Here is a 122,916-nt window from a genome sequence, read left to right on the forward strand (position 1 = left end):
ATTTAGATAAACTAAATATTACTCCCATCATTATTTGTGACTCTGCTATTATTATCCTCATCATCGTTGCTTTCAGATTGATTAATCTCACAAGTTATTTATATTATCATTAACTCCTCCAAATAATTAATGTCTGAATGTTTGTATTGACCTGTATGTACTTCTTTGTTTTTTATTAAAACATTTAGATCTCTTGAAACTTTGTTCCTTTTTGATCATTGTTACTGACCTACTGGTCTTGCAACAAGAAACTGACTGCTGTGTGTAGTATAAATAGTGTGTGTATATACTGTGTAATAATAATAATAAATAATAATTTATCATTTATTTAGTGCTTTTCTGGGTACTCATATGGAAGGGGGACCGTAACCGTAATCTCCTCAACCTTAATGTGTGTGTGTATATATATATATATATATACGCATATGTGTGTGTGGATTATAAAAGTCATATGCAGTTGCAGTATGCAAAAATAGACCTCGTAATTATCAAAGGACACTAGAACACATTGTCTAGCAGGTTTATTTTGCAGATGTGTGACAGGCGTGATAACTCACACTCTTAAAAATGAACAGGCACTATTTCAATGCATGTGATTGGTTGGGTACAATTATAAAAGCTAAAAATACATATAATATTACAATATATTAAGAATATGCAGCAAAAAAAAGGAAAACTTGTAATGGCAGCATGTATGTGGTAAATGGATGTGACATTGAGATTTAATCTCACTTGGTCATCACAGGTAAGGTGGCATTTGTATAGTAGAAATGACCATAAAATGGATCAGTTCTTATAAAATAAACGCAGGACGACTACAGTGCGTACACTACATAGGTTAATAATAACCTGCCATCAGAGGGTAATTGATACAGTAACTCCTACTATTACTATGGTCAGAAGAGTTGTTTTTGGTACATTGTCATGTACTGATGATTTGCACATTCTGCTAAAAATTCTAAAGCTTTCATCATATTTTTTCTTTAATGAATATTTAGCTAATAAAAGACATATTTGTCCAGTCCAGTCCATACAGCATAACTGAAGCACACAACGCACACAGATTAAAAGTTTCTGATGTGAATTATCATGCTGATAAACACTTCAAGATCATTTCTTGAAATATGAATACGTAATACAAATTAACATATAATTTACAGGCATATAATTTATTTATTTTCATTCTGCACATTTGATGAGAGAAGCCAACTTGCATATAAGAGCACTTGGATGAAGACAGAAGTACACAGAAGTGATTTAGGAAACACTATTGCGTGCGTGCAATACTTGAAGTCGCTGAAAATGATTAGTTGACAGTGACTGGCAGAGCTTTTGTGAGGTTGAATGTTTTTGGTGTTATACAGTACAGTACAGTTCAGTGCCTTTAGAAAGATTTCACCTTAAAACTTTTATTTCCATTCTGCTGTGTTGCCAAGTCAGTTTAAACCATTTAAATGTAGACGGCTCAATTCTGCAAATAAAAAAACTATTTAGATTCAAATTTATACTAAAAATGTCAATCTTAAAAATGACTTTAACACCCTGGATTGGTTCTCTCTGGTGGCACTGCAAAGTAAATGTCCGTTCACACCAAAAACGAGATGTATAAAGATAACTATAACCATAACTTAGCATCCACACACACTAACGACTGTTTATTATAGGCATGGCACACACTGCAGTTATGTCAGCTGTCACACGCGTGACCTCTATAATTTGGGGTGGATTCTGATTGGCTGTCAATGTTTTTTTCCTTCATCAGCTGAAAAAGAAAATGTTCTGAAAGTGATTCCCGTGATATAATTCCTCTGTCATTATAGTTACAGCTGTGGTGTGGGCTTTCCTATTCTCATAGAAATAGAACGATTAAAACTTTATAGTTATTGTATTTGGTGTGAACAGCCCTTAATGGTGATGCAGTGTGGTCCTATTGCTCGACGATGACACTAGAACAACATTGTGGGCATGGGGGGACTGTGGCGTGTGGATGAAGATTTCGCTTTACTATGGAGAACATGCAGATATTTAAAATTTAATGGGAGGGAGAAAGAGTTGACATTGAATACAGAAAAGGCACAAGTGCTTAGAGCAGGTACATCAAGGGCAATACTAAGACTCAACAAGTCAATATATTATAGTATATCTATTCCTATATCTTTTTTAGTTGGATGAACCGGGTCCGTTACCAAATTCTTTCTTGCAGTTAATTTATTGGAATGTGACCAGTTTATGATGAACAAAATGGACAAATGTCTTGCTGTATATGTTCCTCTTTGATTGGCTAGTTGTAAAAGTAGTGGAAGAGAACATCCAGTAACTTCTAAAGTGCTTGAAGGTTCACAGACTAAGATTTCATGCAGCAAATGGGAGGAAGGACCAATACGACATGTGAGGTATGATCCTAACCATGGAAAGACTCGGTGGACGTTCGTCGGCTTCAGCCATGGTAAAGACGGACACGCTGAGATATAGAAGCACGGCACAGAGGGCAGGACTGAAGGGCATCGCTGCAGGTCTGGCAACAGCATACGTGTCCACACGGCAGGAAGATCACATGTGACTACACAGAGCAGAACAGGAGAGGAAATTTAGTTATTTATTTTTTTACTGTGACAACTGTATTCATTACAAACCATACTAATAAGTTAATATTTCTTATAATAAACTAATAGTTAATTAGTAGGTTAATGTTTTATTTTATAAAAATATTAACACTACCTTTCAATCGTTTCGTTTTAAATAAATAAATTGTTTAATAGACAATAAATAAACAATAAAGACTACATTGTTACAAAAAAATCTATTTTAAATAAATACTTTCTATTAATAAAAATGTATATATAAATTAATATATTAAAATCGAAAACAATATTTTAAATTGTAATAATATTTCATAATATTACTGTTTTTACCCACTTTGAAAATACCCACTTTGTGATTATGAGATTTCTTGCAAAAACAAACAAAATAAAATTAATGATTTAATGTTTTCACTTCAAAATATTTATTTGAATACTTTAGCCACTGTTTAATTCAAATTGTTACTATTTGCATTACTAATTAAGCTTTTAAATGAAGGGAAGGCTTTACCTCATGTTCCATGCACACCACACACTCGGAACTGCTGAATCTATCAGGATCTGGGGCAGTGGGGGTGAGAGGGGTGAGAGGAGTGAGAGGGGTGAGAGGGGTGAGAGGGGTGTTGGGGGTCAGTGGAGGAGTGAGCTGCACTGAGCCACTTGGAGTGGATGGACCAGCTTCCTGTATCTCTTTTGCTGTTTTAGGCAATGCTGAAGGGACAAAAATGATACCGCAATCACTGAAGAACAAAAACACTGAGCAGCAGAATTCACAGATTTCACTAAATAAAAAATAGTACTGTATGTCCTCAAGGGAACATGTATGCTCTTACGGTCAGACAGAGTGCGTTCTCTGGCCCAGTGGAGAAGAGCTTTCTGCACGCCAACCTCACTGATTCCCAACTGTAAAAAAAACAAAAAACATTTTAATGGACATAAATAATGATGACAAATTCCTAGACACACACACTTGGTGTTGAAACACAAAGGGAAAGATAGCAGACCTTCCTAAGGTCCTTGCTGGTCATGTGTCGCAAGGCCTCAGCGTTGATTCTGTGGTGAGCTATGATAGGCAAGTAGTGTTGAGCAGAGAGTTTACACAGCATATTCCCCAGATCACTATCCACAGCCGCTTCCTGAGGAGAAAGGAAAGGACAGGAAAGTGTCAGTGATTTTGTGATTTGACCACAGGATCTCAAGGCCTGTAGAAGAGCTGCTCTGACCTGCATACGCAAAGACAGCGGTTTAGCATCCAAGAGCCTCTGGTATTGAATCATCCAGTAGTTCTGCTGATTGGATTCGCTCTTCTGCTCCAGCTCCATCTAAAGAGCAAAGAAAAAAAACATCCTTAGTGTCTGATACATTTTGTAAAAGTCCTAAGCAAATATAAACACTATGAATTATCATGCCATTATTTAAAATAAATGTGTATAATTCTGTATTTTTTTCCGACACAGAATAACAAATATACAGACAAAAGAAACATTTGCATCAAGTGAAAATTCTAGAATACTATTTCCCAAATTAACAAAGCTCCAACAAATAATAGATGATTCTAAATAGATAGATGGTCCAGAATCACTCACCAAGACCAGCTTGAGCTCCTCCTCCCTCTGGTCCTTCTGTTTGAGTAACTGTTGCAGTAGGTCACTCAAAGCGGTCCTCTGGTCAGCCAGCACCTCCTTCCACACACACAGTGAATACAGTAAATACACACACTCAAACAAAACAAAAGAATCATACTCCCAGAATGCTGTGATAACTCATAGAGGTATTGTGAGCATGATACTTAAACAGGAATGGGATGAAATGATAAAGTAATCAGAGAGAGAAAAAGAGACGCAAAAACAAACAAGAAAAGTGACGTGCAGCAACAAACAGAGTGATGGTTACTCCTCTCTACACTCCACAGCATGACGAAGCACTGGAAGGAAAGCACCACATAGTCTTCTGCTGCTACGTACCTGCAGGTTCTCAGTGTCCAAATTCCTCCTCTTAACCTCCAGCTTTGTCAACTGCAATAACTCTGCCTCTATGAGTTTAATCTATGGATACAAGCATACAGTGGGGGTGTGAATGGCCCCATGGAGACATGATAAAACAGCCATCTTTTGGGTTCTGCATCCAATGAGAGGTGGGATGTGAGAAGCATGGGCTAACTGAAACCAAAAAAGCTTTTAATGGCTAGAATGACTACACAAGACCATCTTACACATTATTACTTTATAGACCTTATGTAGCCCCGCTCCTTTTCAGCACTGTGCTCATTGTGTCCGGTTTGTATTTTCACAGCATGAAGGTAAGATCTTACTGAAAAACCGCTTGTTTAAAAACCTTCCTGGTCTGACATTTGTTATGAAATCCACTTCAAACAACAATGTTTAATGATAACTTTCATCAACTCTACAATAAGTACATCGAGTTCACCAGCTAATTGCTCTTCGACATAGAAATATACAGAGCTACCGCAAACTTGCAGTATGCAGTAATGCAGTAACTAATGTTAACAAATGAGACTGTACTGTAAAGTGTTACTAATATTATAAGAAACGTTTCTTGAGCACTAAATCAGCATATTAGAATGACTTCTGAAGAAACATATGACACTGAAGACTGGAGCAATAAATAGTGATAAATGACATTGGTCACAGTCTTGTCATGTTTAGTTTTTTTTGGCTTCAGTTTAATTTGTAGTCTTGGTTTTCCTTGTCGCTGTCTTGCCTGTGTTCTAATTATTATTTTTTAGTTGTCATGGTTTCTGATTAGTTCCCACCTGTTCCCTGTTTCGTTAATGATCTCCCTATGTGTATTTAAGCCCTCAGTTTCCTCAGTTCTAAGGCCATGTCCACACGGACACGGGTATTTTTATAACCGGAGTTTTTCCTCCTGCGTTTTTGAAAAAATCTCTGTCTACATGAAAACGCAAAAACACGCTATCAAGCGCCGTCAAGAGCATTCCACACCAGCAGTCGGCGATATAACCCTAACCGTAAAGCCACGTTGGCCAATCAGAAGCCGTCAGCGACGCACAATCTGACGTCAAACACAGCGGATAATGGCGCGCACTTTGACGTCGCAAGGCAAAAACTCCGGTTTTACTGTCTACATGACAACACTGCAACCGGCGTTTCTGAAAATCCTCACCCTGGCAGGGGTTTTCAAAAATGTTCGGTTTCAGTGACCTGATACTGCGTTTCCGTGTGGACGAACGGGCGAACCGCGTAAAAAAAGTCACGGTTATAAAAATACCCGTGTTCGTGTGGACAAGGCCTAAGTTTTGTGCTGTTTGTAAGTTAAGTGTTTATTAAAGTTTGTGTGTATTATTATTCGCCAATCTTTTCCTCTGGACTGTTTGATATTTTCAAATATACTGTATTAGAAAACAGTTATTTTAAATTGTAGTAATATTTTACAATAGTACTGTTCTTATTGTAGTTTTGATTAACTAACTGCAACCTTGGTGAGGATAAGAGACTTCTTTAAAAAAACATTAAATCCCTGAATCTGTAAGGGTCTTATTGGCTCTTGGATCTTAAGGGAAACCTCAATCATCATACCTGATTACGAATATAAGCATGCACACTGTCCTTCTGAAGCTGGAGGGCTTCAAAGGCGGCCTTCTGCATTTCCTCCTGCAGACAAAGAGCCAATAAGGGTTAGTTCATCATTTTTAGAGCAATGCACCACCTGTAATATTTATAGTAGTTCATTAATGTATTTTGGAGTGCAGAGACTAGTTTTTAATACAGAATACAGGTCATGTACATTGTAAGTTAGTGAATTGAACAGTCACCTCTTGAAGGATCTGACTAATGGCTTTGCTTTTGTCTAGCTGCTGCAAGGACAACACTTGGTCAAACTTCTTATCCAAACTGTCCAAACTAAATGAGGAAAAATAGAGATTTAGACAGAAGGCAAAATAGGACTGTCTACTATGAACAAGCAGAACATTGACATGGTAAGTGAAGGATGTAATCTCAAAATCAGAGAATGTGTCTTTGAAATCTGTTCACATGTGGTCACAAGCGATACTTTTGAGATGAATGTTAATACAGAGGGTAAACCATCTTGCCTGACCACGTGTGATCAGATCAACAAGACGAATGTTGATACCAGGTGTAAACAGGGTCAAAAGGGTCTGGAGTCTGGACAGAGTTCAAAACCATATGTATTGGTAGGAAATGAAGCACCTCCTGCAGGTGTCAGACACCAGAATCTGCGTCTTGGCTTCCCTGGCCTCCTGCAGTAACCTTAAAGAGTAGCTCTCTGACAGCATCCTCTGCATGGCATCTGCGAACATGTACTGTATATATAGACTTGCATCTTTTAAGTTTTAAGAGTTAAAAAAAATACTGGGGGAAAGACAGGGGGACTGGGATATGATGCAGGTTTGATTCAAACTACAAGTACTAAACATGTCTGAAGCTTGTCACAGCTCTGAGAAATAACAAAGATTTCTAATGACTTGTCAACTAAATATTTCATTATGGAACAATATGGTAATTTTAGAGATAAATACATTTTCTAAAACTCACCTGCAACTTCCTTCTTCCTAAGGGAGTCGGCTTCTTCCTGTGTGATGGCAGCAAGGTGTTCCATTCGTATGCTAAAAACAACGACAACATATTCATAACTGTATCTCTATTCAAATAAAAACAATATCAGGGTAAGTTTAAGATATCACCATTTGCTGTGTGTGTAAGTTAACTTCTATGTACACTACTGTTCACAAGTTTTGGATAAGTATAAGATTCTTATTAGACATTATTACTCTTGTTCAGGAAAAAATGCATTACATAGATTAAAAAATGACAGCAAAAACATTTATCACGTTATCCTCCCCCCCAAAATATTTTTTAAATAAACGCTGTTCTTCTGAACTTTATCTCTACTTTGTTTCCACACAAAAAAATAAAAATAAATAAGCAGCACAACTGTAGAAATGTCACTTAAGCAGCAAGTCAGCATATTAGAAGGGTTTCTGAAAAAAATCATGTGACACTGAAGACTAGAGTAATGATACTGAAAATTCAGCTTTACCATCACAGGAATAAATTATATGTATTATTTATTATTATTATACATTCATATATTAAATAGAAAACAGTTATTTCAAATTGTAATAATATTTCACAATACTACTGGTTTTACCGTATTTTTTATCAAACAATTGCAGCTTTGGTGAGCATAAGAGACTTCTTTCAAAAACTTAAAAAAATATTACTCACCCCAAACTTTTAGTCTGTATATAAACAACCGATTCTGATACAACACTAACACCTGCAGTTTGTGATACCGACTTAAAGTAACGCTTAAAGTAATGCCAGGTCTTTCTGACCCGTGGTGCATTTCCCGTACAATGACATAACTTATTGCTTAACTACCATAGTATGATCAAAGTCCCTTTAAGATATATATATAAGTATTTTGTACGATGCATCATTGAAGAAATCAAGTAGTGACTATTTCCCGAAACCATACTTTCACAAATTTGACGTTAAATCACGTTGGTTAATGATGTCACACAGGTGGTGGAGTAAAAAACGTATTTGAACTAATCCGTTTGATAGTGAATAAATGCCAGATTTTTTGCTATAAATTACGGACATGCCATCTGAGGACTACGGTAATTCTAATTTTTCTCAGTTATTTTGTTTTATTTCCAGATTCAATCGTAGGCTCGTTATTGTGTACTAGCGCACGTACACACATGCACACTCTAAATAAATATGTAAATCTCTTGACCAAACTAAAATATGTAAATGACATTTGTTTATATTCTAAATAAACTATATAGATTGTACTGAAAGTCAGATTGCTTATTTTGCTCAAGATATAGATTTATTAAGATCACATGTCATACAAACAAAAAACTCTGCTTCTAACCACAGGTCGAGAGCTGTCGTTCCAACCACACAACCGTGCGATGCTGTTTGAGAATGTTCGTTGGAACTATGGTTAACTATGGCTGATAACAACGGAACTTGCAACCATAGTTGGCTAACAATGTTTTCAGGAAACGCACCTCTGATCTCCAAAAATACCTGAATGTACCCGTAAACGCTGAACTAATATGGGTTTGGTCAAAAGCGCTCTGTGTGTTGTAACAGCACCACAGCACTGGCATTGCTCAGACAGCTCAGTACTTGCAGTAACTCTGGCTCTGGATTTCTAAAGTGGTGCCATTAGATAGAGGAAAATTCACTTAGCAAGAGCTGCATTGATGGCAGGAGCCCATACTCCATTAGAGAGTTCGACCCATGTGTAATATCTACTCACCGGTCCATCTCAAGAGCTTGCAGAAATTCAGCACTCTTTGCCTGTCTGTAATCAAATGAGCACAAACACACAATAAATAACCACCCTTAAACTACACAATACTCATGGACTTTGCATGAATAAACTGACAGCAACAGCTAACAGAAAAGCAGGACATTTCAAAAATGGTTCACATTGAGCCCTCACCGTTTGTTATCAAACAGGAGGTCAGAGACGCGGCCCATGATAACACTCTCTGCCTGACGTACTTTATGCAGCATTTTCAGCCTTACTGCTTCCTGGGCCTTCTGCTGCTGAGACACACCTAACTCTAACCGCTCCTGCTCCTGAGAGACAGAAAAGCACAAAGAGGTATATTTGTGTTAGCTAGATAGGGGTAGTGACTGAAAGAAATTAACACTTTTATTCAGTAACAATTTTATTTCATTCAATGATGCATTAAATTGATCAAATGCATCAGTAAAGACATTTATAATGTTACAAAAAAATTCTATTTCAAATAAATCCTGTTTTTTTAAATTACCGATACTTTTTTCTTATTCATCAAAGAATCCATTTAAGCAGTACAACGGTTTTTAACATTGATAATAATAAGAAATTTTACTTGAGCACTAAATCGGCATATTAGAATGATTTCTGAAGGATCATGTGACTTTCATTGAGAATAGAAAATTGAAAAATGTTTTATTGATTTTTAATCCAATAAATGCAGCCTTGGTGTGTTAATGTGTTACATTTATAAACCAGATAGTTTTGACTCTAAAATCAAAATGGTTACCAATTTGACAGACAGCAGGACGTCCTCTTTACGGGAGTTGTTGAGAAGGAGGAGCTGAGTGTGTTCTCTCTGTTTCTCTTCAAGATCTTTCTCAAAGGTCAACTTTTCCAGCTGTTTCTGCTCCTAGTGGAGAATCAAAAAGTGAGATGTAAATACTACTTCACTGGACGATCCAACAATAACAAAAATAACCTAAATCAAACCTTTCTTTTCTCATAGTCCATGAATTTGCTCTGCAGTGTCAGAGTGAATGTAAGAGAACAGCAAGTCATTATTACATTAACAGAAAAAATGCCACACCAACACTTTTTAGACACTGTATGAAATGAGCGATAAATAGTGAAGACTGACCTGCCAGGCTATCTCCTCACCGTCAACACAATCCACCTCCTGCTTCCCTCCATCATGCTCCAGCACAGGCAGAAGATACTGGGATGGAGGGCAATAATCCAGACCCATCTCTAAACCACATCAAAATTAATTATGAACAAACCAGATGCACAGAAAGACCTTGTTCTGTCACAAAGGACTGCAAGTTAGAATTCAATTAGATCTTGTGCATAATCTGTACTGTATACAATCTGTATTTATTGGTCTGCATCTAACCAGGCTATAATAAAAGATCTGTACCTGAGCAGAGGTAGCGCTGCACTTCCTCTGTGCCACCTGTGCACACTGACGCAGGGGGATAGCTCATAACCTGTGCGTCCAAGATCAAGCTCTGCACACCACATATAAACATACAGACATAAGTATGTCTTTGCAGTGGTCACATTGCCTACAAGTTTGATATGATAGTGATACTACACAAATATGCTCCAAAATCTTTATCTTAAGTGGGCTAACCATTTAAGATACTTACTTCCAGAGTCCGAACACTGGCCAGTTCTTTGGGTAATTCTCTGATGCTGTTCTCACTTATGTCCAGTGTACGCAGGCTGCTCATGCGACCCACAGACACAGGAATCACAGTAAGGCAGTTCCCTGTCAGCATCGAAACATTTTGTTCATTTAAGTGGTTTAGGCTTTTATTACGGTTTAGTTTTAATTAAAATGTGCCTAAAAAGCCCAAACTACACTCTTTAACAGAAACCTCAAATGACTGTCAAGTTCTTACTATCTTTTTGAAACAGGTTAACAACTGTCTGGAATCTACCACAGTGCTCTAATGAAGACATTTAAAAATGTACATTAATGAATATATAACATACGCAAACAAGCACAAGCACTAAACAAACCTTTCACATTAAGTGTCTGTAGATGTTGTAGATCCCCTACAGAGTCTGGCAGCTGTTTTATGTGGTTCTTCTCTACATTCAGAACCTTAGAGAAACAATAAATATAAAGGACACTAATGATCAATTTAAAAAAAAATGTTTAAAAAGAAAATTCAAAGCCCTAGAAGATATACACTACCGTTCAAAAGTTTGGGGTTGGTACAGTTGTTATAATGTTTATTAAAGAAGTCTCTTATGCTCACCAAGGCTGCATTTAATTGTTCAAAAATACAGTAAAAACAGTAATATTGTGAAAATTATTATTACAATTTAAAAGAACTGTTTTCTATTTGTGGTCACATCTTCAATGTCACATGATCCTTCAGAAATGAATCTAATATGCTGATTTGCCGCTCAAGAAACATTTATGATTATTATCAATGTTGAGAACAGTTGTGCTGCTTTTTGTAGAAACCATGATACATCCCACCACCCCCACCAAGCTTTTACTGAAAGGATTTGTGTCCTTGTTGAAATAAAAATATTTGGAAATAAAATTCAGTAACCCCAATCTTTTGAAAATGAGTGTAGTCCATAAGAGCAATATATATGTCATTATATAATGCATTTTATATGTGTATTGACCAATCAGCAGTTTTCAAGTGTCATATAAGAAACAATTCACATCATCAACTTTGTTCATATACAATAAATATACTGTACCTGCAAGGACAAAAGCTGCCCGATGTCATCAGGAAGTGATGTGAGCTTATTTTCATGCAGATCCAGCACCTTAAGAATGGATACACAGAGATGTTGGCAATGGAGATAAGTGCAAGACGGTCATGTGCTCAATCAATGTATCTCACCTTTAAGGTTGCTAAGGCACCAGTGCAGCAACCTTTAGGAACAAGTGAACTCAGGTCATTTCCATGAAGAATTAACACCTGCAATGAAAGTGGAAACTGCTGTCAAAAGTCTGTTCGCTCTGACCAACAACAGTTCAGAGAAAACAACCCTGCAATAAACTGACTCACTTTCTTCTGGAGCACTTTACACATTGAGAAGGCACTGGAGGGAACCTGCAGACATGCATTTAAAATATGTAAAATAAACTGTTGTGACACGGATGGAAGCAACAAGGTATCTTGCAATAATTCATCCTCTTTCTGTTTTTTGGATGACATTTTCTCCAAAATGTGTGAATAATAAATGTCATTCATTAGGGTTTGTGTAATTCACCTCTGTAAGTTCACAGGCAGAAATGTCCAGAATGTCATCAGCACCTGCTTCTTTGGCCTGCACAAAACATAGGGATGCGTGTTAGGGTCTGAAAAAGTGCAATATGACAGTAGGATGTTGCTATAAAAAAAAGAAAGAGGCACTGCTGATACATATAATCTCTAACATAAGCAAATGTGGGGTCGTTGCAATGTAAATACAACTAGACACTTACCAAGCAAAGCTGGTTCTCAAGGCGTTTCTTGGAATCCACACTGGGTTTCTTCTTTTTGGAGAACAGAAACATCCTGGGGCAGTGAGATTTTGTATGTCAAGTCAAACCGACAACATCCACAAAAGCCACTGGATGTTAGCGTGACACTTGACTGACTGTGGTGTTGACAATCCCTAAGAAACAGATTGGGACAGCATAAACAAATTCAAGTAACGTTAGGACAAGAACGCTGGAATAAAAATGTGAAATTACAAATTATAATCACTCGAGATTAATAAGACTATACAACACTTCGTTTTCAGTATAAATTGATGGATCATGGATATCGAAACCAATAGAAATGAACGATATCAATAAAATCACATACCTTACGCGAAACGAAGAATATATGCGAATAACCGTCAGTGCGATAGCTAAATTATTTTGTCAAAATGTATGCGAATAACCGTCAGTGCGATAGCTAAATTATTTTGTCAAAACCATGGTCAAAACATGGGCTCTTACAAATGTTTCAATATCGATTTATTGTCCCTTGTTACCTTGTATACTCCCTCTCCGGCAGTACACACACCAGGAACAACTTCTCGGATGTTGTGAATGACGTAATGCGTCGCCGCAGTGTGAAAGGTTGCTCAGCTCTCGCGATACTTCGTGGCCTTTATATTCTTGGCCCAATTCTCCATCTTTCTTTTCCTTTTTCACTTTGGTGGTGAAGGTGCAACAATTTTCGGTCGTCCCGAATTCGGGTTCATCCGACACCCTCACCAATTCAAATTGAACTGAGCTCAACTTCATCTGGTACACAATGCCTCCTAAATTCGACCCCACCGAGATTAAAGTCGGTATGTCTGGAATACGGTAACCCTTTGACGGATTTCTGATTGTGTGTGTGAGCGGCCATGCCTGCGCGTACGTTAGGCCTCTCGCGTGCTGGTGCTAATAAAATGAGTGGAGTGCACTTTTCCTATTCATATAGTTTGGTTGAAGCTTTTAAAATAAATATTTGGATACAACATGTAACTCAACTGAGAGGCATGACTTTTAAAACCAATGCATAGGTAACGTTATGTCTTTCGGAATACTCGCTATAACTAACTTACTTACTCCGTACGCGCGGAGTTTTGATGTGACGTTTTGAAATGTGTCAAATATTTGCGTGCTGTGGTTTGACTGCACTTAGGGATATTAAGATTTACGGTTAAGTGTTCACGTGCTGCTGAACATCTCGAAGCTTTTAACATTATTCTCCGGGCATAACATGTTTGGTTCAATAGGGACACTGAGTTTTAAAGTTTTCTTTTCTGTTTTTAAACCGAATAAGTCTCTGTAGTGTTTTTTGTTTTTAAGTCCTGCTCTTTATATCGTAAAAAGCCTCCCGCCACTGTGCTAGTCTGTAAAAGTGTCTTTGTACAATCCAGTGGAGGCTCATAGTGATCCAGCTCTAGGAAGCGGGGTGGCCCCAATCTAATGGGCAACTCTGTGCCGAAAGACCTGGAACAACTGCTAGTCTAATTTTAGTGTGTGTGTGTGTATATATATATATATATATATATATATATATGCGCAAAAAGTGAGGTCAAATGATAGCATTTGCAAATGTTTTACCCATCAGGATTATGTAGATATTTGCTCTAATTATGGATGGATAAAACATTTGAAAGTTTACAACTTTTTAACTTATGTTTCTGGTAAAGCAGGATGACAATATATACCTCTGGGTTATGAGGGTTTTGACCTTTTTTTGTCATGTCTGATGGAACTAACATGTGTCTTTCATATGCAAGCATAGAATGGTGTTAATACAAGCCTTGAGCAATCTTGTTACTTCAGTCATTTATCTCTGAAGCATATTTTATTAGATTGTGTTGGGTTTAACCCCATGATAAACCTTTTATTCCAATAATCCTTCTGAATGTATTTTTTAAGTTAAACCAAATGTAGTTTTAGGTTATGTAGATAGAGAATTTGTTATTTTCTAGAAGCTGGCATGGTTTAAACACCGCCACAATATGCACAATTCTAATCAAGTTACTTTTTTACAGCTTATAGAAATATAGGGCACACGGTTTTCTGATTATTGTTGAATGTCGTGAAAGTGTATTAATTTAAACTGTCTATTATGCATTTAATATAAGCACACTAAGGCTTTTTTCCCCCCTTTTCAGTGTACATGAGATGCACAGGTGGAGAGGTTGGTGCCACTTCCTCTCTGGCCCCCAAAATTGGACCTTTGGGTCTTGTAAGTATTGCCACAAGTTTGGTCTGTAGTGTTAATTGTCTTGCTCTTTATATCATAAAGCAGCCTCCCGCCACTGTGCTAGTCTATTCAAGTGTCTTTGTACAATCCAGTGGAGGCTCATAGTGACCCAGCTCTAGGAAACAGGGTAGCCCCAACCTAATGGGCAACTCTGTGCCGAAAGACTTGGAACAAACCTGTGCTTGTGTCACAGAACATTGACTTTGTTCCATGCTGTATGTTCATCTTTCATTCTTGCTTTCCCTCAGTCCCCTAAAAAGGTGGGTGATGACATTGCAAAGGCCACCGGTGACTGGAAGGGCCTGCGAATCACTGTGAAGCTGACCATCCAGAACAGGCAAGCAGCGGTAAGCCCTTGGAAGTCTTTCAGCTTGTATTCTGGCTCTGAGGTCATCTAGCCTTTAGACACTTACAGGTTTTGTTGTTGCTCCAGATTGAGGTGGTGCCATCAGCCTCTGCCCTCATCATCAAGGCACTGAAGGAACCTCCCCGTGACAGGAAGAAGGTCAAGAACAGTAAGTAGCTTTTACACCACCTCAATACACTGTTGTAGGAATCGTGTCTTTTTGTGTTCTGACCTTTTGTGGTTATTGCGAGCCTCCCGCCACTGTGCAAGTCTGTAAAAGTGACTTGTGTACTGTCCAGTGGAGGCTCATAGTGACCCAGCTCTAGGAAGCAGGGCTGCTCAACTCTATGGCTAACCCTGTGCCGAAAGGCCTGGAACAAGTTGTTTCATTTCTTGATCAAAAGTCATAGTAAAAATACTTGTTTTGCAGTTCCAAAAAGAACTGCACTTATGATCTAATTATCCTAAAAAAAAAAAGTTATGCAGCACAACTATTTTAAGTCTGGAGAAACTATACTGAAAAGTCAGCTTTGCCATTAATAACAAATTAAGTTACATTTTTTTTAAGTAAATTAAAATTGGACAGTAAAAATGTACACTGTTTATTTAAAATGCGTTTTTAAGCATGAGACTTGTGCATTAAACATTAACCCCTGGTTTAACAGACAAGGCTGAAGTCTAGTCCCAGACTAAAATGCATGTTTGAAATATTTAGGAGGATCTGACAGAAATGCAAGTTCATACACAACTGTTTTCAGTGGTGTATAAACCCTTACATAATGAACCGTTGTTTTTATGACCTTAGAATAGCCGTTTATATGTACATGCATGCGGGCCCCCTTAATTAAGTTGCCATTTTGTGCCGCCATGTTTCTACAGTGGCCCTAAACAGACAAACTCCTACAGTGCGTTTCGTTACTGTTGTTCTTTCAGAGAAACTAGCTTAAGTCGGTGAATAAAATAAAAAAACACAATAACAAAATAAAATAAAAAACTAACAAAAAATAACAAAATAAAAAAACTAACACGATGAACAAGTAACAAAATTATTCAGTAAAAATGTTATTACGAATATTAAAGTAAACATAACTTGACAGTAAACAAGTAAACAAACCTCATTGCTTAACTGGCTACTCTCGGCTGTCTCAGACGACAACATATTTTCCTGTCGGCCACCATAACTTCTGTTGGTTGCAATTCGCAACCTCACCACTAGATGTCGCTAAAGATTACACTGCACCTTTAATTGAAAGCAACTTAAAGCTGAAATTCGAGCATGTCTTTGCGTCATTACATCACATCTGTACACATAAAGGAGTCTTTGCTAGTAGGCTATATTGTGTGTGAGGATGATGGAGGTGGAGATTTATAGCCTTTTCTCACAGCACTTGATATAATTAAACGTATTAATTTGATGGCGGATTCAGAAAGGTTCAAACGACAATCACCAGTACGACTGAGTTTCACCTGATGTAAAATTAAGACTTTGGACTTCAGAGTGGCTACAGAAAAAAAGAGACTGCAACGCCGGCCCAAGCGAAAACGATGATAAATATCGGAAGGGCATTAAGTGTAGTCAAGTAATGCTGAAGTATAATTTGCACGGTTTGACGTGATATGATAAGCGATCATTAGATTTAATCAGTGCGATTTACTGTAATACTTTTCCCCCTTTAGTTGGTCAGAACAAAAGTGGATGTTACTTACTTGTTCAGGTGTCATTTTCCGGTGAAAATTCTTATGTTGGTCATACTTCCAAAAAGTATAATCTGTGATTCCGAATGACAGTATCCACACCGGGGCGGTGATTGACACCCGCACATTATCCTCAAAACATTGGATTAATCCGCGCCGTGTCGAAGCACAACTACGTAAAGTTAAGTCCGCGAGTGACTGCAATTGCAGATTTCGAACAGAGATGGCGACAGAGAAAAAACTACGGACTGCAGCTTTAAACTGGAATATCCTAAAATATGTCTTTTATTTTTTCTTTTCTTTTTTTCTGTCTCTCTCCAAGATTCACATCAGTAATGTTTTCTAAGGCATGTTTAAAAAAGCTACTTGCATGTCCTATTTGAACTAAGGCCTAATCCTGACTTAACCCAAGTCCTGTCTGTGAAACCAAGCCCAAGTCTTACAGACCCCAAACTTTTGAATGGTAGTGTAGATTGGTATTAGTTTGTGATTTAGCTTTTTCTATATCCTGATGTTTGCATATTTCCTCTTTTAGTTAAGCACTCTGGAAGTGTCACTTTCGATGAGATCGTCAGCGTTGCCCGTGTCATGAGGCCACGATCTATTGCCAGGGAACTTTCTGGTTTGTATTTCTCCAAATTGTAACCACATGCTTAAGCAATATTGATCGATTAGCCTCCCGCCACTGTGCAAGTCTGTAAAAGTGACTTGTGTACTGTCCAGTGGAGGCTCATAGTGACCCAGCTCTAGGAAGCAGGGCTGCTCAACTCTATGGCTATCCCTGTGCCAAATGGCCTGGAACATGTTATAAGTTACTAGGCATGAATGAGTTGTGTTGATGTAAATTATGGCACAAAGTGATCTTTTCCTTTGCTCCTCAGGTACCATCAAGGAGATTCTTGGCACAGCTCAGTCTGTGGGCTGCACCATTGATGGTCGCCCTCCCCATGATGTCATTGATGACATCAACAGTGGCAAAGTTGAGTGCCCAACTGTAAGTATTGAATGCCATTTTATGCTTTTTAAGCATTTAAATGTTTTGCCTTTTACTTGGTTTAACTGGATTTTTCTTTTTCTTGCAGGAGTAAAAGGATAAAAGACAAATAAATCTGTTTGATAAAAGTCCAAGTGTTGTGATTTGTCATCTCTGGCATTTGATGGACCTTTTTTCACAAATTGTATACATTCTAATGATCATTAGCATTGGAAATCCATTGCAAAATATTTTTTTTAAATGCACTTATAACACTACACTTTTGTATTACATTACCTTTGCATCAAATGACAAATGAAACGCTGTGTGAGGGTGTTTCTAATGCAGTGGGAGTGATGGAAAAGCTCACACTTCTCTTTTCTGACTGCCATTATCAATCTTAACTTTTTTTTTTTTCTCTCTCTTTAAAAGTTATGAAGTTTTTATTTAGCTATTTAAGCAAATGGGAACACAACCTATATTAATGTATTTATTCTCCCATTCAGCACTGTAGAAGTTTGTCCAACTATGATTTATCCTAAACCTGGAAATGTGAAAAGGGTCAATTTGTAGAATTTGTTTTGACATATTTTCATGAGCAGTGGATCTCTTGAGGCTTTATCCATCCTGTGGCTCTCTGGGAAGTTTGATCAAATTTAAAACTGAATTTTTCACTGTCCCCTCAACTTTGAAAAAATTTAATTGATTTGTAGGTATAGATTATTGTAACTGGCCTATTGAAGTTGTGAACCAATTTCACAAACCTTAAACCACATATTAGATGTGGATATTTGGCAGAATTACAGCCACAAATTGAAGGGTAAAAAAGCTGTTAAAACATTTTATTTGGAAAAAACATGTTTAAAATATCCGAGTTGTTGACTGATAGTACAAAAGTATCTAAGCTTGGCTACATGTTGCTGCTCTACAACAAGTTTTTCATAGGTACTTGCAGTTGCTCCCTTTTTATTTATAATCCCAAATCATTAACATCCAACACATTTTTCCATTTCTTGGCTACAGTAACAGTGTTTATTTGCTTAAAATACAATGGATACTGTTGTAACTAAACTGAATTCAAATAATGTGCAGTTGCTCTTGAAATATACCTTGCTGGATTCAAAGGAGCTCTCTGCAGGAATGTTGCCACAGTTGTTCAAATCACAAAGAAGCATATTCTGTACCATAGGCTTGTCCAGACCTCATCACCTGTCCCACTACTAAAGTGGAAACTACCATAATTTGCAATAGTTGATATAAACCAGGACGGACTGACCAAATAAAACAATCCTGTTTTTCAGTTCTCAACATCCTCTTCCTCTCCTTCATTCTCTCCCTCCTGCTCATCATCCATGTGCTCATCTTCCTCTTCATCTCTACTCTTGTCATTTTCATCAGTGCCATTTTTCTTCTCCTTGTCCTTTCGTTTTTGCTCAGATGCCTCCTTCTTGCCTTTCTGACCTTTCTTGTATGCTTTAAGAAAAAAAACAGCACAACACAAAAACTGGTTATATAGATGAATAAACCTGATGCTTTTATGAAATCATGCATCCCTATAGACCTAAACCCTTCTGGTCCATTATAGAGAATCTACCTTCAAGTGCTTCCCGCAAGGGTTGCAAGAAACGCTCAAACTCCATCTCCTCCATAGCTGACATCACATCTCCAGCGTTGAGTGTCTTCCTTTTTGCTTTCATAGCAAAATTGTTTGCACTGGTGTCAACAAAGCAGTGGAGATTACATGCGAGTAGGTTGTCAGAGTGGAATTTCTCAAACAAAACAAAACTTCAAACTAACCAAGATGTTGCGTAGAGAACGAAAACACTAGCTGCTTGAGAAATCGCTCTTCTTGCCTCCTTGGACACGTTTACTCCGTCTGGCAACTAAAGACGGAAAACAAGTTGACTGCATACTAACATACAATTGACTGCAGTGACGATTTGGGCTGAAAGACGATTTACTATAGTTATCACTTAAACTGCTTTTCGGCTATATAAAGACATATGATGTACTAATAATTTTACTAGATGACTTACTGCCTCCTTTATAATCCGCGTGATGACAGCATTGGGAAGATTGAGGTCCTCTGGTCTCTCGGCCATTACACTTAATATAAACTTAAATGAGATGCAACACGATAATGTGATCAGAGGTCAAACTGCACAACCGCGAAAACTTCTGTGTTAGCTTAGCCGTCTAACTTATCTGAGGGTGAACTGTCACCAGATACACTCGATTTAAGTGCGCTGAATAACAAATTTCGTTACCTTACATATGCGTTAGATGTGTAATTAGATTATTTATCTGCAAATCAATTATCCACGGAACAGGTGAATCTGGACAAAAGCTAGTATGCTTCACTGTTTTTCAGCCCGCTTGATCATCCAAACCCATGCGTTAACCTTTTACCTCTCACCGCTCTGCCCAGCCAACCAATACAGACGCTCAGTCATGACGTCAATTTGTAGGCTAACCCCATATAAACCCCAAATTTATACGTGCGGGTGACGACGGTTTGACGTTTTTTTCTTCTTCTAAAAGATCAGTTAGACAGGTTACCTTAAATGTGAATTTCAAAGGTGCTTTATTTATTTAATTATGTAAGTCACACAATTTTTAACAGGTCACATCCTGGTAGTTGTAGTCCTGCCAGGGTGCAGTCATTAGCAACATTCGTTCCGAAACAAAAAGCAAATGCCTTTTCTTAAAAAATAAATAAATAAATCGTAGAAAGTCTTGCGTCTTCCGGGTTTTCATTAGATTTTTATCAAAGAAAAAAATATATATTTATTTTATGTTTTGTTTTTTGTTTTTTTTCTCCTGTTTTAGCGTTTGGTTTTATTTTGGCTCGTCTGTTGTTTTTGAGCCACTCTCCAGCTCTATTTAGATGGCAATTTAATAAAAAGCTGTTTATCTGCATCTCATATTGTGTGAAGTAGGCTAAAGTAAACTCTGTGTTCGAATGGACCTCTACTGAACGAGAAAAAAATCCCCCCCCCAATTCTGCCTCTTGCTCTTATCCCAAAACAAGTCTAGGCCTACATGAATGTTTATTTGTATATTAGCGTGACTTTCTGAAGCATGTGCAGTGGTCACGTAGGCTATAGCAATAGGCCTACAGTGCAACTGTCCAATAGTAATTTCATGGTCGTGCAAGCGCGTTTAGAACAGCGTTAATTAATCTCCATTTATAGCGTTTCGAATGTTTGAAAGTGTTGCTTGCGTGAGAATGAATGTGAAACAGCATGCACTGCCTGCTGGTACCAGAAGCAAATACTTTTAGCCTGCTTCAAACGTTCCCCCCCCCCCCCTTTCCATAGCATAGGCTAATTTTCTTGATTTACCTAAACTGAGCAAAGGTAATCTATATATTTATTATCTTAAAAGTGGAAAACTGGTACACATTATTAGGCCTAATGGTGAGGCTTTATATTGGAATATGAAATGAAGGGTTGTAAGAGTGCATTTTGTATAAATGAGTTCAGAAATGTCTCGTCTCCATGTGTGGTCCCCCCAAATAGTAGTTTAGGATTTATAACAAATTGCATGTGGATTTTTCCACAACGAATTCAATCTACAGAGACCCATTAAAATTAACTGCTGGTGATGGGTGTTTTTTTTAATTATTTTTTTTTATCATACCATTTTGTCAACCTCAATTGTAGTAAATGGCACAGACTTTCCATGACTGTTTTTCCCCTCTTTCTTTGATGCTCATCAAATGTCTTGAGGTTAGCTTCATATATTACCTCATGAAGCAATTAACATTTAACACCATGTTGTCTTTTTATAGAGATTGGTAAAGTTTCATTCTTTTTCTTCACCATCTTGCAATTGATGTCATTCAGAGGCTCACTTTAAGTTTTTAACGACATCTTTAGGTCTGAATATGACTTTAGTTTGCCACCGCCTGTGAACGTGAGAACATGTTTTGATAGATTCAATTCAATCTAATGTAGGGAATCGTAAGCTATTTGATATAGTGCTATAGTCAACATCAAATGAGGTAAAAGTCTTATATTTTTAATAACAACTCAAATAACAAAAACTCAGAAATTGGAATTTGCCACACTATGGAAAGAGAGCCTGACTGTGTCTTTTTTTCTTGTTCATCTCTCTTGTCAATGGAAAATCATTAGATAGACCTTATTTCCTAACATTACTAAATATCTGTGTTACATCTGAAAGGGATTTATTTTAGGAGTGATGACAATTTGCGGATACAACTTTGGTATCATGGAGGTAGTGTATGACAGCAACACCAGGTGTCACTACAAATACTGACTAAGTCTGAAGGTTTTTAATAGGAGCCTTACTACTGTAGCAGCAGAAGTCTCTCTCTCTCTCTCTCTCTCTCTCTCTCTCTCTCTCTCTCTCTCTCTCGTGCAGGACTCCTATGCACTCTGGTTGTTAAATGGCTTTTGCTCTCTTTTCACAATAATTAAAGTTGGCAAGAAATAGAAGTTGCGATAGGCTTTTCTTCCCTGTAATATCCACTTCAAATGCCTTTTCGAACAAGAAAAAAATATTGGGCGTGACTTAATTTTGTCCATCAGGAAATGTTGGATCATTGTTGTTTGCTATTGCTGTGATCTCACACCAGACAACAACAGTGTCGGCCCAGATCCGCCACACATCTGGTACGTGTGGAATACATGTAATAATAATTTGCACAGATAAATAATTTATAAAAAATACTCCATAAAAATAAATTCCATCAAAAATAAGAAATATCGATTTTTATTTATTGATGTTTTTAAAGCAAAGTCAATGTGTGACCTCCATACCAACAGTCATTCAATGTCGAGTTTGAAACAAAACATCAGTACAAATTGCAACTATTTTACAACTCCATTGCAACTCCATGTTAGATTTAAATAGAAATAGATTTATAAATATTGATGCAGAGTTCTTTTTTAGTTCTTGTTCATTTCATGATCACCATTCATTTTCTGCTTGAAACAATGCAGGGTTGAATCAATTTTCTTTCCATATGAGCTTTAAGAGCAGTATCATGGGACTTGATCAAAATTCAAAAGCAAAATCTATTTCTCAACTATTCAACTGCAATTTAAAAAAGAGTGTTTTTTTAGTGGAAGGAATGTTCTATAAGGAGTGCTTTTTAAGGGTGATGTCAAACTGTTGCCGTTGGTTTTAGGTTGATTATGACTTAATTTAAGAGTCTTTAAGATTTTCATAAAATTGGTAAATATAAATTATTATATTTCCATTTTAGAATCTGGATTCCGCAATGGAACCTATTGTCCCATAATTCAGATGACTAACATATTACAGTGACAAAAATAGGGAAGTGTATAAGCTTGGTCAGATGTAGACATAAGTCAGAATTTGAGACCGCAAATTGTTTTAATCAAATGGAAATTTCCAACAAGATAATAAAAGTTGATGACAAGTATTGTTGATCTGTACTAAAACATAATAGTCCAATGAAATGAGCTCCTCAAATGTTTTCTTGAAAAGTGTTACCATGGGAACATGTGTGGAAAACCTTTACAAAAAACAATCACCTTCCACTATGTCCAAAGGCCATCACTTATTTTGATAATAACGCCTAGTCACATGCCTCAACAGGTCACAGTTCCCAAGGAAGGATAGGAAGTCTGAGTTGCCCAGTCTCATTCGTTTCCTCTCAAGGTTCAACCAAGACTTTTTGAATAGAAACAGGAAGGTCCAATCCACTATCCCATTCCAATACATGTTCTCAGGAAAGGCCACAACCAATAGAACACATAAATACTGCCGTCACCGTCTGGACATTTGTCTGCTTCTGCTTGAAGATGGACAGACATCTCTCAAAATGTCACCCAAAGGCATTGAATTTGTCTTTCAAGTTTCAACACATTTTTTGTATTTACTTTCATGCGCTGTACCTTGAATCTTCATATTGAAATATATTGTCACCTCATCCTTTCATCTTAAATGAATTTGACCTTGAATAGCACCATTTTGATTGTCTTTCATACCTGTACGCAAGTCAAGTTAATCAAGTCAGTAAAATGACAAACATGTCCCTATTGCAGGCAGCCAGCCAAATCGGTTTACTTTCAAAATACTTTGAGGGATTAGATGGACAAGTAAACTCCTTTGAAAATGATTTGTGCACTTTTTGCTTGTGTAATTCGCTCGTCTTATTCACTGTTTGTTTTGACCTGTGTTTTATTATGCTTTTTTTCCTCAGTCAGCTGTTTCAGATTTGTTTTATCTGTTCTTTATTTGACAAAGAACACAGTACAAAACATTTCTCTTGACCAAAACAATTGCTTTCATTGAGTCTGTAATCAATGAAAATAAATGAAACCCGGTGCCTTTAAAAAGATCATAAACATTTGCGTTTTTTTATTATATTACAAAAATCTGCATTCTTTTATGCACCCTAACTTTTCCATGTGGGAAAACTAGTGTTTTCATGAGTGGAAACAATCTATTCATGATTACAAATGGACACATACACATTTTTGCATACATTAATACAAACTGTAAATAGCATAAACGACACAATATGCTTGAAAATCTGTAGACAAACTGTTCTCCATAACTGTGATAACTGACATTTGTATTGCTTTCTGATATTTTTGTGGGTATGCTATGCAAGGTACACTCATGCATCAGTCATTTTTCCTCATTTAAGTTTTACACATTTATCAGTGGCCTAATAAAAATAATAATAATCATGGCTGACTGCTAAAACCTCAATATTATAATGTTATCTTTAAGAAAAATATATTGCTTTCGCACATTTCTGGTTCAAAATGATCACCATAAGGACTGTTTACATTTTTCTATTAATACATTTTCCATTGACCCATGTTTTTTTTTTTTTTTTTTTTTTTGCACAGATAACTTTTTTTTTTCGCAGTCTGAGTTTTCAGCTGTCATAACAACATATTTTAGCTTCCAATAGCAGAACCAAAACATTGCCTGAAAGTTGCCATCAACAGTTACCTAAACCTTGCCTCTAATTCTCCCTTAAGCAGGGACCTCATCTTCACCCATGCATCAGTTACACCTCATATCTACTGCACACCTGGAGATCTTGTCTTTCACAGAGGACAGTTGTGTTGTTGAAGGTTTGGGCAGTGGAGGAGTGGAGGAGGGTGGTTCTGCTCGCCCTACGGCTGTCAACACTTCGATTTTGAAAGAGTGAAGGAACTCAAACTGAATGAATAACAGACTCACGTGAGTGATGAGAAGTGAATGTCTGAATGAACCTCATTGAAACACACCTGTGGAGAACACCACCTTCACCTGTTTGAACTTCTGACCTATTTAGGAGGTTAAGGGGCCACATGCTGCAATGCAAGGGACAAGAAGCTCCATGCTGTAAGCTAAAACATATTCAATCCAGCTGACACACAGACATCTTATGAAACACTGACATCTTATGAAACAAATATCTCAGTCACGCCAATCAGCAGTCTGATTTTTCAGTTAACATCATCCATGGCATCGCTGCATTCAAGCTGTCTTGATTCTAGTCCCTTTGGTCAGAGCAAGATGACAGTGTAGTACCTTCAATTTATTAACTACAAAAAAATACAGCAATATTTTTAATTCTTCATCTACAAGAAGACGAACAAACAATGCGCTGTGAGGCGGTGTGGTAACCAAAGTGCACAAAGAAGGCTCAGGAGTAGAAAAACAAAAACAGTATTCATTTAAATAAACAAAATATCCAGGAGATCGCTGGAGAGTAAATAACAGGAGCTTAGGAGATCACATTCCACACATGAACAAACAATAACTGACAAGGAGTAACTGAAACACAGGGCTTTATATACACAGGGCAAACAAAGGAAAATAGACAAGACACAGGTGAAACTAATCAGTAACCATACAAATAACTAGGGAGTAATCAGGGACTGAACTGAAAGGGAATAAAACAGACGCACAAGAACAACTAAACTGAACATAACTCTTACATAACTCCCCGCTCCCGGAAGCTGCATCCTCGCGCTGTAACAGAGAGTTCAACAGTGGACGGAGGGAGGACGTTTAGGTGTGGGACCTTAGAGGAGCTGACAGAGGAAAACAACACAGAGAGGACGAAGCCATGGAGGTGATGACAGAGGGAGGAGCCAGAGAGTGACCCTGAGCTAAATCATTAGGATGAAGGCAGACAGCGCAACTAATGTAGGGAGAAGCCAGGGTGGAGCCAGTAATCCGAGCAACAGAGGTGGAGCCAGGAGAGGTGGAGACCCAGCCAGAGCTGAGGAGATGAACACCCCAGGTGACACTGCTGGACTGGAGGGCCAAGGGGGAACTGCAGGCTCGCAGGACGAGGTGGAGGCGTGGGCTCGGCAGACTGAGACTGAGGAAAACTGTGGGGAGGAGGAGCCCGGTGAAGCCAAAGGGGTGGAGTGACAAGGCGTAGCCGGAAGACTGTGGCGCAATCAGGGTGACGCCTGACCAAGGCGGAGCCGCGGGGACGTGGGAGCCCAGTGAAGCCTGAGGCATGACAGACCACGGTGGAGCCGAGAGAGCGTAGAGCTATTGGGGAGCCAATGAGTCGGAAGGCAGAGCTAGAGTACAGAGCTCGGAGGATCAAAGTGGAGATGGGGGAGCTAGGCAAGACCAGCGGTGACAAAGGAGACTTGGAGCTGGGCGGGACCAGCGGCGATGAAGGAGTCACTCGTATCACATCGCAACCTTGCATTTTTTCATTTCATACAAATTCTGCCCTCTAGTGTCTCAGTGAAAATTACCTCAGATGACTTTAATAGTGATGTTACTGTAATATATTTAGCGATAATGAACAACTAACTGCATATTATCTAATTTATTTAGTCATCAGTGTTTATTTAACTAATCCTTTATGCTTTCATAGACTACTCAAGGCAGCTTGACCCCAGAAATGTACCTTGGCTCAAATGTTGTGATCAATGTGGCAGTTTTGAAATGAAATGAAGCATTCTGAACAGACGTCATTTGAGAGATGTCTTTTTGCACAGCACTGGCAGTGGAAAAAGTGGGGATGCTCTGTACACATTGGGCACAGGGCTCATCAGAGGCAAACAAACAGAGGCAGCTCTGTGATGATGCATTAGCCTGTCAGAGAGCGCCCGGCACTGAATACAGACCAGCCAGTGTAGGGTCAGACGGAACCTGAACTTCTCTATCCATCACAAGCAGGTTACCACACATACACACTGAATCTCATGTATGTGCATATGCTCAGACATACAAACACTCTGACCTTCACACTCTGAGTGCTGCAAGTGGAAATTGAAGGAATCTCCAAATATTCAGACAAGAATGTGCACACACAAACACATACACGTACGCAAACACAAAGGGTTGTTTGAGTTCCTGTTGAGTCTACTCGTTCTAGACCTAACATAGCTACTGTAACCCTTGCAAAATCTCAACTGCAAAAATTATTTATATCCACCGCTCTACGATTTCCCCCCGTGTGATTTATGAGTGCTGTGCATTCTTCGCGAATCGTCAAATCCTGCTAACCGTCCCATGAATAACCCTGAGGTATCCTTGGTATCTGCTAGCAGTGTTTCTCACCATGTATTTCATGCCAGTATTTTGAACCTTTTCAGTTTTTTGACTCATCAAGGGGTGAAACGTCTGTTTGATTATGTTGGCCTGAAAGTGGCATATTTCAGCTGCCCTCTGAACAATATCATAAAAGAGGTGTTATTGATACAAGGCAAGTTTGTGTTGAAAAACGGATGTATAGAGGAGAAAGATACATATTTGGGGAGTTAATATTGGCATTTGTGGTTTAGCTTTTTCCATCTCGGTGTGTGCGTAATGCGTATAGGGAATTATTTCCAAGAACGTAGCTTTTAAAGACGATGCTGCATTAAACAGCAAAGCTAAACAGCATTAGGGGCACAAATACACTCCGGTTCCCAGCAGATTCTCTTTCACACACTTACCAGCTGCAACTCTTAGTCACTTACTAAATAGAAATTTCATGTTCAATCTAACAATCTCACTAGGTGTCAAGGTCACACTTTATATTTATTTAAAAGAAAAAACATATACTATTAGGACCCTTAAGATTGTTTGCATTAACATCATAATATTACCTCAGCTCATTTTACTCCCATTCTCATATGTAGCTAATGGCAATGAGTATTGTCTTGCTGTAACATCAAACATTATTGTACAGAATTAATTCATTTATTGTCATTTTTAAAACATTAAAACTATTATTTACAGTATTTTTGCAGTCACTCTTATGACTGTGTGACAAGAATGATAAATACAAATAATGAGAATTACAATGCAGATGCATAATGAGAATTGGGGAGTAAAATGTCATTTGCCAATGCCACAATGCAAAAAAGTTATCTAAGGTTCCTAAGAGAAGATTATGTTTTCTTCATGCAAATATCACTTTATGTTTTGATTTTGGGTGAAATGTGACCTGGACATTTCTTGAGACATTTCTCACTTATTTTTCCATTAAAAAAACATTTAAGATTAGTTCAGTGTTTTGGGGTGTAAAGCTTGTCTTTAGATGGGTTTTCCCGCCAATGATTTGTGATTTATACTGTTTTGAGACTGCTTTGGTTTCAGCAGATGAAGTTTCCATTGTTTTGCAGTGTGTGGCAACTCAAAGTGTTACCATGGTATTAGTTTATTAGTTAGTTCAATCTCTATTGCTTTTTACTTCTATTTTTAGGCAAGACTTTTATAATTCTGTCCCCAGGCAGACAGACAAATATATACACACTGATTTCCCACTGTGCAGTCTCTTGCTAATGTGTAGAGCTGCTGATCCTTTACTTGACTGCTTCCATGGCAAAGCAATAGGCTACAGATGTTCCAGACATTGCTTGGCAGAAGGTCAACACACAGAAATGTACAAAACATCAGAAGAAGTACGGTTTTATCTTTATTTTTCCTTTTATTCAGGATGGCCTTCTGTTTGTAGGGTGAATTAAGGTATTCTGGGATATCTTAGGCATAAACCCAATATCTGTAGACTAGTTCCCAGTTGGGTTATCATGTAGGCTAATTGAGGTTTTATTTGTTTGTCTGAATTAGGCTATTATGCTTACAATCCAGTTAAAGGTAGGGTAGGTCAGAATTGTCTAAAAAAACTTTTTTTCAAATTGGCTTAAACTGTCTTTATATACCAATACATAATTAAAATGTAAGTACTTTGAAAAAGAGAGTATAAAAATTGAGTGACTCTAGTGTATTTAATCTTCAATAAACACAGCTCATTAATTCCATTCACTCCCACCTAAAAACGGGTGCGAGACTGCGCGCACGTGGGCAGAGCGGCGGTAGTCATGGCGACGGAGAGTGACAGTCGCGCAAGCCAATCACTTGTTTCGTCCCGAATGGATTAATGAGCAGTGTTTTTTTAAGATTAAATACACTATAGTCACTCAATTTTTATACTCTCTTTTTCAAAGAACTTACATTTTCATTATGTATTGGTATATAAAGACAGTTTAAGCCAATTTGAAAAAAAGTTCTTTAGACAATTCCTATACAACCTTTACATTCAGATAGAGTTTTCTTTTTTTGTGCACCAATGCCATAAGCACCATGTTCTCCAGTCACTGTTCTCCACCGGATTGGCTCCCCAATTGTGTATTCTATGCGCAACTCAAATGCAGTGCGGCGCTGCAAAGGACGCGATAGCAACAATAGGCCTATTCGTCCAGCTAGCGCGTGTTTACATTTAAGCTTCTGTCGACCTATGAAGACTTGACGCAAGAAGTCCTCAAGATACTTTTCAGTTGCATGAACGTCGCCAACCATCTTCTGGTAAGAGAATACAGGCTTGAATCTACAGTAGGCTACGTTCGTATACAGACATCGAGACGCTACTGTGGTCAATCCCAAAAATTGACAGTGTGAATGTAGAATAAAGTGTGAATAACATTTTAATAATCTAAATAAACTTTTTCCATAAATAACCTTTTGTGCAATGGAAAGGTTCCATTGATGTGAAAGGTTCTCCATGGAACCATCGATGCCAGTAAATAGCCTATAGGCCTATTTTATTTTTAAGAGTGTGCACTCTTTGTAAATATATTTTTTTATGTTTGTATGTGAACTTACTTATTTTTACGTTATTTTGAGTAACACACTTTATTATTGACTTGCATTGGACCAGAGAAACAAGTGTTTCAACTGTCAATACAATAAAAGTAGGGTCCAAAACAACATTGGACCCCACTGACCATTAAAAAAAAGAAAAGGAAGACATATTTGAGAATATATTCTATTGTGTTTCAAAATATATGCATACAGGTGGACATAAGGGTGAGTCAATTATGACAGAATTTTTATTTTTGAGTGAACTATCCCTTTATGAGAAGAACACGTGCCATGGATTTATTAAATTTATACATGCTATCTACCACAGCACTATTATGTTATTAGCTTATCTCAAAATCCCACAAGTTGGGTGTGACCAATATTAAATCTGAACTTCCTTAAACAGTTTTCTAACCATTTGTCAACCATTTCTAACCAACTCATAATTAATAGCATATAAAGTTCGAGCATACAAATATGTCCCTACATTATGTATCCTAACTAAGATTCACCTGTTCAGTGTCTCATTTACTGAACACTTGTTTAAATTAATGTGGTTTGACTCTATTATCAGTCATTACATCCATTTGCTGCATACGCAGTGACTAATCTCCATCAGACCCAGTAGATGTCACATCAGTGCATCATCATGGGAATGTCATTCCAGCTGCTCTCTTCTGCTCAAAAGAAATGAATGAAAAGCTCCACACAGTGATATTTCCACACCGCCTACTCAGATGATTTTCCTCTCTTACTCATATTTTGTGAGTGGATGCAGTACGTCACTGAGCGGGCCGGCAGCTATGTGCCATGTGTGTGTGATGTCTCGCCGCCACTGCGGTGAGAGCGAGTGCCGTCTGACATACTGTCTCTGCTGTTTGCAGGGGAGGTGAGAGGGATTGCAGTGTGTGTGTGTGTGTGTGTGTGTGTGTGTGTGTGTGTGTGTGTGTGTGTGTGTGTGTGTGTGTGTGTGTGTGTGTGTGTGTGTGTGTCTGGACTCTCCTCTGACCAAAATGTGCTAGACTACCTTTCCTGTATTTCATAACAGCCCATTAGTTCCCTAAAATCAGACACAAACACCTTTCAATATTTTTTAGCAGTTTCTCCACCTCTACACTTTCAATGAGTTCTATATAGAATCCTAGACTAAATAATAATAAAAAACCTTTATGCCTAAAAGGTTCTATATAAGGAGATATGTCTTAAAGGAATAGTTCACTTCAAAATGAAAATTCTGTCTAACCTGAAATTGTTTTTGAAATTGAAACAATTGAAATTGTTTCAAACTTGTAAGAATGTCTTTCTTCTGCTGAACACAAAGGAAGATATTTTGAAGACTGTCGGTAACCAGACAGTAGATGTACTCCATTGACTTCCATAGAAGGAAAAAAATACTGTAGAAGTCAATGGGGCCCATCAACTGTTTGGTTACCCACATTCTTCAGCAGGAAAAAGAAATTCATACAGGTTTGAAACAACTTGAGGGTGAGTAAATGATGACAGAATTTCCATTTTAAAGTGAACTATTCCTTTAAATGATACTTTCATGTTTAAAAGGTTATTTTGTTTTCCTAGTATTTTTACAAACTGTAACTGAATTGAAAAAAAATGAATTAACTAAAACTACATTCATAAAATGATCCCATGATGGGAAATGTCCTATGTAGAAACTTTTCTAAGAGTGCAGTTTTTATTTGCTAACGTATAGAAATGGTAAAAGAAGATATAGAAGCACCTAAAGATTTAATTCTAACCATTAATTCGCAATAAAAGGGCAATATGCACAAAAACATTTTAGATGTATATCTTTTTGTGTGTATGTCTAAATTTGCCTGTGTGTGTGTGCGTGTGTGTGTGTGTGTGTGTGATGTCAGAGGGGGCTGTGCCAAGCTGTCTATAAAAGTGTCAGTCACTTAGGGAATCGAGTGGAGCAGAGCTTTACAGTTTTATTCATTTAGCAATTTTAAGGGGTGAGTGCAGATTGCCAACCAACTAAATTCTTTTTGAACTGACAGATGCTTAAGAACGCAAACATTTTGGATAAAACCATGTCAACTCTAAGGAGCATACTAAGGCAAGGACATTTTTTCACACTGGTGCTGCTGTCATGGGCTGCTGTGGAGGTGAGTTTTTGTGCTCTGTCTGATGGTTTGAACCTGATAATGTACCATTATATGCTCACTATCTACCTTTAATAATATAATTATGACTTTTACCTTTAAGAGTACATTAAAAAATAAGTGTTACTGCTTTTCCATAAAATGATTTTAGATGATAAGATAAAAAAATTAAAAAAGATATTTAATCCTTTATTAATTTGCACTATAAACGTAGCTTAATCACAATGTCAGTTTTCGGTTTCGGCGTCCTGTTTCTTAAGCATTTTAGTATAGGGAGTTACAGGGCACCGAAATACACTTTTTTTGTTGTTGCCTAATTTGTATCAGGTTTTTGCTCACAGAGCCAGTATTATTCTTTGATGTGGTCTAATATAGAGGCTGCATGAATTTGTAATGACTTTGTGGTGTAAAGAAGATACTGCGATAAATCATCTGCTTCATTGCATAACTATAGCATTCTTTCTTAAATTCTTAAGTGAAAGCAACTTATTATCTCTTGATTTATGGAATGGAAGAGGGGAAAACGTCTCATATAAGTTAGTATTCTCTAAAAATCTGTCCTTTCTCGTGTCCTTCTGTGCTTTCTCAGGTGCAGTGTGACTGTCCACTGAAATGCTCTTGTCCCTCATCGCCCCCCTCGTGTCCTGCTGGTATCAGTTCGGTTCTTGACCCATGTGGGTGCTGTCGGGTCTGTGCCAGGCAGTTTAACCAAGACTGCAGCCCTACCGAGCCCTGCGACCACATCAAAGGACTGCGCTGCCACCTAGGGGCCCAAGGAGACCCCGACAAAGGCTTGTGTAGAGGTAAGAGGAACAAGGAAATCTTAGACAGTGTTGTGATTGGTAACTATGTTTTTTAACTATTTTAAATAAAGTTAGATGAAAAAGTACACGTATATAAAAAAAACTGAATTAAATATGTTCAAGCTGATGTAGTTAAATTACTAAAACCAAAACTGAAATAAATGAAAGCTAAAAAAAAAAAAAAATACTAATACAAATATTACTATAAGATTAAAGCTAATTAATATGAGCTTTTAATAATTAATAAATACTATAATAGTATGTAAATATACTAAAATAACACTGATTTAATATTTGGATCTTATATTACAGTATAGTAATATTTAAAGTCTGCGTGAACTGGAAGTTGCAAACGACTTTTCTCAAGTGTTGTGACGCATTTCCGAGTGAAAGGGAATATTGAACATAGGGCAGGGTTTTACTTTAGCGCTCCTCCTCTCCATCTCTCGCCCATAGCAGAGTAACGGTTTGAGGGGAGTGGTTAAGCGATTAACCAACCCAAGCCTTCAAACCTACGTCATCAGAAAAAGAACCATTCCAGACCGGAAGTAACTTTTCAGACTTTGATTAAAGATAACTTCGGCAAACAATTTTTTTCCATGTATTAACTTGCACGGCTTAATTGTTCACCACAAGACTAGTAATATCCGCTAACAAAGTAAATAGGGTCAATTTTGATTTCATGCTGACTTTAAGATTTATTTTTTACATTGTACTGAAATAAAAATCTTAAAAGAGCCTAAACTGGTTTACTGGTCTTAGCTGGTTTAAACTGGTCCCCTAGCCTGGCCAAGCTGAAAATTACGAATAAACCCCTCTAAAACTAGACCAGGCTGGGAGAACCAGCATACAATTTTAGACTGGCTTTAGAGGATTTATTAATCCATTATTGTATAATAATAAACAGGAAAATGTATTAAAGAGGAATATGGCACTCGTTATGTTAATCAAGCAATATTATTGTTATTTCTGACATCTAGCTGAGGCTCAAGGTCGCCCATGTGAGCTGGATGGACGGGTCTATCAGCACGGCGAGGACTTCCAGCCAACTTGCGAGCATCAGTGCACGTGTGTTGATGGAGTAGTCGGCTGCATCCCACTGTGCCCACACCGCATTTCTCTACCCGACTGGCCCTGTTCCCGCCGCCGCCTCACCAAACTGCCTGGCCGCTGCTGCCAGGAGTGGGTGTGTGATGATGACAACCGCATTGCTGAAGTGGATCCGTTGCCTGATGCACATCCACAAAAGCACACTTACCTCACAGGCAATGAGTTACTTGTAGTAGCTCCATCTACTTCTTGGGACAGTAGTGCAGGAGCCCCTTATCAAGGTAGATGAATAACAGTTATAAACTGATAATTTTTTTTTTAAAAAAGACATAAACAACAGGGGTGAAAAATGATTCATGGTTATAAACACTGGTTATTTGTTATGGTTTTATATGTTGCTCATAGTTTAGGAATTACTATTCTTATTTTACCCTCTTTTTTTAGAGTGGATTCCATCCTCTAAGTCCCATGCCATCCTTCCATCCACCTGCTTACTGCAGGTCACTGATTGGTCCCCGTGCTCAGCCACCTGTGGAATGGGCGTGTCCAGCCGTGTAACCAATAGTAATCCTGAATGTCGGCTCGTCAGCGAAACTAGGCTCTGTCAGATACGAGAGTGTGGCATCAACCTTGCACCATCACAGAAGGTAAGTGGCGGCTGTAGTCGGATCTGCAAAATGACATAAATAATATAATATTTAAACAATTTAAAAGTATAAAAAGGATCTGGAACTACTAAGTAATACAAATATCAATTCTAAACAATATACATTTTCATATATATATATATACATCTGCTTACATGCTTATAATTTTATATTATTTTACTATACTACTACTACTACTAATTTTTATATTTTGATTTCTGGTCAATGGCTTCTGCTCTGTTATTGAAGTAGATTTACATTACAGCCATTTCTAAATGTCTTCTCTCTCTCCCTCTCTTTTCCTTTACTCAGAAAGGAAAGAAGTGTCAGAGGACCACACGACCACAGAAACCTAGGCAGATTGAATTTGCAGGATGCTTCACTGCTCGCCGTTACCGGCCACGTACATGTGGATCCTGCTCTGATGGTCGCTTCTGTGTTCCCTCTGTGACGCGTACGGTCCGTCTACGCTTTCACTGTCCTGAGCCAGAACGAGACGACTTTATCCGCAAAGTCATGTGGATACAGCGCTGCAGCTGCAGTCAAAGAGACGGCCGAGAAGGCCTGTCATCACAAGCGGAGTTCCTCAATCTGCCAAACGACATTCACACATACACACACTGACATTAACTCAAGAACATGCTCAAAAGCATTTTCTTACATTTCTTTGGAAACATTTAGCTCAGCATCCAACAATATTCTCAACATATCAATATATAAATTATACATAAGATTGCTGTTTTATTTGAAGTGATACAGGGGATATATGGTCATTATATGTAAGTAAGAGATAAATTATGACTGTAAAGCTTGTCACACACACACACACACAAATATGATTTATTAGCTGTTTTCCTCATGGGGACCAAAAAATGGCCCCACAAAGATTTCAGATATTGCTATCTTTGTGGGGACATTTTGTCCCCATAATGTAGGCTTTACCAGGATTCCCCCTCCCCACATTCAAATGATTACCATTTTCACTATAATTTAATATACATTCCCCTTTTTTTTTACTGTATATAGTGTAAATATGTTTCAGTACCACTGTACATATCTGAAATATTTGTTTTTATTTTATAATATTTAACAGACTTCAATTCTGAAGTGTCATATTCAAACTTCAATTTTTTGAGGTGAATGGCAAATAACAAATATGGAGCAAAGACATTTTATGCATATTTTAGTAGTTTCATTTTGTAAAATAAAATGTATTACAATTTACGTTTTGGCTTTGTGTATGGCAAACATTGAAAAAATAACAGTGAATTGAATAGATTAGAGCACACACTGGGAAATAATAATAATAATTATGCTGTTTTGGTGTTATTTAATAATCATAGGAAAGCTGGCCAGATCAATATTTATAAAGGACTTTTGGGTTGCCACTATTATATTTCTCTCTCTCTCTCTCTCTCTCTCTCTCTCTCTCTCTCTCTCTCTCTCTCTCTCTCTCTCAGACAGCTGAGACTTTCAGCACTGCCATGACGAGTGAACAGGAAATGTCTAAATGTGTTGAGAATGTGCAGGATGAAATATGTGATGACTGTACAATCTCACAGTACAGAACATTTGAGCCACACACTGTGAACATTTTTTTATCACTCTTTGATTAGTCAGCATATGTTTTCTCCGTGTGTTGGGTGACATCAATTTATGACAGAATCTATTACAGTTTTTCTGAATTGCTAAAACACATTTCTTGAAAGCATCACTCACTTTCTCAAAACCTGAAACACAAAACCAAATTTTCAGACAGCCAAAAAAATAACCCTGGGAGTGACTCTTCTGGCAAAATCAAACAATTGCCTCAAAACCATTTGATCTATGCTCAAAAACAAACAATGCTTTCAGATCATACACACAGCGAGTCAATTTTATAAACACTACAGATCATTTGTTAGACACTACATCAAAAAATGGAGAACACAGAAGCAAAAGCATGCCTTTACAGAAAAAAAGTATATTGTAACAAAGTAAACAAATTTAGCAATTACGTAGAAAAATATAGTAATGACAACTTACAGTATTAAGGTGAATAAATTGTATGTATGCACTGCAAGTATAGTATTGTACTGAATATTGTATAGTAGGCCTATCAAATGTCTTTATATTCAGCACTTGCATACTGTGAAAATACAAAAGCCAAAAAAGGTAACAGTAAGAAACTCTAAATGAAAAGCTTGTTACAGTAAAGTACACTCAGAAGAGTTGTTCAACTTGTCCACATCACAGACAATGTCATCTCTGCAGGCAAAGGGAAAAACCCTAAAGCCAGATCCAGCCGTGACAACATTCTTCACACCTTGCTCTTTCTCGTCCTCCTCCTCTTCCTCATTGTTCACAACCTCTTTTACACACTCTTTTTGTAACATTTTGAGTCAATTGGACTCTGAACTGACTTGTACACAGCGTGTAAACAATGACAACTGTGTTGTTGTTGTGTTTAACTTTTGCCTGCCTGTTATTAGCATTTAGAAACATAATGTTCGATATGTGTTTTAGTGAGTGAAAATGTGTTTAGAGTTTTGAAAAAAGAGTGCATTGAGATTTGCAAACAGTGTTTTACCTGAGCTTGTTTAATGTTTTATAGAAAGAGTGATTTATTCAACAAATTTGTTTAGGCTATTGAGAATTTGGTTCAGAGAATGGGGTTTAGTGTTTTATTAATTCAGAAAAACTGTAAATGTGATTGAGTACACAGTCTTCCAAAGGTATGCTTTGTGTAGTTAAATCCAGACTCAAGTGCTCTTTTTTTTCTATTTAAAAAAGTTTCTGTAAGTGATTTCTTTATTTAAATAACACACAAATAAATCAAATGGGGGGATGGATAAATACAGATGTTTCATAATTCTATATCAATTCAATAGTTCCAGGTTAAATGTGAACATTAGCGCCCTCTATTGGTTAAATGACACCTCAGAATTAGAAACAACAAAAAACTTTTTTTACAGTGGAAACTCCTATATCCTTGCATTGCATAAAACATGGCTAAAGCTCCATTTTATTGTGTGAATTAGAATCGAGTTTGAATGGTACAATATTATATTGTTGTGTATAACAAATTATTCTTCACCATTCCAGTGGAACACAAATATTTTATCCGATGGGTTACGAATGGGCAAAATTTATGGAATTTCCCCACCGAATTGATAACAATGACAGATGTAGATTATTTCCATCATATTTCTTTGATTAAATAAGAAAAATTCAAGATACTGACCATTACCTCATTTAACCTTCTAGTCTAATTTCATAATCTAACCCATTTTTTATAGCCAGCAAACCGTGTAAAAGATGCCAAAATCACCTTTTCTTATGTTGACAACACTTCTGAGCTATAATTGCAGCATTTTCATGTGAGTAGCCTATATTTAGTTTTCTTTCTTTCTTTAAAAAAATTAAATCTAGATATCCATTCAAATATATTCTTATAGACAAAAAAAATAGTATAGCATCAAAAGAATTTCCACAATGACAACTGGTGCCCCAGTGTCCTCTGATTTTCCAATTGTATTATTTTTTCTCTCTCTCGTCCTGTCATCCTCTTTATCTCTTTCCCTCCCTGGCTTAGATATTTTCTCACCCGCCGCACTGCTGTGCTCTGGCTTCTGTTGGTCTATTTCCTTTCTCTATCTCATGCAAAGTGTTGAGTTTCTATGAAACAATGGGGACACCAGGGAGATTGGTACCAGGGGGTTGGGGGGAAGGAGGGGTGGATACATTTACCTTTGTAAGAGTAGCAAGGGACTCCACAGTGTCTCATCAAAGACCAGTCTGCTCAGGTGATCCCCAAGGCAGAGTGTGTGTGTCTAAGAGCTGCTTGCTTTAAAGTCTTTGTATGCAGAGCTTGGATTTGAATAGAATCACACTACTGCTCCTTTTTTAAACAAATGACATTGCCTTACATCAGAATGGAGCCAGCAGATCCTTCTATGACCCATCTTTGACCTCTCAAATGTAATTAATTGTGTATGTGGAGAAATGCACAAGCAAATACAAAAGTATAGAGAGCTTAATTTAGTGTATTCAAACTTACTAATGTTGTTTTCTGTTCTTTTCTTTTTGCTGCTGCTTCTAGTTATAGCCTCACATGTAAACAAAATAGCCCATACAATCCTCCACTAGATGCCGCCAGACCCTTATTTCCGGAGCAGGAATAATAACACATTTGCTAACTCTTCTATTAAAGGGATAGTTCACCCAAATATATTTTTTTTTGTCATTTCTTACTCCTCACCCTCAAATTGTTCCAAACCTGTATGAGTTTCTTTTTAAGAACACAAAAGAAGATATTTTGAAGAATGTTGGTAACCAGACAGTTGACGGCACCTTATTGACTTCCATAGTAGGAAAAAATATACCATGGGTGCGGTCAAATGTCTGGTTACCAACATTCTTCAAACTATCTTCTTTTGTGTTCAACAAAATAAAGAACATAAGGGTGAGTAAATAAGAACAAAATGTACATTTTTGGGTGAACCATCACTGTAAACAGTCTACTTGGCCCCACTGCTTTGACTAGTAAGGTAGACTTGAGAATGAATGTGTACATCTCCTATGTGAATATTTTCTTAAAAAGTTATTTTGGCTCTGCTGCATTTGTGAAAATTAATGTGTTGTTTGTGAACTTTGCATTGGGCCTATTACCTATACTTATTATAACCTTATCTGTCTGAATAAATGTAGTGTATGCCTACCCTAAATTCTGATTTTGATTTATTTTAGTGTCATACGGTCAATCAATTATAGTTTGACCTCAAATAATTATGTAAAAAAATAAAGAAAAAGAAGCACAATATTAAATCCAACCAAAGCACAAGTGAAGTTAAATTTGTCTAAATGTTTCATTGTCCTTACTACATGAAAACACAGTAAATGTACTAGCAAGATTTTGTAGACTACATCAATTATTATTTAATGGTTCTGAATATAGGCCAGGTTTAAAATGCAACATTTTTATACAATATAGCAGGGCATCCTTGCTACATTTCTGTACAAGGACTGTTCTGTGCATCTCTTAAATAATGAACAGAGTAGTTGGAGAACAGAGTAGTTGGAGAACAAAGACAACAAAGTTATTTATAAGACTGTGTTAGGCTACAGTTGTCAAATTATGCATTGCCATTAACAGTTTAAAGATTGCTACTGCCTCGCGGGTGTGTTTAGTAGTTGACATCATAAGCCACAACATTTCTTAGTGTTAGCACTGCCTGTAAGAGAGAGGCCAAGGCTAGTTCATTTAAGCCTGTAATGGTAAATCAAGGTAAATTGGACAGTATTGCATTGGTTAAATAAAGATTTACGGCGCCAGAGGTAATTGGCTTTCCATCTTGGCCAGATGTTCGCAGCTTCGATCGCGCCGAGAGACGCAGCAAATATAAGGTGAGAGCACGTGGTAGTGTTCAATTTAACAGATGCCTGTTTTCCTCTCGCGTGAGCACATCTGTTATTTGGACTGTGTTTTTGCATCTATTGTCGGTTTATTTATAGATTGATGCTATGTAGACTGTCCATTTGTGTAAGGGCATATGTGAATAATGAACACAACTAATTTAAATTGCAGCAGGTTTAAATGTTGTGGATAAATACGGCGTTTAAATCCTTTCAGCATAACTCAGCCGTGGTGATTATGGGCAATTTAAATTAGTTTCAAATAATCTGAAGTTGCCCAAACAGCCATCCATCATTCTGTCAAATGCCACGCCCCCTCGTCGTTTATTGGCTGCGGGGGCAGCACCTATGGCACGTCACCAGAGGAGTGACTTTAAAATTTTCTCCCTGTTCGTTCATGAGTATTTTGCAGCGTAAACTGACGCCAGAAATAAGACTTTACATCTCACAGGAGGTTTGAGGCACTAAGAAAGCGAGTTATAATAAATACTAGTTTTAAGAAAGCGCCACGTGCAGGATCATGTGCAGTAGCTCAGCATTAACATGAATGTGACGGTTGTGGCGGAGCGCTTCTAACCTAAGGGACGATTTTGAAGTTTGTTGGAACACGCGACGCTCGGATTATCAAAAGCGCATTTTCTTCAACGATTTTTGGGTGGACGAAAGCAAAACACAAGGACAGCCACTCTCACTGCTTAATACCGCGCAATAACTTTGAGAGATATTCCACCACATTTGACTTCTTTCCAGACTACGTACAAATTACGGTGAGTAAAAATCTAGTAAACGTTTAATAATCACTTAGTTAAACAGAATGTGAACTTGTAGGGTTAGAGTTTCGTTGTCTGTCTGTTTGAACAATTTCCAGTCAGTTCTGATCACGCACATCACAACTTCTGATCCTAAGATGTCATTTTGTTGTATTGCATCACACGTTTAACGTTAGTTATGTGTAATTTAGCAGACGCCAAAACAATTTACTCTGCATTTTTATGTCAACAGCGCTGCACGTGTCATACTTTACCAGCTGAGTTATAGAGCAATTTAGAGTTATATAAGTTAGGTGTTTCTTTTTTTAATTATGCTTAAACTTTACATTGGTGCGTCTTGGCTGCTTCCCCGTGCAATAACTCTCACTCAATGGCTGTATCTCAAATCACAGTGAGCTGCTAACCTAGACATCTGGGGTGAGTTGATGTCACTGTCAAGGTAAAATGCTGTCTAGGTAGGCAGCACATTATGTTTTGAGACGCAGGCTTTATGTGTGCTGTCACTGGAGCGGAGAATTGTGCACAATGGGGAGTTGTGCGCGGAGTGTTAATTAAAAAGAGACCCGTTTTAATGAAACGGCGAAGCGTGTAGTTATATGGCCCCAGAGCGCATTATTAAAAGAGAAGGATATACTGCTAATCTGCGGTGGTGCCAACCAGGGTTTGGTCATTTGCTTACTGGACTCGCTACTATTTTTAGAGGCTGTGAAGCATGGTGTTACGCTCATTTATTTTAATTATCACCGACTCGCACTGGGTTTGTGGGCAGTTATTTGTTCTCCTAACCGACGTGTTGTGACACTAAAAATTCACATTTACAGCATAAGTGAAATTGTATTAAAACGCCGAAATTATACGGGCGTTCTCGCGTTAGTGAGTTTCTATGGAGACCGTGCGGTTAGTGTTCAACAGACGGTCAGCCAAAAAGTTGTGGCACAACCATAAAACACAATAGTGTGTTCTTAAGACTTCTACACCATTAGGCTAGTAATTGATGATATGTGATTTGTCTAATAGTGTAGACCCATCATTTGCTCCGTCAAGCCGACACCAATCCATCAGTCTGCGCTCGGACAGCGACGGTATTGTGTTTCTCTTCATTAGCTTCTGTTTTTGCCTCTTATTTCATCAATCAGCCCGTTAGTCGAGTGGAACTGAACGAGCCTCCCCCTCGCTGACCTTTCTGATGACAGCGTTTAAATAACGAGAGAGAAAGAAGAGTTTGGTCTGTTTCCAAAGTAGCGATCTCCTCACTTCCAAACCAGCAGTGACTTGGTTGAATAGTTCAGTTTAGCTATTCATGCGTTTGGGAAAACAGGATGAATTCTCGACTTGAAGAACTCGAGGTACAAGCTTTTTAATTGTATGTATGTTTTATTAATCTAATGTTGCTTCGTTAACCTTGTATAAGATATAATTTACAAAGAAGAACCTCTTAAAAAAAAAAAAAAGTTAACGTGGGTATGTAGAGCTTTTACACATTCTCCACTCGTTTATCTCATAATCTGCACATTAATCTACAACCACCATACATCACCTATACAGTAGCCTACCCAGGTTTGCCTGTTTTAAATTAGCAGCGACTTGAATTTGCACTCTAGTCTAAGCATGCCATATTTTGCCAGCCTTCGAAGTAAGTTAAGGAATTGGTCACAACACAATGCAGACTGCCAAAGATATAGGCCTATAGCGTCACGACTCCTGCTACCCTGTGATAAGACACTACATTAAGCCTCATAGCTTAAGAAAGGTTGTCGCCAAACATTTCCAGTGAAGGATTAACTTACCTAAGTTATTAGAGGGATAATGTAATTGTTCAGTATTGAAACAGCCAAGCCTCAAAGCGTGTGATATTCCCCCAGGGTCCCATTCAACAGCATTGTCTCTCAAGCTCTCAGGTCTGCAGGAAAAGGATGATTAAAAAATGGGGGATTTGCATTTTCATGAAATTAACTGTTGCAAAGTTATTTGGCAACCTACTTTGCAACGGCAGTCGGCAGTTCTGCAGGTGTGCGGGAAAGACAATGTATGGTGCTTGTTACTGGTGTCAGTTACGGAGAAAAGGTCCTGAGGCAAAATCTGTTTGTGTAGAAGCGCTGAATAAATTTACTTTTGGTTCAGGTTTATAATCTTGTACAGCTGGTCCCAATGCATTTAATAAGATATCAGGCTCATAGTTTGTGTAAGGCTTACAAATATGCCCAACTTTGACATGACAATGAAAAGATTAGAGCCAAGGGTGTCGGAAATTGGTTTAAACTGGTGCCTGGCAAATTCTCCAATGAGAATTCAGGCATGTATGTTCATGTCAGTTTCGGGATGTCTGTTTGTAGGGGAAATGCTTATGCAGCTCTCTGGGTGTTTGTGTTAGACCTGTTCGGCCAGTTTTATCAGGTAAGGTGAGGGAATGTAAACCACACGTGCACAAGATCTTGCGAGGCTATTTTTCTGCAGATTGCGAATTCTTAGCTTTAGGATTTCTCCATTTTCATGTTAAAAGATCTATTTCATGATTCCACCACTGCATAAACGGTGCAAGGTGCTTCACCAAAAACATGTTTCATTCTCTGTGTCATCCAAAGTTTAATGGGATAGTTCCCCCCCAAAATGAAATTGTGTCATGATTTACTCCCCCCTCATGTCGTTCCAAACCTGTAGGCTATGACTTAGTTTTGTGTGTCTCCCAGTCAGATGACACAAGGGTGAGTAAGTGAAGAAAATTTAAATTTTGGGGGGAACTGTCCCCTTAAGAGAGCCTATATAGTAGGCTACCTGTTGGCACTGTTCAGACTCCTGTTTGTGGGAAAGCACGTGGCGGTTGATATCTTACGTCCGGCACAAGGCTGGGAAGACGGATAGGACCTGAGGAAAGCATTCCCACTCCTTTGGAGCAAAGCACAAAGAGCCTTCCTGTTGCTTTCCTCTCCTCTTTTGACCCCTGGGCGACCCTACCAATCAACAGGGCTCAGTTGTGACCTCTAACCTGGCCTCCGTCTCCAGTCTGCTGCCGACTGACCTCTCCTTTAGAACAACAGAGGGAGGAAATAACAAGTGATATAGCCTCAGCCAGATGTCCAAAGTCTCTTCCTCACATTGCTGCAGCCTCTCCAAAAGGAGAAAACTGCACCGACTGGTCCTCACAGGATTTTGCTGAGGTTTTCCAAATGCAGCATAGAAGCTTGCTTTGTGTCTTTTCAGAAAACAATGCAGAGATACAAAGTTATTTTTAGAAATAAAATGTGCAAGCATTTCCTAATGTGTCTGAGGCTGAGCGTATGTATGGTGCCTCAAGTCTGAATGTCTTTTGCTTAGTTGGACGGTCTGACCTTCTCAAAGCACAATCTTCGTGTTTATTTTATATAATGTTAGAAAACATGTTGTAATATGTTGGCCTGTAGCTAGACATAGCCTACTAAAACTGTACTTGTGTGTGTGTGTGTGTGGTGAGGATGGTTGGTGGTTAGACTGAATTCATCCTTCTGGAACTGCATAAGGCTGTTTATCGAGAGAGGGAATAGTTTGCTTGCTCGCAGGGAAACGGCTGGTGAACAGTAACTCATCAAGGGAATACACTCGACATAAGTGAAAACATACTCAAACAAAAATCATCAGACAGGGAATGACAAATCAGCTGCAGTTTCATTAGGAAAACATCATTAACAGTGGTTGGTGTTGTGATTGAGTTCTCGTGTCGGTTGAAGGCTGTTTACCGCAAGGCATTCCGACTGCAAACTAGGACATATAAAATATCAGTCTTGGAAAAAGTTGTTGGAGTTACGCCTCTGAATTATTTTTGTTTACATGGTACTGTGAGAAATGTGAACTGTGGTAAATCAAGGTGATGTTTGTAAAGTCTCACATCTCGATAAGGATAGCTAGATTTCTAGATTAGTGCTCTTATTTGGAGATGCCATAGTGATATGACCCCTGTTCTCGGATCAACATTCACACTCTGAGATAACGTACTCTGAAAGGAAACAGACTTTACTTTTTGTCCTTATGGTTTCAGTTACTGCCATTTGAAAGCTGCACTGCCTCCAGCTGGGTTTGATCTCCACTCATAATTGCAATGAAAGTTCTGGAAATGAGCTGTAGATGTAAACTGATAATGTTAAGGCAGATATAAAAATCGGTGGACTACATCAATTGCCTGCAGCATGAGATTTATTTTAGTTCCGTGGCAATAACATTGCACTATAATTTTTTTTTTAACTAACTTTTCTTGAGGTACTTCAACATCATAATGTTTGTACAAACACATTTTGAATGCATTTAATTATAAAAACCGATATGATGTTGTTCATAATGTTAACTAACTATTGTTAATAAAATATCACATTATAATATTATGGGGCTCGGTTGTTTAGCAGTGCCTTTATGACTCTGTCCATTATGCAGTCATTTTTTAAAGCACATGGTTCTCGTGCAAGAGCAGGTTGTTTTCAAGACAGACTTGTGTATTTCTTCATTGGTGAAACTTTGCCAAGACATACATTGAAGTTTCATCCTCGGTTTCATTAACCGTTTACAGTTCTGCTAGCCAACCACATTTTTTCTCTCATTGCTCTGCATTGTGGGATAATTATATGGTGAAGTCACAGTTATGATTATTTCCTAGAAACCTTATTTACTTAGCCTAGTTCATTTGCCCTTTGCCAGTAATATAAAAATGTTACAAAATATACTAAACGCCATAACTGGCCCTTATACTGTATGTAATTGTAACTAAAAAGAAAATGGAAAATAATCTCTCAATGCTTTAAAAGATCTCTGCTGTTGAGGGCTTGCAATACTGTTGTTGTGAGCTGACTGGTTGCTACTCTGCTATCATTTTGAGTATGAATATTTTTTTTTTCACTCCGAATACAAATTAATGGTGATATAAACAACAAAGAATTTTAGATGTAATGAAACCCTGAACTTTACAAAACAAGAACCTAAAGGTGAGCACAGACACAGAAATAACATGGCATTGGCAAATAGTAAAAAAAAAAAGAAACATTAGGCTATGCAACCACATTATGTATTCAACTTGCAGTGCGTTTTAGGAAGCTATGCAGCAGCAGAGTACTGTAAACATATCCTATTACACTTAATCTGTAAATATACCAGAGGATACTGTACTGCTACATCAGTCATTTTCCTGGCCTGGTGTTCTGTTATTTTCTGTAATAAATTGTAGGAAAATACTGTAATTTTTCCTTATTTTAATACCAATTGGTTAGTCAGTTTTATGGGATGGGGATGTTGAAAATTAAATCAGCAATAAGGCAAGAAAATATATCTGTCCCATTATTCTGCTATGATGTTTTCTTGGATAAGAATGAATGTATTATGGTGATTAGTTTGAAGAGGTTTGGGGGAACATCTCTAATGGCTGATCTTCTGATAGTGGTGGAACTATCTGGCCTCTGGATAACACAGACCAGATATGCTGATTTACGAGCTTCTCCGTTTTGTCCCGCAGGCAGGCGATGGTGAACAGCCGTGTGGAATCCACCGCCGTGGCGGTAACGGGAGGTGGTGGCGGGGCAGTGCGCTCCTGTGCAGGCTGCGGAGGTCGGATCTCGGATCGCTTCCTGCTCTTCTCCATGGATCGGTACTGGCACACGCGCTGCCTTAAGTGCTCCTGCTGCCAGGCTCAACTGGGAGAGATCGGCAGCACCTGCTTCAGCAAAGGAGGAATGATCCTCTGCAGGAACGATTATATCAGGTACTGAATGAAACGGGCAGTCAGGGATTTGGTGGGACTGAGATAGAAATGTTGAATAAGACCAAATAAATGATGTTCCTCCTGGTCACGGCATCAGTCGTAATGTGTTAGACGAGGAGGACTGGAAACAAATCAATAAATGTCATTGATTTGTGAACTTGATCATTGTTTTAAACCAGTTGACATATCCATATCTCCTTTCCAGATTTCCAGTAGTGCTTCAAGGCTATGTTCACACTGTCAGTCCAAATCTGATTATTTGTGTATCCGATTGGAATCTGATCTAAAATTGACTTTCCACATTGTGTAAAGGAACTGTTCAGATCAGATTTGGGTGTCCATGCCACTCTTTCGTTTTCTCGAATATCTGCATTGGTTTCTATGGCAATGGCCTTGCGTTGCACGGTATAGACCTTATGCGCCAGAGAAACGAGAGCGCCGCCATCTTTAGAATATTGTTTTTGGACTAGCTTTTGAAGTGGATTTACTTAATGTAAAGTTAACGAAAGTTATCATGAGGATTGTAATGTTTAAAGCAGATGTCTTAACAAATGTCAGTAGACCGGGAAGATTTTAAAATGAGCCGTTCATTAAATACTGAAGAATGCTGTGAAAATACAGACCGGAAGACAGACAACGAGCGCAGCGCTGAAAAGGGGCGGGGCTACATAAGGGCTATACGCCAAAAATAACAACAACAGCAAACATAACATGGAGGGGTTTGCAATACAGATGTTGTCTTATTTACAACATGACAATGTGTAGCCGCCGCGCTGGACTACTGTGTCTTCTGAGGCAGCGGCAGAACCATAGGAGGCTAGTATGAGTGGCATTATTCCGTGCTGTCATCTCCACCGGTTTCAAAACATGTTTGTGCTCGTCCTGCACTTTAAAACAACACAACATTGTTTCTACCAGCATGTTTCCTATAACAACGTCTGACGTTTACATTTTACGTGGCGTGAGAAAGTCACATAAACCACACGAAATCCAATCAGAGCAGTCTGACAGAAATGGATTTCAAGAAATTCCATTTGAATAGGATTTCAAATCACATATGAATGTAGCTTAAACCTGATTTGTAACAATTGCATTTCACATAATTTTTTTTTGCCGTTTACGCTTGCTAAATCTGATCGGATTTCAATAGAATATACACAAAAATCGGACTTGGACTGACGGTCTGAACGTAGCCAGTTCAGGTGAATGGTCTGAAAGGCTCAGGATATTTAGACGGGCTTCCACAGACTTGTTGTAAATTTGTGCTTCATATTTAAACACAATAAAACCCTCCACACTACCATATCTTGCTACCACTTCATGCATAATCAAACAGCCATTTTTTCTGTTTATGACGTTAGTTATGTTGTGTAACTTTTGGTTGTGCAAGGTTTTTCTATTTATTGTTTAACACTTTTGTTCAAGATAAAAATGTAGCCTAAAGTTTATCTCATATTTAAATGAGTAAACCACATGTTAATTCATCCATTTGTGAAAATAATTTTCAGATTTTTAGTGCAGCGTCTTGTCATAATAATTTTAGACATCTTTTCTGTGGCAACACATTGGAATATATGTTACTGCGTGAACTGTAACAGGACAAGAAAAGTTCAGCAATTATGACAGGAAGTGTGTGGGTGCATGTAACATGGCATCTGGAGCAGCCAAGACTCCCCACATGTTTTTCATGTGCTTTAGATGCAAGCTGTATTGTTTAACCACACAGTCAGTGATCAAATTAGAACTCTACGCAGAATTGTATTTTTTTTCATAAATTGACTAGTCTGCAAACCTACCGTATCCTCGATTTGCAAACCCTAACAATTGATCGTTTATTTTTACGGCAGTTTAAGCTGAGGTCTATGATTGCATATATGCCATATGATGATTAGATTACATAACTCTTTGATTGAATTTGGCCTCTATCCCCTTGTATATTTTGAGCTGAAGGCTCCAGAGGTGAGGAGATTAGATTTGTTTATAATCGCTGAGGCTTTGAAATTGACCTCTGTGTGTTTGGATGTGTGCAGTGATGCATCGGTCCATGACGGCACGGCATTGTTGCCTGTTAGACCCACTCTGGTTTGTTTGGACCTCAACCAGGGATGTCTGACTATTTGGCATTTCCACGCAGATGTTTTTTTGTGTGCCTGTGATTGCTGTAGAAGTGCCAGAGATGCCTGCTCAAAAGTCAAACAATCTCTCTGACCCCCAAATCAAAAAGAAACCGCAGTCCTGCCATATTTGAAACAAAAATCACTGATGCAAAATATCTGTCATAGTTGATTTTTATAGCAATTGACAAAACAATATTTTTTGTTTTTAAATTATTTTGAATTGCTCCCACATTTACTATTTTTAAATGTATATTAATATAATTGATTAATATTAGCTATTATTTTATAATGTATTTATATTAATTTTATACTAATATGAAATAATGAGAAATTATTATTAATTCATATTTATTAATGTATTCATATTCATATTATTGATGCACAGTACTTTAATATACCTATATAATATTATAAATGGGTTTGAACGTGCATGGGACTAACTCAGATTAAAAATAATATAAAATCAAAATTTATATAATTACTAAATTATAATTGCATTTTAGATTCCTATCAATTATTATTATTTAATTTATAATCATTTTATGTACATTTAGATTTATTATTAGTTGTAGTATTCATATTCATATTATTATGCATTAATATAGTTTGATGTGGGACTGACTGAACTGGTGAAAAATAAATAATGAATAAAATTATTATATTAATTCAATATAGTGTATGTCTATTTTATATAATTTTTCACCAGTTCAGGTCTCCTTAATAGAGTAACTGCACAATGACTTACAACTATCAGTACTTGTTTCATGACAAGTTTGGCTTAACAACTTGAAAAAATACTTTTTTTCTCTCTCTCTCTCTTACAGCACTATAATTCAGCAAGCATGTTATAAGTGTCAAGAGTGGTCTTGTGGATATTCCCTTTAATAGTGCATGTAAGGTGTACTCAATCTGCAGTGTATTAAATATGTATAATACAGCTAATCAAAAGGGCAGAGCTTCATTACCAAATGACACCGCGTGGAGCCTGAGGTCTGATAAAAGTAGGGTGCATTAATTAGGGAGAACAGAGCTCCTTTCTGCTGTCTCTTATTAAATTACTGTTTGGATTAAGATCAAAAATTCATTACTGCGAGCAGTCAGAGCTGGGACAGTGATAGCGGAGGAGGGGTTGAGAGAGAGAGGGTAGGGGGAAGAGGAGAAAGTGAGGTGGTGAGAACAAGCTGCCAAACTGGTCTGGTTACCGTCACAATAAAGACCCCTGAGAGGGAGCGGAAGAAATGTTTCCTACTGAAACATGACTGTGACATGGTGGCTCCAGGTGTTCTGAATGAAAACAAGTTGTTTGTGTGCGAGTGGAATGCGTGTATGTTGCGTGTTTGTGTGCATCTGGGTTTTATCTCTACGTGTGTGTGTGTGTGTAATGCCTTTTTTTTCTTTTAGCTCATCAAGAGCACGACTTGAACTCATTTGAGTGTTCTCCTAAAATTGCCCATAACAACCTCAAGCACAGGCAGCAGAGTAATCAAGTGCACCCTAATTAGGAGCCAAGGGTGGATCAGAGGCTCCTATAGCCACCCCCCACCCATTGCCACCAATTACACTGCCTCTACAGATTAGCTGATAGGCTGCAGGCTAAGGACTATAGGGGCTTTGGTGCCCTGCCATCCAAGCCACGCACGCACAAACACACACATTGCAAAGCACTCAAACTTCAAGCTATGGGCGTAAAAGTGAATTTCCCCTTGTGTGGAATGAAAAGAAGTGAATTAAGAACTTATAGAAGTTTTATTTTCAGGGTGGTTTGTGTGTCATTTTGCAATATGGTAAACAGTTTTTATCTCTCAAGTGAGAATGTCAATTAAAGAAACGTGTACTTTGGATGTTAAAATGCATCAATGTTGACTTGGTTTCAGCTGATCTCTTTGTCATTCTTTTAAAATATTCTTGTTAGTATTAATTGCTGTTTTCCCCCCACTGTGCAGGTTGTTTGGTCACAGTGGAGCCTGCAGTGCATGTGGACAGTCTATCCCTGCCAGTGAGATGGTGATGAGGGCCCAGGGTAACGTCTACCATCTAAAGGTGAGCCATAGTCTGTTGTCAGCAAATGCTCATCTTTATCTGATTCATCTGTGCAGGTTTTTATTCTTTATTTTTATGAGCTCCTCATTTTTAAACAAAATATAACACGATCTTTTGGTGACATGCCAAACTTTACCAATCATTTTGTCAGCTTAAACTCCGCCCCTTTCTTACAATCACTGCAAGCAAGTTCACATTTAGATCTTTCATTATATATATATATATATATATATATATATATATATATGCATGGTAAGGGTGCTCTGATCAGGATTTTTGGGTCCGATCACAGGAAGTAGTATAAGCCTTATTTTTATTATGTAGCATTATTACTAAATTTAGTTTTGGAAAATGGAATGTATTCCCCACTTAATTTAGCAAAAAAAGGTTAATTCTCAATAAGTGTTTCACGCAATGCATTTTCGTTTTTTTACAATGGGACTATTTTGTTGGACAATATCTTACACACAGCACAAGCCTGATTTTAAACTGGATTGAATAATAAAAAAAAAAAGACAAGTAAACAGTCAATAATAAAATAAGAACCATTAAACAAATTACATAGAGTAGGCTAGCACAAATAAATGCAATGATAATGATACAAAATAAATAAACAGTGCTTTAAGATTTAGACTATTAAGAAATAGTAAAGAAATTGAATAGAGAATCAAATGTAACATAACAATGGAAAGTCTTGAGTAAATTAAATACAGATGAATCATTATATTTAAAGTTACAAAAGATATAGTAAAGAGCAGTGAGGGATTTCTTTTCTTTTCTTTTCTTTTGTCTTTTGTTTGATTAACACTAATGGCACAAATGGCAACCGGAATATTAGGCTGCTGTCACTTTAAGACCTCATGCACGGATCCATAGTGAACTGCTGATAGTGCGGACGCGATGTGGAGATGTGAAGGTATTTGCACATTTTAAGAGAAAAAGTGCGTGCTAATTCACTCATGCCGTTTCTGAAGTCACTTCTCACAGAAAGCTTTCAAAAGGGGTGGTTGATTATGATTTCACTTTTCTAACTTACAGTAAGTTAGTGTGTAATGTTGCTGTGTGAGCATAAACAACATCTGCAAAGTTACGAAGCTCAAAGTTCAAAGCAAAGGGAGAAATTTTCTTTTAAAGAAATAGCTTTTTAAGGACTACAACAAACGGCTGGTAGGGACTACACGACATTCCTCCAGGGTTAGTGACATCCCCAACCCCAATATTTACATAAACCCCGCCCCCAGAACACGATTTATAGATTAAGACAGAATATGCTGATCAATGACTAGAAGATAACTTCACATAAACTACATAAATTCATCAACTAACCATTCAGGAATGTTGTCTACATGTTGTCACTTCTTCTTGAGTCTCTCCATCTTTCTGACTCCGGTTTGAACATAAAAGGCTAAAAGTTGTTGAAATTTTCAGTGCATGTCTGTGTGAGGTAATCGAAGCTGCTAAGGACAAGAGTTCTAGTAGCTCCGCCCCCTGTGCTGGGAGCAGCAGCTCATTTGCATTTAAAGGGACAGACACAAAACGAGACGTTTTTGCTTACCCTCAAAAAGTGACAACTTTAACATGCTATATAAAACTATCTGTGGGGTATTTTTGAGCTAAAACTTCACATACACATTCTGGGGACATCAGAGATTTATTTTACATCTTGTGAAAAGGGCATTATACCACCCCTTTAAATAGATGTATGACCTATACCTTACCTTTAGCATTATATATATTTTTTACCCGCACTGGACAGAGATTGAGACTGTGCCGCTGCAAGTCATGCCGTACTTCTCACGGTAGGCGCGTATCTTTTTGCGTTGTCAGCATGAGATCGGTTTCTGAGACTGGCAAATTGAGAGATTGCTGATCGAGTCTTAGTGATTATCAATCAGAGCACCCCAATGTATGGATGGGTAGTAATTTGTCATACTCTAATTTAAATTATTTACAATAGTAATCAGACTTAACTCTTTTTACACACTTGTGAAATATATGACTAAACCTGCTCATTTGTGACTAAACCTGCTCATTTGTGATCAGACTAGCTGATGCCTAGACACCTTCCAGTATGGGGAAGAAAAAAAAATCACCATTTGCAGAATTACTTCTGCAACATCCTTGTACACTTGTGGTTACAATTTCCAAACCAGTCCCAAACATAAGGGCATTTGTTTTGTACATTGCAATTACCTAATTCCCTTTGACATTAGCATGTAAGCCAGCAGGAATTGCTCAACATAAGCTTGAGACAATGTTTAATAGTTAGATTTATGAAATGTTATTTCTTTTCGAGTATTGTATTGCTACTCCCTCAAGACTGGAGGTTGAAAGACTGAAATGCACAATTCTTGCAAAACAATGGCTTGGACCCACACATCCATATCTCTAGAGTGACAATTAGAGGCATTATTGTATTAACGTATGTGTTTATGCTTCTCATTATTTGGCTGGAATGGAAACATCTGTAAAGACCTAAAGCAGTTTATTTTTTGGGAAATAAGTTTCTCTTTGAATTGTCAGCTGAAGTCTCGCTTTTACTGAACACGGATAGCAGGATAGTCTCAAGAGACGCCTGCCGAAACTCATCATCTAACCATTTTCCCAACTGTGCCACACATTCCTCCTTAATTATAGTGGTGTAGGTGTCAACCTGTCTTAATAATATTTGATTGGAAAAGGAAACCATTCCCTGATTAAGCTGAGTGGTTCGGTTTGGTTTCCCAGTGGTCCTTGTTTGCATAAGTTTTCAAAATTGGGTAACTACATCCTGACAATTTCTAATTTGTGAGTGTCTGAAGAAATGTGAGCTTGGAGTGTAATAGATTTTTTTCAAACAATGCAAATGTACCATATGTGTGTAGGTACTCTGGTCTCGCACATTTCCCCTTTTTCTATCAGTAGTGAAAACTACTGTTTATTTATAGGACTTCCCCCCCCTCATATTGGTGGTTAAATTTAGTCTATTTAAAGTGAAAATTAAATATAATGAAAATTCAGTCGCTGTGTCAAAATAGGCCTACTTCCATGCTATACAGTTGGACGAAAAACAGTATATGAGCCGAGTAGTATGTCCGAATTCATAAAACCGTAGGCGAAAAGTACCTGGATGACCTATTAAAGATTTTGAATTGCGCATTCGATGGACACTTAACTATCCCATGAGACCACAGGAGAGGATTTGTGAATGGAGGTGAAGCAACGCAACTGACGCTGTAGGTCACATGACAATGACAACATGGCGGATGTAGTACGTCCGAATTTCAAGTTTCAAACCAAATATAGAACCTACTCTATACAGTATGTAATTTCGAATGCAGCACCCATCTATTTTGCAAATGTCTCTAATTGATCTTGTAAACTATTAATGCCTTTTTTTTTTTTACCTTGTAATTTATCAAAATGTAAATCAAAACTCGATCTTTCGCTTAAACATCCCCTTTCTGACAGTCGCCTGTAAGCTCGCATTCAGAAGATTTGCCTCTATCCAATCAACAATTGATTGATTCAATAAAGTTTCTACACTTTTTTTTCTTTTTTTTCTATTTCACTCAGATGTATGTCACATTATGGAACTTCCATTTCACTCGACTTTAATCTTTTTTTTTTTTGTGGTAAAATTTACTTGTTTTATTAAATGAGATCTCAGAGTGCCAGTGAAATAAAAAAAATGTTGCTTGTTTTTTTTGTCTTCCACAGTGTTTCACTTGTGCCACATGTCGAAATCGCTTGGTGCCTGGTGACCGATTTCACTATGTCAACGGCACCATCTTTTGTGAGCATGACCGGCCAGGTGGAGCTTTGCTCAGTAGTCACCTGACACCCCTGCAGAGCAACACCCTCCTACCCGACCAAAAGGTATGATGAAAACACATTTTGTAAATGTACATTTATGGTACCAGATGATAGAAAAACATGTTAAAAATGTTGAGAGTTGACTATATTGCATTATTCTTCCTAGTTGGAAAACAAACTGATTGGCTACTTGGTTCTTTTTACACAGGTTTGCTGAGGAAACATGGATGTATAATTTGCGGTGTGCCTTTTCTTCATATTTTTCCTCGCCTCTTCCCTCCAATCTATCATTGTGAATGTCCACGCCACTTTTGTGCATTCAGCCACCTTAGAAGAATTCAGAACCACGCAAGTACTGTGAGTCACTTGCGAGACAATCACCCCATTGAGGGAAACGTAATCAAGACACAGAAGCTAAAAATGATCATGTGCACTCATATGTGGTCTGTCTGGTTATGGCTGGGATAGCCTGACCCTGAAAGCCTTAGACTCCATAAAAGAGCAGCTCTATAATGCTGGGGTGATGCTCAACATGATTTTGTTCCCCTTTGAGAAGTTTCTCAAGAAATGTTGGGGACGTTACCTGGCATTTTGGACTGGGGTTCTATGGATGATGATTGATATCCCTTCTTGTCCATAAAACGACATCCATAAATGAAAAGACTGTTAAAAATGACCATTTTGTTGCAGTGGTGGTTGCCTTTTGTTTACAAGCCAAGTTTTATCTTTATTTTTTGAAAATGTTTTGTCGTCTTTGGTGCCTAAAACATTTTTATGTCCAGTTTTCCCTCCTTTGTCATTGACTTCCTATTAGCAAGTAATCATACACATGCACAGTACAGATACGTGACCATGTATTGTTACGTCTACTCAAGTTTGATGTATGAAGCGCTCTTTTTGAAAGGGTCGTAGTCTCCAGATGAAACGGCATGTTTTTTTCCCCCAATGGTTTGGTAGAATAAATTCTATGTCTGTATGCATATTCTCTAAGAGAGACTGTGATTCAGTGTCTGCCAAGACATTTGTTGTGAGAGTGAGGCAGATTGAGAGTAAAATTGTATATATTTCATGTGCTGTTGTATCGTGTTCAATGGTTGACCTGTTTCCTTGTGTCCTCTGTTTAAATAGAGGAACCATTAAAAAATAAGATGTCTGTAAAAGAAAAAAAAAGTACTTAATTAAATAACTATAACCATCAAAAATGCTGTCTTAACATCTCTGCTCAGTGTACATCCACATTTGATGGTTTTGGCTTGGTGTGTTGGACACTCACTTGATGTTGAGACGGCTCTCCAATAGTCCCTGGCCAAAAATCATGGTTCATTACCCTCCAGATTTCAACACAAACTCTTGCGTCTGCATCATTACAGAGAGTAATGAAAGGCATTTGAGTTGGCACTTTCTTTCTCCTGCCGTGATTTCAATCCGTGGGTCTTGCTAAAAGGAGGTCTCGTGCATCTTTGTGAATGTCGCTACAGAAATGAACGTTACGCTCCCGCCCTTTTCTTTCATCTGGCCTTCCTCTTAAGGTTTCATTTACTTCTAAATCTGGCTTTTTTCTGATCAGATTTGCAGAGGTATGAGAAGTTTTTTCATTGACATTTCTGGTAATTGCTTTTTGGCATTAAACTCCCCAATATCTTGTTTATTTAATTAGCTAATTAAACCCATCTCTCTCTTTTTCAACCTACTACGGCCTGCACTCACAAGGTGTTCCTTTCCAATTTACTTTTACGATTAATAAAAAACAATCCTTTCCCTTGTGTTTCTTATAAGAAAAATAGAAGCCAAGCATACCTCATTATGTCTGTTGGTGGGTGTGTATGGGTAGGGGGTGTAAAAGCCAGCTGTGACTTTTTACATTGAAGCATTCTCTGTGTTTGTGGGATCATAAGGTTAGATCATACTGAAAAAAACAATAATTAGTGGATTTCCCTTTACATTATGAAATGTTATTACTTTTAAATAGATATGTATTGGGGACAGCCAATGTCATTTTTTAAAATGTTGTCACAGTGCAAAACACTTATAATTTTTTCAACAGAATAAAATCATCGTGGTTTTTAATCTCATTACTCCTTTTTTATTTTTTATGTTGAATATAAACTTTATTATATGTAAAAATGTGTATATATTGATATATATTTTACAGTTAGTAGGCTATATAGTACCCTGGTGGTGTGCATGAAGGGTCAACAATTTTTTATATTTGAATTTTTTACGGTATAAGTGGTCCTCTATAAAATATATGCAGCTGTATATATTTTATAATGTAAGTCCCTCGCATTAGGATCATATTTGGGGGTCAGTAGCTTCAAAAAGTAAAGGGAAAAAAAACTTTGATCACATATCATTGTCAGAGCAAACATAAATCAGAAAAAAACATCTTGAAATGAACCCTGTGGTAAATGCATTATGGTGAAAGCTTACAGTATTGGGTCCATGTACTGTACTTAAGATTCAGTGCTCCATAAATATTTTGTGGCCTGAGATCGTTAAGGAAAGTATCAGAGAAATTCATTAACTTATGCAAATGATCCTAATTGCAATTATCTCCAAATCTTGTTAAGTGAGAGGAGGGGTTAGTGAATCTCAAAAAATAAAATAAGAACTCCCTTGGCGAGTAGCTCTTTGCATTCAAACCGATCATGCTTCAACTGTGCATTTCTAATTAGTCTGACATATTCAAAAGCCAATTAACGGTTTCTCAAATCAGACCTCTACCACAAGGTTTTGCCAACTTGTAAAGGAAGGAGAAACTTTATTTTTAAGTGCACTGATTTAAAAAAGCCCTTGTCTGTGAGGACATGCATGCAGTTCCCCCCTTCTTTCTTCAATTCTCTAATTAATCCAATTAACACATGCAAATTGGTGTAATTACATTGTTTCCTCACCTCATGTTGTGTGAAGATGCGGAAGCAGAAGAACAGATGAAGGGATTTTTTTTTTATCAGACCATAGACTTCTACATTACTCCTCAACACAACTACCAAATCACGGCAATAGGCTAGTACTGCTACTACAGGTCAATGGGTCGACCACATTGTGATAACCTACTACAACATAAAGACTATAACAATGGATCATGTATCGTTCTTTGTGCAGTTTATTCTATAAAAATATTCAGACAATAAATGCTCAGCATTAACTAATATAAATGAATACCTTGAATGCAATGCAAGTCGCTTTGAATGAATGCATCTGCTGCCTAGTGCATAAATCTATACAATTATAAAGTTGTGGAAGCAGCTTAAATAGTTCTTTGTGCATCATTTAATCATTCATTAACTCCCACAAGTGGATGAGAGCACTGACACATTGTAAGACGCCCAATGTAATATCCCGGTGTAATTAAATGTGTGCTAACCACAGCCACAGTAACTAACTCAAATAACTCCGAGATGTCCCACAAAGGCACACAAATCTGAAAATCTAATCCAATGCTCAGTCATTTAATATAATAAGTCATAGGAGAAGGCTTTTGGTTTAATACCCTGCTTGTGCTACTTCAGTGACCTGAAACTCTTATGCACCGCTATCTTTTGTATCAGCAGCCAATGGAGTCAGATCCTGTTGCCTGCCTCTGATATATATGGCTATGACCAGGCCTCCTTACTTGTCTCTGATCTGTTTTTAAGCTGCCAGCATCATAAACTCCACAGCTGTTTGGCTTCGGTGGTAGAGAAGCAGTGGAGGAGAGTGCCAAACCGCATACTGGATAGAGAGATAGAGGCGTGTAAGGAAACTTTAAAATCAGTTTAGACTCCCTGAATGCCGATTGTAGTGTCGTCTTCAAGATGAAACTATATACTGTGTAATGACAGATAAAAGATCAAATTCAGAGTATACCTTATTAAAGTGACATGACCTGAAGGCCAAATATGGTAACCCATACTGCACACAGAGTAGTTAGTAGTGAACACAAACTGTGGACACACACATCCACAGCAGTGAGCAGCCATTTCAAGCAGATAAGCCCAGAATACGAATGCAAAACACAATTTATTTTGAATGGTTTTCTATGGAAAAATGCTAAATGGGAAACTGTGTGTTGCCTTAAAATTCTGGGTCAATCTGCTTGCCTGTGCATAGTATGTTTTATTAATAATGACACGTGTGTTTTTCATATCAAGCATTTTAGACACAAATTCTCTGACTTCTGTGATTTTTTTATTGTTGTTGCACAGCTAAAATAACTGGAGATGCCTGACACTGAAAGCACTGAAAGCACGTGCCTTGTCTTACATTAAAAATCAGGTGGAAAGAGAATGCAAATGTTATAATTTCTGTAGTATTTGTACCAGTCTTTGCGTTTGTTTCTTTTAGATTTCATTCAGGTCTGCTCTGTTGAAAACTGCAGCCTCTGGTATTGCAGGAAAATAATATTGAAATACAAACTGATCAATAAAATGTAATGTCAATCGTTGCTCATTGTGGTTGTGGCTGGTTAAAATGCAATGCTATCCATTTCTTTTTTTAAACAGATAAATTAACCCGGAAAAAAAGGGTAAAGGTTGAGGTGTTACTGGCAAAATTGAAAGACAGGACATCCCTCATTAATGGCTCTCATTAGCAGACTTAGCAGAGCAGTTATTGTTGCTAATGACCATAACTGCTTTACTTAGGCCAGCTAGAGTCAGCAAACAAGCAAATGTCTGTTTTTATTTGGCCGATATATATTGTGAGGATATAATTTACTGACAGTCAGAGTACAATTTTGGTTGTCAGCTCATCTTAGTACCAAGGGATTTAAGTGGTGGTCTCGCCCCTCAGGGACACAAGAATAGGCTCAGTAGACACTGTTGTCCCAGCAGCAGGGGGTGTGAGGTCACTTAAGCTCGGTGCTTAAAGGGGAGGGAGGGGGGAGTGCCGGTACTCTCTTGTGCACCGGCTGGCATATGCAAATCATTATCACATTTGAAATTTGCAAAATTTACAATGCAAAAAAAAAAAAACTTTTTAAAAAAAGAGATATTGCTGGTACAATATGAATTTATTTACAAAAGGAACCATTTGCCAAACAACTGATTTGATACTATTGTGTGTGTGATAATGGAAGTCCTCAGACATCAGGCCTGCAATGGTGCTCCTCATCTATCAGAGGAGGCGTAATCACAGAACCGAATGATAGTAATACGGAATTCCTTGCACGACTAGTCTATACATGACATTCATTCAGGTTATTCAAATTAGCATCATAAAAGTAATTCACGTAGTGACTCATGGAGTGGATAGTGTGAAGTCATTACTAATCACCTAGACCTGACGCTTTGACTCTGAGAGGCTAAGTACCAGCAACATGTGAGAAGCGGCGGTACGCAAGAAAGTGAAAGTGAAGGTACACTAACGAATATAGAAGTGCCAGTCCACATTGAGCACTGCTTAAGCTGCATCCGAAATTGTATAATGTATGTACGTTCGTTTAAAACTTACTTCTCGACCACTAAAAAGTGTTTTATGTGGTATGAATGAAATTAAGTACATCATCCGCATCATGTAACTTACAGCGTCAGTTGCGACGCTTCACTGTCATTCACAAATCCTCTCCTGTGGCCTCATGGGATAGTAAAGTGTCCATAGATGCACAGATTGCACACTTCAAAATCTCGCCAGAAATAGTATTATCAGGGTATTTTTCGCCTAATGTTTTATGAATCCTATAATTCGGAACTCGACTCACATACTTTTTTCGCCTACTATATAGGAAGTAAGGTTAGTTTCATCTGATGTATATGGCACACTAAAGTGGAAACATTTTTGTGAAGGCAAACATTCTGGGAGCTTTTAGATTCCTGAGTGATTTCAGTTTATTAGTTGTGTGCCCTCTTACATCTACATTGGAAGATCAGGCAAAGTACCTCACTGAGAAGGGAATATCATATGCAGGTAAACATGAAAGTACTGATACGCTGGTTTGTTAATGTAGCATAATTTACATGCCCCTAAATGACATTAAACAAAACAAAACTGAATAGTCCCTGCATGTCAGTCTGATGGCCACTTCCTGAAGCGGGCGGTCATTGGCCAATTTCAGAGCCTAGACCAAATCGTCAGCCAAAAGTCTGGCTACGTGAGACTAGAGGTCACTAGACATGGTGTGTACGTCACTGATAAATAAACGAGCATGATCTGAGTATAACTGAAAAGAATTTGTATGAGAGGAGAAGGGAATGACAAAAAAGCTTTATTAGAGGGATGATGGAGGGGGGTGGGAAGGGGGTGCAGGGATGCTGGACAGCAATTCCATCCAATCAGAAGACTTTGAATAATTAAACTGATCAGCTTAATTAGCTCAATTAAGTTGATTTGACCATGGAACATGGCCATATGGTGAGAGGAAACAAAAGAGGGGGGAACTAATTAAAAGTAAAATAATGAGGATTTTAATTAAGCAGTTCCCCAGACGTCAGCAAGCAGGGATCTGGAGTCATAATTAAAAAGTGCTGTGGTGCTGGCAACATTTTCTCCCCTCTGTTTTAATAACTGCGAGGGGCTCCATCCATCTAATTAAATCTGTAAATGAATTAGCAACATCGTGGGTCTTCGCGTCATTTTTTTTTTAACAACCCACCTTCACTTCTACGAATAACTTTGTGCACATGCTGCACGCACACATTCGAGTACCAGACACGTCTGCTGTTAATGAAATGAATCATTATTGATACACTGTCACACAGTTACAGGTGCTTGCATATACCACGAGCAATGTGTAGACTCACCTCAGCGGTAGCATGCGTGTGCGACTGCTGCTCACTCTTTCTTGCTCTTATACTGTATACATACATTTTACGTTACAGTAGAGGTGAGGAGAGAATCTATGCGACCACCTTGAATGTTTTTGCTGTATAACTGCTGAGCACCGCGCTAAGAAAAACAACTGCAAATTATTATAAACAGACTGATACATGGTGTAGATTCATGATCAAGATCGTAGTTTAATGGAATTTGTGCGCTCATTTGTATATCTTTTCATGTCCTAATCATAATACTTCATAATATATTGGATAAAATGTTAAACCTTTTTTAAAAATCTTTTTTTTTCCTCAAGTGAACATTCAAATTTGATATATAGAGAGGATTTTAAATATTTTTCTGTATGTCTTTGCTGCACTTCTAAAATGAAAAAGGCAATTTATTAATTAACATTCGGTTTCTTAATCTTTGTTCACTTTGCGTAACCGAAATGTTTGAAGCAAAAATTGCATTTTGTTTTCTTTGGTAGTCATTTTATTGGCTCTCCTGAGCCCTCACCCTTTTAGTCTTTTGTAAAATAAATTGTTTTTAACTAATAAAAGCAATTTCCTTCATGACATCATCCTCCATGAAGTGACATTTCTGGAAGTAACAGAACACAAACATAAATTCTAACAGTGGATACAATGGATTCTGTGGTTGATTTGGTTACAATTAGTTTGGACCCTAAAACATTCCATCATCTTTAATACAAATGATTGCTATTAATAAAAATATACACACTACCGTTCGAAGGTCTTCTATTCAGCAAGAATGCATTAAATTGATTAAAATATACTTTTTTAAATTGATTAAAATAGACTTACATTGTTACAAAATATGTGCGTATTTCACATGTACTTTCTTTTCATCAAAGAATCCTAAAAAGTTATCATGGTTCCCACAAAAATATTAAGCAGCACAACTGTTCTCAACATTGATACTAATAATAAATGTTTCTTGAGCAGCAAATCAGCATATGAGAATGATTTCTGAAGGATCATGTGACACTGAAGACTGGAGTAATTATGCTGAAAATGTAGCCATCACAGGAATAAATTACATATTAAAATAGAAAACAGTTGTTTTACAGTAAATTATAATAATATTTTACTATATAACAGTGTTTACTATAATTTTCGATCAAATAATGCACCGTGTAACAGACTTTTCAAAAACATTTGGAAATATATAACTACAACATGGGGATGTTATAAATATATATATATATATATATAGGCCTATATATGTTTCTCTAAATGTACTGCATAACAAGAATGACCCATTTAAATATTTTAGAAACGTCTAGAACACTCCACGTAGTGTCTTATTAGCTCCCTGTGTTTCTGCATTTGTGGTCCCTGTCCAGACCTGATCCCTCTAGTTAATTGTCTGGGTTACCTTCAATTGCCTCAAAGGCGGTTTGTCCTACAGAGCAGCAGGAGAGCATGCTGTGGATTAATTGCTTGGTTTTGATGCACTATTCCCCTCTCTTGTGAGTACAGTGGAGAGATGCTGTGTGCTACTTTATACAACAATGGACCGGCACCTGCTTGTATACACGTATAAAGCATGAACACAACACGTTTAAAATTACACAAATGTTTGTCCTCAGTTCCAGTAGCACAGCTGAACGCTTGAGTAACTTTGTAAGCTTTTATAGCCAGTGGACCTCATTACGAGATGTCTCATGAAACTTGATAGCGTGCCGTGCAGCTCTTGGCCGATGGCTAACATTGGGTGGCATGACCTAATCTGGGCCTAAGCTTCCAAATAACTTCTTAATGAGGATTTTGTCACAAATGCAGACACATTAAAACTTAAATAAGGTATGGAATTACATTTGACCCTGTCATATCTGAAGAGATGAATAGTGAAAACTCAAAAGCTACTGACCCAGGGCCCGTTCCACTTCCACACGCATAATGCTTCACGATTGAACTTGCGGCCAGAAAACCTGATTCTGTATCTGTTTTTGGACACAACTCCCACCCAGATCTGCTCTCCGTGGCGTGCTGATCTGAGTTCTTGAACAGCTGGTCTAGGGTCGGCTTTAGAGGGGCCGCCGTGACCCTGGGAGCTAATTAAAGCAGATAAGAGCATTAATGAGCTCCAGTCTGATCAAAGGGCCGCAGCTTGGCCTGGGTGGTAGGAGATGTAGCAGAGATTGGAGGGGAGTTCTGTTTACCCCTGTCAGGGTCAGTAATTGGGAGGGGAGGTGCACAAGCTGTTCCTTTTGTGCGAGCTGAATACCTTCACTGCAGACTGAGTGGACCACGCCAATAGCTTTACACATTAGTTGCATTCCATTCTCTGGTCAAATGGTGTTTCTAGTCAGGGAGTACTGACCCCTTCAAGACCATTTCCTGATTTTTCTTCTAGTACACTTTACTCTAAACCCTAATAAGGTAATCAGTTGATCAACATCAAATATTACATGTCCATAGTTATGTTAGCTCACGTCATGTATTCAGTAAATCTAACACAACAAATGTGTTAGGCAGCAATTACAACTTGTGCTTGTGATGATTACAATGTAAGGATAATATTAGGAACATATTTGAAAGTTTTGCTTGTTGATCCAAAATTGCCGTCATCTCAAATCTTCGCAATTGTTGACATCGCCTGAAAAGATTACCAATGCTGGATCCAAACTGGAGCTGGTGCAATCTGTAGTTACTCCGGGATGGGCAATAAGTTAGCAGGACTTTACATTTTGTAAATTTTGTTAGCAGGACTGTACATTTTCAGAGACTGGAAGTCTAATTCGCAGTTGGTTCCTTGGAGATTTTCCTATGGAGTTTTAATTGTTTTTTTGATTTATGTGTAAAATAAAGCCTGTGGTAGACATACCTTACAACACTTTGATGTTTTGTTCAACTATGTAAATTACACACACCCATATAACGTGAATTTTGAAGCAGTTATTCTGAAGTGTGTGCAGTGTACGTTGTAGAACAAAACGTCAAAGTATCGTCAAGTTATGTTTACCACAGGCTTTATGTTAATTGAAAAACCCCATTATCCCTTATGCGCATACCTCTAGTCTTTAGTGACGTCATTCACTACCATCCTCTTCGTTCATTTTTTAAAGTTAGACAGACATCAACCTTCTCAGTATTCCTCAATCAATTCATTATTAACAATATAACAAGAATTTTTTTTAAATAAAAAATGCCTGTTTTCCCATTAATTTTTTGGTAAAAATTGTATAGGGTCCCTAACGACTCGAGGTGTGTAAGTATACGTTTATTTTTTTCCCACAACAATAATTGAATCTTTAATGACTGAATAAGTGCAATTCACCTTTATTCCACAAGGTGAAAATGTCTAATACATAATGATGAAGTGAAGTTTCACTCATGGTTACTGGCAGAAAACAAAAGAATAGGAAGTATCATCAGTAAAACTTGAAATGGCTCAGCGATTTACTGCAGAGCAAGTACTGAATGCAATCAAATATTAGTGTCACTGTCACTTGATGGTGGATCTGGTGAAGAAGCTGTCAGCGATCAATATATTGATTTTGTTGAAAATTATAAATTTGAGAATATGTTTGAGATTGTGAATATGAGCCAGATGCTGAATGTTGAAAATAAGCTCTGACGAGGACAGTGAGAGAGGTATAAAACATCTGCTCAAACTGAACCCTTCCAAGCTACAAACGGCAACAAAGTATGCTTTATTTTATTCTTCTGTAATTGTTACTCTAATATCAGGAGAGTTTTATATTATCGCGACCGTCCGTCCGTGTTAGATATAGATCCGGGTTGTTAAAGACCCAAATATGTAATAATGATTGGCGAAACATTCATGCATTTAACCACATAGGAAAATCTCAAAAGAACCAGCGGCGAATAGACTGGGGTTCTGAGGTCCTACCCGCACCACTATATTGACTAAGCTAGCTCAAGCAATTTGATTGCATAAACATCATATTATTTTGCGGTGTTAAAAGAATAGTTCACTTAAAAATTAAAATTCTGTCATCATTTACTCACCCTCAGGTTTTTTCAAACCTGTATGATTTTTTCCCCCCTGCTGAACACAAAGGAAAATATTTTGAAGAATGTCCGTAACCAGACAGTTAATGTACCCCATTGACTTCCATAGTAAAAAAAATACTATTTTAACTATGTCTTTACTACATTTCTGGGTTGGAATTGATCTCCAGTAAAAGTTGTGTGGGATGGTGAATTTATGCAAGTGAAGGACTGGTCAACAAAAATGAGAGAGCATGTGCACACCATGGAGAGGATGGCCACCTGTATTCACTGCAGGGTGTGGGAATGTCCGACTCAGCCTGACCTTACCGCATCCCCTGCTGCTGGAGGAAAAACTCGTTATCTGAGAAATCCCTGCTAATTACGCCTGCTGCTTACAAACGTGCATGCACACACTGACACAGCCAAGTGTGCACGCCTAAAAAGACACGAGACACCCGAGTAGTTTTGTTGGAATCTGCATCCAAATAGCGGAATTTGTCTGCAGTTACAGACGTATTTCCTTTCAGTCCTTCATTTAGACTTAAGTTGGTACTGTGCTAAGTAACCGAATGATATTAAAGTCTCTCTCACTCTCTTTTTCAGTCTCTCTGTGATGAAGGCTGTGAGCCAGCCCGTCTCTCAGTGGGACCGGGACGAACACGGGCCTTCATTAGCACTCCCTAATTAGGAACAGATGCAATTTACAGCACGGGGCCCACACCAAGCAGCACTCTCTATTCCTCCCTCCCTGTTTTTCTGCTTCCTCTTTCATTTTGTTTCTCTTTCTAGATTCTTCATTCTTTTGATGTTTTGTGTGATTTTGATAAATGATACTTGGATTTTTGTGCTATATTTTGCTTGCCCGTGTGTCTAGGTCTCTCTCATGCAGATTCAGTCGCCTCACACTTGCATAGTCACAGAGCCACATGTGTAATTAAGGACACTTCCAACTCCATTACACCATGCTGGTCCAGTGCCACCCTCCCAAATCGCCCTCTGTTTTTCGGTCTGTCTCGTACCGATTCTCTCCATCCTAAAGCCAGAACCGGGTTTATTCATAATGAATGGTTTCATTCTCTACGGACTAGAGCTAGAAATGAAATGGACTTCAGATTTTGCACCAAATCTAGCCTGACTCAGCTGTCTCTTAAATAACGGCCATGTATGCGCTTGTAATGAGTGCCTCCGCAGACATCCCTGTGGGAATTTGAAGGAAATTGCTAGGAATTTTTATCTGGTTATTTGAAAACAGCATGCATGCTGTTTAAGACAAGCCAGGAATTTCTACTGGATTTGCTAATTACACTTTCAATATCACATATCACAGTTTTTTCCCAAACCTTTTTTGTATTATGTTCTCCTACACACAGTCTCATCAGTAATCCATTCATTGACACCGGAAATGCATTTCTTTTAACTCATATTATCCTGGATATCACTTAGCATTTGCATTAATAATACGAAAATGGCCAATATTATAATGGCTCACTTTACTGTATAAATATATATTAATAGCAAAAAATCAATATTGTGGGGGAAACGGACTTCTAAATCAGCTTCCTCTCAAACTTATAGTAACTTTATAGCCTATGAGCTACAAAGAACAAAATGACAAAAATAAGAATACTTTTGTATTGTTTTGGAGGACTGAGTGAGATGAATAAAATCAGCGTTGTATAAATCAACCTCCATTAAAAGTACACATATTCTGCTGTGAGTGTAATCCAAACAAATATCTGAACCCAGCACTTTTTTTTTCCTTTAAATGGTTAGTTCACCCAAAAATTATGTCTTTAATTACTCGCAGAGTGAAAGAAGCTCGAGTGAACCTGCTTGGCGTGCGAGAGCAAACCTCTTGCTGAAGCTCAAACGTGCCGTGTAACACACGAGAATGAACCTCATTGGTTCTAGAGGAAGTTCAGACGTGCTGTGTAACACACGAGAATGAACCTCATTGGTTCTAGAGGAAGTTCAGATGTGCTGTGTAACACACGAGAATAAAACTCATTGGTTCTAGAGGAAGTTCAGACGTGCTGTGTAACACACGAGAATGAAACTCATTGGTTCTAGAGGAAGTTCAGACATGCTGTGTAACACACGAGAATGAAACTCATTGGTTCTAGAGGAAGTTCAGACGTGCTGTGTAACACACGAGAATGAAACTCATTGGTTTTTGCTGAAGCTCAAACGTGCTGCGTGAGAATGAACCTCATTAGTTCTCACACATCATGCGAACATGCTTGATCTTCCATTTACCACAACTGATGTGTAAGTTGATAAATGTGTATATGTGCATAAAAGCCTAAATTCAATCTGTTCATCATAGAAAGCTATCGTCTCCTCAGAAAATTGTAGACTAAACCGCTCAATTCATATGGATTAGTTTTACAATCTCTTTAAAAACTTTTTTGAAGCGACAAAGGAGTAGTTGCGTAGACTGTCAATGGAGGGACAGAAAGCTCTCACATTTCATCAAAAAGATCTTCATTTGTGCTCCGAAGATGTATGAAAGTCTTATGGGTTTTGGAACGACATGAGGGTGAGTAATAATGACAGAATTTTCATTTTTGGGTGAACTATACCTTAATGTTTACTTTATTTATTTAATCAGCCCTAATATGTTTACATTTATTTCATTTAATAAATTTACAAGATTTTATATTTATAATGCAACTTAAAAAATAAGGCACATCACACAAGCAATTTATCATACAAAAGATTTACGCGAAAACGTTTGCTACTTAACTTTCAAAAACTGTAATAGAAAACATGGTTATTCATAGAATGTCTTTTGGATCTGATTTATGATACATGTTTGTCTTGCCAACCTCCCAATGCCAAGCTGGTGCCGAATATTAACGCAACCTTATGCTCCTCTGCCTACTCCAAACTCCCAGCCTGATCCATCCATCCATTTGGTCTGTTTTCCCTAAACTCTCACAGCAGCCTAGACATAATCTCCCTAATTACCCCTTTAAAGTCGACACAGAGTGCGAGAAGCCTAAGCCAAAGGCCCCTAATTAGACACCTAAAAATAAAGAGGGGACTTTACGGGCAACGTGGGCAGTTTGGGGAATGTTTTAATGAGGAGGGCTGGAGCTGACAATAGTGTTACAGTCATTTGTTGATTAGGGCTGCTGACACCCCCTCCAGCCCTCCACCCCTCCCACGTCTCCAGCACTCTCCATACAGAAAAGGCTACTGTTGGCAGGAAAGACTGGTCAGACGTCACACTTCAAACATCCTGCTGAAATCACATCACCTGTTTCAGTTTTCTATATACACTGCTTCTATAAATACGCTTCTGAGAAGATGATGTTATGCCACATACAGTATTAAGAAATGTAAACTTACACTCGAATAAGCAGAGCTTAACTTTCATTTAGTTCACTCAGAAATGGAAATTCAAACCTGTATGGCATTCTTTCTTCTGCAAAACACAAAAGCATGTTTGAAGAACAGGTTTTGTCCTTAAAATGAAAGTCCAAAACAACAACACAGGACCCCACTGACATTTGTGTTCCAAAGAAGAAAGAAATGCATACAGATTTGAAACAACATGAGGATAAATGATGACAGATTTTAAATCTTTGTGTGAACTGGCTCTTTACAACAGCATAAATCTGAGCAACACCATTTTTTTTTATCCCACAGCAAAAAATATAAGAAACAAAATTCTTCAAATTTGGCCCATAACGTGTCCTATAGAGTGACTTTAAAAAACAATCACACAAATAGATCCTATCAATTTCAAATAATTTATCAGATTAAAGAAATAAAGGACACAAATGCTATTCCAATGGCCAAGACAACATCACTTCACGAGTTTACAGGTTATCAGCAACTGTGAATGAGTGTCTTTAGTGCTAAGCATTACGTTTTGCTTCTTGAAATATTTAGGTGAATAAATCCAGTCAGTTAATAATTGCCCACTCTCAGGTCTTATTTACACCATCTGTCTGGCAACTTTTATTTGTTATTTTTATGATTAATTAAGTATGAGAATATAGGAATGGAGGCAAGATGGCCTTTAAATGTTTACATCTTTCTAAAGTATGCAGAAATTTGATTTAAATATTAAGTTGGTTGATTTTGTCGTTAACATACTCAAGCCGCACCATTTCATCTTAGTATGACTCAAGGGACTTCATAAAGAATGAATAGAGAAATCAGATATACACAGTAAAATCGGCAGTGTAAAAATTGCAGTGTTAAAAGTTATTAATTCCCAAAGAGTTAAATTAACAATCAACAATGTTAAAAAACACTCCTCTTCAGTGTAGTTACAAGTGTAATTTTATTTTTACACTGAAAGTGCAAAAAAAAAAAAGCGCCGAATTGTATTGACTCCGCCCCTCGATGACTGCTGTCTCGAAAGACGACGACGCCATTTTATCTTCATGCGAGCGAGACGGTAGGTTGAATTGCTTTTTTCTTTCTAAAATAAAAAAGTAAATACACTTGTTAACATTTTTGGTAAAATATGGTGGTGAACACATTTAGAAATGATAAACTGCGCGTTTTTGTCAGGATTAAGGAAGCTCGTCAAGTTCATGAGATGCAGAGATGTAACGTTACAGAATGATGTGAAGGTTTCTCATGACGATATGATTTCCTGGATGAAGGTGATTTAACGTTTAAAATACGTTTGTATTATAAATTATATTTGTATTACAAATATATTTTTAGCTCATTTCATTTTGGTTTGTTGACAGAAAGCCTTCCCGCCCTCAGTCGCGCCGAGGCCTCAACCGGTCTTACGACAAGCCTGGCAGTAAAGTTGATGAGGAGGTCTGAAACAGCAGCAGCATTTGGGCCTCTTTTTTCTGCGCAGATGAGAGAATTCTTCAAATGGTAAGTTTATATTCGTTTTGTGTGTATAAAAGTGGCTGTGTTATACATGAACGCGTTAACGGTTCCGTTTTTGTGACGCATGCGCATTATTAACAGCTCGTTTAAGTATCTTGTAAATTAGCGCGCAGTGCAAACAACAAATGCACTTTTTGTAGACTGAGGTGAGGGAGCGTTTAAAAACGTTTTATTCGCCCTATGTTTAAGTGAGAATTACATATCTGTATGTTTGTTCTTATCACTGAATATCATGTCGTCATATCTGCGCCGTCAAGACACAAACATACGAACTTCCCATCAAGTTTTTTTTTTTTTTTTTCAAACATTGTGAAAGTGCATTAAAGCTAATCTGTAAATCCATCTGTCTTCCAATTCAGTTTACAGGTAACATTTGCGTATGCACTGGCAGAGCATACAGGTACTTTAGCTTGAAATCAGTCTTTATCAATTCATACTGCATGTTATTTTGGGATAAATTATGTCCTAACTATTTATCTGTCTGCATTTTATTATTATGAATCTGTATGTTCTGTTCACATTATAAATACCATTAATAAATTATGGGTAAAATAAATTCTAAATGCGTATTAAAATCAAATTAAATTTAAGATGCCTTATTACTCATTTAACTTGTATTCAATAATCAGATTAAATGCACATTTTGAATATAAATAATTTTACACCCATGCTTTATAGACATCTCTCAGCATAATCGAAATTAAGGGTAATCACAATAATCACAATTATTTTTACCTTATTTACAGCCCCAATTTAAATTGTATTGCATTACTGAATTTTGGAAATATTAGCATCAACTGACATATTTTTTTCAAATCCTTTTTCAATAGATTTGGCCCAGAACCCTCCAGTGTCAAGTGAAGGAAGCTCCTCTCATGAGATTGCTACAGAAACCAAGCAACAGAAATGAAGACGAAAGCAACAGAATGCTGAAGATGAATCCAGAATCGTGAGTGTCATTATATTTTATTCTATGTGCAGTACAAATTTTAATACATGACGAATTAACATGAAACATTTAAACCTAACTGGGCAACCACACAATGCCTTTGTTCAGACCTGAAATGTACATGTGTCTTGGGTGATTGATGTATCTTGATTGTCATAATTCATGATGACACATCAATCACTATGTCATTGTGTTAATTCAAGATATTAAACTGCAAAAAGTTAAAGGGTTAGTTGACACACAAGTGTAAAATTGTTGTAATTTCTCACCCTCATGTCATTCCAAACCCGAAAAGACTTTTGTTCATCTTCGAAACTCAAATAAATATATCAAGAATACTGCACGCAACTACCACTTTGACACTTCAAAAAGTTCATAAAGAGATCATAAAACGAACCCATATGAATTGAGCCATTTAGTCCAAATTTTCTGAAGAGACTTGATCGCTTTGTGATGAATAGATTGAATTTAGACTTTTATTCACATATAAACATGAATCAACCAACATAAACAGAAGAAAAAGAAAATGTGGACTAAACTGCTTGGTTCATGGATTAGTTTTAAGATCTCTTTGTTAACTTTTTGAACCGTCAAAGTGGTAGTTGTGTAGCTGTCAATGGAGGGAAAGAAAGCTGTCAGATTTCATCAAAAATATCTTCATTTGTGTTTCAAAGACTAAAGAAAGTCTTGCGGGTTTGGTACGACATGAGGGTCAGTAAATTACTGAATTAAAATTTTTGGGTGAACTATCCCTTTAATAAAAAAATGTGGCCTAGACCTCATCAGAACAATCGAATCTCAATGCGTCTTGGGTGCGTTTACACCTGTACTTCGAGTTGTTCGCTTGTGCAAGATGAATGTTAATGCCAGGTGTGAACGGTGCTACTCTGTGACTACACAATCATCTGAACAGAATTGTTCCTGAGAGAGATGGTTGTCATTATGCTATGTAACTGTTTGATTGTTTTTGTTTTGATTTTTGGTTAGAAGACCTCCGCTAAGTTCCTGGAAAGGCTTCTCCCAAGACCTTCAAGGACCTGATTGACTGCAGAATCTGCTGTGCAAGATGATGAAAATGATGATTCAGGTTAGACTATAGTTCAGAATAAGATTATCTATACACGTTCATGCATGAATGCATTTTGCTGAAGTTGTCACGTGTTATTTAGAATGGGGCAGCGATCTTGCATCAATTCGTCTCCTGCAAGAGACCTGGAAAGATGTCCTCATATCAAGCTGAACAACACCTTGTCGTCTCCAAAAAGGTACATTTGGACATTTCTGTCACACTGCCTATTGTCTGCCTCAAAATATTGCCATTTGTGTTGATTGTATTGTGGAAAACGAATATAAAGACGGCCAATTGGAGAGCTGACTTTGAGTGTTATTTTTGTCTTTGGCAGGGACCAGCATACAAGACCACCTTGACTGCATTGAAGAGACCACACAGCATACCTGCTCGCGGCCGGTGATGCTGATATGGCAATAAACTCAAATACTACTTCCTGTTCGCTGAATGGGACAAAGAGGAACTGCATACATGGATGCTACACAACTGTTGACAAGTAGTTTTCTGCAATCTTGTTCAAATCTACCTGTCATATTTCTTCATGTCTAGGCAAATTAACATGATTTTATGTTTTTTCTTGACTTTTTTTTTCTTGCAACTCCTCATGAATGTGATAATTTGACCTTTACACATCTGGCATATGTTATAAAGGAGCCACTTTGCCTATTTGTTAAATAAACTTTGGATTTATACATCTGTCTGAAGACTCTTGATTTTATCTTGTACATTAACACTATATAATAGTGTAAATAGTTTTTGCACTGAACAGAATACTTATAAATAACACTTATAGTGTAATCCAATAGTGTAAATCCAATGGAATTAAATCAACACCAGGGGTGTTAAAAACCCCAAGTGTAAAACTTAAACAACAATTTAAGTGTAACACTTTACACTCGAAGTGTAATTTTTCTACACTGTAAGGTGCTATATTAACACTGTAAATTCAACACTACAAACGGTGTACTTTTTACTCTAGATAGATTGGGACCATATATGATCCGGAGTAGTGTTAAAATTAACACTTTAAGTGTTAATTTGACACTGCGTTTTTTACTGTGTACAAGTTCTATTGTGATTCTAACATCTGTGCAGTAGCCACCGGGCGTGTTGTGTGTAGCACCACATAGTCGCATGTAATGTGTTGTGATAGTTTGTCAGACATAAATTGCGCTTGCCAGGCTAAATCCTCCAGGGAAAATCCAGCTGGTTGGCCAGATTGAAATTGCCGCTATGGTGTACCCACACTTAAAGTATTTAATGTTAGATGCACCCATGCACAATCTCCAAATGAAACTGTAAACACAACAGAAATAATCTTGTCCATCTGGCCATGTGCTATTCAGGCCCACCACGGAACAGTTTAGTTCTTAGATCAGGTTAATCCCCGATTGGCCATTAAGAATTAGTTTATGACATTAAAATGGGTTGTAAAAGACTGTTTAAAAGCTGTCACACTCCTACCTGCTGACATACTTTAAAATAGCATAATTGTGGTACTTTTAAAGTTATTTTGTTTTGGAGGCCTCCTAGGTTTACATGCAGCATCAACTCTTTTCTCAGTGTCTGAAATGGCCCCATAAAAGGTTCAGTCTCTCTAAACGCTTCTTTTCTGAGAGCCTACTCTGCTCTGATTGGTCAGATGGCCTAGTCTGTTGTGATTGGTCTACCGTTTACAGTGCATGTCGTAAGCAAAATTACCATATCCATACCATATCTTAATTTCAGCTCCGGAGGCTTCCTCAGAACTTGTATTTACAGTGATATGAACCGTAACGATGGTGTCTGTAATCGCTTACACATCGCAGAAAAGAGCACCTTCTCAACATGATAACAAAACGAACCAAACCTTTTCAGGCCTTAGCTACAACTAGTGTTTGAGGTCAAAGCAGACGTTGTTTGTAGGCAGCCAATGAAGACCATAGGCTGACTTTATGCAAATTTGTTACAAACATGGACTAGGTTCTTGCAGATGATGAGACTGGAATTACTGAAGACTCGTTTCAGTTAGAATCAGTTCTAGGAGGACACTACCTCCATTTGTCGTGAAATCTGATCATGGAAACTTTGCAGACTTTTTACATTTACAAACAGCTGTATTACATCTTACATGAAAGGTAAAATCAGAAAAAAATACAATAGGGGCACTTAAAATTTAATTTTAAAATGACAAACATGTCAACAGCACAAGAGCTGTCTAATCAAACACCTATACTGAGAGTCCCATGAGAACTCTTTAGGTGTTTTGCACTTCTTTGACTGTATATTCACACACTGATACACAAATGTAAAGATGCACACAAATATATATTTGCACACATCTGTACACCTCCCTCCCCCCATACACACACCCACACCCTCACCCTCATGAGATCAGTAACAGGAAAATTGGTCTCTCTTTCTGGCCCACTTGGGATTGGCGGAACTGATTAGCATTGCAGGGACAATTAGCGCCACTCTCAATGAGCAGCACTGAAAATAACCTCTTCCTCATCATTTTCAGTTCACTGAAACAGCACACACACAAATTGACTGGATGTGTTTCCATCGGCCTGGACATAAATGACATAAAAGCTGCATTCCTGTGTCTTTCCTCAAAGAACATGTTTGGATTATTTGAGCACCTGCTCATCCAGCAAGTGTAGGTCATTTTTAATTACCTCTTCTTTTTTTATATATATATATATATATATAAAAAAATAAAAATCACAGTAGCCTACAATTTGACCTTACAACATCTTGTCAATAGGGCAGTACTTTTAAAGCGACACATTTATACCGTATCTACCATTAAAAAGGTGCATTTCAGAGCTTAGAGTAGAAATATGTACCCTTCTGGTACAGATATGAACCTTTTAGGGGTAAGGTACATAGTTGTTACATAGGGTACTTCCTCAGTAACAAGCTGTTGTACATTTTTTTTCTTCCTCTGAGAGCAAAAGTAAAAATTGGACCCCAATGATTTCATTGTATGGACCAAAAACAACAATCATTTTATATTTATACAAATATTTTTCACAGGTTTGAAATTACGGGTGAGTAAATGATGACAGACTTTCTATTTTCTTTTTAAGCACTTACATTTGCTAACAAAAATGTAGCATTGATTAAAATATGGACAAGAAAACTAACAAATGAATGACAATGATTACAAAATGCTCCCCCCATGGTTTTGAGTTAGCAGCAAACTGATTGGAGAAAGGGGGCAGGACATGGAGGTGGGCGGGGCTGTGTGCCAATGAGCCATGTGACATGCAAGTCAGCAGACATATGGCTTTGCTTAGAGAGGGTGGAGAGAAAAATAAAACAAGAGAGAAGTCACATGGAACATGAGGCTAATGGTTCATGTCCATCGACACATTGAGAATAGAGAAAACAAGTGGGGTGAACAATTTAGTACACAAATTTTAAATCTACAAAATAGGTTTGTATTGCTGTTTGTAACAAAATTTGTAGAATACACATTTATTTGTTAAAGGGACAATCATTCAGATGTGGCCTCTTAATTAGGTCAGGATACATGTGTATCTGATATGAGGTTTCATAGGTATTCCAAACTGGATATTATGTGGAGCATGTACATAGTGCAGACAGAGGTCATCCCTATGTAGGCTACTGCAGCATTCCACAACCAGACTAAAACCTGAAGAAGAGATGAGGCCTTTTTTATTCTGATTTTGGGGGGTAATGGACAAAAAGATCATAAAATGTCTTCAGTGGAGCTGACAATACTACACTCTTATATAGTGTTAGCTGAATGCATAATCAATTAATCCCAAATATTTAAGAAGCAAACACACAAAGGGCAGTATTTACATGTGCAAAATTTCAGACTTTATTGCTTCTTCAGTGACCACAAAGTCTGTAAAACCAACTGCCATGAATCTATGATTTAAAGAAATTGACTGGATGCCTATTTAAAACATTAAATTGTTTAGTGCCTAATTAAGAAGCAATACTGCTGAGACCAAAAGGGAAATGATTTGGCAGATGAAGCAAGGTCACTACGGAACAAGAAAAGCAATACATTTGGCATTGGAATTTGGCAAAAACATACATTTGAATTTATGCTTTTTACACTGCATTCAAGGAATACATATTTATTTATGCATTGCATCAAACTCACAACCTTTGGTATAGTTATCACCAAGCTCTACTGTTTGAGCTACATGAACACATACAGATGGCCCTCAGATTAAAGAAACACTAACAGTCTACACTTCAACCTCAATGCAATTACAGTTAACACATGACCTGAGTATGCCATAAGAATGAAAAGAAAGCATTATTGTCTGAGACCGGTGTGGAGTTCACAGTGTACATCTGGCCTAAATGACTAAAAAGTCATGTTAATGGGAAATCCTCCTCTTGGGACCTCCAAATGTGTGGCTCCATGGATTAATGACATGTGTTCACCCCTCTTTAGCCGTTTCTTGTTGGCTCAATAATGTGGCTGTTAAGTTGCGTAAAAACCGTTTGAGTCTTCAGTGCTGCCCCATGTTCTTTCCATATTTCAGAATCATATAAATGAGACATCTGATGCATTTCCTGATAAATCCTAAAGAAACAAACTGTTTAGGAAAGTAATAAATATTGTAAAAATTAAAGATATGTACAGAATAATAAAGCAGACAAATAAATACATATAAATGGAATATTGAATTGAGATACTTTTTATTTTATATTTATATTTCAAATAAATGCTGCTCAGTCGAACTTTAAATTCATCAAAGAATCTTGGAAAAAAGTTTCATGGTTTCTAGAAGAATATTAAGGAGCACAATGGTTTTCAACATTGATGATAATAAGAAATGTTTCTTGAGTAGCAAATCAGCATATTAGAATTTCCGAAGGATCATGTGACACTGGAGTAACGACTGCTTTGCCATCACAGAAATAAATGCCATTTTAAAATAAATGTAAATATTATATTAACAGTTATTTTAAATAATGAATAATATTTCAAATAGGTTATATAAATGCGTCAGATTTATATATTTTTTTTCTTTATTTCTTTCTCTGTATATCTTTACATCTCCTTTGAAGGAAACCTCAAAGATTTCAGCCTCTTTCTCTTTCTTTCCTGGCACTGGTGGGAGGTGGAGGTTATAAAGATGTTAGTCCTTCTTATTGAGATGCAGTGTTAGAGGTGCTGGGAGGTTTCAATAAAAAAGTTTAAATTGTATAGGTGAGGCTTCACTTACAGCGTTGGAGCTAATTGGCAATAAATGAGTCCATCTGGTTTCATTTGCAGCTTGCGAAAGCAGGAGGGTATGTGTGTGTGTGTGTGTGAAGGAGAGTGAGGAGGTGGAGGTGCACCCCCTATTTCAATCCCCCACACGTGCCTAAACAACACTATGCTTAAATTGAAATCTAATGCATGTATGGGAGTATGTCCAGACAGCAATGCCCCAAAGTGATCAGTGAGCTTTAGACAAGCCAAGTTACAGCCAACAATGTTGAGAAAAAGTCAAGAGGGAGCACCTCTATAAATAGCCATATGATAGACTATGGAGAATATGCGATTACCTCACGGCTTTGTGCGCCAAACATTTAAGCAAAACAAAACAGTGAGGGTGAAAAATTATTGAGAAGGACAGAAAGATTGCGGAAAGTCTGACCAGAGGTACTAAAGGAAGGAGAGCGCTGTTTCTGATGTGTGTGTGTGCACGTATGAGGCTGTTTGGGGTTGAGGAGAGACGAGTGAAAGACATGTGTGTCCTGGGCTTCTCGTAGATTGCCGGTTATTTTCTTTACCCGGGCAGCTCAATCATGCCCTGTGTGTTTGCGCAGCTTGTTAATCAACGCGAGTGTGATTAGCCCAGAGCCTGGCTGATCAAACCCCGCCGAGCCGAGCGGAGCCAAGGCCAACCCCATCCCTCCCTCCCTCCTTCCTCTCCCCCACCCCCTCAAACAGGCTTCATCCATCCCAGAAACATCCTACTTACTGACTGAATTCTTTGTGCATTTGCAAGATTCTCCTTCCCATCGCCTGCTCCACCTTGAGGAAATCGAAGGGAGGAGCACCTACAGTAGCTCCATTCTCAGGGTTTGGCATTTGACTTGCAATTACAGGAATATTCTGGGTTATATACAAGTTAAGCTCAATTGATGATGACATTAGTGGTATAATGCCGATTACCCCCCCAAACATTTTTTTAAACATAAGTTAACAGTCATTTTAGGGTTTATGACAAAGTTGTACAATTTGATATCATTTTACACAGAAAATGTTAGTACGGGATATTTTCACACTAAAAGCACGTCGACACGCATATAATTTATGTCTTGTGGCTTATTCTTTATTCTTGTGACACAGAAACAAACTTTAACGTTTACAGATTGGCCACATTCACTTCCATAGTAAGTGTAACCAATATTTTGACCTTTTATAAAAGAGAAGGAGGGACAAGTGGAAATTAGAGCTTTCAATTGAACCCGGAATATTCCTTTAATGACAAAACAGCGTGTGTTCCTCTCTCACTCATTATCTCGGTTGACAAGGAGAGGACATAAGGCATAGATCACAAGAGAGCAAAGGTGTTGCTTTCCTTGAATTTTTCATAAACAAAGCTGAACCTAAGAACCTCCGGTTGGTCGCCTGAGAACCACTGATGCGATCCGGTTTGTGAATGCAATCCGGTTTCACAGGACGCTACTGTTTATACTGGTGGTCAAGGTCACACATGAGCTCTCTCTCTCTAGCTCTCACTGTATGTCCCACTCTTAAGGCTTCTCTCCATTTCTGTCTGATGCCCAATTGGGTTTCCTTCCATCAACAGAAGTCCTAAATATATAAAATATAAAAATATCTGGCCAGTGAACAGCCCTCCTGGCTATTGTTTGAGAGGCACTTTTAAGGTGGCCTTACTTCCTGTGTTAAAGCTATGGGGGTTAGATGCTGTACATTCTGTTTCAAATCAAGATTTTGGCCATAGCAGAGGGAAATTTCCCAGGTTGACTAACACACAGTCAGAGTTCCACTGTCAAATATAATCTAAAACAATAATTAATGCTAGGGTTCATCATATGGAGTAATGCAGCAGCATTTCAAAGTTTTTTCAAAAGTTTCAACTATGTGCACTTTTTTAAATACTCCTAAAGGTACAGGTTATCCCAAAAAAAATGTATTATGTCATTGTTTACTCACCCAAATGTCATTCCAAACCTGTATTACTTACTTTTTATCCGTGGAAGATTAAATATATATATATATTTTGAGAAGTTTCTCACTTTTTTTTGTGGAAGTTGTGTTTTGTGCCAAACCTGTTTGGCGCAAAACAGAACCAAAGCTGGTTCTTACAAAAGAACGATAAAAAATCCAAACTTTCTTTTATATTCTGCAATAGAAAGAAAGGTTTGAAACGGGGAAATGATGACTGAGTTTTTATTTTTTTTGTCAACAATCCCTTTAAAATCACCTTTAAAATTGAACTTGTTTGTAGATACAAGAGAATTCTGTTATTTTTGCATTGAATTATATATGATGAATATTACAATATTATGATGAACTATATATGAGTTGTTCAAAGCATTTCTATGGGTACTGATTGTTAGAAGGCAGCTGTCTCTGAGATGGCAAACGGGAACATGGTTTGTGTAACATTAGCAATACATTATTAGCCGTTTGATAATGTAGTCAAGCCAAAGACTATTAATTACCGTTATGTATCCGACGTTGTAGAAAGCGATACTTAAAAACGCATTACCATTCTGATACATCAACTTGTAGACGAGCCTGTATGAGCGAGTGGAGGCGGAGCTTATTTGCATATCCATGGTTCCGTGTATACGAAATGAAGCAAGGGTGCAGAGTTAAATTTCAAGCTATTTTAAGGCATGAATGATTTTTGTTTCACAGGAAAAACATTTAAATGTCATTTTGGTGATCAAAGATGAGTTTCAAGGGATACAATTATTGACTTCAGGGGGACTTTAACATTTCCAGCACTAAGTAATTTCCACCACATCTGTTCTGTTGTGGAAATTACATTTTAAACTTAGTAAACAAGTCCACTAACTTTTGGAAAAAGTCTAGCTACCAAACATAGTAGCATTGCCTTGTTTCACACTAGTTTGTGAGAGGTGCTATACCTGAGGGGAAGGAGCGAGCTTCATCTGCATAAGCTGTGACAAGCCGATGGTAATTAGCAGGAAGACGTAGAAGTAGATGGTGGCTCAGGTTAAGAGAGTCTCTGCTCATTAGGAAAGATGGGGGGACGGGGGCTCGGGAAAGTGATAGCTCAGTGAGGGAAACAGGACGAGCGGATATTGGGATTTGGAGCAGAAGAAAGATGTAAGTGAAGAAGGTGATGACACCTGTATTTCCTCACATGCTCTTCTCCTTTGTTTTGTTTTTTTTACTTTACTTTGCTTTTTTAAATATAATTTCAACTCGTTGAAAACAGCCAGCAACATGCACTAAATAAACCTTCATTCTCACAAGCTTACTTGCATAGGTTCACACACACGATAAAACCTCTTGTGTGGAAGACAATTGCTGTATTTACTCTTTGTCACGAACATCCTAACAGACATCCTTTCTGAGACCTACCTATTGAAATGGGTGACAAAAGAGGGAAGAGACAGCATGGAAAAGTGCCCAAACCTGTATCTGTTTTCCTCCGCATGCACAAGGGAGAACAGCCGGACGCTGTGTTTGGGTGAGTTCTGATAGCGGCTCTTATCGAGCCCCGTCTCTCTCTCTCTCTTCCTCCTCTCCTTCTGTCTTCCGACCTGCGCCTCGAGGGGAAGGCGCTTATGTCACGCCGATTCCCCGGGCCTTGTGGGAGAAGGAATAAAAGCAATAGATTGAGAAAGAAATGGGAAAAGGTGCATGCATTGCGTTTGTAACTTCATCTGCTTGTTGAAGTAGATAGTAATTCACAAAATACAGATTGCTGAAAAGAATCTTTATTCTGGCTTTACCAAAAAACTGAAAATTCTGTCATCATTTATTCACCGTCTTTTCTAAACCTATAATCACTTTCTTTCTCTCTTCTGTGGAAACACAAAAGATGATATTTTGAATGATATTTGATTGAAGTCAGTGGGGTTCAAAACAAATTTCCCTTTTGTGTCCCACAAAAAAAAGAAAATGCATCATACAGAATTGGAATGACACATTAGGGTGAACAAATGATAACAGGCTTTTCATTTTTTGGGGCGAACTTAAGTGGCTTCAAAGTGATTTTACAAACTTTACAAGCAGCTGAGAAAAAAAAAATAAAGATGGAGAAACCCAAAAAACAGGCAACTGAAAGTAAGACAGAAGAACGGTGCCAAAGAAGAGAAGTCTTCCAGGGTCTGTGAGAGGAAATGAGCATTGTAACAGAATGCTGTGTGGTGTTGAGGCCTGAGGGCAAAACTCAGAACCTCATATCCAGGAAAAAGAAGCCCCCTTTCTCTTTTTTCTCTCACATCCTCTCCTCTCCATCTCCCTTCCTCATCTCTCTCCCACACAACTAGCATTCGGGTTTGTCCTACTACTATCGCTGCCCCCTTCCCCCCCCAACAGGAAATGAAATCCATTTTAAAATCATTTGGAAAACCACAGGGGCTTCAGACCAGGAAATAATCAGCGTGGGTGAGAGAGATGAGCGAGAGAGATAGAGCTCTATGCATGGATACAGGACAGAGATGCTCCATGATCTCAGATTTGTCTGCTCTCCCCCTCACTCTCCGGCTTTTTCTCTCCCTTCTGTGTCTCGTCTATTCCCATCCCTCAACAGAAACTGGATATTACACAGTGGGTGGCCAGTCCTGGACCTGGATCTCCCTTTGCCTTGCCAGCCTGACCCCGTTCTGACCTTCAGTAAAAAAGTGCCACCTAGGGGGCGCTGTCCTCTTATCACTACACTGATAAGATCTGGTCTGACATTTCTTTGGTGCAGTATCTTAAAGGCTACCACTGAAGTCAAATGGCCAAAATCCCTCCTTTTCATTATTCTGGTTTCACCCATGAGGCTCTCGCTCTCCCTGGACAGTCTGAAGGCAGTACTGAGAAATGAGACTTTTCTATACACGAAGGACCCTTGAGAAGGTTACGGTGAAACATTGAGGCTATCAGGATAAATGTGTTGAATTCTGAAACTAAGTATGTAGCATACATTCTCATACAGCTTTTACACTATTAAATTTGAACAATGACAAAAGTGGTCAAAAGTGAGAGACATTTGTAAAATATTACAAAACATTTATCTTTCAAATAAATGCTGTTTTTTTAGCATCAAAGAATCCTGACAAAAATGGACCATGGTTTAAACAAAAATAATAAGCAGTACCGGTAGAACTTTCAACATTGATAATAGTAATAATAAAATATATGTTTATTGAGCACCAAATCAGAATGTTACAATGATTTGAGAAGGATCATGTGACACTGGAATAATTGTGCTGGAAATTCAGCTTTGCCATCACAGAAATAAATTAAAATAGAAAGTTTATCAAAATAGAAATTATATTAAAATAGTTCACAATGTTACTGTTTTTACTGCTTCATTAAAAACATTTGAGAAAACATTCCGACCGTAAACTTTTGAGCAGTATAGTGTACAGTGCGTTTAATGTTGGAATGATCACAAATGTGAGTAAATTGCACATGGAAGTCATCACTCATAATTTTTTTTTTTTTTTTTAGATTTAAGAGTGATGAAGCCTGCCAGAAAATACTACATAGAAAGCAGGCCTATGTGACCAAGCTACATTTCCCACAATTCTCTGTAGCAGAAAAAAAAATTAAAAATACATAAAATTAATTACAAACTAAAATGGGCCTACTTCCATTTGAACGCACAGCAAATAGTGTAATTGAACAGTTTGATTAACTTAATTTTTTTTTAGTTTAAAAAAAAAAAATTGTCCCTTTCAGAGCAACTTTTTAATAGATCAAACTGACTTACATCTGGTAAGATGCATCTGTACATGAATTTATTTATGTTGACTTGACTTTAAATTTGATCTCCAAAACAATAAATGGTATGATTTCACTAGCAGTTAGCATAGCATTCCTAAGCTGTTGAATACATTTTTAAAACATAACTCCAGTATTTGAAAGGCCTCGGTATGCTTTTGTGTACTGGTTGCATCTAAGCATTCTTGGCACGTAAGCATATCAATTTTCCCCTGCTATAAACAGGGCATGCTAAAGAGAAACAACCCAGAACAGATCATTTTCCAGGTGTGTTTAGTACTGGCTAATTTACACCAAAAGCAGAGTGTGCCACAGTCTGCTCCAGTGGTTGCCTGCCGCTGCCTCCTGGTGGTTAAAATCATGCAACCTCAAAGTCGTATCTGCCATCAAGGTCCATTAAGTATCTACTTTTGTTTTTCTAATAAATTCATCAGGGTATAATAAATCAAATAGATTGATAAAAAAAATGCTTAACAATAGCAATAAGCCTGTAAAGACGAACAATGATCCATTGATAGAGTAAAATTACATTTCTAATACAGTATGACTAACTTCAACGAAGTCAATCCACTTGAACGAAGCACTGTTCCAAGAACAACACAGAAACCGAGTCATGCTCCACTTAGGCCTGTACAGACATTCAGATACGGTCTCAATAAAAACACAGCAACAAATCCCCCAAAGTCCACTACCCTGACCAAATCACTTTACTTCAAAAAAATGTGAATCAGGATTTCGCTGTAATCATGTCCTCGTTACACCAAATTGTGAAAAAGAGGAATAGATTGTGAAAAACAAAGTCAGTTTTGTATTGCGAGACACAATCAGGAGGAAAAGCCCCCAGAGAACGTTCACTCATCAATCAATGTATGCCATTAGTGATGTGTACTGTTCTGATTAAAGGCCACCACAGAGAGGTGTGACAGTGTGTGCTCCAGTCTACCTAAATCTCTGTCATCACGAGCCCTAATCTCAGCTGACTGAGGTTCAAGAGAAGCGCCAGCCCTCGCTCACTATCAGTCACTGAGAGACTGATTGCTTTGAGGACTTTCACAAACATCAATGCATTTACAAATAGGCAGACTGTACAATAAAAATGTAAAGAAAAAAATCTTAGTTCTAATATATAGAGTAGCCTACAATGCAAAGTATTCATATTTTGGTAGTGGTCAACAAATATGTAAGATTAATTGCTAACCTTTTTTGACTTTCTTAATATTGGGCCTGCACTATTACTGCATTAAGAGTTGTATAGATATTTTATGGGCAAATAATGAGATGGCTCTAGACCAGTAAATGTAAAACTGGTAAATCAATAGATTTTAAATAAATGAAACATACCGGTAATATTAAAATAATATAATAATAATAATAATTGACATTTTATTCTGCATCTCACTGTCTCTTAAACATGAAAATAATCATCATTATTGATCATATTAATAACAACAATAATAATATTAATTATTATTATTATTAAATAATATTATTAGGCTCATGTCTGTTCTGGAGTGATATGGTCACTTATTTAAAAGCATCAAAATTGAAATGCAAGAGTATAATAACAAATTGTTTGCTATATACAGTACAGTATATACCGGTACCTATGGGTCATTTTGACTGCTGTAATACTGTGACATTTAAAACACATTTTTGTAAATTTTTGCAATTGACTTTGAATGCAAAAATGTAATCGTCACAGGCACCGCCAAATGATGTGTAATCATTGCCAAAACCTGGTTCACACACAATTTTTTTTTACATAGATTTTCCATTTGATAATTTGGCTCGAGTATTACGAAACCTGTCCTATTTTATAGGCTACTTATGTTTTGCCACTAAGAACAAAGAAATAAAATATATATACTGTACACATACGTCTACTGAAGAACCACATATACTCATACAATTATACAAAGCTTAAAATAAAGTAATCCAAGCATCTCTGGAGAGCACAAACTCCAGAGGGAAAATCCAAGCACCAAAAGTATTTTCCACTAATGTCAGTTTGTAAGTCACTTTTTCAACTTTGAATTCATACATGTGTGAATGACATCTAATGTGTGTGCGCTCCGTGTACGAAGTGTCGCCACGGCGCGTGACGCACCCCAGGATTAGACAGTTCCAGCGTGGTGGGGCTTGATTGATGAGCCCATTCCAAATGTTTTCGCGTCCAAGTCAGTGGGAGTTTGAGTTGCCTTTGCGCATCTTAATACCAAACAAAACATTAGCGTCGGATTCCCAGGGCTGGCTGCCTCTCACTGGATTTCATTAGTCACCCCTCCACAGCACACAAATGCGCTGCATGGCTCCGGGACACGGAGAAGAGGGAGAGGAAGGGCAGGGGGCCATTAAGGGATCATCATCTCATCCTGAGCTTCCCTACCGCTAAGGATCAGAGTGTTAGAGGAGGAAAAAGGAAAATAGAAAAAAAAAAAAGTCCTTATTCTTCAGTAGTTTCTGATCAGCTCTGCCGCTCACAGTGACACCTCATGAATCTGAACCAAAATGTGGATACACATGAAATAATTCATTTTTAATCAAAGGCCTCAGTTGCTATTTGCTTATTTAATTTCGTGTTTTTGCAGTGCAGAGACCCCCAAGATTCAGCTCACTTGTCTAAACTGCTATATTTAAACGATCCCTGCCACATATCCAGCCGGCTCCATCAGGAGAAACACTGATCTCATTCCCCCACTAATGAGGGCACTCATCTGTGTGTGTGTCTCCCCTGCCTACTTTTCCTCCTGCCAAGCCTTGATGCAATTACACCCCCACATCTGCAGGGGGCTCCCTCCTCCCATCAGCACAGGGCTTTCGAGGGGCCCTGGTGCTCCTGATTCACGGTTAATCAATCATGGTGCCTGGGTAATGACGCCCCACTGCTCTCCTAATGTCTTCTGGCGGGAGCCTCTGCCGCTGGCATTGAGCTCACGCAGGCACACATATGGCCGCTCTGAGTGAGTGACAGGACCCCTTTTTGTGTGTGTGGCACCCCGCACGACGGAAGCCATCAGCTCCGCACATAGACACGCATGCTGACAACCACATACACACACACAAGCCTGAGGCAAGGAGGAGAGCGACTGGAGAGAGGGAGTGGAAATAGAGGAGAAGTGCCGCTTGGCCAATCTTCTCACGTCAAAGTGAACTGTCAAGAACAAAGCAAGTAGGGCAATGTGATATTTTCCAAAGCAACTTGGTTTAGGGAGCATTTGGAGGTCTGTGACAGAGGGTTTATGACATTGAGAAGTCCATTTAGAATATATATTTTTAAGTTACAATTCAATCCTGGAACCTGAGCAAACAGGATGCAGAATTGCAATTCAGATTTGAATACAAGGAAGTCGATTTAAAATGAACTGAAATTCACAGGAAGTTATAGAACTAATTTGTAGCTGGAAAAGCAAGGTTTGTCAAGTCAAACTTTGAATATTGGCTTCACAAAGCCCTGCTTGAAAGTTTTAAAAAGTTTATGGGCAGTTTCTCACGTTGATAATAATAGGACATTTTACTTGAGCACCAAATCAGCATATTAAAATGATTTGTGAAGGATCATGTGACACTGAAGACTGAATTAATGATGCTGAAAATTTAGCTTTGCCATTATAGGAATAAATTACATTTTAATTTTAATATATTTTAAAAAGTTATTTTAAAATGTAATAATATTTCACAACATTAATGTTTTTACTGTATTTACATTTGACTTTATTCATCAAACTTTTTAACTGTACAGTTTATAAACACAATTTTGTTTAACAACACGTCATTCCTCAGAATGCATTACCTGGATTGAATTTCTTTGAATTGAAATTCAGTCATTTATTTTTCTGTTACTTCAAATCAAATTCTAATTCAACTTCCTGTGGGGTGTGGTCAGTACAATTCAAATTAATTCAGCTCATTAAAAGTGGAGTAAACTATTTCTGGCAAACAAATGCGGTTTATATTGGAAATCCCCAAAACAAACTCACCCCTACCCAAAAGGATCGCACCCCTATCTTGAAGCCTCTGCCCCTGCATTCACGTACACGCTACGCAACACAGGCAACAACCATGGCGGAATAAGTGAAAGCAAAGTGAGTTACTATGATAATTCAGGTCAAATATCTTATTGTTATTAAGCTATGTTTATTATTATTATGTATCTGCTGTGATTATTTTAGGATTATTTTTATGTAACGCACTTTGAATTACCATTGTGTATGAAATGTGCAATACAAATAAACTTGCCTTGCCTTTCATTCTCCTCTAGTCTTCTCTATAAAATAAAATAATTTGTTAGAATACACCTTGTATAATATTGATTTCCTCGCTTTCATATCACTTTACTTGTTAAACCCAAGTCTGCAATTAAACAGATAATTCACCCAAAAATTACATTTACACCCTCAAGGTGATATTTTGAAGAATATTGGTAACCAAACAGTTGATTGGCCCCATTGACTTCCATTGTATTTTTGTATACTATGGAAGTCAATGGGACTCATCAACTGTTTGGTTACACATATTCTTCAAAATATCTTCTTTTGTATTCAGCAGATGAACAAAATGACATAATTTAATATCAGATGATAAAATGATATTAAATGACATAATTTTAATTTTTGGGTAAACTATCCCTTTAATTAACCTGCTTCTTTTGGTCATTCTTAGATTTCGTTCTTCATATACTCTTTGCCAGATCAATTTTATTTAATACACTCAGCACATATGGCTTTATTAGATTTTGGCTGGATTTCCAAAAAGCCCTTGTCAAAATTCAAAAGTAATTTTTTTTTTTTTTTAATCTGAAAAAATAAAAAGAACACTATTCTGGAACCTTAAGTGAATTTGTGAGATTCATAGAGAATAATTTCATTAAACCAATCTTGTCGACTGTCTGTGTCTTTGTGGCTTATATGGGTGGCCCATTCAATCTGTTTGTATGAAGAGATGCTCCTCAGGCTCTAAGCATTTGTATGCAGTATATAGAGTGGCAGAGGCCCATCTGTGCAGCCTAAAACCATACTAATTTATGTTTCACACCTCTTGCTGCTGCTACACTTTGCATCTCATAGCACATACTCTCTCTCTCTCTCCCTATCTCTCTTTTCAGTGGCAGTGACAGTGAAGTTGCTTTGGCTGTTAAAGAGCAATCCATCATCTGTTTAAAGCGCTTCATCAACATTGTGTACATAGCAGTGCTAAAACAGAGAGGATTTATGTTGTTCCGACAGAAGCTTTTTCTGTGCCATATGGATGAGGTATAAAATCACAAAAACCAATTAAAAGGAATAACGTGCATGCATTAGGTTGTGAAAGCTGAGACAACAAAAGATCACATTGGCAGCTCTTATATGAGCGTGTGCTTACAGTATCAGACTGAGGAATACAATCTGGTTCAAACCTTTCTCAAAACCAATTATTTCCTGGTATGAAAGTCTCGCCACTTGCTGTATCTTTTGATCTGAATTATTTCATTTTATTGTATCGTGCCACATTTGAGCATGATATGAATTACTGAGACTCAAAAATAGAACTGAGCTCTTACAAGAAACGACTGTGCTTCTTCTGTACCATGGCACTTTCAAGCACATGTCATGCACTCAGAAGCAGAATTCAGTGTTCACTCAGATTTACCAAATAATTGTCAAATATTTTCTAAAAAATTATATTATAACTGATAAATGGTGGATATTAACTACACGATTTTGTCTAAAGACAAACAAACAAAAATAGTCAAACTAAAATCAATAATGTTACAGTATGACAAATGAATATTAATTTTGACATTTTATAGAGTTAGGAAATTAATGTTTTTAAAGAGTTACTTAAAGTGTGAAACTTCAAGAGTTAAATATAATTTAAATGTAAAAGTAGGAGAAATTAGCATGTAAAATTAAATATCCAATTGGTAGATATATTTTAAAGGTCTCTAAAAACCGATATGGTACCGATATATTTCCCATCCCTACGTTGACAGGGATTATAGACGTATGTATGAAGTAGGGTTGCCACCCGTCCCTTAAAATACGGAATCGTCCCGTATTTACAAGTAAGATGATGCGTCCCGTATCAAATCAATAAGGGACGCGATTTGTCCCGTATTTTACATTAGGCCCACATATAGTTGAATAAAAACATAAGGATTTTGCAGTATGGATAATACTAATAGCAAATATAAAGAAATCAATTTCTTAGTAGAGAAGCTCATTGCGTGATTGCATTTTAGCGTCTTTGTTTCTATAGCGACTGAGTCTCGTGAACATGCGCTGTAAACCTGCACGTTTTTTAACCCTTGTAGCGCGCTGTTCGGGTCTTTTCGACCCCAAATGACGTTTGCTGAAATAAATAAAACATTATATTTGTCCAAATGATGTGAGACTTTGCACGGTTGACAACACTTTCTACATCTACAAATTTTTTTTTAAATAAATTTGAATAATATCTGTTTTTTATGTTAGTGTGGGGGGAAAAAGTCACACTTGTGATGTTTCAACAAAATGTCATTTTGAAACATAATAGTTTTTTTTTAGGATTTATAGTTTTAGGAGGATTTATTATATTGTTTTTACTTCAGGCTATATAAATAAATATTTTTTAAACAAAAACAGTAAAAAAAAAAAGTTAAATTCACTTTATAAAAGACCCACATTTCTAACGTTCATGGATATAGATAATTTGACATGGTTTAGTGTAAGATTATTAAGATTAAGATTATCACTTTAGTAGATGGCTGCAGAGCTACACCATTTGCTATTTGACTAAAATACATATTTTCAATAGCTTTTAGTTGGATTCATATCTACATATTATGAAATCACAATTATAACAATAAAAATGACTTTGTCAAAGTTGAGCATTGGGGGGGGGGGGGGGGGGGGGTGAATGGGTGTCCCTTATTTTGCCACACTGAAGGTGGCAACCCTGGTATGAAGTCTGATGATCTACTTTGAACCTCCAGGAATTAGATTTAGAGAAACGCCAATGTCAATGGTCACTGGAAACTTTGAAACACTGTAAACTGCAGACACGATTACTCAGTAAATGAAGCCCTCCTCTGCGATCTTCAACTCACAACACAGCTAGTTGATTGAATTAATGTTCCTTCTCCCCCCTCTGCTCTGGTGTCGACTGCAATTCAACTCAGAGCTTCCTTCCTTCAATGTTCCATGAAATTAGGCCAGATTGTTGTGTCACGTTAATTAATGTAATCCTCGTTGCATTGAAAGAGCTTCAAGTTAATAATTAGACCGTCTTGGTGGCAAGATTTAATATGACAAATCTCATCTAAGATTAAGAAAGGTGTGGACACGGATTCAGCAGAGCTGTTATGCAACTGTTAAGCCAAACTTTATAGCGTTTCATTCCGTATTGTCCTAGGTTGGAATAATAATAACCTAGTGCATGTAGTTTTCTGTAAACCTGGCTCAGTCACATACCTTTTCACGTTTATGGAGAGAATACTTCTGACGAAATCCGGGTTTAAAATATCAGAGGATCTGTATCTATCTAGCTTCTATAAAATGTGAACCAGTCACATCAACTCCCCTCTCCTTCAACGCTCAAATCTCATGAGCGACCTTTTCAGTAACTTTCCAGCGCCACCTGCTGGTGATACCAGAAAATCACAAAATTTCACAACATTAAAGCATTGTGTTGAGTGTTGAATGTTGTATGGTCAATTGAAATGTGAAACACCCGCAGTAAGTAACATTTTCGCATCAATAAACAAGTTCTACCTTTTTGCCAGGACAACAATTAACTGTTAAAAATGTATAGGCCTTCATTTAATGCAATGAAAGTCGTTTTGGATAAAAGCAAATGCCAAAAGCATATATTTAATGCACATTCCGAAATCTAAATACTTAATTTGGATTTAATTGTAACAGCCTATCCGCCAGTTTCCCAGACAAGGCTGAAGCCTAGTACCAGACTAAAATGCATGTTTGAGCTGTTTTAACTGAAACCAACTTGCACTGGCATATCTTAAAATATGTCTGTGCCATTGTTTTGTCTCAAGATGCACACCAGTAATGAGTTTTTTCTAAGGCAAGTTTATAAGAGCTACTTGATCTTATTTGGATTTAGGCCTAATCCTGGCTTAATCCAAGCCCTGTCTGTGAAACCAGGCCTATATTCATGGTTTATAAAAGGTAATTTATTATTCTTGGCTTACTTAAACAAGCTGTCGATTTAGTTGTATAGTGACCTTAAAAATGTTTTTTTAAAGTAACATCTGTTAAATATATATTTTAAAGATTTTTAAATAAGACCACATTGATATCAGTGCTAAATTTTATTACATCTGAGTCTGAGAGAAAATCCCTAGTGTACTCATCGGGACAATTTTCACCTGAAGACAATTTTTTTTTTTTTTTTAAATCTAGTGATCTCGTTTTCAACGCTAGATGGCAGTCTTGTATTATTGAATGATCTGCACAGTGCACACTAACATGGCTTTCATCTGTGGCACTACTGTCACTGCAAAGTATTAAAAAAATGTAATTAAAGAAACCACTAATCTTACTAATTTAGCATTTGATAATTTTTATAGTTTGTAAGTTACACAAAGAACGAATGGTAACCAATACAACATTAGTAATGTTCAACCGAGCTTCATCTACAAATCAGAAAAAGGCTAAAGACAGACAACACACCACAAAAGACTGCTATCAAATTCAGAGCTTTATTAGACATTGTAGGAACATTGAGAGCTTGTTTTAGCTGCTTGTGAAACTGCTTGGGAGGAAGAGATCAAAACAAAAAGAAAAACAACTAAGAAAACTGATCAGAAAAAACGTGAACAAGAACTTGAGCGGTCAACTCTTTATACAGGCTCCTCCTCTCCCTCTTCCTCGAACTCTCCCTCCTCTTCAGCAGTGGCATCTTGGTACTGCTGGTACTCTGACACCAAGTCATTCATGTTGCTCTCTGCTTCCGTAAACTCCATCTCATCCATCCCCTCACCTGTGTACCAATGCAAGAAGGCCTTGCGCCTAAACATAGCGGTGAACTGCTCAGAGATGCGCTTGAACAGCTCCTGGATGGCGGTGCTGTTGCCGATGAAAGTGGCAGCCATTTTGAGACCGCGAGGCGGGATGTCGCACACGGCGGTCTTGACATTGTTTGGGATCCACTCCACGAAATAGCTGCTGTTCTTGTTCTGGACATTCAGCATCTGCTCATCCACTTCCTTCATAGACATGCGGCCTCGGAAAATGGCGGCCACGGTGAGATAGCGACCGTGGCGGGGGTCACAAGCAGCCATCATGTTCTTGGCATCAAACATCTGCTGTGTGAGCTCAGGAACCGTAAGAGCTCGGTATTGCTGACTCCCCCTGCTGGTGAGGGGGGCGAAGCCCGGCATGAAGAAATGCAGACGAGGGAAAGGAACCATATTGACGGCCAGTTTGCGCAGGTCAGCATTGAGTTGGCCGGGGAAGCGCAGGCAGGTGGTGACCCCGCTCATTGTGGCAGACACGAGATGGTTGAGATCGCCGTAGGTGGGTGTAGTGAGTTTGAGTGTACGGAAGCAAATGTCATACAGCGCCTCGTTGTCGATGCAATACGTTTCATCTGTGTTCTCCACCAGTTGATGGACGGACAGCGTGGCATTGTAAGGCTCTACAACAGTGTCTGAGACTTTGGGTGAGGGCACCACGCTGAAGGTGTTCATGATGCGGTCTGGGTACTCCTCACGGATTTTGCTAATGAGGAGCGTGCCCATGCCTGACCCGGTACCTCCTCCAAGGGAGTGGGTGAGCTGGAAGCCTTGCAGGCAGTCGCAGCTTTCTGCCTCCTTACGGACCACATCAAGAACAGAGTCTACAAGCTCAGCACCTTCTGTGTAGTGACCCTTGGCCCAATTGTTTCCAGCACCACTCTGACCTATGATTGAAAAGAATTACAGATTATACTACAAGGCTTAATTTAAACATTAAGAATTTAACATTCAGCCAAATGGCATATGAAAACAATTTACCAAAGACAAAGTTATCTGGTCGGAAGATCTGCCCAAATGGTCCAGATCTCACCGAATCCATGGTTCCAGGCTCCAGGTCGACAAGAACAGCACGAGGAACATACTTTCCACCTGTAATAGTGCACATTTCCACTCTTAATGTAAATTTTTGAATTAATTAAAAAAAAAATGTTTTAATACATTGCAAACGCAAACTGACCAGTGGCTTCATTGTAGTACACATTAATCCGCTCCAACTGCAGATCACTGTCCCCATGGTAAGTTCCTGTCGGGTCAATTCCGTGCTCATCACTAATCACCTCCCAAAACTGACCACACAGAAAAAAAAAGGAGTCAATATCAACAATTTTATCACCTTAAATGTCATCAGAAATGATTCAATTTTAAATAAGACGCTTAAGGAACGGCCACTTTTGAAATGTTGTCATGGCAACTTGCAAAACTACAAACAGGGTTTAGACGAAAAATACAAAACGATAACGTTAAGTTAGATCGGTAACGCTAGTTGCTCATCTTATCCGATGTTATTTTTCTCTAGAAAAGCACAGTTAAATATACATACAGTTACAATTAGTTAAACACATGATAACTAGACAACACACAAACTATGCCCCTCGCGACACATTTGTATTGGCCTAACGTTAACGTCGAAATCAATACCCTTAACTGTTACTCACTTTGGCACCAATTTGGTTTCCACATTGACCAGCTTGCAGGTGAACAATTTCTCTCATGTTGAATCGTTAAGGAAAAAGCACTTTCTTATTAAAAAACAAACAAATGTAACTTAATCGACTCTCTTCCACAGCGCGTCGTGTAAACTCTGTAAAGCCCAGTGAACGGTTTTCAGTTTTAAATAACGCCAACCTTCGCATTCAAACACAGGTGGATGAACGAGACGTCAATCATTATCCGTCCGCTTTTGATTGGTCGAGGAACACGAGCTCCCTTGGAGCTTCTGCTTTTGATTGGATTAGAGATGTTGTAATCTGTTGCCAATGGTTACAACGCGGCTCACATTTCACACAGAAACCGTTTTGTATTGGTAACCAGAGACCTGCTTTTATAAACGAATAGAATATAAAAAAAAAATCATGAGAATCGTGTTACCAAGCAAGCACACCTACCTACACCAAACAGTAGATTGCATGTTTGGACTTGTTAGTTTGGTACAGTACACTGAATGCGTTTGCTATATATTATATTATAGTTTTAATCAGATTCATACCAGCTCAAATTCATATGAGAAAAAAAAAGGAATTAACTGAAGTAACTGCATTAAGCAGTTTTGCTTGGATTTGAAATATTTGAAAAGCATCAGTGAATGCATGGCTGGGGGAGTTGTAACATCTTTGGCTGACATTTAGAAGCAAAAATGGTCAATTTTCCTTTTCAGACTGTGTTACGTTAATGGTTTCGCATTTTGTTGGACTTTTCATGGTAATATTAACCATTTTCATGTTTGCTTGTATGGATTTTCAGTGGAGCGTATAAGCACATCGAATGAAAATATGAACGAGATTACAAATTCATACAAATGATTCACCAAAATGTAAAATAGTAACAATTGGCCTATTTTGCTGTAGTGCAAGCAGCACTGTCCACATCCTAATCTGCTCATTGTTTAAGATATGCATCTTTTCAAATAGAGATCACAAAACATGTATATCCCACTTCATACAGTACGTCTTTGTATTTTCTGAATAAGACAACAAACCCTACGCCTCCATTAGTTGACCCATTCTGATAAAGATCTATAGCTGTTGATGAAAAGAACTGAATGAGAGCTTTGATATCTTTGACCCTGTTTCACCTCTTTATTTAAATCGACACAAACTTGACAATATACACAGGGACAGACAGAAACACACACACACACACACACACACACACACACACACACACACACACACACACACACACACACACACACACACACACACACACACACACACACACACACACACACACACACACACACACACACACACACACACACACACACACATAAATATTTAAAATGCTAAAAAGAATAAAGTACTTAGTAAATTGTTCCTTGCTGATGCAAATTTCCAATACAACCAAGTATTTGTGTAGGCCAATATTGTGCTGCCATCCCTGAAGCACTGAGTGTCTCAGCACAAGTGGGATGCGCAGCATCGATTAATTAATTAATTATGAGTATCTGAGGTGTCATACATCCTTATAGAGAGGATTCAGTTCATGCATGGTGTGACAGAAGCACACGTAGGCTGAACAAAACAAAATTTTAATGAAGAAGGCATGCAGAATGAATTTCAACAGCAGAGCTTATACGATGCATTATGCATTATAGTTGTTGATGTATAACATACAACATTTGTATCATAATAATCAAGTCTACTCATCAGAATTTTGACAGACCACAAAAAAGGTAAAAATCATGTTAGACAAAAGGACCCAAGATTCTATGACATAACTGGATAGTTTTTTGGATTTTACTGTAATATATTTTAAAATGTAATTTATTCCTGTGATGGCAAAGCTGAATTTTCCACAGCCATTTTCCAAAATTCATAGTCACATGATCCTTTAGAAATCATTATAATGCTGATTTGGTGCTCAAGAAACATTTCTTATTGTTTCTATACAACACACCAAAACTGTTTCATCTGTAATAATAAGAAGAAATGTTTCTTGAGCACCAAATCAGTATTATAATGATTTCTGAAGGATCATGTGACTATGAATTTTGGAAAATGGCTGTGGAAAATTCAGCTTTGCCATCACAGGAATAAATTACATTTTAAAATATATTAAAATAGAAAAGAGTTATTTTAAATTGTACATAGTGATATATTCAGCCTTGGCGACTATTTAAAAACATTGAAAATACTTACCGGCCCCAAAATTGTGAACGGTATTGTTTCCGAGATATTAGTAGTTATTATTATTTTGATATGAAATAATGTGTGTCCTCTGCTCAATATGCAGCAAGGCTCATATATGTAGAAAACTAGGGAACTGGTGTGAGGTACTCCCTCAGGGATTGGGAAAGTCTGAACTTGAGAGGTTGTCTCTGCAGGTGTGTAAGCAAAAACTATGCACTGCATTATTGATTAACACTCAAAGTGTTGCAACACTGGCAGCAGCTGCCTTGCACGCACACGCGCACACACGCGCACACACACACACACACACACAAACACACACACACACACACACACACACACACACACACACACACACACACACACACACACACACACACACACACACACACACACACACACACACACACACACACACAAAACTGGGACATAAGGATGAATTCCTGCAGCTTTTGACCTGAAACACTGTGATTTCACCTTTTTTAGTTTAAGTTGACTAGACACATAAATACAGAAACATTTTTCAGTCTCGTGTACCAGACACTCAGGTTTACAGGTTATTTTGGCAAGGCTTGACCTTGTTTTCATTCCCTTACTGTTGCTGGTGATCCCTAGGAGGAAAGATTACCTAGCTGGAAAACATCCCCCTCCATGCACAACAAAAACATTCTCTATAGAAACGGCAGCAGTACTATAGAAACTCTCCCCACACTGTATCTGTTGCCCCATTCAACTGTATGTACTATATTCATGGCCAAGGAAACTCAAAACAAAGCTGATTTTTCTGTTTGTGGTCTATTATGTATACATGTGATCTGTACATGTATACATGTACTTTGAGGTTATAACAAAGCAAAAAAACAACAAAAAAAACAGGAAATCTGCGTGTGTTTTATTGTTGTTTACCTCTCTGAAAGACACTGAGAAGTAAAAGAAGATACATTTAGACTAGTACAGTGTTTTTATATCCTTGTTCTTTTTGCAGTTAGGATAGACCCAAAAACACCATCAAGTCAAATTTAATTAACAAATGCATGGACATAAATAAGTCCTCAATGCCAACCTTGCATAATGTTGGCAACTTGAGGCTCCTTTGCATACTCCTGTTTTACAATGCAATGTTCTTATGTTATTTTTTAAAATCATACTTTTAGGCAAATTATATTACTGATAAGAAGTTTTATTATTTTAGTTTTGGCCAAAGTGTGCTGTATTTAAACAAAACGTCAACCATAAAGGTATATATACATTTCAGTTTATCAGACAATTTGTTTGACCTTGTTTGAATTGAATTGTTTGACCTTCATGTTATTCATGAATGAGGGCATCTATAAATGAATATAAGAGTGTCTCATGTGTCTCCAACAACACAATGTGATAAGATGTTCACACAACATGACACCTTGGCATTTCAGTTTTGCATTCCCGCCCAAGCTCTCTGCGGCTGTGCAAGAAAAGCATTCACAAGATGCAAAATGTCAATGATTTGTGTATAAGAATGCAATTTATGCAAATGTGTTTGAGTGTTTGGGGAAGAGGTAATAGACTTGCTAGCATTTCAGTATCTTTATATATCTGATGAAAGCTGAAGTTTAGGATATGAAAATATATAATATTAAATTGTTGTTTATAAAATTATTTTTGTCACATGATTATCAATCACACCATATACTGCATTCACGATAAATAACTACATGGACAGAACATTTGCATTTAATTTAATGATTATTTTATGTCAAAATATATGTAGATTTTTTTTCACACACCTTCTTTCTATACAAGTCATTTCCCCCATTTACAAATTCCTATATCATTCAAGAGCACATATACACATTATCTCTTATTACAGTCAATGAGTGGATATCACCTTAGCAAAGAATAAGAAATAATTTATATGTATATCAGAACCATTAAAACAAGCATATTGTCAAAGGTGCAGTTGACATTTGAGAACTGATGTTTTTGTACATGCAATATATTCTGTTGACTGACTTTCTGTTTACATATAAATAATAACATACCGGGGTAGATACATTCCCACATTCTGATTTTGTTAATCATTTCTGTTCACTACTAAAATGGATAAAACTTTCTTAATCTTTCTTATCCAGCAGATCACTTCCCAACAGGTTTGACATTATCCTGGAAGTAGCCAGGGTTGGTGATGTTGCCAGCAGGTTTGTAAAAGGACACAGTGATGAACTTGCCCTTTCCATCTGATGCCAGGCCGACCCCAACCTGGTCTGTAGACCTCCAGATCATCTGGGTGAAGTTACCTGTGCACATATCAAAGTTTTTTTTCAGGTGTAGGCTACATTTTTTATTATGGTTTGTGATATATATATTGCCTTTGATCTGTATTTTAACATAAACATACATATTGAATCGATATTTGCTTTAATATTTTACAGCTTTAACCATTTAACCTCCTTGTTATGAGTGCAAAATGAATAACCTACCAGTTCCACTCTGAAAGCCAGGAGTTGCAAAGTTGTACTTTTCTTTTTCCTTGTACCATGATTCAGCAACCTCTTTTCCTATAGTTAAAAAAATGTATTATTAATAGTTTTTTATTTATTAACTTTATCATTCTGGTGTGCTATAGTTTCTTATATAGAGACCCATTTGGGGGAATAACACATTTACCTGTTGGATGCACCATGTTGGATGTCCATTTGTAAGACATAGTCTCTCCGTGACCTTTGCCGCTGTTCTTCAGGGCGTTAATGCTAATCAGATGTGCTGCCCAATCCTGAGCCTCTTTACTGAGGATGGGGCACAGCGAGAGAGGCCGTGACCCATGTTGCCGCCGATAATCATTTTGAGCTTCAAGCAGAGACTGACGAAACTGTGACAAGGTCTCACCTTTATCACAGGAAAAGAAAAAAGCTGTCAATCCAGAAGAGACTTTTGAGTTGAAACCAAAGCTTTGGTCTTTTTGACGTCACTTTTTACATGATTTCAAATAAGTTTGTGCACAGCTTTATACATCAAATAGTGCTGCAAAATGAAAACAATGGGCCTGATTGTGTGTCTTTCTTTATTATGTTTAATTGCAAGTGTTCCACAAAGCAGTCTTTTTAGGAGCTGATTTCTCAAACTAATGACCAATTACTGGCAACTTCTCATTAAAACTACTAACAGTTTTTGAGTAAGTACATGTTGTTTTATTGTTTTATTAAACGATAGCGTGCTGTGATGATCAGAAAGGGGTTATAACAGTTTACTTTAAAACAAACAATTCTGTTTCTTATGGAAGTCCATTTCTGCTACATTACGGGAAAAAAATTATTTATTATTACATACTAAGTAAAAATTATGACAGAAATTAAAAATTGAGATAAAACATTTTTTTTCTCCATAATTTTGACTTAACTGATTCATCAAAGCATGCTTTATTTTCTTATGTGGCAGAAAATAGTCCTCCATAGTTTTTTGAGGTATTGATGTCCTCATTGCTTACCTTCTGAGCTGCTGCTCAGTGGAGACTGACTCTTAGATGGTGCTGGTCCAGAACTGTGAGATGAAGGCATTTGGTTTGACTTGATGCTGAGAGCAGCAAGTGCTTGTCCAACTCTGTCAGCTGAACACCAAAAAAAATGTTGAAAACATCTATGAACATTATACAATAAGAGTTATAATAAATATAATTTAATTATATGTGACCCTGGTTCACAAAACCAGTCACAAGTCGCACGGGTAAATTTGTGGCAATAGCCAACAATACATTGCATGGGTCAAAGTTATTTTTTCTTTTATGCCAAAAATCATTAGGATATTAAGTAAAGATCATGTTCCATAAAGATATTTTGTACATTTCCTACCGTAAATATATAAAATATATAAAACATTTATTTTTGTGAGTGAATGCAGCACAATCGCGAACATAAATGGACAACTTTAAAGGCGATTTCCTCAATGTTTCGATTTTTTTGCACCCTCAGATTCCAGATATTCTAATAGTTGTATCTCGGCCAAATATTGTCTTAGCCTAACAAACCATACATCAATGGCAAGCTTATTTATTAAACCTTCAGATGATGTATAAATCTCAATTTACAAAAAATGTACCCATGTGACTGGTTTTGTGGTCCAGGGTCACATATTGAATATATATTATATTTTAATATAATTCATTTATATATTATTTATAATTACACAATAAATATATTTTAAAATTATATATAATATATAAATGTATTAATAATAAATAGTCATACATTCAATCTACACCTACTTTATACAAGAATCATACAAAATATATTGAGTATTATATCCCTGCACATGTATGCATATCAGACTCACCAGATGGGGTGGATTTGAAGTCGACTTTGGAACCTGCCGGTAGGACATTTCTTTCAAAGTATCCAGCATTGCTGATGTTTCCTGCTGGGAGGTACTGACCCACCACAAAAGTTGTGTTCCCGTCAGTGGCCAGTCCAACTCCCAACTCCTTTGTGTCCTTCCACACCACCTGTGTGAAGTGACCTGGAAAAACCACCAGATGTCAGAACAGAGACTAAAGCAGACGTCTAACCACCACAGAGTGTTTACAGATACACTCACCTGTTTTGGAGGTGAATCCAGGCCTGCTGAAGTTGTAGTCTTTAATCTCACTGTACCAGCCTTCCACTGCCTCACGTCCTGAAGAAATGACAAACACGCGATTTTCAAAACATGCAAACAAGATCATAAGACACACAACTGGTAATGAAATAATAGTTGCTTTAAAATAAATAACCCAAGCTCCAATTTACCGGTATGCAAAGACTTGACATCTAAGATGCCTGACTGAAAAGTGAGCAAGCGAAACATTAGCAAATGATACAGACAAAGTAGCTACTAAACTCTGACCTGTGAGTTTTTTGTCAGCTGAGCTCCAAGCGTAATATACATTTTCTCCATGATCTCCATTGCTGTGTTTGAGGGTCCTGATTGACAGCAGGTGTTTGGCCCACTCCTGTGAGGAGCGGGACAGGTTTTTGTTTACGGTGAGCGGCGGGGCTCCATGATGTTTGCGATATGCATTGTGAGCCTGTAGGAACTCAGCTTCAAAGCTGCTGTCTGCTACACACAAACATAAAGGTAGAACAATTTTTTTTTGATTACTGAACAAAACATTAAAATACAAACTCCCCATTATCTTACTGACTGTTTATCTTGATTGTTGCAAAATACACATTTGCACTTTTTTTTCACTGTTTGTATTTATATTGTATATATTTTTGTGTAAGGGAGACTTGCAAAATAAGAATTTAATTGTGTGGTCAAAACCGTAGTGTTTTACTGTGCATATTATAATAAATATAGCTTGTATAAATAGTTATTTGATGTGTAGATAGCACATTTCATGCTGACTGAAAGGATAAAGACAGCCCACTGAAGAGATGTATGTCTGTCCTTCTCAGTCTCACTGCCATTCCCGTTAAAAATCAAAGATGGCACTGCTGTGAATAAGGTCTATTGAGGTGCACATGCTCTGTTTCAGAAAGCATGAAACAGTACTAAGAAAGAATGGACTGTCAGATTTCATTTGCATTACGGCTAGACAGTTAAATATGCCAAAAGGTGCATTTTAACCTGTGTTTGCATTTGTGCAAAGAGGACACCATTGGAAAAGTTCTGAGAAGAAAAGCTGCACAATTCAAAATGGCCATTTATTCATCATTATACAACATTTAGATTAAACAAATTGCATAGATTTTTTAGGTACCTTTCCCACACCAAACTTAAAGGGTGAGTTCAACCAGAAATTAATATTTTGTCATTAATTTCTCCCCTTTATGTCGTTCCAAACCCGTAAGACTTTCGTTCATCTTCGGAACACAAATGAAGATATTTTTGATGCTTTAAAAAGTTAATAAAGAGATCATAACTAATCCATATGAATTGAGCGGTTTAGTCAAAATTTTCTGATGGGGCTTTTATTCACATTCAAACATTGATCAGCGAACATAAACAGAAGCTCAACCGAACCTGCTTGACGTGCGATAACATAACTCATTGTTCTTGCTGAAGCTCAAACACGCTGCGTAACATTCAAATTTATTTGTGTTCTGAAAGTCTTATAGGTTTGGAAACGACATGAGGGTGAGTAATTAATTTTCATTTTTGGGTGAACTATCCCTTGAACTTACCTTTTGAGCTGGTTGGCACATGAAGATCCCCTCTGCCTCCTGATGGTGATATTTCAGAACTGCAAGGAACTGAGGGTGCTCTGTTTGAAGGAATGCCCGATACACCATGGGTTGGACCCACTTTGTCAGCTGAATGTTGCCAGATAAATCACATTTTTACTATACTGTAATGAACATCAACTATATCTAATTTGAAGTACTCTGTAACATTTTTTATTAATAATAAAAATAATGATTATTATTTATAAAGTGTAATATTAAGGATATAGAAAAAAATAGGAAACAAAATGTCTTTATAAATATCATGACATGGATACTGTGAAATAACCATTCACTTGAAAGTGTACTCACTTATACCAGAGGGCTTTGAGTCTACTTTGGAGCCTGTCGGTAGGACATTTTTTTCAAAATAACCCACATTTGTGATGTTTCCTGCTGGGAGGTACTGACCCACTACGAAAGTTGTGTTCCCATCAGTAGCCAGTCCCACCCCCATCTCTTCAGTGTCTTTCCACACCACCTGTGTGAAGTGACCTGGAGAAACCACTAGGAGTCAGTGTTGTAACTAGTGTGCCAACTTAACCACCCAGAGTGTTTACATACACCAGAGCCCGTCTAGCCGTCTACGGAGAGCCTGGCCGCTCCCTATTAAGTCCTATTGTACAGAATTTTGTCTGTAGTTCCACCAGAGGCGACCGCCCATGAGTGCAAAATGAATAGGAGTCTATGGAGCTAGACGGCTAAATTAGTCTCTTTCACCCGATTGCCGTTGATAAATCTCAGATTTGATTGTAAGTTTTGCAAGTTCAACATGGGTTATAGGTCGAAAGTTGAATGAACGAGTAACGTTACTTATGTCCTTTCGGTTTCTTACAGGTTGAGTTGTTGTTGCCCATAACACGCTAGCATTCTGCTAATGAACGCTGATTGGTCAGTGAAGGACTGATTACGACCAGAGATACCGCTTGATGGCATCGTGGCATCCGAAGAGGGACCAGAATGTCTTCTAGCAAAAACTCATCTAGTACGTATAACTGGTCAGCTGTGTTGTCGATGCCTCGAGAAAAAAAGAAAGTGCAGAGCGCGAAAGCACCAAAGTGACTGAAAGATTGCCGTAAAGCAGTAACGTTAACGTTATCTCTGCTCATACGATGTGTATGACGTCATTGACATTTAAAAATACTTTTTAAAGCAAATAAGTGACTCTAAAAAATCGAACACCCAGCAATGTGTCATTTCTTTGCATCTCCTTTCGAATACAACATTCAAATTACTAGACAAAAAAATATATCCTGAGAAAAGTGGATTTTGAGGGGTATAGCTCCATAGACCTCCATTCATTCTGCACTCGTCCTGTGAGCGCCCTCATGTGGAATCCGAGTGGAACTGCAACCAGTTCAGAAGCCGGAAGTTTACTGAGAGTGGCAGTTCTCCCCATAGACATGTATAAAGGCTAGATGGCTTACCGGCGCTGAGAGCCAATGGGACCCGACGACGTCACACGGCGGCCATCTTAGGACAGCACCGCTCGTCCAGTTATAACATTAAAGTCTATTGTGCATGTAGTGCTGAAATAACTATATTTTGCTCAATTTTCAACCGATTTTCAAACGGCTTGGTGTGTCATAAACGTCAGGGATGCCATGAAACACACAGCTACGCTGCAATGTTAAGCGTTTCTCAAAACGTGAAGCTACAATTTAAACATCGGCATCAGCACAAATCATAGCCACGTTAATAAGGTTTGTAATAAACCAAACCGTTTGTAAATCCGTCAAGAATTCAGCAAGTTACGAGCATTTGTCACTCACCTTCCGTCCACAGCAGCAGGGAGCAGCAGCGCAGTCTCCTGACCTAAGATGGCCGCCAAGTTGACGACACAGCTGACTCCGCCTTGAGCCATCTAGCCTTTATACATGTCTATGGTTCTCCCCTTATATTATTAGACCTTCTCTGGATACACTCACCGGTTTTGGAGCAGAATCCCGGCCTACTAAAGTTGTAGTCCTTAATTTCACTGTACCAGCTTTCCACTGCCTCACGCCCTGTAGAAAGCAGATAAAAAAGTAATTTAATTGTTTCTACAATGCCGTATGTCAAAACACCACTGGATTAGTTCACAGTGTGCAATACTAATAACATTTATTAAAAGACAACACAAATACTTAATCTCCAGTTTAGTGCCTTGTAATTAAGTTACAAAGTTTTGACAACTGGAGAATGTCTGCAATGGCATCTAATTCTAGTGCACCCCACTTGACCATGGTCAGTCTGACTGGATATGACTAGTGTCTTGGGCTGCGTTTCCCAAAAGCATCACAATGGTTTCTAGTTTCTACTACGATCAAATGCTTTTGAGAAACGTAACCCTGGTCAAAAGACATTTATGGTTTGATTACCCTATTAAAAGAATTTGACTTTCCTTTACTGATTTTGAGAGCAGAAAGCTGACCTGTGAGTTTTTTGGTAGCTGAACTCCAGGCATAATAAAGATTTTCTCCGTAGTCCTTGTTGCTGTGTTTGAGAGTCTTGATTGACAGCAGATGCTCCGCCCATGCCTGTGCGGAGCGGGACAGGTTTTTGTTTACGGTGAGCGGTGGGGCTCCATGCTGTCTGCGATACGCGTTATGAGCCTGTAGGAACTCAGCTTCAAAGCTGCTGCCTGCTAGAGAAGAGCACAGTTTAATAATGCGCTGAAATAAAATAATAATAATAATATATTGTATAAAAGTGTGTTTCGATTAGCCTACTTTTAGATTCTCTACTACATCATTATCGTTGGATGAGTTTTGATAAACTAAATGTTGAAAGGCTGCAGGTTAACCATAAATGCTACAAAAATGTTAAATAAATCAATAAATGATTATTAAATAAATAAACATATCAATTATTTAATAAGCTGGTGCACCAAAAATAGAGAAAAAGAGTTATAATTGGAAAATAGATTTGAGTTTGGTAAAAGTTGTCTAGACTCACCTGCCATAGATAAAGCAATGTGAGAGACTGAAAAACAAACAAACAGATCAACACGGCAGTTACTTTACAATGATCATTTTCAAAGAGACGAATGTCACAACAGAATACCTGAACCACTCCCATGACGGATATGGTATGTTTTTAAATCTATTCAATTACGTGGAGTAAATATAAGTCTACTCTGTTCACTTTTCAAACCAGTGTTGAGTTAGACTCCCCATAGAGAGTTTCATTAAATAAAATGTAAAAAACAAAACAAAACTAGAAACATCAGTATTTTTACAACGCAGCCATCCCAAAATATTGGATTTTTGTAATATTAATTTTGATTGATTAGCCTACCTTTTAAGTTTTGAAAAAATGAATATATATATTTTTAATTGAGATGTTTTATTAAAGTATCTCTTATAGACTTGGAATAAGAAGTGCTTGCATTGACAACTGCGTCAGCGAGTGATCATGACATACTGTACAACTAAAGTGCTCAGACTAAAGCTAAATGGCAAAATATATAATATATACTCAGACCAGTATCTTCATTCAGTAGACTGGAGATGATCCTGCTTGTCAAGCATACTCGCAGACACATTCATATTTTTAACCTATTTAATTTCTGTTGATGTTAAAATAATTTAACTAACATAGGCTAACATTTTGTGTTTGTTTTTAAAACAACCAAGTGCTGTCTGTGACCCTAGGAGAATGTCAGGAGTGCGAACCTGTTTGTTTTGTTTTGTGCGTTTGTTTTTCCATTTGACTGAATTTAACCTTTAACTATACTTAGGGTTTGCACACTAAAATGTTTCATTTCCTTTTTTCGTGATTAGGTGTTTGTGTGTGCGTGTACATGTGACAGGAAACTCCGGTGCTGCTCAGTCATTCTGTGAAAGAGCACAAATTTTACTGCCGCAAGACTGGTTTTTCTTGTGACACCCTTGGACATTAAACTTCTAGAAGGACAGACTTAACTGTAGGATACGATACGGGTTGTGATTTGCATATAGTCAGACTAGACGACATTAAAATTAAGTGGAACTGAAAACTCGAAAACCACAGAACATGCCTTAAAGTAATGAACAGTCAATTTGCATTGACTGAAGATTGGCAGAAACGCATCAGGTTACTCAAAGTAACTAGTTCCCTGAGGGTAGGGAACAAGACATTGCGTCACTAGCTGACGCTTTGTGGAAATTCCTTTCTCTGAAAATGCTGAAGCAATGCCTCATTTCTTCGTCTTATAGGAAACCATGGTTTCTTCTTGTGAGCTTCTTCTGTTGCTCTGGCTGAAAGGATAACAGTATAGTGAGAAGGGAAAGACCGCTTAAACCTCCTCAAACTTCATAATTTTAATAGATTGATTGTCCAATAGTGGACAATCAATAGAAATGTGACGTAAATGTGCTGTGATGTAAATATATGATATTTTATCAATACGTTTCTAAATGTGTAAGCCTTTGGACTTAAAAGCCTTAATGCAGTTGTTTTGTGCATTCCTGTGACCACACATAAATGGTGCAACCGAACAATCATGACTGTTTGATTCGGCATGATTTATGTGCACTCCTGACACAAATTAATAAATTACTGTCACTTTAAATTTTTTATTGCAAAACATCGTCAAATATCAATGCTGCAATCTTAAGTCTTTAAAGGAGTCATAACCTAGTATTACCTTGGATACCCACGCTCTATTATAGTATTTCAGGCCCTTCTAAAAAAGAAAAGTGGAAAAAAAATAAACACAGAGCTCCTCTGACCCTTATTTCTGAAGGCATTATTGTCTCGCGAGATCTGATGCGATATTTTGGCTGTCGTGGACGGTCATTTTAATAATGCAAATGAGGGGCGCGTTGATTGGTGGCAGGAAGGAGGGGGGTTGACACCGCCAGTAACTTCAGCATATCATTCCAAAATGACATCATGGCGCAAGTTGTGAATGAACCCGACCTGGCCGCGACCTACGGGATTCAACCGTATATGCACGAGCCAGACTCTGAACCTGAGCTGGAAAGGGAAGATGTAGAGTCGATGGAAGGACGTCTACATCAAGATGTCTCTGAATGGTAAAGACAATCATTTTGACTGAGACATACATTATACCTTTTATTTAATGTAGATTACATTAACGGAGATGTAGTCTACTTTTTTTATCAGCTTACAGTGGTTATTGAGATCAAAGTTTGCTATCATGTGGTGTTTTTGCCTTGTTTCACGTTGTGGTTTTTTAGACATTCAAATTTCTGAACGATTCTGGCGTAAAATGATTAGCACAGACACCTAACGTTAAGCCAGTGGGAAGGGTTGTAGGAACCTCGTCATTAAAAACAAATTTAATCCACTGGTCCCTGACAGCTTGGTCCGTTCTTGGGAGAGAAAACACATTTAAGTTACATGTTGATTCTGGCAGTCAACAACAGAGTAACTCACGTGTGCACTACGTTTCTGCATCTTTCGCGACTGAATATGAGAGGGGGAGAGTGGGAGAGGGGCAGGGCGGGCTTCCTGCAGCATAGGGCTGCGGTGTCCATATATGGTATATCCGGCCCCGTCTTGACGTCAAGACGGGGGAGAAATTAAAATCTCGTGTTTGAGTCCGCGTGCACGTGGGCTGGTTTACGAACCCTGGGATAAACAAACGCTTCACTTTTAAATATCGGCTTCCCGGCCAGTGTATACTCGTTAGGCAATCATAACATACATTGATTCTCGTGGAAAAGTGAAAATTACAGGTCATGACTCCTTTAAGTAAAGACCAAACATTTGCTTCTGTCATGATCCTTTTGCGATCTAGCTAGTTTTCAGTGAGATGGTGAAATGGTGAGGTTGTGTGACGTCGTTCTATGGAGGCATGTTAAGGGCAGATTTTAGGGTAGTGCTGTGGGGCTACTGGCCCGACACTGGAAACGAAACTTGATTTTGGCCTCTGTGCTTGAGGTCCAAGGCTATTACCCCTGTCCCCCTCCCCAGCATGTTTTTAGCCTTGTCTCAGGTTACTCAACATAAACAGGAGTTATATGAGTTATAATAATATTGTATGAGTTAACCAGAGTGCATGTTTTTTATGACATATATGCAGATGCATTAGTCCAGTATCAACCAAAGCACAGGGAAGATATAAATACCAAATAAATACACTATTCTCATATATAATTTGTCTACGTTTTTCAAGTCTCTAATATTTGCCATAAACATATTTACGCGATGGGTAGCATAAGTAACCTTTAGAATCGCAAATATATATTTCTGCCTTTATATGGTGATCAGAATCCCTTAGGATCGCAACGCAAGGAAGTTATTTCAAACACTTGCTGGTGCCTTGAAGTTCTGAGCTGAATTTTTCTCATAAATGTTGAAGTTAGCTGGTAGCCTGATATAATAACATGGGAAATGAGCAGTGGTGTTAACCCTCTCCTCACTCTGAAGCAGTTGGCCTGCTTTGGACCAAGGTATTTGGCAGGCCAAAAATGGCCACTGATGGCGAGGCCACTGATGAGGACAGTGAGGACCTCGAATTGACAGTGGAAATGCAACTGCCCCTGGCAATCACTAGCACGAATCGCTTTTGGCCTGACTGTGGAAACACGGCTAGGACAATGCAATGAGAGAAGAAAATGTTTGCTTATTCATAGGGACTGCGAAGTTGCACACTGTGCCTATTAAGCAACCTCAGAAACAATTGTCATGAGGCCTATCTGAATACATAAGACATTCCCCAGGTGCACTGAGATAATCAGTCTTCCGGCCAACTTGCCAGAGGATCTGTTCCGTGTGAGCAGTTTGAAGGAGCGAATTGATAATGCACTCGTAATGCTGGGGCATTTCACAGCTTCATAACTCAGTTGAAACGGGGCAACCTATGATATCGAATTACAGAAATTTCTGATACAGAAGCACCCTCTGAATTCTGTCTTCCAACTTTGTCACATCGGTTTCTGGTTTCATAGCTTGCTCGGGCCCAATACATTGAGCTGAGACTGGGCTAGACAAAAGTCGCACAGTCCACTGTGCATAGAGGAAGAGCCCTGAAAACAGAGGCATAGCCGGTGTAGGACTGAACACATATGGGCAGAACTCTTTACTGCCCAAGTACTTCAGAAATCCCTTTAAAAGTATACATGTGAATTTAACGTGGCACAATGGCCTTCATCATCACTTGTATGCTAATGCAGGGGATTCATCAATATGCTAATTGAGGACTGTTGGGACACTCTAGGCACAGAATGGTTCTGTCTGGAGAGACAGAGTCGTTTACACCTCAATGACACACCTATACCATTTGCTTAAAAGGACACATGTGCTTTCCACTACATACTATTTATCTACTAGTGTGTTCTAACATGCAACTATGCCATGTTAGGTCTCATCTGACAGCTTATATACTGAACTGAATGGTGGTGAACTTAATAGAGATATTAAATCCTTATGTACTGTTGCTTAAACATGCTTATACCATGGTCTGGGTGAATACTCGATTCTGATTGGCTGCAGGGTGTCCGTTAAAAAGTGATAGAGGACACCTAAATAAACTGTCAGGCGTAACCAAGGAAACCAAGTTATTGTTTGTAACTTGTAACTTTAGATTTCGATTGTAAAACTAATTAAAATATAAACTAATGTTTTAAAAATGTGTTATTTGGCAAGTGACCATGGTATAAGCGGGTTTAAAACCTGACAATGGACACCTCGTCGGGCATTAACCCTTACATTGAGAATATGTTAATGTTCTTCTCACCGTCTTGATCACCTCCCATTTGCATCATCTTTTGTTTTTTCAGTCAGTCAGTTTTGGTGTTGGTATTCCACTCATGTTTAACAATGCTTTAAACAGGGTATGAGAAGGAAAGGTAACTGTTGATCTGGGAGAATGGCTTAAACCCTGCTGCATCAGTGCATAACCTCATACTATGAGAAAGGCTTTTACAGCCTCTTCTGAACAGCAGTGCATTATTTGTTACAACTACGTTCTTCAATTCTACTGTCTGTGTCTTTGCCTGCTTTATAGGCTTTGAGAATCTTTCCTTTTATCACTGATGCTGTTGAAAGTTAAGCGATTGTAAATCAGTTGAAATACTTTTACCTTTATAGAATAAGAGGTTAAAGAATAACAACAACTTTAATGGAGTCAGATTAATTATATTGGAGTCAGATAAATAACTAAATTATGCATGTCATCCTTCAACTTCATTTAGTTCCAATTATTGGTTTAAAATAGCAGCGTAAGCTTCCAGCCTTACACGGCGAGAGAACAGCAAGCGGCCGGAACGTTTTGTGCTTTACGTATACTAGACATACCACCGCTCTAAGACAGGGAGGCGGAGAAGAGGTGAGCGGACATCTTATCCGTAGCATAATTTAAAAGATGTCATACTAACCAGAATGTTGCAGAGGAACGGCAGTCCAGGCACCGTCCACTGAAGAGCGGATGTCTACGGTGAGCGATAGGTGGCTTCTCGAAGACAGCATAGCCGAGTGAAGGAGAAAGATTCTGAGCAAAAGCGCTTGACGCTGAGCTAATAAGCGGGTTGACCCTCCCCTCACTCGAGTGTGTGCGCGCCATTGGCTAATGCAGTTGCAATTGCACGATTCAATCAGGTTTCAGCATTGTTTCCCCAAAGTGTCAGATAGTGACGCAATGTCGAGAGACCTACCTCGAAAGGGAACTGCATTACTGCGACAAACAGAATTGATGTCTACATGCCTGTTACTGCAAGTCTGCAGTATCAGGCTCTTTTCCTCTATTGTGATTAAAGTATCAGGCAGTACACTGTTTGATGCATGCATTTAAAGAAAAAAATAGTGTCTTGTGTGTGATTATTTAAGAAAAATAGATTAGGCCACTGTATACATTGGTTATTTTTACTGTCTAATGGTAATCACATTTTTTTATTTTATTTTTTATTTTATTTATTTATTTATAAGGACAGCACGCATTAATCAATATTACTATAAATGTGCCAGTGTTAGCCTACTGGCTAATTTTCAACTGCAGTCCTTCGGCAAGATGTTTTAAAAATAATAAAATATACATTGACACAATAGCTCACAGATAGTCTTAAAAAATGTCAAACATACCTGTCCTGAAGTCTCACCAAGGCATGCAGGAATTTGTCTTTCTTTAAAAGCTGTCTATTTCCTCTCTTTCTCTCCTTCTCTCCTTCTCTCTATCTTGCTGACTAGCTGTGAAATCTATATATCTGCTGCAACGCCCCTTGTCCAGGAAAGAGCCCTACTATACACACGGACGAACGCTTCCAGTTTTGTTTGCCTCTGAAATACACACACACACACACACATTCTTGGTTTCGCTATCTTTGTGTGGACTCTCCATAGGCGTAATGGTTTTTATACTGTACAAACTATCCCCTAACATACTGTATTATTACTGTATATATTCTATCCCCTAATAACACTAACCCTACCCTATACCATCACATACAACTTTATGCATTTTTACATGTTTATTCAAACATTATTAACAAACAATCATTATTAGCGTCAAACATTTGAGGTTTTACGATCTTTGGACGTTTGGTCCTCATGTAAGTTAAACAAGTACACACACACACACACACACACACACACACACACACACACACACACACACACACACACACACACACACACACACACACACACACACACACACACACACACACACACACACTCCATCACAAACTAATTTTGATGCTATTAAGAACAGGAAAACAAAATGACTTGTTCTATCATGTGAAATTGCATATCTTCAGTTCATGTTCACGCCTGCAATCTTCTCTCTTTCAGTGTAGTCCTCGCATTTGCATGTTGCGATAGCAGCGCTTCCTGTCTATTTGCGGTTGTTTCCACTGACGTTTTTGTTCCTTTTGTCACCCACAATGAGTAGTTATTTCAGATACAGGTAATTTTGTGCACAAAAAAACAAACATGGATCATCACTGTGTTGGACTGGCCTTCCATTCAAGGTGTTCCTTCCCTTATCTTTGGGACCGGGACAGGCTCTTTGCATCTCAGCAGCCTTACATAATAGTTTGGAGAATGGATGCATGAATTGGAAAATCATAAATCATGTACTATAAAAATAACTATGATATACTAAGTACTGTATTCATATATTTTTACAAACCTTATGTCTGAGGTGTGATGCAGTGGGTGGTGCATGTGCTCATAACATACACTACGCTAAAGTCTTGGGCACATTAGATGCTTCACCAAAACATTTGTTTAAAGGTGGTTATTTATAACCTTTATCTATTTATATCTCACATATATATAGTTCAAAGCATATTTTAGAAGTTTCTGGCCTGGGTTGACCTGATCTTGACCTGTTAAGTTGAAAAGCTCATTAAAGAAAAACACATTTTCCCCTTAAAAGTAAAAATGAAGACTAAAAGTGAAGAAAGTTTCTTGTAGACATACTACTAAAACACGTTTAAACTTGTCTACATACTTTTGGTAGCTTTAAGGTAGGCATCACTATGCTTTTCTATAGAAGTGAGAAGTTTACTAATTCACTAAGTTCACACTAATTCATATCGTTTTGTTTTTTGCTTAGCACCAAATGTATGTACAAACTTCCCCTATTTAAGGGGATATGCTAAAGGAGGTGAATAGGCTGAATAATTTCCTTTTGTCAAAATGAATCTTTGCTCTGCTCTGCAATCCCTTATATTTACTGAAACTACGTTTACTAACTCTCATTACTGTATTAGCAAAAAAGCTACTTATAGAATGTCTGAAGTGGACCATCGAAATAGTGTTACCAAAATAAACAATGAAGTGATTTACAAAAAAAGAATAATTATATTTAGAATATTATGTAAGAAATTAATAATGTAACATTTACAACATACTACTGTATGGTAATGTAACCAGTACACTAGTGGGCAGCACATACATATTGCTGTATGAAAGGTCTCAACAGAAGTTTTCACCTGATGGAAACTTAACCAGTTTTGTATCTTCTTGAGGCTTCATTTAAAAATAAAACCTTGTGGTTTTCTTTTTGATGCTTAATTTGGAAACGTTTAGGTTCTCAAACGTTAGTGCAACACGTTTGCATGTTCATGTGATGAACTATACCTGTGTTTATTCAGCTATAGGACAGCTGTGTGAATTTGCACGCAAAACTTCAAATTTTTCATTCTTGTGCTATAGTAATTTAATGAGAGGCAGAAAAAAAGGACAAGCCATTTAGTTCAGTAGTTCAGTCCAATTAGCACTAAATGCTGGCACACTGAATTAAGACCTGCTGCGGAAACCCTAAGTAGATATCCCTGAACCTGATATTAAAGATCATTGTGGTACGTTGTAAATTACAAGTGTATGAGGTTTACAAAACAGCTTAGACTTTATTTCCTGTAGGTCACTTTTATTTTCATATACATAGGTGTAAAATACCTTTAGGTTGCTTAACCAATAATTTAGTCCATGTAGACCATAAAAATTTAATATTCATGAAAATCCTCCTTGTGTAAGAGCTACAAACAGCGAACAGGGTATAAGGCAAAAACCTACAGATTTTTTGGGGGGCATAATCCATACTGTTTTCATTTAGTAAGACTGCAAAAACTGGAATTAGTAGAGCCGTCTGGGCTTCTCTCTGAGAAAACAAAAGACCTTTCTGGAAATTGAAATTTGAACTCTCTCTTGCAAAATTAGCATGCATCTGAGACGCAGTGACACTGAGCCAATCACCTCAGTATTGTCTTAATTTACATTTCTTTCCCTTCACTCCCTCTTTCCTCTCTTCTCTCACATGCTGATCCCTGGAAATTCACCCAAAAATCTATATGGTTTAATGTGAACAATTATCATACAACACTATACATGTTTTGTCTCAGTGCGACTACAATGGTCTCATTCCCAAAGAAGTAAACCAAAAGGTAATAAAGTTTTTAAGAGTTTAGAGATCTTGCTTAGAGAGGAGTGTGAGTCTTTCATGCAAATTACTTTTGGTCTTCAAAAGGTGCCAACATCAGGTCTATGACCATAGTCAATGCAAATTCCTATTGTAAGTTCATACCCCACATTGGGGGATGTTTTGTCTTGGTCTGGGTATATTTAAAGAAATGTTGAAAAGGCTCAGCCCGACTTGCAGTCCATAACACCACAAATTTACACTTAGGTTAGTAAAGGACTAAAATACAGTTTAGGTGAAGCAGAGGGGCACCTCAACTGATGTTTTTAAGCTTCGACTAACACATTGGCAAGATGAGAGGCTCCACAGGTCCAAGCACGTACAGGACAGAAAATGCTCTACTGAAAATAATTGAGGAAAGCAACTAGTAGTCTGCAGAATAATTGGGCTCTACTTTCCACCTGTAGCAAAACTCCAGTCTGACATGGACCAGAGATCTCCAAAAACTACCCAGAAGGTTCAAATATAACTATAATTTAAGAAGAACCCTTGACTTTCTGTAGTGTCAATTAGCTGCAGGGTTTCCTGTTTCTTCAAGGCACTGCCTAAATGCCTTGCACGTCTCAACTTCAAATGAAAACAACTTTATTTGCTTCAAATTGGATACTGTGAAAGATATGTCTGTTTTCATTGATGTCACATAAATGTCTAGCCTATGGTCTATATGTGCTTATGTTACATCGATATTCAAAAGACCTTTATGGTGATGTCTCCATGTGCTTTGTTACCATCAGTCAGCCAGGCTAATTACCACTAAAAAATTTACACCAAAAATAGTCAAAATAATAACAAATAATACTTATTTTTTCAGAGTTTCTCAAACCTACTGCCAAAGTGTATGGTATAATATGACAACAGGGGCCATGGAATTTTTGTATCAAGAAAAAATACTTAATTTATATGAGCAGCATGTAATTTCTTTCTTTTTGTCCCCCATGCACTTCACTGCTGTGTATTTGTGTTCTTTGTTGGCTGATTTTTTAATTTGACAAATATAAAAAAAGGATTGATTTTTTCATTTCCCCATTAATTTCATTGTGGGTTCTTTTAACGATAACATACAACCAGATATTCCAATTCCAATTAATTTTTTGTTTGTAGAGCTGTCAAGTGTCAATGACATCAAGTCTCATGCCATTTAGAAGAAGGGAACTTTTTTTTATTTCAGCAAATATCATTTGGGGTCAAAAAGCGGCAACAGCGCATAAGGTAGTCTATATTGTGGCGCTCTGCATGTAGCCTACTGATCTTCTGCCGCTGCTGCTGAATGTAATGTTTTCGGATCTATACAGAATTCTGCCAACCAGATCTATTGCATCTAAAAACCTGGTGTGCACAACGTTTTTCGAAAGTTAATTGGATCACAGACAATTCTTCATAAAGCTTCAGTATGTAAAAAATCTGTACTATCTCCAGGAGATCTGACATAAATTAAAAAATATATAATAGTCTATTTCAAAATAGATAGCAACACTGCTGATCCAAACCGTGAAATAGGATCAATTCGTAAAAAAGGAGACTATAACACTCATGTGCATTTTAAAGTGTATTTTATGCTGTTTTCATCATTTTTATGATGCAGCAACCTATATTTTGATCATTTGATTGTGCACCTCTGAAGACACCTCTGAAATCTTCAGAAGATCAATACTGCGATAAACTCGACAATATTTTAGGGCAGAAGGATGTTGATTTGAACGTGTTCATTCACTACGGCTAACATTACATACCAGCGAGTATAACAAACATGCTGTTCTGTAAAAAGGTGAGGTAGGGGTAATTATGTTGACTCCCCTATAAACAATTAGAAATCAAAGAAAAAAGGTATTTTCACTCGTATCATGTGCAGACAAGGATCATCAATCGGGATGGATTCTACACTCAAAAAAATTATATGTTGGCTTTTATGTTAACAGGTTCCAACTGGATTACGTTAAACAAACATCATTTGTTCATGTAACTTCAACATCATGGAATTAAGTCATTTTAAGTGACCCAATTTAAGTAATCTCAAAGTGAATTTTTTAAGGTTTCCTGAAATGATTCAGGTGTTTTTTATTTTCATCCATCCATTAATATTTCATTTATTTTAGTGACGCATGATTAAATGGATAGGCTATAACTAGCTAATAGTAGCTATTTGTTAACAGTTGCACATATTAGCATCTTAAATGCTAATATTTAAATGCTCCTTCAACCAAAGCAGTTGTGTAATGAAGCACCGGACTCAGTGGGATCCATTTGCAGCTTTTTATTAGATAGTCGGACAGGCAGGGTAATCAACAGCAGACAGGGCAATGAAGGAAATGCAGATAAGATCAGAGTCACAGGCAAAGGTCGAGGCAGGCAGCAATAAGCAAAGTCCAGTAAACAGTCCGGGTCGAGGCAGGCAGAGAACAATCAGAAAACGAGGTTAACAATCCAAGGTCAGAAATACAAAGCAAACACAGGAAATAACGGTTAGAAATGATGGCCAGGGAATATCAAGACTTCGCAGAGAAGTGGTGTGTGGAAGTGGCTTTTATGTGTGTGTAAATGAGTTGCAGGTGTGTTGCGCAATCAGTCCCAGGTGAGAGGCATGATGAGAATTTGAGTTCGGTAGGAAAAGATTAATATTCCGGAGGAGACGGATCCCTCCGGCGGTGGAGAGGAGGCGGTACAGGAGCCTGCTCCGTTGCAAGTTGTAAGTAACTGAATCAGTCCACACAGCCTAACAAAATGCTCTACTTTCTAATAATAATAATAATAATAATAATAAAAATAATAATGTAATTGAACATTAAACATAACTACTAAGTCTTCCCCTTTTCTCACTTTCTCTAAAAAACATCAAATAACACTTAATTTGAACATTTATTCTCTCTTAATTCAACCATATGCAAAGCATGCTGGGAACTAACAAGCACGCAGTTTCAGTTAATGCAACACAAATCATTCATGTAAATTAACACAAACGGATTAAGTAAACTTAAATTTGACATATATTTAAGCAGATTGAACACAGTCAAATTAAGTTAGGGCAAAATTGCAGTTGGCGTCGCACTATACTGCCACCCTCTGGATGTAAAAATGTTTACTTAACATAAATGGTTTGTGTTTAGACAACACGTTAGCATTTTGTACTGTTAAGAGACACAATCACGTGGACCTTAATAGAAAAAAAAATTACAAGTCAACAAACAGAATTATTATAAGTAAACTAAATGTAAATATATTATGTAAAGTGCACAACCTTCCTAGTTCATCTTTTATAGAGGATGAGCTTTCAGATCTGATACCACAAATCCATGTGTCATCAAAAATGAATCATTTACAACTCTTTATCCTCCAGCTTCTTCTGCTTTGTTAAGCCTATAATGCCATCTGCTTCCTATCACAGGCTGCATTAATTAATCATTTTGCTACTTTCTATTTATCTAAATGTGAAATACACTGTACTCTGAATATATTTTCCTCCTATGATGAAAAGCATTTGGCCTTTTGAAGAAGCGCCAATTTAAATTTTTTTTTTTTTTGAAAATTACTAGTGTTCAGAATCATGTTTGCACAGTGCCTTTGTTATTGAGTGCAGACTTGCAATTTGTTTTTATGTGAATGTCCTCTTCGAATATTGTTTGTTTGCTATAGGCTCTTTTCCACAGCGTTTTTATTCTGCTATCACATGCATCTGTAATAAACCTTAAAATAACCTTGAAATAAGTGCTGTTTTAGTTCTCTTTCAAGCATCTTTCTCAAAATTTAGCGAACATCAGTCATCAAAAGGTATATTCTTAGTAATCCCTGTTCTATGCTGTGATGCTTTTTGCCTTTGCTTTTTGCCTTTGAGTGATCTATGAATGTATAATTCATTTTATATTTTTTAGGAAGTTTCAGGAAGTTATAGCTATGTTGTTTCCCTTTAGATATGAAACACGGGTTGTGGTAAAAGTGTTTGGATGCCAAATATTGGGAGACAATTAGAATTTGATCCCCCAAAAAAGTTGATTTATCTATTTTTCAAATTTGTCCATCCATCCATCCATCCATCCATCTTCTTCCGCTTATCCGGGACCGGGTCGCGGGGGCAGCAGTCTAAGCAGAGACACCCAGACTTCCCTCTCCCTAGACACTTCCTCCAGCTCTTCCGGGGGGACACCGAGGCGTTCCCAGGCCAGCTGGGAGACATAGTCTCTCCAGCGTGTCCTAGGTCTTCCTCGGGGTCTCCTCCCGGTGGGACGTGCCCGGAACACCTTCCCAGGAAGGCGTTCAGGAGGCATCCGGAACAGATGCCCGAGCCACCTCAGCTGACCCCTCTCGATGTGGAGGAGCAGCGACTCTACTCTGAGCTCCTCCCGAGTGACTGAGCTCCTCACCCTATCTCTAAGGGATCGCCCAGCCACTCTGCGGAGAAAGCTCATTTCGGCCGCCTGTATCCGGGATCTTGTTCTTTCGGTCATGACCCAAAGCTCATGACCATAGGTGAGAGTAGGAACGTAGATTGACCGGTAAATCGAGAGCTTCGCCTTGCGGCTCAGCTCTTTCTTCACCACGACAGACCGGTACAACGACCGCATTACTGCAGCAGCTGCACCGATCCGTCTGTCAATCTCCCGTTCCATCCTTCCCTCACTCGTGAACAAGACCCCAAGATACTTGAACTCCTCCACTTGAGGCAGGAACTCTCCACCAACCTGAAGTGAGCAAGCCACCCTTTTCCGACTGAGGACCATGGCCTCGGATTTGGAGGTGCTGATTCTCATCCCAGCCGCTTCACACTCGGCTGCAAACCGTCCCAGTGCATGCTGAAGGTCCTGGTCTGAAGGGGCCAACACGACAACATCATCCGCAAAGAGCAGAGACGAAATCGTGTGGTCCCCGAACCTGACACCCTCCGGCCCCTGGCTGCGCCTAGAAATTCTGTCCATAAATATTATGAACAGAACCGGCGACAAAGGGCAGCCCTGCCGAAGTCCAACATGCACCGGGAACAAGTCTGACTTACTGCCGGCAATGCGAACCAAGCTCCTGCTCCGGTCGTATAGGGACCGGACAGCCCTTAGCAAAGGACCCCGGACCCCATACTCCCGGAGCACCCTCCACAGGCCGTCTCGAGGGACACAGTCGAATGCCTTCTCCAAATCCACAAAGCACATGTGGATTGGTTGGGCAAACTCCCATGAACCCTCCAGCACCCTGTAGAGGGTATAGAGCTGGTCCAGTGTTCCACGGCCGGGACGAAAACCGCACTGTTCCTCCTGAATCCGAGGTTCTACTATCGGCCGTAATCTCCTCTCCAGTACCCTGGCATAGACTTTCCCGGGGAGGCTGAGAAGTGTGATCCCCCTGTAGTTGGAACACACTCTCCGGTCCCCCTTCTTAAAAAGAGGGACCACCACTCCAGTCTGCCATCCCAGAGGTACTGTCCCCGACCGCCACGCGATGCTGCAGAGACGTGTCAGCCAAGACAGCCCCACAACATCCAGAGACTTGAGGTACTCAGGGCGAATCTCATCCACCCCCGGTGCCTTGCCACCGAGGAGTTTCTTGACTACCTCGGTGACTTCAGCTTGGGAGATGGACGAGTCAACCTCCGAGCCCTCAGCCTCTGCTTCCTCAATTGAAGACGTGACGGCGGGATTGAGGAGATCCTCGAAGTATTCCTTCCACCGTCCGACGACATCCCCAGTTGAGGTCAACAGCTGCCCACCTCCACTGTAGACAGCGGTGGTAGGGCACTGCTTCCCTCTCCTGAGTCGCCGGACGGTTTGCCAGAATCTCTTCGAGGCCAGCCGATAGTCCTCTTCCATGGCCTCTCCGAACTCCTCCCAGGCCCGAGTTTTTGCCTCCACAACCACCCGGGCTGCAGTTCGCTTGGCCTGCCGGTACCCGTCAGCTGCCTCAGGAGTCCCACAAGCCAACCAGGCCCGATAGGACTCCTTCTTCAGCTTGACGGCATCCCTTACTTCCGGTGTCCACCACCGGGTTCGGGGATTGCCGCCTCGACAGGCACCGGAGACCTTACGGCCACAGCTCCGAGCGGCCGCTTCGACAATGGAGGTGGAGAACATGGTCCACTCGGACTCAATATCTCCAGCCTCCCTCGGGATCCGGTCGCAGCTCCGCCGGAGGTGGGAGTTGAAGATCTCTCTGACAGGAGACTCGGCCAAACGTTCCCAGCAGACCCTTACAGTACGCTTGGGTCTGCCGAGTCTGTCCAGCTTCCTCTTCCGCCATCGGATCCAACTCACCACCAGGTGGTGATCGGTTGACAGCTCCGCCCCTCTCTTTACCCGAGTGTCCAAGACATACGGCCGCAGGTCTGATGAAACGACCACAAAGTCGATCATCGACCTACGGCCTAGGGTGTCCTGGTGCCACGTGTACTGATGGACACCCTTATGCTTGAACATGGTGTTCGTTATGGACAAACTGTAACTAGCACAGAAGTCCAATAACTGAACACCGCTCGGGTTCAGATCAGGGGGGCCGTTCCTCCCAATCACGCCCCTCCAGGTTACACTGTCATTGCCCACGTGAGCATTGAAGTCCCCCAGTAGAACGACGGAGTCTCCCGTCGGAGCACTTTCTAGCACCCCTCCCAGAGACTCCAAGAAGGCCGGGTACTCTACACTGCCGTTTGGCCCGTAGGCACACACAACAGTGAGAGACCTATCCCCGACCCGTAGGCGCAGGGAAACGACCCTCTCGTTCACCGGGGTAAACTCCAACACATGGGGGCTGAGCTGGGGGGCTATAAGCAAACCCACACCAGCCCGCCGCCTCTCACCATGGGCAACTCCAGAGTGGTGAAGAGTCCATCCTCTCTCGAGGAGTGTGGTTCCAGAGCCTAAGTCGTGCGTAGAGGTGATACCAACTATCTCTAGTTGGAACCTCTCAACCTCACGCACAATCTCAGGCTCCTTCCCAGCCAGCGAGGTGACATTCCACGTCCCTAGAGCTAGTTTCCGTGTCCAGGGATCGGGTTGTCGAGGCCCCCGCCTTCGACTGCCACCCGATCCTCTCAGCACCGGTCCCTTATGGCCCCTCCTGCAGGTGGTGAGCCCACGGGAAGGCGGCCCCACGTCGCTCCTTCGGGCTGAGCCCGGCCGGACCCCGTGGGTCATTCGGGTACTCAAACCCCTCCACCACGTTAAGGTGGCAGTTCAAGGAGGGGCTTTTTGTCAAATTTGTCATAGTTAAAAATAATTAAAAAGTCTCCCAACTTTTATTTATTTACTGCAGGTGTGAGGAGATTAATGTATTTCCCTAAGTCTTACGTTCATATTTTTAATTTGATCTAGGACTCAAAATCCCAATACCAAAAAAAGTGTGCTTTTCAGCGATATTGAGAAATTAAACCACATCAGAAAATTAATCTTCCTTGTGGTTTCGAAGTACTCTTCTAATCAGTCCACCATACTTTGTTATTCTACACATGTGATTCATTAAAGACATATCACTGTAACAAGCCGGTGGGTGTTTGGACACACTTAGACTCTAATTGACTGGCAATATGTGGTGTGCAAGACTGCTTCATTAAACATCACCATTGCAGTATACACTGCTCTTGGGGCAATGGCTTTTTCAGAACATGTGCCAGACAAACTTGCTCTCTCAGCTGTGGATTATACACTACCTGTCAACAGTTTTTCTGATCCCCATCGGCTTAGAGCATTACTGTGAAGCCAGGCTTTTTTTATTTAAAAAAAAATATATATGTGCATTTCCATGCATTTTCAAAATCTGAAATGAAATGAGAAAAATTGAAGTTTAAGGTTTATATCATCCTTATGGTATGGTAAATTATATAAATTGGTAAACACATTTTTGGCTTAATGGAAGTTTATTCATTTATGATATTAGAAATAAAGGTGGTGCTGGGGTGGTACTGTAGATAGATGCTGGAAATGTCAGTGGTTGCTGTGCTGGCATTTATATATCCTTATTGCAATGGACATGCTCCCAATTCAGGAATTCAGTTAATGTCAATCTTAGCGGGGCTTAGCCCCCTTTGAAGATACACATAATATACATATATGTGCACACACACTTTGCGTCAGGTTAGCCTCCACGTCATGCATTGAAATTATATAATGCACACCAAGGATCCCTTACATATATGTAGCCTACTATACTTCCCCCATGCAGTATTCCACAGTATTGCATTAATACTTTACTTATGAGTGATTATTGATGAATTAACCGTTCAGTCGAGGTCGACTTTTGATTACTTTATGGATCATTGTGCTCTATGCTTTTCGTTCTTTGACTGCTTCTTTCATTTCTTTCATAGGCATGTTTGTATCAGCCTTGATTGCATCCAGCCAACATGTTCTTTGGCATCCTCTTCTTCTTGTCCCGTTGACTATGCCGAGCATTAAAGGGATAGTTCACCCAAAAATGAAAATTAGCCCATGATTTACTCACCCTGAAGTCATCCTAGTTGTATATGACATTTTTCTTTAAGACTAATACAATCGGAGTTATATTAAAAAATGTCCTGGCTCGTCCAAGCTTTATAATGCCAGTGAATGGCTGTTCTGTTTTGTTCATAGTCCATAAAAGTCCATAAAAGTGAATCTATCCATCATAAAAGTGTTCCACGCGGCTCCGGGAGGTTAATAAAGGCCTTCTGAAGTGAAGCGATGCATTTGTGTAAGAAAAATATACTTTTAAATGATTTTCTGCAAGATTTTACTTGTATGCGATATGAGAGCGATGGTTCGATAATTGCAGCATTCTTGCATATCGCCTATTTTAGGAAGTAGGAAAAAGATGGAATTTTTCCAATCTCTGGGCCACGATTTGGTCTTCCAACTCTGCCTGTAGAGTTCAGTTAATGTTGGAATCAGTATCGGTTTAAGTAGTTCAGCCGGCATACAATCAATGCCCAGGGATTTTCTGTTTGGTGTTTTTTTCAGAGCCCAGGCTACCCCCTCCTCCAGAATATCTGGTTCTTGCTTAATTGGGTCTTCATGACCAGCTGATTGGTTTGGTTGGTTACCCGTGTACAATTCCACTGTGTATTCTTGCCACCGTTTAATTAGCTTTTCATCCTAGAACTTTGTCACCCTAATCTTATGCCACCCTGGCATAAATGGAGTCCATGCCTGTTTCACATTGGTAAGTGTGATCTGGTTTGCGCGCCTCTTACAATTTTGTGCATCCAGGAATGCTCCTTATCTGCTCGTCTCCTGCGTTCTTTTTACAGAATTTTTGTCTTTCAGCTGTGTCCATTATGATTGATCATTTTGATTTGAATTAGCTGAAAAATCTCCAGTGTTGGGATGTTACTAATATCAAAACGTCTCATTTCAGGTGGTCGTTTAATGGTGTTGAACCGGAGTTTGACTTTTCCAACAAACAGCTGATGATTGGAGATGTGATCGGCACCAGGGAGTGTTTCGACTATTTTTACTGAGCACCTCCAATTTTGAAATAATCGATTTGATTACGATATTGTCGATTTGGAGCTGTCAATGTGT

At 38.2% G+C, this 122,916-nt stretch overlaps 7 protein-coding genes and 3 long non-coding RNA genes across 23 annotated transcripts; 4 read left to right on the forward strand and 6 right to left on the reverse strand.

Moving 5' to 3' along the window:
- Window positions 1–2,284: 2,284 nt before the first annotated feature.
- On the reverse strand, window positions 2,285–12,943 carry lrsam1 (leucine rich repeat and sterile alpha motif containing 1). Of its 4 annotated transcripts, none has more exons than XM_079608331.1 (25): window positions 12,849–12,943; window positions 12,310–12,482; window positions 12,096–12,152; window positions 11,891–11,935; window positions 11,723–11,800; window positions 11,577–11,645; window positions 10,875–10,959; window positions 10,499–10,620; window positions 10,267–10,357; window positions 9,988–10,097; window positions 9,840–9,869; window positions 9,637–9,759; window positions 9,045–9,184; window positions 8,859–8,903; window positions 7,115–7,185; window positions 6,770–6,869; window positions 6,373–6,460; window positions 6,137–6,211; window positions 4,544–4,624; window positions 4,166–4,261; window positions 3,803–3,901; window positions 3,584–3,715; window positions 3,413–3,482; window positions 3,091–3,290; window positions 2,285–2,560 (listed from the first exon to the last, which is right to left on the reverse strand). In XM_079608331.1, exons 2-25 carry the CDS (start codon window positions 12,379–12,381, stop codon window positions 2,438–2,440), a joined length of 2,202 nt encoding a protein of 733 aa, XP_079464457.1. In that variant the 5' UTR covers window positions 12,382–12,482; window positions 12,849–12,943; the 3' UTR covers window positions 2,285–2,437. The 4 variants fall into 4 exon arrangements, with proteins under 4 accessions (XP_079464457.1, XP_079464458.1, XP_079464460.1 ...); XM_079608332.1 differs by having other exon boundaries at window positions 12,677–12,904; XM_079608334.1 differs by lacking the exon at window positions 9,840–9,869 and having other exon boundaries at window positions 12,849–12,911.
- Window positions 12,944–12,991: 48 nt separating this feature from the next.
- rpl12 (ribosomal protein L12) lies at window positions 12,992–17,735 on the forward strand. Its single transcript, XM_079608337.1, has 7 exons — window positions 12,992–13,151; window positions 14,475–14,548; window positions 14,815–14,913; window positions 15,000–15,081; window positions 17,143–17,229; window positions 17,489–17,601; window positions 17,690–17,735. The coding sequence occupies exons 1-7, from the start codon at window positions 13,115–13,117 to the stop codon at window positions 17,693–17,695; spliced, it is 498 nt and encodes a 165-aa protein (XP_079464463.1). The 5' UTR covers window positions 12,992–13,114; the 3' UTR covers window positions 17,696–17,735.
- pole3 (polymerase (DNA directed), epsilon 3 (p17 subunit)) lies at window positions 17,686–20,042 on the reverse strand. Of its 3 annotated transcripts, none has more exons than XM_079608340.1 (5): window positions 19,990–20,042; window positions 19,617–19,697; window positions 19,378–19,463; window positions 19,175–19,293; window positions 17,686–19,053 (listed from the first exon to the last, which is right to left on the reverse strand). In XM_079608340.1, exons 2-5 carry the CDS (start codon window positions 19,680–19,682, stop codon window positions 18,878–18,880), a joined length of 447 nt encoding a protein of 148 aa, XP_079464466.1. In that variant the 5' UTR covers window positions 19,683–19,697; window positions 19,990–20,042; the 3' UTR covers window positions 17,686–18,877. The 3 variants fall into 3 exon arrangements, with proteins under 3 accessions (XP_079464466.1, XP_079464465.1, XP_079464464.1); XM_079608339.1 differs by having other exon boundaries at window positions 19,848–20,033; XM_079608338.1 differs by lacking the exon at window positions 19,990–20,042 and having other exon boundaries at window positions 19,617–19,959.
- A 9,094-nt stretch (window positions 20,043–29,136) lies between these two features.
- ccn1l1 (cellular communication network factor 1, like 1) lies at window positions 29,137–36,979 on the forward strand. Of its 2 annotated transcripts, none has more exons than XM_079608341.1 (6): window positions 29,137–29,343; window positions 31,635–31,742; window positions 32,329–32,542; window positions 33,523–33,873; window positions 34,037–34,239; window positions 34,552–36,979. In XM_079608341.1, exons 1-6 carry the CDS (start codon window positions 29,320–29,322, stop codon window positions 34,861–34,863), a joined length of 1,212 nt encoding a protein of 403 aa, XP_079464467.1. In that variant the 5' UTR covers window positions 29,137–29,319; the 3' UTR covers window positions 34,864–36,979. The 2 variants fall into 2 exon arrangements, with proteins under 2 accessions (XP_079464467.1, XP_079464468.1); XM_079608342.1 differs by having other exon boundaries at window positions 29,138–29,383.
- On the reverse strand, window positions 33,739–43,391 carry LOC306996151. Its single transcript, XR_013797021.1, has 5 exons — window positions 43,176–43,391; window positions 42,191–42,303; window positions 34,647–34,830; window positions 34,024–34,262; window positions 33,739–33,864 (listed from the first exon to the last, which is right to left on the reverse strand). It is a non-coding gene; the product is annotated as an uncharacterized lncRNA (long non-coding RNA).
- lmo4a (LIM domain only 4a) lies at window positions 39,852–54,416 on the forward strand (the record flags this gene model as incomplete). 2 transcript variants are annotated; one of them, XM_079608343.1, is made up of 5 exons in its annotated part: window positions 39,852–40,400; window positions 45,871–46,116; window positions 50,177–50,273; window positions 53,973–54,131; window positions 54,277–54,416. In XM_079608343.1, the coding sequence occupies exons 2-5, from the start codon at window positions 45,878–45,880 to the stop codon at window positions 54,283–54,285; spliced, it is 504 nt and encodes a 167-aa protein (XP_079464469.1). In that variant the 5' UTR covers window positions 39,852–40,400; window positions 45,871–45,877. The 2 variants fall into 2 exon arrangements, with proteins under 2 accessions (XP_079464469.1, XP_079464470.1); XM_079608344.1 differs by lacking the exon at window positions 54,277–54,416 and having other exon boundaries at window positions 39,987–40,400; window positions 53,973–54,137.
- A 14,683-nt stretch (window positions 54,417–69,099) lies between these two features.
- On the forward strand, window positions 69,100–72,365 carry LOC306995641. 3 transcript variants are annotated; one of them, XR_013796900.1, is made up of 8 exons: window positions 69,100–69,200; window positions 69,317–69,411; window positions 69,502–69,640; window positions 70,015–70,055; window positions 70,486–70,604; window positions 71,592–71,691; window positions 71,774–71,869; window positions 72,008–72,365. It is a non-coding gene; the product is annotated as an uncharacterized lncRNA (long non-coding RNA). The 3 variants fall into 3 exon arrangements; XR_013796901.1 differs by lacking the exon at window positions 70,015–70,055 and having other exon boundaries at window positions 69,181–69,200; XR_013796902.1 differs by lacking the exons at window positions 69,100–69,200; window positions 69,317–69,411 and adding an exon at window positions 70,334–70,361 and having other exon boundaries at window positions 69,500–69,640.
- A 2,282-nt stretch (window positions 72,366–74,647) lies between these two features.
- Window positions 74,648–90,162, reverse strand: LOC306996150. Its single transcript, XR_013797020.1, has 3 exons — window positions 90,013–90,162; window positions 80,282–80,455; window positions 74,648–76,231 (listed from the first exon to the last, which is right to left on the reverse strand). It is a non-coding gene; the product is annotated as an uncharacterized lncRNA (long non-coding RNA).
- Window positions 90,163–91,240: 1,078 nt separating this feature from the next.
- Window positions 91,241–93,587, reverse strand: LOC306995756 (tubulin beta-4B chain). The gene is made up of 4 exons (XM_079607634.1): window positions 93,233–93,587; window positions 92,755–92,863; window positions 92,556–92,666; window positions 91,241–92,461 (listed from the first exon to the last, which is right to left on the reverse strand). Exons 1-4 carry the CDS (start codon window positions 93,287–93,289, stop codon window positions 91,401–91,403), a joined length of 1,338 nt encoding a protein of 445 aa, XP_079463760.1. The 5' UTR covers window positions 93,290–93,587; the 3' UTR covers window positions 91,241–91,400.
- Window positions 93,588–96,296: 2,709 nt separating this feature from the next.
- glipr2 (GLI pathogenesis-related 2) lies at window positions 96,297–111,340 on the reverse strand. 5 transcript variants are annotated; one of them, XM_079608560.1, is made up of 14 exons: window positions 111,253–111,340; window positions 110,611–110,805; window positions 104,539–104,565; window positions 104,015–104,227; window positions 103,530–103,607; window positions 101,914–102,096; window positions 101,563–101,691; window positions 100,280–100,492; window positions 99,992–100,069; window positions 99,731–99,913; window positions 98,889–99,008; window positions 98,072–98,290; window positions 97,885–97,962; window positions 96,297–97,701 (listed from the first exon to the last, which is right to left on the reverse strand). In XM_079608560.1, the coding sequence occupies exons 3-14, from the start codon at window positions 104,543–104,545 to the stop codon at window positions 97,541–97,543; spliced, it is 1,662 nt and encodes a 553-aa protein (XP_079464686.1). In that variant the 5' UTR covers window positions 104,546–104,565; window positions 110,611–110,805; window positions 111,253–111,340; the 3' UTR covers window positions 96,297–97,540. The 5 variants fall into 5 exon arrangements, with proteins under 5 accessions (XP_079464686.1, XP_079464687.1, XP_079464685.1 ...); XM_079608561.1 differs by having other exon boundaries at window positions 104,015–104,224; window positions 111,253–111,335; XM_079608559.1 differs by lacking the exons at window positions 110,611–110,805; window positions 111,253–111,340 and adding an exon at window positions 109,911–110,145 and having other exon boundaries at window positions 100,280–100,489.
- Between the last annotated feature and the right edge of the window lie 11,576 nt (window positions 111,341–122,916).

This window comes from Phoxinus phoxinus (genome assembly GCF_949152265.1).
Source record: "Phoxinus phoxinus genome assembly, chromosome: 3".
Classification (NCBI taxonomy): domain Eukaryota; kingdom Metazoa; phylum Chordata; class Actinopteri; order Cypriniformes; family Leuciscidae; genus Phoxinus; species Phoxinus phoxinus.

What these genes read in the sequence shown, in the direction of transcription:
- ccn1l1 (XM_079608341.1), top strand. Translation starts at nt 29,320, where the DNA reads ATGAACGTCGCCAACCATCTTCTG. An exon ending in ACGTCGCCAACCATCTTCTG is followed by an intron (nt 29,344 to 31,634) that starts GTAAGAGAATAC and finishes TTGAACTGACAG; the next exon opens with ATGCTTAAGAACGCAAACAT. An exon ending in CGACAAAGGCTTGTGTAGAG is followed by an intron (nt 32,543 to 33,522) that starts GTAAGAGGAACA and finishes TCTGACATCTAG; the next exon opens with CTGAGGCTCAAGGTCGCCCA.
- LOC306995756 (XM_079607634.1), bottom strand. Translation starts at nt 93,289, where the DNA reads ATGAGAGAAATTGTTCACCTGCAAGCTGGTCAATGTGGAAACCAAATT. An exon ending in GAAACCAAATTGGTGCCAAA is followed by an intron (nt 92,864 to 93,232) that starts GTGAGTAACAGT and finishes CTGTGTGGTCAG; the next exon opens with TTTTGGGAGGTGATTAGTGA. An exon ending in ACCAGATAACTTTGTCTTTG is followed by an intron (nt 92,462 to 92,555) that starts GTAAATTGTTTT and finishes TTTCAATCATAG; the next exon opens with GTCAGAGTGGTGCTGGAAAC.
- lrsam1 (XM_079608331.1), bottom strand. Translation starts at nt 12,381, where the DNA reads ATGTTTCTGTTCTCCAAAAAGAAGAAACCCAGTGTGGATTCCAAGAAA. An exon ending in ACAGACACTTAATGTGAAAG is followed by an intron (nt 10,621 to 10,874) that starts GTTTGTTTAGTG and finishes CGATGCTGACAG; the next exon opens with GGAACTGCCTTACTGTGATT. An exon ending in CCAGTGTTCGGACTCTGGAA is followed by an intron (nt 10,358 to 10,498) that starts GTAAGTATCTTA and finishes TGTGGTGTGCAG; the next exon opens with AGCTTGATCTTGGACGCACA.
- rpl12 (XM_079608337.1), top strand. Translation starts at nt 13,115, where the DNA reads ATGCCTCCTAAATTCGACCCCACCGAGATTAAAGTCG. An exon ending in AAATTGGACCTTTGGGTCTT is followed by an intron (nt 14,549 to 14,814) that starts GTAAGTATTGCC and finishes GCTTTCCCTCAG; the next exon opens with TCCCCTAAAAAGGTGGGTGA. An exon ending in CAGGAAGAAGGTCAAGAACA is followed by an intron (nt 15,082 to 17,142) that starts GTAAGTAGCTTT and finishes TTCCTCTTTTAG; the next exon opens with TTAAGCACTCTGGAAGTGTC.
- glipr2 (XM_079608557.1), bottom strand. Translation starts at nt 110,001, where the DNA reads ATGCTGTCTTCGAGAAGCCACCTATCGCTCACCGTAGACATCCGCTCT. An exon ending in CGTTCCTCTGCAACATTCTG is followed by an intron (nt 104,566 to 109,910) that starts GTTAGTATGACA and finishes TTTGTTTTTCAG; the next exon opens with TCTCTCACATTGCTTTATCT. An exon ending in CTCAAAGCCCTCTGGTATAA is followed by an intron (nt 101,692 to 101,913) that starts GTGAGTACACTT and finishes GGCAACATTCAG; the next exon opens with CTGACAAAGTGGGTCCAACC.
- pole3 (XM_079608340.1), bottom strand. Translation starts at nt 19,682, where the DNA reads ATGGCCGAGAGACCAGAGGACCTCAATCTTCCCAATGCTGTCATCACG. An exon ending in CGCGGATTATAAAGGAGGCA is followed by an intron (nt 19,464 to 19,616) that starts GTAAGTCATCTA and finishes TTCCGTCTTTAG; the next exon opens with TTGCCAGACGGAGTAAACGT. An exon ending in GTTCTCTACGCAACATCTTG is followed by an intron (nt 19,294 to 19,377) that starts GTTAGTTTGAAG and finishes TGTTGACACCAG; the next exon opens with TGCAAACAATTTTGCTATGA.